Source organism: Capricornis sumatraensis, chromosome 9 (genome assembly GCF_032405125.1).
Source record: "Capricornis sumatraensis isolate serow.1 chromosome 9, serow.2, whole genome shotgun sequence".
Lineage (NCBI taxonomy): Eukaryota > Metazoa > Chordata > Mammalia > Artiodactyla > Bovidae > Capricornis > Capricornis sumatraensis.
Genome location: NC_091077.1, coordinates 11,341,786 through 11,476,971, shown reverse-complemented (window position 1 = coordinate 11,476,971; position 135,186 = coordinate 11,341,786). Strand labels below are relative to the sequence as shown.

Genomic DNA, 135,186 nt, shown 5'->3' with positions numbered 1-135,186 from the left:
CATGTGTAGAGTCTTCTCTTGTGTTGTTGGAGGAGGGTGTTTGCTATGACCAGTGCATTTTCTTGGCAAAACTCTATTAGTCTTTGCCCTGCTTCATTCTGAATTCCAAGGCCAAATTTGCCTATTACTCCAGGTGTTTCTTGACTTCCTACTTTTGCATTCCAGTCCCCTATAATGAAAAGGACATCTTTTTTGGGTGTTAGTTCTAAAAGGTCTTGTAGGTCTCCAAAAAACCGTTCAACTTCAGTTTCTTCAGCATTACTGGTTGGGGCATAGACTTGGATAACTGTGATATTGAATGCTTTGCCATGGAGATGAACAGAGATCATTCTGTCGTTTTTGAAATTGCATCCAAGTACTGCATTTTGGATTCTTTTGTTGACCATGATGGCTACTCCATTTCTTCTGTGGGATTCCTGCCCGCAGTAGTAGATACATCGTGAGAAACGCTGTAGTGGAAGAAACACAAGCTGGAATCAAGATTGCCGGGAGAAATATCAATAACCTCAAATATGCAGATGACACCACCCTTTTGGCTGAAAGTGAAGAGGAACTAAAAAGCCTCTTGATGAAAGTGAAAGAGGAGAGTGAAAATGATGGCTTAAAGCTCAACATTCAGAAAATGAAGATCATGGCATCTGGTCCCATGACTTCATGGGAAATAAATGGGGAAACAGTAGAAACAGTGTCAGACTTTATATTTTTGGGCTCCAAAATCACTGCAGATGGTGATTGCAGCCATGAAATTAAAAGACGCTTACTCCTTGGAAGAAAAGTTATGACCAACCTAGATAGCATATTGAAAAGCAGAGACATTACTTTGCCAACAAAGGTCCATCTAGTCAAGGCTATGGTTTTTCCAGTGGTCATGTATGGATGTGAGAGTTGGACTGTGAAGAAGGCTGAGCGCCGAAGAATTGATGCTTTTGAACTGTGGTGTTGGAGAAGACTCTTGAGAGTCCCTTGGACTGCAAGAGATCCAACCAGTCCATTCTGAAGGAGATCAGCCCTGGGATTTCTTTGGAAGGAATGATGCTAAAGCTGAAACTCCAGTACTTTGGCCACCTCATGCGAAGAGTTGACTGGAAAAGACTGTGATGCTGGGAGGGTTTGGGGGCAGGAGGAGAAGGGGACGACAGAGGATGAGATGGCTGGATGGCATCACTGACTCAATGGATGTGAGTCTGAGTGAACTCCGTGAGTTGATGATGGACAGGGAGGCCTGGCGTGCTGCGATTCATGGGGTTGCAAAGAGTTGGACACGACTGAGTGACTGAACTGAACTGAACTGAACTGAGCCAGTCTTTGTCTTTTGGTTGGGGCATTCAACCCATTTACATTTAAGGTAATTATTGATAAGTATGATGTCATTGCCATTTACTTTGTTGTTTTGGGTTCGAGTTTATACACCCTTTCTTTGTTTCCTGTCTAGAGAAAATCCTTTAGCATTTGTTGGAGAGCTGGTTTGGTGGTGCTTAATTCTCTCAGGTTTTGCTTGTCTGTTAAGCTTTTGATTTCTCCTTCATATTTGAATGAGATCCTTGCTGGGTACAGTAATCTGAGTTGTAGGTTTTTCTCTTTCATCACTTTAAGTATGTCCCACCATTCCCTTCCTGCGTGAAGAGTTTCTATTGAAAGATCAGCTGTTATCCTTATGGGAATCCCATTGCATGTTATTTGTTGTTTTTCCCTTACTGCTTTAAATATTTATTCTTTGTGTTTGATCTTTGTTAATTTGATTAATATGTGTCTTGGGGTGTTTCTCCTTGGATTTATCCTGTTTGGGATTCTCTGGGTTTCTTGGACTTGGGTGACTATTTCCTTCCCCATTTTAGGGAAGTTTTCAACTATTATCTCCTCCAGTATTTTCTCATGGTCTTTCTTTTTGTCTTCTTCTTCCAGAACTCCTATGATTCGAATGTTCGGGCATTTAACATTGTCCCAGTGGCACCCCATTCTGGTACTCTTGCCTGGAAAATCCCATGGACGGAGGAGCCTGGTAGGCTGTAGTCCGTGGGGTCGCTAAGAGTCAGACATGACTGAGCGATTTCACTTTCACTTTTCACTGTCATGCATTGGAGCAGGAAATGGCAACCCACTCCAGTGTTCTTGCCTGGAGAATCCCAGGGACTGGGGAGCTTGGTGGGCTGCTGTCTATGGGGTTGCACAGAGTTGGACACGATTGAAGTGACTTAGCAGCAGCAGCAGCAGCAGCAGTGTTCTCTAAGGTTGTCCTCATTTCTTTTAATTCTTTTTTCCTCTCTGCTTCATTTATTTTTACCATTCTATCTTCAACCTCACTTATCCTATCTTCTGCCTTGTTATTCTACTGTTTCCCTCCAGAGTGTTCTTGATCTCATTTATTGCATTATTCATTATATATTGACTTTAAAAAAATTTCTTCTAGGTCCTTTTTAAACATTTGTTGTCTCTTCTCAATCCTTGTTTGCAGGCTATTTATCTGTAACTCAATTTTGTTTTCAAGCTTTTGGATAATTTTTACTATTATTATTCTGAATTGTTTATCAGGTAGATCCATGATAGTTAATTATCATGTTTCTTTACCTGCTGAATATTTCTCTGCCTTTTCATCTTGCTTATATTGCTGTGTTTGGGGTGGCCTTTCAGTATTCTGGCAGTTTGTGAAGTTCTCTTTATTGTGGAGGTTCCTTGGTGTGGGTGGGGTTGGACGGGTGGCTTGTCTAGGTTTGCTGTTTAGGGAAGCTTGCATCGGTGTTCTGGTGGGTAGAGCTGGATTTCTTCTCTATGGAGTGCAATGAAGTGTCTAGTAGTGAATTTTGAGATGTCAGTGGGTTTGGTGTGACTTTGGGCAGCCTGTATATATAGCTCAGGACTATGTTCCTGTGTTGCTGGAGAACTTGCATGATATGTCTTGCTCTGGAACTTGTTGGCTCTTGGGTGGTGCTTGGTTTCAGTGTAGGTATGGAGGCTTTTGATAAGCTCTTACCGATTAATGTTCCCTGGAGTCAGGAGTTCTCTGGTGTTCTCAGGTTTTGGACTTAAGCTGCCTGCCTCTGGTTTTCAGTTTTATTCTTACAGTAGCCTCAAGACTTCTCCATCTATACAACACTGATGATCAAACATCTAGGCTAATTATGAAAATTTTCTCCACATTGAGGGACACCCAGAGAGGTTCACAGAGTTACATAGAGAAGAGAAGAAGGAGGAGGGAGATAGAGGTGACCAGGAGGAGAAGAGGGGGAATCAAAAGGAGCAAGAGAGATCCAGCCAGTAATGACTTCCCTAAGTGCTCTCCACAGTCTGGAACACACAAAGAGATTCACAGAGTTGGGTAGAGAAGAGAAAGGGGAGGGGGGAGATAGAGGCGACCTGGTGGAAAAAAAGGAGAATCAAAAGGGGGAGAGAGCAGTCAAGCCAGTAATCTCACTCCCAAGTAAAATTGGGTACTGAAGATTGGGTTCTTAAAGGTACAAAATTGATAACAAACACCAAAAGCAAAGATTAAAAATCTAGAGTAGAGGTTAGATTCTCAAAAGTACAGTATTATAAAAACAAAACAAAGTCACAAAAATTATAAAAAAATATATATGAAGTTTGCTTTAAAAATGGGGTCTTTTTTTTTGCAAGGTAATAGTAGGTTATAAAAATAAAAATTAAAGGCATAATAGAGGACTTAAATTTTTTTTTAAATTTAAAGAATGATAATAGTAAGTATATATCTAGGACTTTCTCTGGTGTTTTTGTGGACAGTGTGGGGTCAGTTCATTTTCAGGTAGTTCCTTGATCTGGCTTATACTTATCCAGATCTATAGGTCCCTTCCTATGTAGTCAGTGCTAACTATAGGGTTTTAATCTATTGCACCTGTCACTTCCAAAGCGGTTCCTTCTGTTTATTTTAGCTTCTTCTGTTTGTTGGTCTCTTCAGTGTCTAATTTCTGCCCTGACACAAGGGGGCAATGATCATCACTTTTTTTGTGTGTGAGGAGTGCTCACAGTGTTTCAGCTGCACTGGGTTTGCCCCTGCTCACAGCATGTGTGCTTTCATGGTCTACACTTCTCAGGCTTTAGGTTGCTCTGCCAGGAACTTTCTGAGGTGGGCCCTGGGTTGCGTGCACTTCCCAGGTCTAGAAAGGTTTGTGCCGCTTCCCTGGGGGCTCAGAGGGTAAAAAACCTGCCCGCATTGCGGGATACCTGGGTTTGGTCCCTGGGTCAGGAAGTTCCCCTGGAGAAGGAAATGTCAACCCACTCCAGTATCCTTGCCTGGAGAATCCCAGGGATGGAAGAACTTGGTGGGCTACAGTCCATGGGGTTGCAAAGAGTCGGACATGACTGAGTGAGCTCACTTCACTTCACTTCACTTCCCAGGTCTAAGCTGCTCAGGTTCAGGTTCTTGGGTACTCTACAAAGGTGTAGACTCAGTTGGGCCTGCATTTTGTGCCCTTCCCAGGTCCAAGCAGCTCAGGTGACCAGGTGCTTGGCGAGCATAGTCACCTCCAGCTGGGGGGTATGTCTTATCACCTCCCCTGTCCCAGCCACTTGGTTTTCTGGGTATACAATGGGCACTGCCGGGGTCCAGCCCCGGTGGATCTGGGAAATTCGAATTGGGGATGGCGTTGGTGAGGAAAAAACTTATTTATTTATAAATATAAGATTAGATTAGGAAGAAATAGTGTAGTAGGAAAATTAAGTGGAGAAAAGAGGCTGAATAACTTGGTTTACATGGAAATCCAATAAAGTTCCAGACAAGGAGCTTGCAGCATCTACATTAGGCCACCGGCGTCCTCTTGAATAGCAGGGGGTGCCCCACCTTGGGCTCCCTCTCACATGGATTTTAGAAGCTGGGGCAAGTAAGTAGACATGGCGAGCCTCCACACCCCAGATGGGAATTCAGCCAGAAAATAGAGTAAAGAGGAGACACGGGGGAAACCAGTCCTTCCAATGACTGGCTCGGCCTCTATTGTCTAGAAAGGCCTTTTATACCTTTTTGATTGTACATAGAGATCGATGGGTAATACAAAATTATGCAGTGTTAGCAGCCCAGGCTCTTATCAAAACCAGGCTTTTCTCTCTGCATACCTGTCTTAGGTAATTTACATCATCTTCTGGCCAAAAGGGCCAATTAACATTTTACAGCCTTTTTTCTGATAAGGGTTTGTCAACCAGAAGACTTATTTGTGTTGTTCTTCTCAAAGTCTGGTGCCACTCTCAGAAAGCCCTAAATAAAGTTACATTCTTACATAGCAAAGATACAGCAATTTATAACAAGTAAAAGGAGTACAGTGATTTGTAACAAAAGAAAAGTAATTAACTCAAATTCTAGTGTTGCTAACATCAAAACTATTATGTATCTTTTTCCATATCCTGTTTACATTGATTAACATCCTCCCAGGTGCTTAAAAGATAAAGAATATGGAGGCCTGGCAGCAATCATTGAGTCAACAGTGAAATCCGTCACCAATATGACTTTTAGCTCTTTAGAAAAAGGCTCTGTATCTTTAAGATGTTTTTAAGCTTTGTGCCTCTTGTGGTTGGGGGGCTGCAAGCAATTCACAAGCTGTAAGAAGTCCAGGGAAACCTGTTAGGCAAGCTAGAGAGTTATCAGAGGGGTTTTGAGCTGAAACATCCCTTTCAAATGCAGAAGACTAAAGCCCTGAGTTAACTTTTGCCATAGAGTGTCAGAAAAGTGGAAAAATACAATAAGGCAGGCAGATTCTTATTTTTTGGGGTACATGCTCAGGAAATACCAGGGGGAAACCCTGAGGCCTGATTCGCCTTGCCCATCAAGGCCTTTGACGCATGACCTTGTCACGGGTGGGATTCCTCACGCTGGCTCCCTGCAGGGCGCGCCTTCTCAGGTGCGCCGTGTGTCCCTTCTGGGGAGCTGATCTCTGGCTGCGACCCTCCCGGTGGATGTCGACCATCCAGAATCCCAAGAAGTCTTGGTTAGCAACGAAGCCTCCTTGCAGTTTGGTAGATGATGCCTCTCTGGGGCCGCGATTGCCCCCTTCTGGCTTTCACTGCCCTCGCCTGCCTGTCTCTGGTGGGGGAATGGGCCGGTCTGCAGCCGGCTAGCTCTGTTGTTCAGTCCTTTGTTCTGTGAGCGGGCCTGGCAGTGTCTTAGGTTAGGGCTTTTTGCAGGATAATTCCCTCTCTCTCTTTTTTTCCTCCTCTCTCTGTGCTATCCCCCAGTCTGGGTTGATATCTCATGTTAGTTCACTCAGATTGTCCTCGGGGCATTCAGGCCCGGTCCTTACCCTAAGCAATGCAGCCCTCGCCTCCCTGTCCAGCCGCCGCTTGCTGGTGGCAGACACGAGTGTCTGCGCTGCTTCTCTGCTCAGAGTTGCTGTTAGGCACATAATCTGTGGGTTTTAATTATGTATTTATTTATTTTTCCTTCCTGTTCTGTTGCCCTCTGAGATTCCAAGACTCACCACAGACCCTCCGGTGAGAGTGTTTCCTGGTGTTTGGAAACCTCTCACTTTTTAAAGACTCCCTTCCCAGGACAGCTCTCCATCCCTACCTCTTTTGTCTCTCTTTTTATCTTTTGTATTTTCTCCTACCACCTTTTGAAGACAATGGGCTGCCTTTCTGGGTGCCTGATGTCCTCTGCCAGCATTCAGAAGTTGTTTTGTGGAGTTTTCTCAGCGTTAAAATGTTCTTTCGAGGAATTTGTGGGGGAGAAAGTGGTCTCCCCGTCCTATTCCTCCACCATTTTAGGACTGCCCCGCCCCCACTTCTTGTTTTCAATCCATCTAGCTACTCTCTGTTTTTTGGATGAATTCAATCCATTTACATTTAGGATGATTATTGGTAGATAAAAGAATTAGTAGTGCCATTTTATCTTTTGTTTTCTGGTTGTTCTATATATTCATTGCTCCTTTTTCCAAGTATTTCTGTCTGCCAACTTTGGTTTGGTGATTTTCTTAGATGTTTTTCTCAGTTTCCTCTTTTTTAAATGTTTTGCTTCTCTGACTTAGATTTATGTTTTGTGGTTGAGGTTTGTATACAGTGTCTCAGATTAAATAGTCCTTTTTTCTGTTGATAATATCTTACCTACATCTACCTACATGGATTCCATCTTTTTTATTTTGTGTTCTGGTTGTCTCAAATAATCTGATTTTATATTGTGAATTTGTAACCAAGTTGAGGTAACTATGGTTATTTTTCTGCTTTATTTCCCCCTTTAGCCTTGGTGCTATATTAAATTTTTATAAACCTATTCTGATAAAGAGTTACAATTTCCTGATTCTGTGTTTATCACCTTGCTCAATTTCCAGTCCTGTCTAGTACATTTTTTACCTGGTTTATTGAGTTCCTAAGCGCCAAAATTTATGTTTGGTTCTTTTTTAAAGGTTCAATCTTTCTTTTGAAGTATTCATTTTGTTCATTAATTTTATTTCTGAGCTCATTAAACTACCTTTCTGAATTTTCTCATAGCTGGTTGAGTTTCTTCATGGCAGCTGTTTGAATTATCTGTCAGTTCAGTCTCTGTACTCTGTGCCTTTAAGCTTGGATTCTAGAGGATTATCATTTTCTTTCTGTGATAGCATTATTCTGGTTCTTCATAGTGCTTGATGAGTCGTCAGTTCATTTCAGTTCAGTCTCTTGGTCATGTCCAACTCTTTGTGACCCCATGAACTGCAGCATGCCAGGCCTCCCTGTCCATCACCAACTCCTGGAGTTCACCCCAACCCATGTCCATTGAGTCGGTGATGCCATCCAACCATCTCATCCTCTGCATCCCCTTTTCCTCCTGCCCTCAAATTTCCCCAGCAGCAGGGTCTTTTCAAATGAGTCAGCTCTTTGCATCAGGTGGCCAAAGTATTGGAGTTTCAGCTTCAGTATCAGTCATTCCAATGAACACCCAGGACTGATCTCTTTAGGATGGACTGATTGGATCTCCTGGCAGTCCCAGGGACTCTCAAGAGTATTCTCCAACACCACAGTTCAAAAGCATCAATTCTTTGGCGCTTAGCTTTCTTTATAGTCCAACTCTCACATCCATTCATGACCACTGGAAAAACCATAGCCTTGACTAAATGGACCTTTGTTGACAAAGTAATGTCCTCTGCTTTTTAATATGCTGTCTAGGTTGGTCATAACTTTCCTTCCAAGGAGTAAGTGTCTTTTAATTTCATTGCTGCAATCACCATCTGCAGTGATTTTGGAGCCCAGAAAAATAAAGTCAGCCGCAGTTTCCACTGTTTTCCCATCTATTTCCCATGAAGTGATGGGACCGGATGCCATGATCTTAGTTTTCTGAATGTTGAGCTTTAAGCCAACTTTTTCACTCTCCTCTTTCACTTTCATCAAGAGGCTCTTTAGTTCTTCTTCACTTTCTGCCATAAGGCTGGTGATAAGTTGTACTTCTGCACATGTGAAGTATGGAGTACCTTTCATTTGGAACACCTTTCTGCTTGTTTCTAATGATTCAATGGATCAGACATTAAAGACCTCTCTTTTGTTTCCAGTAGGTGGCGATATAGCATTTTGTTTGTTTATTTCTTTTACCTGAGCTGCCCGTGGTTATACTTGAGAAATGGCACTTTCCATCCTGCACTGCTTCTGTCAAGGAGTTCAGTTCAGTTCAGTTCAGTCGCTCAGTCATGTCCGACTCTCTGCGACCCCATGAATTGCAGCACGCCAGGCCTCCCTGTCCATCACCATCTCCCGGAGTTCACTCAGACTCACGCCCATCGAGTCCGGGATGCCATCCAGCCATCTCATCCCTGGTCGTCCCCTTCTCCTCCTGCTCTCCCAGCATCAGAGTCTTTTCCAATGAGTCAACTCTTCGCATGAGGTGGCCAAAGTACTGGAGCTTCAGCTTTAGCATCATTCCTTCCAAAGAAATCCCAGGGTTGATCTCCTTCAGAATGGACTGGTTGGATCTCCTTGCAGTCCATGGGACTCTCAAGAGTCTTCTCCAACACCACAGTTCAAACGCAACAATTCTTCGGCGCTCAGCCTTCTTCACAGTCCAACTCTCACATCCATACATGACCACAGGAATTAGATGGATTAAAAATAAGACCCAACTATATGCTGCCTGCAAGGTTTGGCTCTGTGCCTTCATTATCATTTGTTGTGTCTCTGAGGTTGCTGGTGCCTTGCTGCTACCATTTTTTGCTGCCTGGTTCACTCTGATGTTGAGTTCGTCCCTCATATCAAGGATGGCATGATTTGCAGGTACTACTACCCAGGGGAGCTGGGGTCATGTAGGTGCCCTTGCTGTGCCTAGTGTTTTAAGGTTCATGAGCTCCACTGTTGCAAGGTGGGGATGGGGGTCCACGGTCATGGGCACCTCACTGGTTGGAAGAACAGGATCCCAAGGTCCACTGCCACTTTTACCCAGTTATCAATAGCCACGAGTGTCCTTGTGGCTGGGAGGCCAGAGTCTTGGGTTCCACAACCCCTGAATCCTACCTGGTTCCCTGGGGCTGCAGGTTCAGCTATCACAGACAGGTGCTTGGGTTGCAGACAGTGCCTCCATCATTCCCTCAGTTTCACCTCCTCTATATATTTCACTCTACCCACCTTTAGATGTATAGATACATGTAATAATCCATCATCTTGGTATGCTGGAGCACATTTGCTGAACTGTGTATGTTTTACCGGTTGTAGATTGATGGGGAAAGACAAAGGCAGCTTTGCATTACACCATGTTGCTGACATCACTCTTTGCCTTGTCTGTCTATTGAATTAGCACACTACAGAAGAGAATCAATCCCTCTGCACCTTATAAGCACTAGAGAGTAGAACAAATTTCTGAAATACTTCTGGTAACCAACTGTTGCTTTTCCTTGCCTGAAACTTGAACTGGAAATTAAAGCATTTCAAGTCCTGAGTTCAGCATTTCCTTCTCCAAGTTCTCCTGTGCCTTTAGAAGCAACCTACCAACCCACTGCACTTCTTTCACTAAAAAGCTGTAAGACAGCAAATACTTGGGTACTCAGTGTTTTGCTTTCTACAGGCATTTATCTATAGTTATCTACAAAGAATTGTATAAGGTTAATTTAATTACATTTTTGCCACAGCATGCTGTGAAATATTGTTGTCTTTTAAAACACACACACACACACACACACAATAGAGTAATTAATCTGATTAAATCTAATCAGAACACAGAACCAATTTCAGATGCCCAGCTCTAGAGTTCCATACTTCTAGAACCAATAACTGTAAAAGTTAGAATTCAATCATGGAACCAAGTCTACTATGAAATTAGGGATAATGGATTTATTATAGGAATTAGACCTTACACATTTGAGGAAACAGCTTGGAGTGGAAAATTTGAAAGGAATTTGATTTTCAAAATAGCCACCAAGCAGTTAGTAAGAGAATATCCACCTGCTGAAGAGAGACTGCCAAGTTTGATTTTGTGAAAAAGTATTTGGAAATCTGTCATGTCTTTGGCTCCGCAGGCAAATGTCTGTTGATAGACTTGAAGTCACTTTTGATCGTCAGGAACATTAGTTGGGAAGAAGAGCCGAGTAGAGCAGAATACAGAGAAGTCAAACTAAAATTCATTGGCACTCCTGAATCTGTCTGTCAACTCATCGAATGTCAAAGACCTTCAGAAAGCAATTATTGTTACTTCACTTCTGCCTGTTAAGTTGCATACTAGCTTCTCTATGTTGAAAGGTGATTCTAAAAATCTTGTTAATCAAGTTGATACAGAAGAACTCAGCACAAGCACTTAGTTGAGTAGTAAACAAGAGGATCATCTTCTCGAGGCAAAGAGCCAACTCATTGGAAAAGGCATTTAAGGAAATCTTATGGCCAAACGCTGGGTGGCCATTAGATCATACTGAACCAGATACGAGCCCCTAGGCACCTAGAACTAAAAATAAAAACAAGAACCTAAACTAGAACTAAAAGGTCACACACTGCAGGGAATTACCAATACAAAAAATTAAACTAATAAACAATCAGCACCAAACTAGAAACAAACCTTGGAGGGCAGAGGAAACTAGAACTCAAAGGCCACCCACTGCAGGAAATTACCAATACACAGAATTAATCTAGGAACATCACTAAATTATTAAACAAACAGCAACAAACGGAAAACAACAAACCTGTGTGGGCAGAGGAATGTGATAACTGGAGTGTTATAATGTATTATCTAAGACATCTAGTTTTAAACAATAATTGTGATGTCCTTGGTGGCTCAGCTGGTGAAGATTCCACCTGCAATGTGGGAGACCGGGCTTCAGTCCTTGTGTTGGGGAGATCCCCTGGAGAAGGGAACAGCTACCCACTCCAGTATTCTGGCCTGGAGAAGTCCATGGACTCTATAGTCCATGGGGTTGCAAAGAGTTGGAAATGACTGAGAGCCTTTCACTACTTCTATGTATCATACAAAGAAACAGGAAAGTATGCAACATACAGAGGAAATAAAAACAATCAAAAGCATGTGTCTCTGATAGGCACAGATAAAGAGGATGTGGCACGTAAATAAAATGGAGCACTACTCTCCCATAAAAATAATGAAACTACCATTTGCAGCAACATGGCTGCATCTAGTGATTATCACACTAAGAGAAGTCAGTCAGACAGAGAAAGATAAACACCATATGATATGACTTATATGTGGAATCTAAAATGACACACACGAACCTATCTATGAAACAGAAATTGACTCATAGACATAGTGATCAGACTTGTGGTTGCCAAGGGAGAGTGGGTTGGGGGAGGGATGCAGTGGGAGGCCCAGGGTTAGGGTTAGGGTTAGGGTTAGGGTAGGGTTAGGGTTAGGGTTAGGGTAGGGTTAGGGTTAGGGTTAGGGTTAGGTTAGGGTAGGGTTAGGGTAAGTGATTGCATGTGGAATGGATAAGCAGCAAGGCCCTGTTGCATAGCACAGAGAACTCTATTCAATATCCCGTGATAAAACAGGTGGCCAATAAACACAGGAAAAGATACTCAACTTTGCTCATTATTAAAGAAATGCAAATCAAAACTACAATGAGATATCACCTCACATTGGTCAGAATGGCCATCATCAAAAATTCTATAAACAATAAATGCTGGAGAGGGTGTGGGGAAAAGGGAAACTTCTTGCACCATTAGTGGGAATGTAAATTGATACAGACAATATGGAGAATGGTATGAGATTCCTTAAAAATCTAGGATTAAAAGAAACATATGACCCACTACTATGCATACACCCTGAGAAAACCATAATTCAAAAAGACACATGTACCCTAGTGTTCACTGCAGTGCTATTTACAATAGCCAGGACATGGAAGCAACCTAGGTATCCACTGGCAGATGAATAGATAAAGAAGTTATGGGGGGTGGTCCTAAGATGGCAGAGGAATGGGATGGGGAGATCACTTCCTCCCTCACGAATTCATCAAAAGAACATTTCAATGCTGAATAAACTTCACAAAACAACTTCTGAATGCTGGCAGAGGACATCAGGCACCCAGAAAAGGAGATCATTGTCTTCAAAAACAGGTAGGAAAAAATATAAAAGATGAAAAAAGAGACAAAAGAGGTAGCGAGGGAGCTCCATCCCAGGAAGGGAGTCTTAAAAAGAGAGAAGTTTCCAAACACCAGGAAACACTCTCGCTGCTGAGTCTGTGGCGAGCCTTGGAAGCACAGACGGCAACATAACAGGGAGGGAAAATAAATAAATAATTAAAACCAACAGATTACGAGCCCAAGGGTAACTCCCCCAGTGGAGAAGAGGCGCAGACGCCTGCATATGCCACTAGCAAGTCGGGGGCTGGGCAGGGAGGCATGGGCTGCAGTGCTTTTCAAGAATCGGCCGTAATGCACAGAGTGTACCCAGAGTGAACTAACTTGGGCTAGCAAACCAGACTGTGGGATAGCTATCATGTGAAAAGCTCTAACATAAGACACCACCAGGACCACGCACAGAATAAAGAATGGAACAGAATTAGCTGGCTGCAGACCATCCCCCTCCAGTGACAGGCGGCGAGAGCCAGAAGGGCCGGAAGGGGGTAATCGCAGCCCAAGGGAGACATTACCAAACTGCAAGCAAGTTTCTTTGCTAACTAAGACTTCTTGGGGTTCTGGACAGTCACCATCCGCCTAAGAAGGGGCGCCAGATGTACACCCAGAAAACTGAGCAGCAGGGATGGGAAAGGCGATAAGTCGCAGCGACTGCACTTGCCAAACACCCGAGCTGCTCAGACCTGGGAAGGGCGGGCACAAATCGCAAGCCCAGCCGAGTCTGTGCCTCTGAGGACTACCTGAGTGCCTGAGCCTGAGCGGCTTAGACCGGGGAGGTGCATGCAGCCCAGGGCTGGCCTCAGATGGTTCCCGGCAGAGAAGCCTAGAGCCTGAGCAGGGTGTGCCATGAGCAGGGGCAGGCCCAGTGTGGCTGAGATACTACGAGCACATGCCAGTGTTATTTGTCTGCAGCAACCCTCCTTCCCCATAGCACAATTGAACAAGTGAGCCTAAAAAAAAAAGTGTCCACCACCACTCCCTTGTGTCAGGGCGGGAAACAGACACTGAAGAGACCAGCAAACAGAAGAAGCTAAAACAGCTAAAACTTCTGCCTTGGAAGTGACAGGTGCAATAGATTAAAACCCTGTCATTAGTACCGACTACATAGGAAGGGGCCTATAGAGCTTGAGAAATATAAGCCAGACCAAGGAACTATCAAAAATGAACTGACCCCACACTGCCCACAACAACACCAGAGAAAGTCCCAGATATACCTTAATTTTAAGTTCTCTATTTCTCCTTTAATTTTTATTTTTATAACCTACTAATACTTTTCAAAAAAAAAGACCCTATTTTTAAAGCAAATGCCATATATATTTTTTTGTGGTTGTTGTTGTTTTAAAATAATTCTTGTGACTTTGTTTTTTCTTCTTCTTCTTTTCTTTAATATTGTATTTTTGAAAATCCAACCTCTACCCTAGATTTTTAATCTTTGCTTTTTGGTATTTGTTGTCAATTTTGTACCTTTAAAAACCCAGTCTTCAGTACCCATTTTTATTTGAGAGCAAGATTACTGGCTTGACCAATTTCTCCTCCTTTGGACTCTCCTTTTTCTCGACCAGGTTGTCTTTGTCTTCTCCCTCCCCTTCTCTTCTCTACCAAACTCTGTGAATTTCTGTGTGTTACAGATGGTGGAGAACACTTAGGGAACTGGTTGCTGGCTGGATCTGTCTCTCTCCTTTTCATTTCCCTCTTTTATCCTCCTGGCCACCTCTGTCTCTGTCCTCCCTCTCCTCTTCTCTGTATAATTCCGTGAACATCTCTGAGTGGTCCAGACAGTGAAGCGCACATAAGGAAGTGATTACTGGCTAGCTTGCTCTCTCCTCTTCTGATCCCACTTCATCTCATTCCAGTCACCTCTAACTCCCCACTCCCTCTTCTCTTCTGCATGTAACTCAGTGAACCTCTCTGGGTGTCCTTCAATGTGGAGAAAATTTTCATCTCTAACCTAGATGTTTTATCATCAGTGCTGTATATATGGAGAAGTCTTGAGGCTACTGTAAAAATTAAAACTGAAAACCAGAAGCAGGAGGCTTAAGTCCAAATCCTGAGAACATCAGAGAACTCCTGATTCCAGGGAACATTAATCGATAGGAGCTCATCAAACGCCTCCATACCTACACTGAAACCAAGCACCACCCAAGGGCCAACAAGTTCCAGAGCAAGACATACCATGCAAATTCTCTAGCAACACAGGAACACACCCCTGAGCTTCAATATACAGGCACCTCAAAGTTACTCCAAAACCATTGACTTCTCATAACTCATTACTAGACACTTCATTGCACTCCAGAGAGAAGAAGTCGAGCTCCAGCCACCAGAACTCTGACACAAGCTTCCCTAACCAAGAAACCTTGACAAGCCACTGATACAACCGCACCCACAGTGAGGAAACTCCACAATAATGAGAACTCCACAAACTGCCAAAATACAGAATGGCCACCCCAAATGCATCAATATAACCAAGATGAAGAGACAGAGGAATACCCAGCAGGTAAAGGAACAGGAGAAATGCCCAACAAACCAAACAAAAAAGGAAGAGATAGGGAATCTACCTGATAAAGAATTCTGGATAATGATAGTGAAAATGATCCAAAACGTTGAAATCAAAATGGAATCACAAATAGATAGCCTGGAGACAAGGATTGAGAAGATGCAAGAAAGGTTTAACAAGGCCTAGAAGAAATAAAAACGAGTCGATATATAATCAATAATGCAATAAATGAGATCAGAAACACTCTGGGGGCAACAAATAGGAGAACAATGGAGGCAGAAGATAGGATTAGTGAAATAGAAGATAGAATGGTAGAAATAAATGAATCAGAGAGGAAAAAAGAAAAATGAATTAAAAGAAATGAGGACAATCTCAGAGACCTCCAGGACAATATGAAATGCTCCAACATTCGAATTATAGGAGTCCCAGAAGAAGAAGACAAAAAGAAAGACCATGAGAAAATACTTGGGGAGATGATAGTTGAAAACTTCCCTAAAATGGGGAAGGAGATAGTCACCTAAGTCCAAGAAACCCAGAGAGTCCCAAACAGGATAAACCCAAGGTGAAACACCCCAAGACACATATTAATCAAATTAACAAAGATCAAACACAAAGAACAAATATTAAAAGCAGCAAGGGGAAAACAACAATAACACACAAGGGGATTCCCGTAAGGATAACAGCTGATTTTTTAATAGAAACTCTTCAGGCCAGGAGGGAATGGCAAGACATACTTAAAGTGACGAAAGAAAATAACCTACAGCCCAGATTACTGTACCCAGCAAGGATCTCATTCAAATAGGAAGGAGAAATCAAAAGCTTTACAGACAAGCAAAAGCTGAGAGAATTCAGCACCACCAAACCAGCTCTCCAAAAATTGCTAAAGGATATTCTCTAGACAGGAAACACAAAAAGGGTGTATAAACCTGAACCCAAAACAATAAAGTAAATGGCAAGAGGATCATACTTATCAATAATTACCTTAAATGTAAATGGGTTGAATGCCCCAACCAAAAGACAGAGACTGGCTCAATGGATAAAAAACAAGACCCCTATTATGTTGTCTACAAGAGACCCACCTCAAAACAAGAGACACACACAGACTGAAAGTGAAGGGCTGGAAAAAGATATTCCATGCAAATAGAGACCAAAAGAAAGCAGGAGTGGCAATACTCATATCAGATAAAATAGACTTTAAAACAAAGGCTGTGAAAAGAGACAAAGAAGGCCACTACATAATGATCAAAGGATCAATCCAAGAAGAAGATATAACAATTATAAATATATATGCACCCAACATAGGAGCACCGCAATATGTAAAACAAATGCTAACAAGTATGAAAGGGTAAATTAACAATAACACAATAATAGTGGGAGACTTTAATACCCCACTCACACCTATGGACAGATCAACTAAACAGAAAATTAACAAAGAAACACAAACGTTAAATGATACAATAGACCAGTTAGACCTAATTGATATCTATAGGACATTTCACCCTAAAACAATGAATTTCACCTTTTTCTCAAGTGCTCACGGAACCTTCTCCAGGATAGATCACATCCTGGGGCATAAATCTAGCCTTGAGAAATTCAAAAAAATCGAAATCATTCCAAGCATCTTTTCTGACCATAATGCATTAAGATTAGATCTCAATTACAGGAGAAAAACTTAAAAATTCCAACATATGGAGGCTGAACAACACGCTTCTGAATAACCAACAAATCACAGAAGAAATCAAAAAAGAAATCAAAATATGCATAGAAACGAATGAAAATGAAAACACAACAACCCCAAACCTGTGGGACACTATAAAAGCAGTGCTAAGGGGAAAGTTTATAGCATTACAGGCTTACCTCAAGAAACAAGAAAAACGTCAAATAAGTAACTCAACTCCACACCTAAAGCAACTAGAAAAGGAAGAAATGGAGAACCCCAGGGTTACTAGAAGGAAAGAAATCTTAAAAATTAGGGCAGAAATAAATGCAAAAGGAACAAAAGAGACCATACTAAAAATCAACAAAGCCAAAAGCTGGTTATTTGAAAGAATAAATAATATTGACAAACCATTAGCCAAACTCATCAAGAAGCAAAGGGAGAAAAATCAAATCAATAAAATTAGAAATGAAAATGGAGAGATCACAACAGACAACACAGAAATACAAAGGATCATAAGAGACTACTATCAGCAAGTATCTACCAATAAAATGGAAAAGGTGGAAGAAATGGACAAATTCTTAGAAAAGTACAACTTTCCAAAGCTGAATCAGGAAGAAATAGAAAATCTCAACAGACCCATCACAAGCACGGAAATTGAAACTGTAATCAGAAATCTTCCAGCAAACAAAAGCCCAGGTCCAGACGGCTTCACAGCTGAATTCTACCAAAAATTTAGAGAAGAGCTAACATGAATCCCAGGGATGGGAAAGCCTGGTGGGCTGCCATCTATGGGGTTGCACAGAGTCGGACACGACTGAAGTGACTTAGCAGCAGCAGCAACACCTATCCTACTCAAACTCTTCCAGAAAATTGCAGAGGAAGGTAAACTTCCAAACTCATTCTATGAGGCCACCATCACCCTGATACCAAAACCTGACAAAGCTGCCACACAAAAAAGAAAACTATAGGCCAATATCACTGATGAACATAGATGCAAAAATCCTCAACAAAATTCTAGCAATCAGAATCCAACAACACATTAAAAAGATCATACACCATGACCAAGTGGGCTTTATCCCAGGGATGCAAGGATTCTTCAATATCTGCAAATCAATCAATGTAATTCACCACATTAACAGATTGAAAAATAAAAGGCATATGATTATCTCAATAGATGCAGAGAAGGCCTTTGACAAAATTCAACATCCATTTATGATAAAAACTCTCCAGAAAGTAGGAATAGAAGGAACATACCTCAACAAAATAAAATCTATATATAACAAACCCACAGCAAACATTATCCTCAATGGTGAAAAATTGAAAGCATTTTCCCCAAAGTCAGGAACAAGACAAGGGTGCCCACTTTCACTGCTATGATTCAACATATTTCTGGAAGTTTTGGCCACAGCAATCAGAGCAGAAAAAGAAATAAAAGGAATCCAAATAGGAAAAGAAGTAAAACTCTCACTGTTCACAGATGACATGATCCTCTACATAGAAAACCCTAAAGACTCCACCAGAAAATTACTAGAGCTAATCAATGAATATAGTAAAGTTGCAGGATATAAAATCAACACACAGAAATTCGTTGCATTCCTATACACTAATAATGAGAAAGTAGAAAAAGAAATTAAGGAAACAATTCCATTCATTATTGCAATGAAAAGAATAAAATACTTAGGAATGTATCTACCTAAAGAAACCAAAGAACTATATATAGAAAACTATAAAACACTGATGAAAGAATCAGAGGAGACTAATAGATGGAGAAATATACCATGTTCATGGATCAGAAGAATCAATATAGTGAAAATGAGTATAATACCCAAAGCAATCTACAGATTCAATGCAATCCCTATCAAGCTACAAACCGTATTTTTCGCAGAGCTGGAACAAATAATTTCACAATTTGTATGGAAATACAAAAAACCTCAAATAGTCAGAGCAATCTTGAGAAAGAAGAATGGAACTGGAGGAATCAACCTGCCTGACTTCAGGCTCTACTACAAAGGCACAGTCATCAAGACAGTATGGTACTGGGACTGGCACAAAGACAGAAATATAGATCAATGGAACAAAATAAAAAGCCCAGAGATAAATCCACACACCTATGGACACCTTTTCTTTGACAAAGGAGGCAAGAATATACAATGAATTAAAGACAATCTCTTTAACAAGTGGTGCTAGGAATACTGGTCAACCACTTGTAAAAGAATGAAATTAGAACACTTTCTAACACCTTTCACAAAAATAAACTCAAAATGTATTAAAGATCTAAATGTAAGACCAGAAACTAGAAAACTCCTAGAGGAGAACATAGGCAAAACATTCTCCAACATAAATCACAGCAGGATCCTCTATGATCCACCTCCCAGAATACTGGAAATAAAAGCAAAAATAAACAAATGGGATCTAATTAAAATTAAAAGCTTCTGCACAATAAAGGAAACTATCAGTTCAGTTCAGTTGCTCAGTCTTGTCTGACTGTTTGAGACCCCATGAATCGCAGCACGCCAGGCCTCCCTCTCCATCACCAACTCCTGGAGTTCACTCAGACCTATGCCCATTGAGTCAGTGATGCCATCCAGCCATCTCATCCTCTGTCATCCCCTTCTCCTCCTGCCCCCAATCCCTCCCAGCATCACAGCCTTTTCCAATGAGTCAACTTGTCGCATCAGGTGGCCAAAGTACTGGAGTTTCAGCTTTAGCATCATTCCTTCCAAAGAAATCCCAGGGCTGATCTCCTTCAGAATGGACTGGTTGGATCTCCTTGCAGTCCAAGGGACTCTCAAGAGTCTTCTCCAACACCACAGTTCAAAAGCATCAATTCTTCGGTGCTCAGCTTTCTTCACAGTCCAACTCTCACATCCACACATGACTACTGGAAAAACCATAGCCTTGACTGGACGGACCTTAGTCGGCAAAGCAATGTCTCTGCTTTTCAATATGCTGTCTAGGTTGGTCATAACTTTTCTTCCAAGGAGTAAGCATCTTTTAATTTCCTGGCTGCAGTCACCATCTGCAGTGATTTTGGAGCCCAAAAAATAAAGTCTGACACTGTTTCCACTGTTTCCATCTATTTCCCATGAAGTGATGGGACCAGATGCTATGATCTTTGTTTTCTGAATGTTGAGCTTTAAGCCAATATTTTCACTCTCCTCTTTTACTTTCCTCAGGAGGCTTTTTAGCTCCTCTTCACTTTCTGCCATAAGGGTGGTGTCATCTGCATATCTGAGGTTATTGATATTTCTCCCAGCAATCTTGATTCCAGCTTGTGTTTCTTCCAGTCCAGCATTTCTCATGATGTACTCTGCATAGAAGTTAAATAAGCAGGCTGACAATATACAGCCTTGACATACTCCTTTTCCTATTTGGAACCAGTCTGTGGTTCCATGTCCAGTTCTAACCGTTGCTTCCTGATCTGCATACAGATTTCTCAAGAGGCAGGTTAGGTGGTCTGGTATTCCCATCTCTTTCAGAATTTTCCACTTTATCGTAATCCACACCGTCAGAGGCTTTGGCATAGTCAATAAAGCAGAAATAGATGTTTTTCTGGAACTCTCTTGCTTTTTCCATGATCCAGTGGATGTTGGCAATTTGATCTCTGGTTCCTCTGCCTTTTCTAAAACCAGTTTGAACATCAGGAAGTTCACGGTTCACTTATTGCTAAAGCCTGGCTTGGAGAATTTTGAGCATTACTTTACTAGCATGTGAGATGAATGCAATTGTGCAGTAGTTTGAGTATTCTTTGGCATTGCCTTTCTTTGGATTGGAATAAAAACTGACCTTTTCCAGCCCTGTGGCCACTGCTAAGTTTTCCAAATTTGCTGGCATATTGAGTGGAGCACTTTCACAGCATCATCTTTCAGAATTTGAAATAGCTCAACTGGAATTCCATCACCACCACTAGCTTTGTTCATAGTGATGCTTTCTAAGGCCCACTTGACTTCACATTCCAGGATGTCTGGCTCTAGATGAGTGATCACACCATCGTGATTATCTGGGTCATGAAGATCTTTTTTGTACAGTTCCTCCGTGTATTCTTGCCACCTCTTCTTAATATCTTCTGCTTCTGTTAGGTCCAGACCATTTCTGTCCTTTATTGAGCCCATCTTTGCATGAAATGTTCCCTTGGTATCTCTAATTTTCTTGAAGAGATCTCTAGTCTTTCCCATTGTGTTGTTTTCCTCTATTTCTTTTCATTGATCACTGATGAAGGCTTTCTTATCTCTTCTTGTTTTTCTTTGGAACTCTGCATTGAGATGCTTATACCTTTCCTTTTCTCCTTTGCCTTTTTGCTTCTCTTCTTTTCACAGCTATTTGTAAGGCCTTCCCAGATAGCCACTTTACTTTTTTGCATTTCTTTTTCATGGGGATGGTCTTGATCCGTGTCTCCTGTACAATGTCATGAACCTCATTCCATAGTTCCTCAGGCACTCTATGTATCAGATCTAGGCCCTTAAATCTATTTCTCACTTCCACTGTATAATTATAAGGGATTTGATTTAGGTCATACATGAATGGTCTAGTGGTTTTCCCTACTTTCTTCAATTTGAGTCTGAATTTGGTAATAAGGTGTTCATGATCTGAGCCACAGTCAGCTCCCGGTCTTGTTTTTGTTGACTGTATAGAGCTTCTCCATCTTTGGCTGCAAAGAATCTAATCAATCTGGTGATGTCCATGTGTAGAGCCTTCTCTATAAGCAAGGTGAGAAGACAGCCTTCAGCATGGGAGAAAATAATAGCAAATGAAGCAACTGACAAACAACTAATCTCAAAAATATACAAACAACTTATGCAGCTCAATTCCAGAAAAATAAATGACCCAATCAAAAAATGGGCCAAAAAACTAAATAGACATTTCTCCAAAGAAGACATACGATGGCTAACAAACACATGAAAAGATGCTTATCATCACTCATTATCAGAGAAATGCAAATCAAGACCACAATGAGGTACCATTTCACACCAGTCAGAATGGCTGCGATCCAAAAGTCTACAAGTAATAAATGCTGGAGAGGGTATGGAGAAAAGGGAACCCTCTTACACTGTTGGTGGGAATGGAAACTAGTACAGCACTATGGAGAACAGTGTGGAGATTCCTTAAAAAACTGGAAATAGAACTGCCTTATGACCCAGCAATCCCCCTGCTGGGCATACACACCGAGGAAACCAGAATTGAAAGAGACACATGTACCCCAATGTTCAGAGCAGCACTGTTTATAATAGCCAGGACATGGAAGCAACCTAGATGTCCATCAGCAGATGAATGGATAAGAAAGCTGTGGTACATATATACAATGGAGTATTGCTCAGCCATTAAAAAGAATACATTTGAATCAGTTCTAATGAGGTGTTTGAAACTGGAGCCGATTATACAGAGTGAAGTAAGCCAGAAAGAAAAACACCGATACAGTATACTAACACATATATATGGAATTTAAAAAGATGGCAATGATAACCCTGTATGCGAGACAGCAAAAGAGACACAGATGTATAGAACAGACTTTTGGACTCTGTGGGAGAGGGACAGGGTGGGACGATTTGGGAGAATGACATTGAAACATGTATAATATCATGTAAGAAACGAATCGCCAGTCTAGGTTCGATACAGGATACAGGATACTTGGGGCTGGTGCACTGGGATGACCCAGAGAGATGATATGGGGAGGGTGGTGGGAAGGGGGTTCAGGGTTGGGAACTCATGTATTCCTGTGGCATATTCATATCAATGTATGGCAAAACCAATATAGTATTTTAAAGTAAAAAAAAAAAAATTAAATAAAGTTAAAAAAAAAACCCAAAGCAGATTGCCAGTCCAGGTTCGATGCATGAGACAGGGAGTTCAGGGCCGGTGCACTGGGATGACCCTGAGGGGTGGGATGGGGAGGGAGGGTGTAGGAGGGGTGTTCAGGATGGGAGGCGCATGTACACCTATGGCTGATTCATGTCAATGTATGGCAAAACCCACTACAATATTATAAAGTAATTAGCCTCCAATTAAAATAAATAAATACATAAAAAAGAAAAAATAACTACAGTGTGATCTCATTTTTGTTGAAAATGTCTATATATATGAGAAAAATAAATAGGAAATATTGAAATTAAAAAAAAGAAGTTATGGTACATATATACAATGGAATCTTACTCAGCTGTAAAAAAGAATGAATTTGTATTAGTTATAGTGAGGTGGGTGAACCTAGAAACTGTTATACAGAGTGAAGTAAGTCAGAAAGAGAAAATATATAGTAATGCGGTTATATGGAATCTAGAAAAATAGTACTGATGGAGCTATTTGCAGGGAAGAAATGGAGATATTGACATGGAGAAAGGACTTGTAGACGCAGGGAGGGAAGAATAGGGTAGGATGAATTGAGAAAGCAGCGTTGACATATATACACCACCCTGTGTAATGGTGAGAAGCTGTTAGTTGAATGATAGCTGATGATAAGTTGTTATATAATGCAGGGAGCCCAGACTGGTGCTCTGTGATGACCTGGAGGCGTGGGATGGGGGAAACGGAGGGAGGCTCAAGGGGGGCAGGATATATGTATGTAATTATGACTGATTCATGCTGTTGTGTGGCATAAATTAACACAATATTGTAAAGCAATTATCCTCCAATTTAAAAAAAACATGAAATAGAATGGATATTTAAAAAAGACTATATATGTATATGTACATATATAACTGAATCATTTTGCTGTACAGAAGAAATTAATACAAGCTTGTAAATGAACTATACTTAAATTTAAAAATAAACCAAAGAAATTATGAAATAATTGATATTGGCAGGATGTGGCTTTTTTCTCTGGGAAGGTAAAATCATCTTCACTTACAGATGGATGACTGTATCCATAAGGTGGAAACGTAGAGTGTATTGTTGTTGATGATGGATATATGAAAGTGAAAGTCGCTCAGCTGTGTCCGACTCCTTGCGACCCCATGGAGTATACAGTCCATAGAATTCTCCCGGCCAGAATACTGGAGTGGGTAGCCTTTCCCTTCTCCAGGGGATCTTCCTGAGCCAGGAATTGAACCAGGGTCTCTTGCATTGCAGGCAGATTCTTTACCAACTGAGCTATAAGGGAATATATATCCTGATGGATATATTGATAGGTTCAAATATGTGTAGAAATATGTACCTGGTTCTAAAAAGTCAAAAGCGTTGCTTGTTTAGTTCAGTTCAGTTCAGTCACTCAGTCGTGTCAAAAACTGTGACCCATGGACTGTAGCATGCCAGGCTTCCCTGTCCATCATCAACTCCTGGAGTTTGCTCGAACTCATTTCCATTGATTCGGTGATGCCATCCAAACATCTCATCCTCTGTCATCCCCTTCTCCTGCCTTCAATCTTTCCCAGCATCAGGGCCTTTTCAAATGAGTCAGTTCTTCGCATCAGGTGGCCAAAGTATTGGAGTTTCAGTTTCATCATGAGTCATTCCAATGACTATTCAGGATTGCTTTCCTTTAGGATGGACTGGTTTGATCTCCCTGCAGTCCAAGAGACTCTCAAGAGTCTTCTCCAACACCACAGTTCAAAAGTATCAATTCTTTGGCCTCAGCTTTCTTTATAGTCCAACTCATATCCATGCATGGCTCCTGGAAAAATCATAACTTTGACTAGAGGGACCTTTGTAGGCAAAGTAATGTCTCTGTTTTTGAATATGATGTCTAGGTTGGTCATAACTTTTCTTCCAAGGAGCAAGTGTCTTAATTTTGAGGCTGCTGTCACCATCTGCAGTGATTTTGGAGCCTAAGAAAATAAAGTCTGTCACTGTTTCCATTGTTTCCCCATCTATTTCCCATGAAGTGATGGGAAAGAGGCCATGATCTTAGTTTTTTGAATGTTGAGTTTTAAGTCAGCTCTTTCACTCTCTTCTTTCACTTTCATCACAAGGCTCTTTAGTTCTTCTTTGCTTTCTGCCATAAGGGTGGTGTCAACTGCATATCTGAGGTTATTGATATTTCTCCCAGCAATCTTGATTCCAGCTTGTGCTTCATCCAGTCTGGCATTTTGCATGATGTACTCTGCATATAAGTTAAATAAGCAGGGTGATAGTATACAGCCTCGACACACTTCTTTCCCAATTTGAATCAATCCATTGTTTCATGTCCGGCTCTGACTGTTGTTTCTTGACCTGCATACAGATTTTCCAGGAGGCAGGTAAGGTGGTGATATTCCCATATCTTGAAGAATTTTCCACAGTTTCCTGTGATCCACACAGTCAAAGACTTTGGTGTAGTCAATAAAGCAGAAATAGATATTTTTCTGGAACTCTCTCTTTTAAAAATTTTCCAACAGATGTTTGGAATTTGATCTCTGGTTTCTCTGTTTTTTTTTTTTTTTTTTCTAAATCCAGCTTGTACATCTGGAAGTTCTTGGTTCATGTACTGTTGAAGCCTGGCTTGCAGAATTTTGAGCATTATTTTACTAGCGTGTGAGATATGTGCAGCTGTGTGGTAGTTTGAGCATTCTTTGGCATTGCCTTTCTTTGAGATGGGAACGAAAACTGGCCTTTTCTAGTCCTGTGGCCACTGCTGAGTTTTTCAAGTTTGCTGGCATATTGAGTGCAACACTCTCACAGCATCGTCTTTTAGGATTTGAAATAGCTCAACTGGAATTCCATCCCCTCCACTATCTTTGTTCATGATGATGTTTCCTAAGGCCCATTTGACTTCACATTCCAGGATGTCTGGCTCTAGGTGAGTGATCACACCATCGTGGTTATTTGGGTCATGAAGATCTTTTTTGTATAGTCCTTCTGTGCATTCTTGCCACCTCTTCTTAATATCATCTGATTCTGTTAGGTCTATACAATTTCTGTCCTTTATTGTGCCCATCTTTGCATGAAATGTTCCCTTGGTGTCTCTAATTTTCTTGAAGAGATTTCTAGTCTTTCCCATTCTACTGTTTTCCTCTATTTCTTTGCGTTCATCACTGAGGAAGTTTTTCTTATCTCTCCTTGCTATTCTTTGGAACTCTGCATTCAGATGGGTATAGCTTTCCTTTTCTCCTTTGCCTTTAGCTTCTCTTCTTTTCTCAGCTATTTGTAACGCCTCCTCAGACAGCCATTTTGCCTTCTTGCATTTCTTTTTCTTGGGGATGGTCTTGATCACTGCCTCCTGTTCAGTGTCATGAACCTCTGTCCATAGTTCTTCTAGAAGTGAAAGAGGTGGATTGTACCAGTTACTAACTTTTTGCCTCTTATGTGCAGCAACACTCTTCTTTGTTCTGCTTTGTAATATTTCATCTTTACCTTATAGACATATCTTCTTTGACAAATGGCTTTATGTTAGGCTTTGCTTGTTTTAATCCAACTGCATATTTTTTCTGAAAAGACATTAGATAGTATTTTCAATGCCAATACTAATAACATCAAAAGTTTAAAAAAAAAACAGGCAAAAGATTTGAATCTATTCTTCTCCAAAGAAAATATGCAAATGGTCAATAAGCCTGTGGAAAGATGCTCAACATTATTAGTCACTGGTGAAACCACAAATTGAAACCACAATGAAATTTCACTTCCCCCTCATTAGGATAGCCAAATTTTAAAATGTGGAACATAAGTATTGATAATGATGTGGATAAATTGAAACCCTTGTATGTTGCTGTTGGGGATGTAAAATGGTTCAGAAGCTTTGGAAAACAGGTGGTGGTTTGTCAGAATGCTAAACAGATTTTCCATTTTGACCCCCGAAATTCTCCTTGTAAGGTAGATATAAAACCAGGAAAAATGAACATATACATATATGTTAATAGTGGCATCATTTGTAATAGCTTTACAAAAAGGTAAATAACATAAATGTCTATCAACTAATCAATGGAAAAACAAAATGTGGCATATCCATATAATGAAATATATATTTTTAAATTTGTTTATTTTTTATTGAAGGATAATTGCTTTACAGAATTTTGTTGTTTTCTGTCAAACACCAACATGAATCAGCCATAGGTATACATATGGCCCCTCCCTCTTGTCCCCCTCCCTTCTGTCCCCATTCTATCCCTCTAGGTCAACTAGGAAGACTCTGTGTCAATGGAGAAACATATAATAAAATATTATTTGCAAAACAATAGCAACAAAAACAACAACAAAGAGTGAGGCCATGATACATGCTACAACATGAATGAACCTTGAAAACTTTGGGCTAAGTAAAAACATCTAGTCACAAAGACCACAGGCATGATTGCATTCATATGAAATATCCAACAGAGACAGAAAGCAGGTAAGCAGTTGTCAAGGGTTGGGACAGAGGAGTGGGTAACAGAAATGAGGAGTGAATGTTATTGTGTATGAAGTTTCTTTGGGGGAATTGAAAATGTTCTAAAATTAGACTGTGGTGATAGCAGCACTATGCGACTATTCTAAAAGCCACTGATCTTTATACTTTTAAAGGGTGAATTTTGTTATATATGTGATATACTTCAGTAAAAATGTAAAAACATTAAACCTAATATTAAAAGTTGAATTAAGAGTGCAATCTAAGGAGCCTGACTCTCTGAATTTGAATTAAGCTTGGCTACCTACTAAACTGAATTGAGCTGTGCACCTTTGGGCATTTACTTAAGCTATTTGTGCCTCAGTTTTCTTATCTGTAAAGTGAGGTGAATGACAGTATCTACTTCATAGTATTGGTATCAGGATTAATTGAATTAACATACATTAAAATGGTTAGAAAAATGCCTCGGCACAAAGTAAGCATCCTGTAAATGCTTAATTATGATACAGTTTATTGTTTTGATTATTTATATCGGCTCTACTATTACAAAAGAAAAATTGAAACATCCAATAGATTTAGGATAAAAAAGCAGGTTATATTTTTCTAAATGATGCCCTAAGCACTTCCTTTAATTTCCTCTTTGTTATTTCATGAACAGAGGTTGAAGGCATTCTGCTTAATTATTATCATCCTCCACCAGAAAGATGACCTAGGGATTATTACTTAGTGTCTGTATATTATGAGCTGCCATAATTAAGTGCTACATTTGTTCTATGACTGTGAACAAATCTCCACACATGGTTGCGCTGGAGAGATAAAAAGTGAGAATTTATTTCACCTGGTGGAAGTCCCATAAAGATGATGCCTGGATGCTGCAGAAGTGGACACAATCACAGCTGGGACTCTGTAGCCCACAGGGAACATGGCCTTCTTCATGAACTTGTAGACAGTGGAACAGCTGACCACCGTCAGGTTGCGTGCAGAGAGGAAGAGGTGCAGGCCCACCAGCAGCATCCAGTGAAGGAGGCCAGGTAGAGATAGTGTAAGGCACCTGCGATGATGGCACACAGCACCTGGGGGAGGAGGAGGAAGGTGGCTTGTCAAATGTCACCAGGAGGGACTGTCAGGGTGGAGCATGGCCCAGGTATTTCTATAACTTGCCACTAGGGAGAACTTTGATGTATAAGAAGGAGTTGTCAACAGAGTCTTTATCTTCTAGTTGTGGCAGTCAATGTGAAATTGGTTATTTACCAATCTAACCTTGCCTGGAACCCAAGTCATTTTATTAAAGTGTCCAAAGAAGCATGGCTCCATGAACTCAGCAGCCCCTGTGACAGGGATATTCTGGGACGGTAGATGTAACTTGCTCTCAGTTCTGTCAATGGCTGTGAGGAAGAGCAGGTGGGCCAGGAAGAGGCAGAGCGAGAGCTGCAGGTGGAGCGAGGTGCTGGTGTTCTGGATGGCTTTGCACAGCAGGAAGGTGAGGGCCGCCAGGAGGAGGCACAGCAGAGAGAGGCTCAGCCCCACGTAGGTGATCACAGTCAGTGCGGGATCCTCCTCCTGGGACCCAGCAGAGAGGGGACCACAGTCATGCTTTCCTGCTCTGGGTGATGACCCTTCCACCATTTTTATTTTTAGACATAGAAAAATCAAGAATAGAGGACACAGATAGAGTTGGTATATTTGTGGATAGTTTTCTCCAGCTTCTGAATGTTAGAATTTTGTGGAATCTGAATGATTAATTCTGTCCCTGGAAGGACAGAGGGACAGGAGAATCTTTAGTCAAGAACAAACTCTGGAACTCACAAGGGTTTATTTTCTTGTCGACTTCTGAGCATGACTAAGCCTCCTGGTTACCACAGTAGGTACACAGAGGCATGACACTTCATGCTGAGCATCACCCTCCATCCCCACCATGTGATGGTGTGTGGCAGAGTCTGTATCTGAGACTCAATGTCCAGGTATTAACCACCCACCCTGGACTCCAATCACACATCTCTGCAATGTCCGTTCTTAGATGGGAACTGATTCTTACAGATTAGAACTGGATACTTGATGGTGGAAAACTACTATATTTTGACAATGGTGGTAGCATAAAATCCATATTTTCTGCAGCCCCTGAGCTTGGAGAAGGAAATGGCAACTGACTTCAGTATTCTTGCCTGAAAATTCCACAGACAGCAGAACTGGCAGACAGTTCATGGGGTTGCAGAGTTGGCCACGACTGAGCACATCAGCAGCGGCCCCTGAGCACCTGAAGCCCCTTGAGGTAAAAAGAATTCTAATTTGGCAGCCTCACCCAACCCAGGTGTTTCTGTGAAGAGATTCTTGCAGGTAGAATTCAAGTCCTCCATTAACTGACTTAGAGAGTTTACCCTGGTCGGACTTGCTCTAACCCTCAGAAGAGTTGGACTGTACTTGGAGAAAAAGATTCAGAGTTTGAGAGAGTTTTGACAGGAGGGAGTTTCTTCTGCTGCTCTCTGGATAGATTTAGTGGTGCGCTGTGAGAGGGCACAGAAGAGACCAGAAAGATGGCTGATCACCAAAGAATTGATGCTTCTGAACTGTGGTGCTGCAGAAGACTCCTGAGAGTGCCTCGGAGAGCAAGAAGTTCCAACTAGTTTATTCAAAAGGAAATCAACCCTGAATATTCATTGGAAGGACTGATGGTGAAGCTCCAATACTTTGGCCCCTGATGTACAGAATCCACTCATTGGAGAAGACCCTGATGCTGGGAAAGAATGAAGGCAAAAGGAGAACGGGACAGCAGAGGATGAGACTGTTGGGTGACATCACCACTTCAATGGACATGAATCTGAGCAAACTTTGGGAGACTGTGAAGGACAGGGGAGCCTGTCATGCTGTAGTACATGGGGTCGCAAGGAGTCGTACCTCACTTAGCAACTGAACAACAGCAACACTAGATGAGAAGGAATACAGGTAGCCCTGGAACTGAGCCTGGTTCTCGGCTGTCAGAGCGAAGAACACAAGATCTTAGTCCTGCTACTGCGAGGAACTGAAATCTTCCAGAAATCAGGGAGTAAGGGAAGGACTCCAATCCTCTCATGAAAGGACCATTGTAGGACCCTGAACAGAAAGCTCATCTGCAGCACGACTATTTGTTAACATGAAGAAACTGTGAGATAATAATAAATTTATGTTTTTAAAGCTGACTACTTTCGAAACTTGCTACACAGCAGTAGCCTTTGAATGTCATCCCTCTGAGGGTTCTCACCAGCACATCATACTGGGCCTCGACCTGCATGGGAATTTGATCTTCAGGAGGTTTTCATGCCTCAACTTGCCTGGGGATCTGCACCCTGACCTGAGGATGCCTGGTTCTCAGGTTGCAACAGTACTGGACACAATAAACTTTAGAAAGACTCACCCCTAAGGAAGTCCACCCATAGAAATAAAAAGAAGCTTATTAGTTGTGGAACTGTGCCCCATCTCAGCAATAACTCAGGAGTCCAACGAGAAAGGCTAAAAGAGGCCCTCCAAAAGTGTACCAATCTAGACTTAGAATCTTACAAGGGACAGGTGATTTTAAAGGACAAATTCCGGACCCAATGTGCATTAGACATCAGGATAGAGTTACAACAGGTACAGCAGCAGGACCCTGATGGCTCTTTAGATGAGATGGTCCAGTCACCAATATCTTTTATAACAGAACAGGAGAGGGAGGCCAAGGCCAAAGAAAGGGAGAAAAGGAAAGAGACAAGGCATGCCCGGATGCTGGCCACCCTCCAGGGAAGCCTTATGGCAAACTCTGAGTCCTTGAAGGACAAGGCATGAGACAAATGCCTAATCTGTAGACAGGTGGGACATTGGGCCAAAGAGTGTACGAATCATGGAAAGTCTCCTAAAATGGCTTGCTACAAATGCCATCAATTGGGACATTGGGCAGCACTTTGCCCTTGGGACCCAAGAACTTCAAGGTCAAGTGCCAAGCCTTCCCTCACAATGGTTCAACAGGACTGAAGTGGCCCGCTTCAGCCAGCCCACCTGTCACAGATAATCATCATGGGGCTGGAGCCAAGGGTGCAACTGGATGTGGCAGGTAGGTCCAAGAATTTCTTGGTTGACACAGGGGCTACCTACTCTGACCTGACCTCTTACTCTGGAGACTTCTCCTCTCAAACCTGTACCATTTTGGGTGCTACAGGAAAAACAATTAGAAAAAATTCACCTTTGCACTTCTTTGTTGCAAATGAAGATGCAACAATTTGGGATGGCAAATATTTTCCCACCAGTTTCTGGTGGTCCTGAGTGTCCTGCTCCCTTTTTGGAAAGAGATCTCTCCCTGCCTTCTAAATCTTGCAGTGATTGCAGTCCTGATAGAGGATGCTTTAAAACTCTCTCTTGGGGGGAAAACTAACTATTTTTACCAGCCACCAAGTGAAACAACTCCTGAATGGGAGAGGCCGTTTATGGGTGTCAGATCAAAGAATCCTCAGATATCAAAAAAATAAATCAGGCCTCACTATATCCCCTTGTGAGGTTCTTAACCCAGCCACCCTCCTGCCTACCCCCATGGCTCTCTCCCCTTTCACTCTTGCCTAGAAACCTTGGACCACTGGACAAAACCCCAAGAGGGATTGCCAGAAGATCCTCTGACCAATTCTGAGGAAATCTGGTACACTGATGGAAGCAGCTTTGTCTTAGGTGGAAAAAAGAAGAGGCAGATATGCAGTAGTCTCCAATTTTGAGACCATAGAGGCTAAACTTTTGCCACCAGGTACTTCAGCCTAATTGACTGAACTCATAACCCTGACTCGAGCTTTAGAGCTGGGAAAAGGAAAAAGAAGAGCCATTTACACTGACTCCAAGTATGCCTTTCTGGTGCTACCTGCACATGATGCTAGTTGGAAAGAAAGAGGCCACTTGACCACCCGAGGGTCCCCAATCAAATATGGTGATCAGATTCTTAGACTCTTGGAGGCAGTCCATCTGCCCGCTGAGGTTTCAATCTTCCACTGTAAAGGACACCAAAAAGGGAGCACAGACGCCACACGAGGGAACCAAGCAGCCGATCAGGCAGCTGAGAGAGCAGCATTTCAGAACAATGACCTAGTAGGGGTGACCACCTTAGTTCCAGAGACTAATTTGCCAGAAACTCCTTCATATACTGAAGCTGAGACTCTTAAAGCTAAAAGTGAGGGCTTTCAAGAAGATCATATGGGTGGTTCCAAAGGGAGGACTCCTTTTTCTGCCTGGGAACCTCCAGTGGAAGTTGGTTAACTCCTTACATGCTACCTACCACTCATTTAGGGGAAAAGGCCCTCCAAAGATTACTAGAAAGGTCCTTCAGAGGAACAGGCCTCCAAACGACTATAAGGCAAGTGGTCTCCTCTTGTCCCACTTGCCAATTAAACAACCCCCAAGGAGCTCGAAGACCCCAGCTGGCCCAGCCCATCCAACAACGTGGGGCCTACCCAGGAGAGGACTGGCAGATGAAATTGACCCAGATGCCAGTTTCTCAAGGGTAAAAATACCTACTAGTCATGATAGATACATTCACAGGATGGATTGAAGGCTTCCCCACCTGGACTGAGAAGGCTTAGGAGGTGGTAAAAAAACTGCTCCATGAAATCATTCCAAGATTTGGTCTGCCCGGGTCATTACAAAGTGACAATGGGACATCATTTACTTCTAAGGTCACCCGAGGGGTCCTTAAGTAAATGCCTAAGTAAAGCATTAGGCATTACTTATTATCTCCATTGTGCCTGGAGGCCTCAGTCTTCAGGAAAAGTAGAAAGAGATTCTTAAAGTGATAAAAAAAATATAATCCAGGAGACATCCATGGGATGGAAGGAGGCTTTACTGATAGCTCTCCCCCACACCGGCATTGCCCCTCAGGAACAGGTTGGTCTTAGTCCTTATGAGATGCTATATGGGAGACATTTTGTTTACGTCAATGACCTCTTCCTAGATCCAGAGGCTCAGACCCTCCAATCTTATACAATGGCCATTGAGTAATTCTAACAAGATATACACTTGTGGGGTGTCAACCAGGACCCAAAAGATTCTAAAGAGCCACCACTATATGCTCCAGGGACTCAAGTCCTAAATTAAGTCTGGAAAGATGGGTCCCCAAAGGTCCAGCCCACATGGAAGGGTCCCTGTCGTGTAATACTTTCTACCCTCACAACAGTCAAGGTACCAGGACATGACTCCTGGATTCACTACTCATGATTCAAGCCATGGAAGAAAACAGAAGAGGACACTCAATACACCTGTGAGCCCCTGGGAGATAGCAGATGCCTATTCAGGACTACAAATTAGTGCCATTCTAATGAACACCCCCAAAATTAAGTTTCTGAAGATAAGATTTCTCAGGATAGTTCTAAAGGGCCTACACAGCTTGGCAGAGGTTGTACTCCAAAATAGACAGGAGATAGACCTCCTAATCCCTGAACAAAGAGGGACTTGAACCATCTTGAATGAGATGTGTTTTTTCTGGTTAAATACCTCCAGCTAAGTTGAAGAAAATCTCACAGGCCTCAAGAAAAACATTCAGATCCTATGGGATCTCATAGAATGAGCTGGAGAGTTCTTTGGGTGGCTGCAATCTGTCTTTGGGGGATAATTCTGTTGGTGAGAGGGGATTTGGAGTTGGCTAGTGCCCCAACTAATCCTGTTATCACCATATTGATGCTGCTTATGGTTGCTCCATGTATTATCAATTGTCTAACCCATTTGTCTCTGCCCAGGTCAACAAGCTACAACATGCTGTGCCAATTCAACAAGGGTATATAAAACTACACCTGACCACAGAAAATGTCACTCACCCTTGGATGGACAGCACTATATGGACTCTGAGACTTGAGACTAGCAAGACGGGGAGGCCCAATGCCCCTTATCATCCCAGCCCAGCAGGAAGTAACCAGCAAGACCTCGATGCCACTATTTCCAAAGAATTGGGCCTCCCATCTCTTGAGGGGGGAGTATTAGGTAGTTAGAATAGGAAAAAGGTGTCCAAAATGGTGGTAGCTAAAAGACAAAGATAGAGAAAAGCCCGTGAAAATGTAACAAAAGAAAATCTATGGACTGAAGTGAAAATTTCAGGTGAAACAAACACGCCTCCTTCTTGGCCAGCCCAATTTGCATAGGGCCGGTACAGGGAGGAGGGAACAAAATGTATAAAATGAGGAAGCCAAGACAGATTGAGGTCTTTCCTTTGGGGTTGGTCTGCCTTCATGCCTTGAGGGTGTATTTTCCTTTGCTTGAGAATAAAACTCAAAGCTGTAATCAAGCTGTAACACTGGTCCACCATTTCAAATCTTTGCTGTGGTGAGACAGAACCGAGGAAGTTACAAACTCCCCCAACACTTCAACATAAAGTTTGCCTGTATGACTGTGAGTTTGTGAAATTCAATTCTTGGCTCTGGGAACAAGATCTTGGTTTCCTGTTTCAGTTTTACAGATGCTAAAACCTCCACCAAATGGAAGAAGCTAACCTCTTAGTGACCATGAGCACATAGCCCCCAGGCCTGCAGGAGTTTGAGGACTGATACAACAATTGCCCTGTTATTTCACCATCAACCAGAGAACTGTGCATGAGTTGGTCACATAACTTGAGATTCTCTTCCCTCACTTTGGCTTTAAAAATGGTCCCTGAAGCCCACTGGGGAGTTTAGGTGCTTTGAGGATTAAACGTCCTGGACTCCTTGTATGGTACTTTACAATAAACACTGCATTTTCCTTCACCACAATCCAGTTTCAGTAGGTTGGCTTTACTCCAAGAGGAGGAGGGGATCCAAGTTTGGTTAGATAACAGAACCCAAGGACCAGTCCAACTACAACAGTGATTATGAATAGGCTGAGACCAGCACAAAAAACAACTTGGATGAAACAAACATTCCTATGGACACATAAACTACAAAAGTAACTGAAGAAAAAGCAGAAAATCTGAACGAACCTGTAACTAGTAAGAAGACTGAGTGAGAAATCAAAACCTCCCCAAACGAAAAGCCCAGTAATCATAAGCTCATTTTCTAAGTCAGTGAGTCTGTTTCTGAGTTAACATTTAAATCAGTGGACATTGAATAAAGCACATTACCCTCTATAATCTGGGTGAGCCTCATCCAATCAGTTGAAGGCCTAAAAGGAAAAAAAAAATTGACCTTCTTGAAGGAAAAAAAAAAAAATTTGCTTCTGAAGGCCCTTGAACTTGAGATGCAACATCTGGTCATCCTGGGTTTTCATCTTGCCCCTGGTCTTTGGGATTTTGGGACTTTCCAACCTCCACAATCTCATGAATCAGTTTCTTAAATAAAATCCTTTCTCACCTCTATAGATTCATCCTATTGGTTCTGTTGCTATTGAGAACATGGGCTAATACAGGTGGTAAAATGGAAAATCTTTGTTAAGTTTCCCTAGGAATGCATTTCACCAACTTGGGACTTTCCTGGTAGCCCAGTGGCCAAGAATCTGCTTGCCAATGCAGGGGACACGGGTTTGATTCCTGGTCCAGGAAGGTCCCACATGCTGCAGAACAACTTGACCCCATGGGCCACAGCTACTGAAGCCCACATAGCTAGAGCCCAACCTCTGCAACAACAGGAGCCACCAGAGTTTGGAGGAGAGTGGGTACATATAGATATACGGCTGAGTCCCTTTGCTGTCGACCTGAAACTATCATAACATTGTTAATCGGCTGTATGCCAATATAAAATAAAAAGCTTTTTAAAAGAGAGAGTTGTCACAAAAATGAGAAGCCCATGGACTACAACTAAGAGGAGCCCCCATGCATGGCAAACAGAGAAAGCCCACATTCAACCGCAAAGACCCAGCACAACCAAAAATATAAATTAATTAACTAATTAAATATTTCACCAATTTCTCCTTTGAGAACTTAACATAATTGAGTTAATACTCTTCTTATGTTCAGTTTTCATTCCAATCCAAAAGAGAGGCAGTGCCAAAGAACACTCAAACTACTGCACAATTGTACTCATCTCTCATGCTAGTAAAGTAATGCTAAAAATTCTCCAAGCCAGGCTTCAGCAATATGTGAACCATGAACTTCCAGATGTTCAAGCTGGTTTTAGAAAAGGCAGAGGAACCAGAGATCAAATTGCCAACATCCGCTGGATCATGGAAAAAGCAAGAGAGTTCCAGAAAAACATCTATTTCTGCTTTATTGACTATGCCAAAGCCTTTGACTGTGTGGATCACAATAAACTGTGGAAAATTCTGAAAGAGATGGAAATATCAGACCACCTGACCTGCCTCTTGAGAAATCTGTATGCAGGCCAGGAAGCAACAGTTAGAACTGGACATGGAACAACAGACTGGTTCCAAATAGGAAAAGGAGTACGTCAAGGCTGTATATTGTCACCCTGCTTATTTAACTTCTATGTAGAGTACATCAAGAGAAACCCTGGGCTGGAGGAAGTACAAGCTGGAATCAAGATTGCCAGGAGAAACATCAATAACCTCAGATATGCAGATGATACCACCTTATGGCAGAAAGTGAGGAAGAAATAAAGAGCCTCTTAATGAAAGTGAAAGAGGAGAGTGAAAATGTTGATTTAAAGCTCAACATTCAGAAAACTAAGATCATGGCATCTGGTCCCATCACTTCATGGCAGATAGATGGGGAAACAGTGGCAACAGTGGCTGACTTTATTTTTCTGGGCTCCAGAATCACTGCAGATGGTGATTGCAGTCATGAAATTAAAAGACACTTACTCCTTGTGGCTCAGAGGGTAAAGTGTCTGCCTGCAATGCAGGAGACCCAGGTTTGATCCCTGAGTTGGGAAGATGCCCTGGAGAAGGAAATGGCAACCCACTCCAGTATTCTTGCCTGGAGAATCCCATGGACAGAGGAGCCTGGTGGGCTACAGGCCACAGGGTCACAAAGAGTCGGACATGACTGAGTGACTTCACTTTCACTTTACTCCTTGGCAGAAAAGTTATGACCAACCTAAACAGCATATTGAAAAACAGAGATATTACTTTGTCAACAAAGGTCCATCTAGTCAAGGCTATGGTTTTTCCAGTGGTCATGTATGAATATGAGAGTTGAACTATGAAGAAAGCTGAGCGCCAAAGAATTGATGCTTTTGAACTGCGGTGTTGGAGAAGACTCTTGAGAGTCCCTTGGACTGCAAGGAGATCCAACCAGTCCATCCTAAAGGAAATCAGTCCTGAATATTCATTGCAAGGGCTGATGCTGAAGCTGAAACTCCAATACTTTGGCCACCTGATGTGAAGAGCTGCCTCATTTGACAAGACCCTGATGCTGGGAAAGATTGAGGGCAGGAGGAGAAGGGGACGACAGAGGATGAGATGGTTGGATGGCATCAACAACTCAATGGACATGGGTTTGGGTGAACTTTGGGTGTTGGTAATGGACAGGGAAGCCTCGCGTGTGGCAGTTCATGGGGTTGCAAAGAGTTGGACACGACTGAGCGACTGAACAGAACTGAAATTTCTTTTCCTGTTTTCCTTTGTAGACATAGTGGGAAAACCAGAAATAAAGCAAGAGCTTTTTAAAAGTAAAGAACAGAGAAAATTCTCAAACTGGATAAAGAGTCTCAGACGGCTTTAGTTGTCTCACTCCATCATTGTAATTCTACTTACCTGGAAGCAAACTTAGATACCTGTTTCTCATGGTGTGGAGACCAGCAAGCCCAGCCACAGTAGATGTCTTCTCTTCCTCTGTGTGTCGGGGAGGGACTTCTGGCTTTCAGTATGACTTCTGCTTTTCACGGGGCTCTTCCAGGTCGCGCTAGTGGTAAAGAACCTACCTGCCAATGCAGGAGACTGAAGAGACATGGGTTGGATAGCTGTGTTGGGAAGATCCCCTGGAGGAGGGCATGGCAACCCACTCCAGTATTCTTGCCTGGAGAATCCTGTGGACAGAGGAGCCCGGCAGGCTAAGGCCCATAGGGTCACAAAGAGTCAGACATGACTGAAGCGACTTAGCACACACGCGTGCTGCTTTTCATTATCTAACAAACAGGAAATCACTGGTCTGGATGTTTCTTCCTCCTGTTTTGCCTGATGATTACTTCTCTGAAATTTCTAAGCATTTGCATAGCATTACTGGTATTTGTACCGCAAGACTCTTCAAAAGTGGTTTTTATATTGTTCTGATATATGAAGACCTCCTATATCAAACATGAAGGCTCATTTTATTGGTCTTTTTGCACGTATGAGGACCTTGGTTCAGAGTGAATAGAATTATTTATTTGCTATATATTAACAGATTAAAATTTTTTTGTGTGTACACATTTAGTTTTATTGTAACCAAGCAACTTGTACACTTTTAACATTTAAAACTGAGCATCATTTTTCCTTTCCAGTGAAACAAAAATTTAAAAATAAACAGGAGCAAAAATACAATAGAGAATTTCAATTGCAAATAAGATCCTACAGGTTCTGCTAATTCTCCCATCAAGTGGCAGGGCTCAAGTCATCATTAGGAGAGAATTTTATTTTAAAAGTGTCATCTTAAACTGCAAGGATTTCCATTAAACATCATAATTAAACATGCCAAAGGAGAAGCCATGTTGTCAAAATGCCCACTTAACCCACCCAAACATCTCAAGCCCACCCTTTTGCTGACCTTTTATAACCCCATTTTTAAAGATTTTTTTCTTTTAAACAAGAGAAAGCAGACAGATACATGTTGGTAAATGCTATCCATATTCATATAAAGACACTGTGTGATCTCTGAGCCCAATATACAGAGAAGGGAGGAAAAAAGCTAGAACTCTATGCCCTACTAACGGGCCTAGCACCCTCCAGCTTCCAGCAGAGCTAAGGGGGCAGAAGGTTTTTCTTTTTTTCTCACAGAGCATGGTGGTGTTGACTCCATAAAATTTTTGTTGAGACAGGAAGAGATAAAATTGAATTTGGAACAGAGGTGGGTAGAGATTTGTTTCCCACTGAATTCTGCTCAAGATATTCCCCCCACCCCCCACCAAATAAGTTTTGAACCATGGTATAAAGGAGAAAAGGACCTCAAAAACAGGGCGACTGAACACAAGAGGAGAAAAAAAAAAAAGAAAAAAAGACTGCAACTTGCTCCCAGGGACTGGAGAAATCAAAAAAGGTTGGAATCCGTGTGTTCCTTCCATTAGTCATCTTCTTCTTCCTCTCCCTCATCATCATCTTCATCTTCATCACCTTCATCCTCATCCTCTTCTTCAGCAATCCTTTGGCCTCTTCATCGTCGTTGTCTTCTCCTTCCCCTTCTTTATCATCCACGCCAGGAACCAAGTACTGTAATGGGTTTGGCAAATATCACCTTTGATGACCTCTCCTAACTCATCTGCACCTGCACCAGAATGATCAGTAAACCAGGTGAAGACGCTTCCTCGTTCCTGATGCTGTCTCTTCCTGCTGGCTTTATTCTGTGTTGGACTTGATTGTTTCATCAAATCCTGTCCAGATTTTCATTTGATTTCAGTGGACTTTGAAGATGGATCACCACTCTCATTCAGATGAAGCTCTTTGGAGAGAATTTTGTTTTCAAAGTAAGGGTTTTCATCAAAATAAAAATCTATTCTGTAACCTGATTTAATGTCTTCAAATTCTGTCACTTCGACTCTTGTCAAATAATGCAGTGACTCTTCATCCTCCTCCCCAAGCAGTGCAGACACTTGTGGATGGTTATCAAATGCTGTTATCCAAAATTTTGGGATTTTTGCCATCAATTCTGACCTCTTTCTTAAAAATGGTTGAAAGTCGCTCAGTCGTGTCCAACTCTTGGGGACCCCATGGACTGTAGCCTACCAGGCTCCTCCTTCCATGGGATTCTCCAGGCAAGCGTACTGGAGCGGGTTGCCATTTCCTTCTCCAGGGGATCTTCCTGACCCAGGGATCGAACCCGGGTCTCCTGCAATCCAGGCAGATGCTTTAACCTCTGAGCCACAAGGGAAGCCCTGGTTGGTGGAGTTTATTATATTTCTGTTCTACTTTCTAAAGTCTCCTCACTGGTTTGTTCATTAAGTCTGTCTATTTCATTTTGCACTTCATCAATATGTTCAATTGCTTCTTGCTGTTCTTTTTCTTCCTTCAGCAAGTTTGAAGAAGCAGATACCTCGTCTGGCCTGGAGGCAGGAGTCGGCCTCGCTTTCATGTTTTCTTTGGTTTGGGCGGAAGTGAAGACTGGTGTTTGGGGGGCCATGCCTGGAAAATCCCATGGACGGAGGAGCCTGGTAGGCTGTGGTCCATGGGGTCGCTAGGAGTCGGACAGGACTGAGCGGCTTCACTTTCACTTTTCACTTTCATGCCTTGGAGAAGGAAATGGCAACCCACTCCAGTATTCTTGCCTGGAGAATCCCAGGGACGGGGGAGCCTGGTGGGCTGCCGTCTATGGGGTCGCACAGAGTCGGACACAACTGAAGCGACTTAGCAGCAGCAGCAGCAGCAGCTGGGAAAAAAAAAAAGCCAAGAATCCTCCCAGGGGAGGAGAGAAGTGGGTACTGCAAGCTCAGAGAACTCAGACATTTTTATTTTTATTTTGAAATATAAATTAAGAGGAAGTTGTAAAACACTGCCAAGCAGTCCTGTGTAATCTTCAGTCATTTTCCCACAAAGATTACATTTTTATATAATGATAGTCCAATATTTTGGAGAAGGCAATGGCATCCCACTCCAGTACTCTTGCCTGGAAAATCCCATGGACGGAGGAGCCTGGTAGGCTACATACCATGGGGTCACGAGGAGTAGGACACGACCGAGCGACTTCACTTTCACTTTTCACTTTTATGCATTGGAGAAGGAAATGGCAACCCACTCCAGTGTTCTTGCCTGGAGAATCCCAGGGATGGGGGAGCCTGGTGGGCTGCCGTCTATGGGGCCGCACAGGGTAGGACACGACTGAAGTGACTTAGCAGCAGCAACAGCAGTCCAATATTTAAATGAAGAAACTGATATTGGTACGATGTGTGTGTGTAATTCTATGTCGTTTTATCACTTATGTAGATTCCTACAACTGTCACTGCAATCAACATCCATCAACATTCCATCACCACAAAGATTTCCCTCATGCCACCCCAACATCCCTAAACCTTGGCAGGTCTAGAACTAAGGATTTTATTCTTTTTTTTTTTTTTTTTAATTCTTCAACAAAGCTCAACATAGTCTGAGGTTCATATCTGGTGACAAAAGAAAATATTCCTGATATGTTTTTAAAGATGAGAAACACATATCCCTCAAATTTTCTAGTAGTCTGTGTGATGGAATTATAATAATTTTCCTTGTTTGCATTTTTCACCTTTATTGTATTCTATGTGGCCATGATTATCAGTCCTGCTAGAACTGCCACAACAAAATATAGACTGAGTGTCTCAAACCGCAGAAATTTATTTTCTCATAGTTTTGGGGCCTGGATGTCCAAGATCAAGTTCTGGCAGGGTTGGTTTCTGAGGAAAGTGCTCTCTGGGCTTGTACCTGACCCTCATCTCACTGCATCCTCATATGACCCTTTCTTCTCTATGTGGAAAGACAGTGATCACTGGCATCCTCTAGTTCTAAAGGTTGAGCTCCTACTGTCCATCTCTTGGACACGACAACACCAGTGCCCTATTCCCTTCACTCTTCCCTTGGCTTCTGTCCCCTTATGGAGGTGCTTCTGCTCCCTAATCCTACAGACACCCCACAGTTTGCATATTGTTCTCCATAGTGGCTGCACCAGTTTGCTTTCCCATCAACAGTGTAGGAAGGTTCCCTTTTCTCTACACCCTCTTCAGCATTTGTTGTTTATAGATTATTTGATGATGGCCATTGTGACCAGTGTGGGGTGATCCCTCATGAGAGCTTTGATTTGTATGTCCTAATATTTAGTGATGCTGAGCATCTTTTTGTGTACTTTTTGGCCATTTTATATCCTCTTTGGAGTAATGTCTATATAGATCTTCAATGCATTTTTTTGATTGGGTTGTTGTTGGAACATGAAATTGTTTCTTTAATTTCTCTTTCTAATATTTTGACTTTTGTATATAGAAAAGCAAGAGATTTCTGCTTATTAATTTCATATCCTGTACTTTTACCAACTTCATTGTTTAGATCTAGTATTAACAGTTTTCTCATAGCATGTTTAGGATTTTCTATATACAGTATTGTGTCATCTGCAATCAGTTTAGCTTCTTTTCCAGTTTCAGTCATTTTTTTTTTCTTCTCTGATTGACATGTCTAGGACTTTCAAAACTATGTTGAATAATAGTGGTGAGATTGGACATCCTTGTCTTGTTCCTGATCCCAGAGGAAATACTTTCAGTTTTTCACCATTGAGAATAATATTTGCTGTGGGTTTGTCTTATATGGGCTTTATCATATTGAGATAGATTCCCTCTGTGCCCACTTTCTGGAGAATTTTTATCATAAATGGGTGTTGAATTTTGTTGAAAGCTTTTTTTGCATCCATTAAGATGGTCATATGGTTTTTATTCTTCAATGTGTTAATATGGTGTATCACATTGATTGATTTGTGTTTACTGAAGAATCCTTGTACCCCTGGGATAGATCACACTTGATCATGGTATATGATCCTTTAAATGTGCTGTTGGATTTTTGTTTGCTAGTATTTTGTTGAGGATATTTGAGCCTTTAGGGGTATTGGCCTGATGATATCTTGGTCTTCATTTGTTATCAGGATAATGGTGGCCTCATAGGATGAGCTTATGAGTGTCCCTTCCTCGGAAATTTTGGAATAGTTTGAGAAGGATAGGTTTCAACTCTTCACCAAATGTTTGATAGAATTTTCCTGTAAAGCCATCTGGTCCTGGACTTTTGTTTGTTGGAAGATTTTAAATCACAGTTTAAAGCTCAATACTTGTGATTAGTCTATTCATGTTTTCTGTTTCTTCCTGGCTCAGCCTTAGAAGGTTATTCCTTTCTAAGAATTTGTTAATTTCTTCTGGGTAGTCCATTTTATTGGTGTCTACTTGCTTCAACTAGTCTCTTTTTAGCTTTATTTTTTAATTGGAGGATAATTGCTTTGCAATATTGTGTTAGTTTCTGCTATACACCAACATGAATCAGCCATAGGTATACACACAGCTCCTCCAACTCGGACCTTTCTCCCACCTCGCACCCCATGCAACATCTCTAGGTTGTCACAGAGCACTGGGTTTGAGCTCCCTGCACTATACAGCAAGTTCCCACTGGCTATCCATTTTACGTACGGTAAAGTATATGTTTTGGGGCTTCCCAGGTGGCACTAGTGGTAAAGAACCTGCCCACCAATGCAGGAGATAAAAGAGATGTGATTTTGATTCCTGGGTTGGGAAGGTCCCCTGAAGGAGGGCATCATAACCCACTCCAGTGTTCTTGCCTGGAGAATCCCCATGGACAGAGGAGCCTGGGTGATCACACAGAGTCAAGCATAACTGGAGCGACTTAGTATGCACACATGCAAAGTTTATGTTTCAATGCTACCCTCCCAGTTTGTCCCACCCTGTCCTTCTCCAACTGTGTCCACACAGTTGGGTTGTTTTCTTTTTTATATGGAGTTCTATGAGCTATTTGTTATTTTGCAAATTAACTCCTTGCTTGTTGCATCATTTGCAAATATCTTCTCCCACTCCGTATGTTGTCTTTTCTTTTCATTTATCATTTCCTTTGCTGTGCAAAAACTTTTGATTTTAATTAGGTCTCATTTGTTTGTTTTTATTTGTATTTCCATTACTCTAGGAGATGAACCCCAAAAGATACTGCTGTGATTTCTGTCAAAGGGTGTTGTGCCTTTGCTTTCCTCTAAGAGTTTTATAGTATCTAGCCTTACATTTTGGTCTTTAATCCATTTTGATTTTCTTTTTTTTGGTATTATGTTTAAAAGTGTTCTAATGTCAATCTTTTATATGTAGCTGTCCAGTTCTCCTAGCACCACTCATTGACGACACTGTCTTATCTCCACTGTATATTTTTCCTTCTTTTGTCATAGACTAGGTGACCATGGGTGCATGAATTTATCTTTGGAATTTCTATCCTATTCCACTGTTCTGTATTTCTGTTTTTTTTGTGTGTGTGTGTCAGTGCTATGCAGTATTGATAATTATCGTTTGTAGTGTAGTCTGAAATTAGAGCGCTTGACTCTAGCTCTGTTTTTCTTTCTCAAGGTTGCTTTTGCAATTCCATACACATTAAAATTTTTTTGTTCTAGTTTTGTGGAAAAGGCCATATAAGAAAAACCCACAATTAACATCATACTGAACAGTGAAAAGGTGAAAGCGTTTTCTCTGATTAAAAATTTAAATGAATTCCTCCTAATCATCTGTGACAGCTAGATCATTGTTTTTTGGGCTTTGCATATGTGTATCAGTGTTCCTTCCTGACGGTCTCTCCGTGGATGATAGTGTCTTTTCTTAGAGTTTAGGTTACTTTACTGTATATCAGTTCTCTCTGAGTCCAAGAAAATGAATGACTTTGTAGTTTATCTGGATATTTCTTATGAGTTTGCTGTTACTGGTTGCCATTTTCTATTTCCTAAGCAGAAGTAGAAATACCCTCTATTCCTCCTGTATTATAATAATGTTATTTTTAATTTTTAGATTTTATATCATCACCATATAGCAATAAAAATCCATGTATTTATAAGATATCTATTTACAAAGTTAGTTTTCTAAACCTCAAAATTCATTAGTATATATATTTTAGGAATTAATAATTAAGCATTTATTTTATGATAGATTTTATTTATAAGTTTAAACAGCGAGACTTTTGTGTAATGACACATAAAATTATATATATTCTACCTTGAGACCACAGTTATTCACATAATGCCATATTAAAAATCTTTCACAATGTATTTACACATACATATATTTTCCTGCTAATACATGATTTTCAGGGAACATACTGTAACACTTTTTTCTTTAATATATTTTCATCAAATATTGAAGGATTTATAGAATATGCTCTACATAATTATAATGCTATTATATCCAAGAAAATAATTTCATAATAACTTTAATATCTCATACATATTCAATTTATCCCAGTTGTTTCCAAAATATTTTTATAGCATATATCCAAATCCGAGTGCTACTGAGAGGCTGTTGCTGAGCCATGAAAGACGCCAGGATTCTTGGCCTCCGGAGGAGAGGAATTCAATCTGGGGCCAGTGATGAGGCTTGTTCTCTCAGAACTATTGTGCAATCTCTCAGAACTATTGTGCAATAAAGTTTTATTAAAGTAAAAAGAGATAGAGAAAGCTTCTGACATAGACACCAGAAGGGGGCAGAGAGTGCCCTCTGCTAGCCTTTAGCTGCATGCTATATACCTGTCAGCAAGCTGTTAATTAGAGAAAGGAGGTATCTCAAAACTCAGAGTGGCACCAGGCCCCTCACCCACAACATGCATTTTGAGATAACATTAGCACCAGGTGAGTCATCCCGGGCCATAAAACGATTGACATGAATCGTGAAGAAAGGCAGGTTTTCAAGTAAATATACAGATTCTTTATTATAGATTAGGAGAACAATGTCTGAGTAAAACATACAGGTTTGTTGAGCCCTCATTGGTTCTGAGTCTTAAGCAAACCGACTTGAAGAAAGACAGAGTCTGGGGTAAATACATAGTTCATTAACAAAGCTTAAGACAAACATTTCCATAAGAAAAACGCATTGGTTAGCTCAAGGTTTGAGAAAAGTTAAGTTCAGGTGGAGCCAGGTGTCATTGGCAACACAGAATTTTAAGAAAAAACTCTTTTTAAATTTATATAGAGAAGGGGGAAAAATCGAGCAGTTTTTTTCCTCTTGACACTTAAGAAAGAGGTAAAAAGTGTCTGACACTTGCAATCTATTTCCTGCATTTGGAGACCCCTGGCCTTCTTGCCTGTTACCCTCTCACTACTAAAGTTGACAGTGAATTTGATTGCCGTGCCCCTTTCATCACTTTAATCTAGATAGCCTTATGCACCTTTTACAATGAGACTGACATTAGAAAAATTTCCTGTGGTCTATATTTGCCTGACTGCTTCATCATGGTTATTTAACTTGCATGCCTTTCCCCTGTGTTTCATGTGTACTGAAAGTCTGGTCTCAAAGAACAGGTACCAGAAAGATTTTTCTAGAAAGGGCCGGATGGTAATAATTTTGGCTTTGTGGTCTTGCAGACTGTTTCACAAGCACTCAACTTCACACTGTAGCCTGAAAGCAACTATGGACAATAAACCAGTGAATAGTGTGGTTATGAACCAGTAAGAGTTTATTTGCAAAGACAGGCAGCTTCCTGGATTTGCCTGCAGGTTATACTTTGCTAAGTCTTGGTCTAAAGCTTAGATTAGATATAGGTGAAATTGATTGGGCTTCTCCGATGGCTTAGTGGGTAAAGAATCTGCCTGCAATGCAGGAGACACAGGCAGATGAGGGTTTGATCCCTCAATCAGAAAGATGCCCTGGAAGAGATCAATACGAGAGGCAACCCACTCTTGTATTCTTGCCTGGAGAATGCCATAGACAGAAGAGCCTGGAGAGCTGGACATGACTGAAGCGACAGCAAACACACACACACACACACACACACACACACACACACACACACATTCTTTTGATATGGACACAAACCTTTATTTAGCACAAACGGGATGTTTTCAGTTCATGTTTTATCAGGAAATATATAACATCAGAGTGATATTATTGATGTTAAGATTGATCATTAAGTTCGTTTGGTGCCTATCTGGTCTAACATTATAAAAATACACTTTGGTCCTCGTAATAAATCAATAATCATTTAAGAGAATACTTTAGCATTGTGAGGTTGGCCAGTCTTTCAACAAGATTTCCCCCAGTGCTTTTAGTGGTGATTTACTGAAAAATTGTCATTATCGCCTTCTCTCATATCTTTTACTTATTTTCAGATATGTTAAGTATCATTTTGTACTCACGGATGTTTAAAACTTAACACGTTATGATCATCCATTTGGTTTAAATTGATACAAATCTTGTCAGTGGATGTCCATGGGACATTTCTCTGTCCCACTGGACTTGCATCTTGCCAAGATCACATTCTGAGAGTGAAACAGTTTGTTATACATGTAAGTAAAACTTAAAAAATGGGCAGTAGCAATATACTCTTTCTAACCCAGCACATCTTACAATTGTCAGGATGTAGAGATTTTATTTATTTACAGGGTTCTGATTTTACTCTTAACAAAGCCTTTTCTTTAACATGTAAGCTCTGTGAAATTAGAAATTAGATCTCTTAATTTAGTGCAGTACTTGGTGTGTACCGAGCTTCCATGGTGGTTCAGGTGGTAAAGAATCTGCCTGCAATGCAGGAGGCCTGACTTCAATCCGTGGGTCAGGAAGATCCCCTGAAGAAAGGAATAGCTATCCCCTCCAGTATTTTTGCCTGGAGAATTCCATGGACAGAAGAGCCTGGTGGGCTATGGACAACGGGGTCACAAAGAGTCGGACACTACTGAGTGACTTACAAACACCCACACATATGGTGAGTAGTAAAATATATTTTTCTCATGCATAAGTTAGTAATCTTTAGCTGGAGGGTGAAGAAGTTGAAATATGTATGTATTGAAACCAACTGTCCTGCTTGCTTGTAACTCAAGTGTTTTTAGGACATAATCCAGGAAAAATTTGGGACATCATAGCAATTGTTTACCCTCCATGTAGGTATTTGAACCTTACTTTCCTGTCTTATGGTATTTTAAGACAGTTTTCTGAAGCTCATTTTCCTTATCATATACCTTCAAATATCTTCATATACCTATAAACTTGACGAACTTTGTAGAAAAAGGTTGAAGCAGGTGATTTAACCTAAGGCAACTGAGGGATTGCATCAGATCCCTTTGACTATGCTGAGAGTGAGGAGAGCATACCATATGGAGTAGAAAAGCAAAATTCTCCCAGCAATCTAAATTTCAAGAATTCCCATCATACTTCCTTACACAATGGTTCTGTGAAGAGTTCCTGTAACAAACATGAAAACATATTTTGAAAGTTTTGCCCAAAGATGACGGTTCAGAATTTTCCTTGCCGAACAGGATACAAGATCATCTGATTTAGCCGTTAATTTAAGTCTCCTGAGAAGGAATATGTAAAAATGACACTTGGTTAGAAAGTGCAAAACTTTTACACCGAAAACTAAAGAAGATTGTCAGAAGAAGTCAAAGAAGACCCAAAGAAATGTATCAACACACCACATTCATGGATCAGAAGACAATATTGTTAATATGGTAGCATTGCAGCAAATTGACCTATAGATTCAATGGATTCCTTATCAAATCTCAGTAACCTTATGATGTTGAATAAATATCCCCAGTTTCAATCAACTGATATTACTGTGGATGTTTTGTGCATATAGCTTTGTGCTGACCTTGTGCATTAAAAATAAGACAGGCAAGATTTCTGATTTCACAAATCTTACCATCTAGTGGGAAGACAAATACAAATGGTCAGTTATATTTGTGAAGTGGGAGGTCCCTCTGCCCTGGTCCCTCCGAAGATGTCCCTATCTTTTTCCTCTCCATGAAATGACCTAGAGCATTCTCTGTCCAGATGATTCTCTCTGTGTTAATGAGAAGAAAACAACGGACCTCCTTGGCTTCTTAGAAAATGTGATAAGTGGATAGTGAACCTGATTTCACCAGGTACAGGAGTGTGGATGAGGGTAGTGGGAAGTGCATGAATAAAGATATGGGCATGAATTGGTATGCTGGGTCCTAGGTCAGGTATGACATCTATCAGTAAAATGTCAAATAAATAACAAGACTTCCAGATGATTTTTGATGTCCTGTAAGACTTGAGAGTCTTTAGTTTCACCAGCAGCATATCTAAAGAGTGTCCCCCCACCCATAAGAAAAGTACTACAAGCTAATAGAAAAATATACCAAGGATATGAACAAATTGTTTCCAGAGATTGAAATATTACTGACTCATAAAGAAAGATGTTCCCTTCCGCTAATAATAAAAAGGATACAAAGATACACATCTTTCCCTAGATATGCTATTTACATCTCAGATGGGTAAAAGTACAAAACTTGATAAGAACCTTGTGGTGAGGCTGTAGGGAAACATGTGGCTCAGGATAAAAAATCTGCCTGCCAATGCAAGAAATGCAAGAGATGTGAGTTTGACCCCTAGGTTGGCAAGATTCTGGAAGTGGAAATGGCAACCCACTCTAGTATTCTTGCCCAGAAAATCCCATGGATAGAGGAGCTTGCAGGCTACAGTACATGGAATCACAACAGAGTTCACCAAAACTGAGCACACACACACACACATACCACTGGTGGCAGGGTTGATGGAGTGACCTCAAGATGTTGAAATATGGAAGTGTCTACAAACATGCAGTTGTGAATTTGATGCAGTATCCAACCTAACTGCATAATCAAAAATGAGATCAATGAAGTAAGTGTAAACAGTTGCAACATTATTTGTATTAGCAAATGATCTAACAAAAACACTCACTATAAGAGCCTTGATGTGTAATTTATACAACAGAACGCCACATGGTCAAAAAATAGTGGAGAATCTCTTTGTAGACTCAAGAGAATAATCTATCAGATGTGTGAAAAAAGAAGGAACAAATAAGAAATACATAGATTGTATTTACTGTGTAAAATATCTATTGACACGTGCAGGAGAAACCAAATTTGGTTTTTGGACCAAGAGGAACTCAGTGTCTGGGATTCGAAGTGAGCTGGAGATGGTTCCTTTCTTATTGTCTTGGCATTCCAAGCCCCAATATTTTAAGTCTTCAAGAAATGTAAAATGGTGTATTAAGTAGGGATATTTTGACATCTAGTCACATGGCTGTAAGAAACATGGCCTTGGATTGTTGTTCAAACTTCTGGGGGCTCCTGTGATTCTTAAGCATTTTGTGCTACAGTCATTTCATGCTTACTTTCATGTGAGTGCCACTTTTATTTCAGTAAATTCTGAATTGTTTCAGGTTGCCAGAGAGTGTTGGTTTTGATGAACCACAGAAAGGAAGCAGCTCACTTGGTCAGGTGAAGAGGCAAAGATTTCTCCTGAATCACCTGTACTCACTGGTTCCTCTTGTCCCCCCTGACCTCTGCCATCATCAAATCTTTCTTTCTACAGCCCCTGCGCACTCTGTTCCAGAAGACCCTCGTGGTATTGAGAATTCTACTGACAACCATATCACTGTCCCCTGCGGTATACGTAACCACTTCCAGGTTTGAAGTCAAATGCGAATCTGGGTGGGCTTCCCAGGTGGTGATAAAAAACACAGTAAAGAACACAGGAGACATAAGAGACAGGGTTTTCATCCCTGGGTTGGGAAGATCCTATGGAGAAGAGAAAGGCTACCCACTCCAGTATTCTTTCCTGGGAAAGTCCATGGAAAAGCAGTCTGAGGGGCTACAGCCTATTGGGTTGCAGGAGTTGGAGATAACTTAGAGACTAAACCACCATGGCTAATTCACATTGTTTTATCACTGAAACCAACACGACATTGTAAAGCAATTATCCTCCAGTTTGAGAAAAAAAGAAACAAACAAACAAAAAGAGAACTTTCTTTACAAAAGAAAGCAAAACCACAAACTGAGCTTTTTTTTTTTTTTTTGGAGAAAAGATTCAAAGTTTAGAGAGTTTTCATGTAAGGGAGCTTCTCCTGATGGCCTCCAGATAGAGACACTGTGAGAGGGTCCAGGAGAGGCCACCTGAGAAGGAACACCTATAGGCCTTGACAGCTATACCAGCTCCCTTGCTGACAGATAGGAAGATGAGGCCTCAGTCCGACAACCGCAAGGAACTGAACTGTGCCAGAAGTCAGAGGGTTGGATGAGGACTCCAAGCCTCAATAAGAATGCAGTCCAGGTGGACAGAATGATTTCAGCATTGTGAAAATCTGAGCAGCCATCCCAGTTGTACCATGCAAGATTTAATGTTTTCTAGTTTTACATGGGTGGGAATTTGTTACCCAGTAGCACACATTGAATGTAGCCACTCTGAAGGTTCTCCTCTGCACATCATAGTGGGCCATGAGGATAGCAAAGCTGCTGAGGTGGGTTCACTGGCAGGTGGTTCCCACCATCTTGCAGCCTCTGGTGGCCTGGTGACCACTTCCACTCTGGCCACGCTCCCAGAAGATGCAGTACAGCTTCTTCTTTGGCCCAAGGATCACTGACTATAGGGACAGGAAGTAGGTGTGAGCAGGTGGGTCTATTGCTCAGAAATGCTGACCCAAAGCTAGCTCATGCTGGCTTTCCTGGGGATATGATGCACTTGTGGGGGACCCCCCTGAAACCCAAGGCTCTGCCCAGGATTCAGGACTCTTCCACATCCACAGCTCCATCCCAGCAGGACTCACATGTTGGAAGACCAAGGTGACAGGGGAGCTGAGGTTCTGGGTGTTATTGTTGCTGATGAAGGTGGATATGCCGTCTGACATCAGGATGGGGGGGACTTCCCACACAAACCCCCTTGTGTCTCATGTGCAGTTGCCTGTTCCTCAGTATCCAGGACCAGGGGGACTTTATCCAGCAACTTTCCCATTCCCGGTGTGGAGATAAGCCCTGCCACTATAGGACCTGCAGGACAAGGACAAGATTGACATCTGGGAGTGCCCAACATGACCCCTCTTTTAGATGGGCTCTTTCTTTGTAGCCCCATCATAACCTGCAATTCCTTTTAAACTTTAATTTTGTTTCTTGGTTAGTGGCCACAAGAGGCTGCTCTAAGTGGGGCAAGGTTTCTCTAATAATTAGATACAGCAAAGTGACTCAGTTATGCACATATATACATTCTTTATATATTATTTTCCATTATGATTTATCTTAGGTGTTTAAAGTTTTTTGAATGCACTGTTCAGTTCAGTTCAGTTGCTCAGACGTGTCCAACTCTTGCGACCCCATGAACTGTAGCACGCCAGGCCTCCTTGTCCATCATCACCTCCCGGAGTCCGCCCAAACCCATGTCCATTGAGTCGGTGATGCCATCCAACCATCTTATCCTCTGTCGTCCCCTTCTTCTCCTGCCCTCAATCTTTCCCAGCATCAGGGACTTTTCAAATGAGTCAGGTCTTCACACCAAGTGGCCGAAGTATTGGAGTTTCAGCTTCAACATCAGTCCTTGGGACACAGTAAAATTCCAGATTTGCAGGAATTGAGTAACCAAGAGTCCACCAGCATGACTTCTTTCACACTGATGAGATGATGAATTTCTTGAAACACATACAACTAAGTATCTTTTGTCCTCACTTAATGGCTCAAAGAATAACACTTCAGGTTGTCCATGGGATAAGAAGATACAGTGCTCAGTCTTGTGGACTCTGTGGGAGAGGGAGAGGGTGGGATGATTTGGGAGAATGGCATTGAAACATGTATAATATCATATAAGAAATGAAACACCAGTCTAGGTTCGATGCAGGATACAGGATGCTTGGGGCTGGTGCACTGGGATGACCCAGAGAGATGGTATGGGGAGGGAGGTGGGAGGGTGGTTCAGGATTGAGAACATGTGTTCACCTGTGGTAGATTCATGTTGATGTATGGCAAAACCAATACAGTATTGTAAAGTAAAATAAAGTAAAATAATAAAAAAGAAGATACAGTTCAAATGATTATTTTTCTGCCACTCTGTGCAGCTTGAGGGATCTTAATTTCCTGAGCAGGAACTGAAGCTGGGTGCAGAGCAGTGAAGGTGCCAAGTCTTAACCACTGGACTGTCAGAGAATCCCTCCAAAGATCTTTTAAAATTAATTAATTTATTTTAATTGAAGGCTAATTACTTTACAGTATTGGGGTGGCTTTTGCCATGAATCAGCTGTGGGTGTACATGGGTCCCACCATCCTGAACCCCTCTCCCATCTCCCTCACTTCCTGATCCCTCCAGGTGGTCCCAGAGCACTGGTTCTGAGTGCCCTGTTTCATGCATCAAACTTGCACTGGTCATCTATTTTCCATATGTAATGTACATGTTTCAATGCTATTCTCTCAAACCGTCCCACCTTCACCTTCTCCCACATAGTCCAAAAGTCTGTTCTCTACCTCTGCCTCTCTGTAGCTGTCTTGCATATAGGGTCATCATTACCATCTTTCTACATTCTATATATATGCATTAATATGCTGCATTGGTGTTTCTCTTTCTGACTTATTTCACTCTATATAATAGGCTCCAGCTTCATCCCCCTCATTAGAACTGACACAAATGCATTCTTTTTTATAGCTGAGTAATATTCCATTCTGTATATGTACCACAACCTCCTTATCCATTCATCTGCCCATGGACATCTAGGTTGCTTCCATGCCCTAGCTATTGCAAACAGTGCAGCAATGAATACTGGGGTACACGTGTCTCTTTCAATTCTGGTTTCTTTGGTGTGTATGCCCAGCAGTGGGCTTGCTGGGTCATATGGCAGTTCTATTTCCAGCTTTTTAAGGACTCTCCACACTGTTCTCCATAGTGGCCATACTAGTTGGCATTCCCAGCAACAGTATAAGAGGGTTCCTTTTTCTTCACACCCTCTCCAGCACTTACTGTTTGTAGACTTTTTGATGGCAGCCATGCTGAAAAGTGTGAGATGGTATCTCATTGTGGTTTTGATTAGCATTTTCTGATAATGAGCGATGTTGAGTATCTTTTCCTGTGTTTGTTAACCATCTATAGGTCTTCTTTGGAGAAATGTCTGTTTAGTTCTTTGGCCCATTTTTTGATTGGGTCATTTGTTTTTCTGCATGAGCTGTTTGTATATTTTGGAGTTTAATTCTTTGTTGTCAGTTGCTTCGTTTGCTATTATTTTCTCCCATTTGGAAGGCTGCCTTTTCACCTTGTTTATAGTTTTCTTCATTGTGCGAAGCTTTTAGGTTTAATTAGGCCCAATTTGTTTATTTTGTTTTTATTTCCTTTACTCTGGGAGGTGGGTCATAGAGGATCCTGCTGTGATTTATGTCAGAAAATGTTCTACCTATGTTTTCCTCTAAGAGTTTTATAGTTTGTGGTCTTATGTTTAGATCTTTAATCCATTTTGAGTCTATTTTTGTGTACTGTGTTAAAAAGTGCTCTAGATTCATTCTTTATGGGTGGTCAGCCAGTTTTCCCAGCACCACTTTTTAACGAGATCGTCTTTTCTCCATTATATATATTTTGCCTCCTTTGTCAAAGATAAGCTGTCCATAGGTGAATGGATTTATCTCTGGGCTTTCTCTTTTGTTCCATTGATCTATATTTCTGTCTTTGTGCCAGTACCATACTGCCTTGATGACTGTAGCTTTGTAGCGTAGTCTGAAGTCAGGAAGGTTGATCCCTCCAGTTCCATTCTTCTTTCTCAAGATTATTGTGTCTACTCGAAGTTTTTATGTTTCCATACAAATTGGAAAATTATTTGTCCTAGCTCTGTGAAAAAGCAAAGATCTTTTAAAGTAACTTGGAAAGGTAATATTTTAGAAATGATACATAAGATCATAGAAAGATAAATATTTCTTTTGAAAAAAGAAAAGAAATTTAAGGAGAGTTTAGTCAAAAAAAAATCTCCTTGTCAGATGGACTTGTCAGGATAAGATCAAAATGCCTATCAGACAGGATGAAATTTGGTTGAGCCTAGTCTTTCTCAGAAGTCCCATCTCCCTAGGTTTCCTAACCCTGAAGTTATAGAATATAATAACAGTTAAATGTCCTTCCAAGAAAAAATCCATCTGTTTCTAAATGTATGTCTGCTCAGAGTTTGGGAAATGTTTTCTTCATGGAGTCATAAAATAGGGCAATTTGAAAAGATTGATAAAAGTCTAGGAATGTTATCTGTTGTTAATCACCTGAGATGTAAAGGAAAAAACACTAAAGTCCTTTGGACAATCCTTACCACCCCCAGTATGAGTTATTTATTCCTAGGTCTATCGAAAGCTCAGGGAAAATTCTGGTGTTTGGGACGGGCAACTTCACTCAAGAAGGTTTCAAATATTGTGCTTCAGGAAATTATACACAATGGAATACCAATAAATTATTTTGTTTTTCTTGAACAAGATGACAAGACACCATAGAAGAAATTCCAGGATGAAAGAAAGACATCCCTAACTTTTAAACCCAAGAGACACCAAATCTTAGGAGACAGTAGGAGATGTAATTACATTAAGCCGTGGATTTGTTTGGTCCTTTGCCCGTAGATAGTAGAAATAGCTGACCATATTACTTGAAGTTTGGAATGCTTCAATGGCTATCTGATGCCATTACTGTGTTTCTCTATAGAGAAAGTATATTTCATTTTTTCACCATGTATATCATCTCTGCAGGAAGTAGGGGAGAGTGGCAAATATTTATTCATATATATATATATAATATGAAGAAGATTTCAGTGTTTCTACTATAAATCATTAGATTAAAAGATGCTTACTCCTAAGAAGGAAAGTTATGACTAACCTAGACAGCATATTAAAAAGCAGAGACATTACTTTGCCAACAAAGGTCTGTCTAGTCAAGGCTCTGGTTTTTGCAGTAGTCGTGTATAGATGTGAGAATTGGACTATGAAGAAAGCTGAGCACCAAAGAATTGATGTTTTTGAACTGTGGTGTTGGAGAAGACTCTTGAGAGTCCCTTGGACTGCCAGGAGATCCAACCAGTCCATCCTAAAGGAGATCGGTCCTGGGTGTTCATTGGAAGGACTGATGTTGAAGCTGAAACTCCAATACTTTGGCCACCTGATGCAAAGAGCTGACTCATTTGACAAGACCCTGATGCTGGGAAAGATTGAAGGCAGAAGGAGAAGGGGACGACGGAGGATGAGATGGTTGGATGGCATGACTGACTCAATGGAGATGGGTTTGAGTAAACTCCAGGAGTTGGTGATGGACAGGGAGGTCTGGCGTGCTGAAGTCCATGGGGTTGCAAAGAGTTGAACATGACTGAGGGACTGACCTGAACTATAAATCAAACCCATGTACAATAGATGTGCTAGCAGAATAATGATCCCAAAAAGATGTCAACATCTTCACTCTGGAAGCTGCAAATATATTAGCTTACATGGAAAATGAACTTTTATGATCTTGAGATGGAAAATTTATCCTGGATTACCCTGATGAGCCAATGTAATGATCTGGGTTTTCATAAAGGAGAGAGAGAAGAAAGAGAGTAAGAGGCGGGGAAAGATATAATGACGGAGGTGAGGAAGAGAGAGAGAGAGAGAGATGAAGGAGGAGGAGAAGAAGAAGGGGAAGAAGGAGGAGGAGGATAGAGGTGAGCTGATTGATCTGAGAAGTACAGTAAACAGACTTTGAAGATTGAGTGAATCATGAGGCCACTAACCATGGAATGCAGGCAGCACCAAGAAGTTAAAAAAAGGTGAAGAAATGTGTATTTCCCTAAAGCCTCCAGAAGGGATACAGACATTTCGATTTTAGTCCCATAAGATCCATTTTGAACTTTTGACTTCTAGATCTGTAGGATAAATTTGTTTGTTTTTAGCAGCAAGTGTGTGGTAACCTGTTACAGCAATGGTAGGAAACTACCCTATGGATGTGCAAGTTTTCTTGGATTCTAAGGTGAAGGAAGCTCAGATTCTGTTCTGGGTCTCCCGGGGACAGGGTTATGTCCTTGCTGAGGCTGAGTTGACTCAAGAACATGGAGAGTCACACACCATTAGCATTCCCTTAAGCAGACACTCATGAGTTATTTGTTCTGTTCTCTCTGAATGAGTGTAATCTATGAGTGGGACAGGGCTGTGGTAGAGCAAGGCATTGAATCTCAGATCTGTGGGGTCCTTCCCATGTGGACAGCATCAGTTGTATGAGGGAAGCCACATAAACTCCCGCTAGGTTACACTCTGCAACCTTGGCTGAATCAAAATTTAGTGTGAGGAGGATGTCCAGCCCCTCCTACCAAGACTTGACCCACTTAGAGTCTGCAAAGGGAAGCGTGTGGTTAGTCCTGATTGAGTTAATCTAAGAAAATGGTCTTAATTTGGAGGGAGGAGACAAATGAGGCAACTGAGGGTTTAAAATGTTTCACAATTTGGAAACAATTTGAAAAGCAATTTGACCAAGCTCACACAGCAAACACTTTGTTGAGCTCATATTCCATTCCAGATTTGTTGCAGCCTGGGAACTAGGATCTACACAATGTTCTGGGATCATGAGGAAATTCTTTGGTTTAATTGGTAGACAGAATGGTTAATAAAAAAAAAATAGGACAGATAATTACCTTGATATTTCCAAAGGAAAGAGGCACCATAAAATAATCAACAATTTTTTTTTTCTGATATTTTACCCTCTTAATGATCAGGGAGTTCATTCATTCATTCACCTTTGTTTAGTAAAGAATTTCTGATCATTTGGAAAATGTTAAACACTGGAGAGAGAGATTGATGAATAAGACAGTTTCTGCCCCTTATTGCAGGTGCAGATTATTCACTCATTAATTTAACCAATCATGTAGCAAATATGCATTGAGTATTTCTACATGTCTGGCACTGTGTGAAATGTTGAAGATATAACAGACAGGGAAAGCAAAATGGTGCCTGCAGACAGTAAATCTAGAAGGAAACAGATATTAATCAAATAGAGAAAATTAAGAGCAAAGCGACTCTGACAAAGCTCTCTAGGGGCTATTGGAGAGAAACATGGAAGAATCTGATCTAATCTGAGCAGGTACGGGCTTCATGGAGGAATCAACATATAGAGACATGTCTAAAGGCATACATAGTTTTGAGTCAAGGAATAAAAAAGAGTGTTTTTAAAGAGAAGGAATATGTGCAAAACCTTTGTCCCAAAGAGGCACATTGAATTTTCAAAACTGAAAGAAATTTGATGTGGCTGGAATAATGGTGAGTACATGGTATATGAAGCCGGAGAGGAAAGCAGATGAATCAAACAAATTCTCACTGATGTATGGCTCTTGGTTTTGACCCTATATGTAATGATTTTACCAAAAAGTGCAATGATTTTGTGTTTTGAAAAGATCTTTCTGATTTCTGGGTAAAGGATGTACTGGGAGGTGACAAGGGTGGAAAGAACAGTCAGTTAGGTGAGCACAGCGGGTGTTTAGGCAAACTGGCAGCCTGGCTAAGGAAGAGGTGATGGAAGTTGAGATAGCAGGAGAGATTGTGGACATATTGAAAAGATAAGAACAAAAAGATCAAAGGTGGTAGATTGTGATGGTAATAAGATATTTGTTGAGAGTATCTTTCAGGATCCAAACTTGTGCCAAAGGATGAATGTGGTATCATGAAGATTGAGAAGGACATCATGGGAAAGAACTGGATTAGGGTAAAGATTGCAAGCCTTAAATTGGAAAGCTGAGTTGATGATCACTTTGAGATACCAAAAATGTCAAATACTCCATACTCCTTTAGATTTCAGAGGAGAAGTAAGAGATAAAGAAACTAATGGTCACCATTTGCAGCTATTGTGGCTGAATCTAAGGAATAAATGTTGTTGTCTAAGAGAAAAGAATAAAACAGGAATTAACGTTGTTCTGGAATCAATCCCTTGTATGGAATTACAAAGGAGACAGAGAATAGCAAGAGAGAATGGAAGAAAGACAAAGAAGAATGTATAAGTAGAATCTAATGAGGATAAGGATGGAGTGTTTTATGAGAAAACAGCAGAGAATGATCAGAAATTCTGAAAGACTTTCTAGGAGATGGAGATCATTGTAAATTTAAGAGATATTTATTTTGGTGAAATATGGGGAAAGAAACTATAATTTGCATGGGCTGAAGGCATGAGTTTAAGGCAGGGAAATAAAGACAGAAATGTCAACTGTTGGCTGGTAGCTAGAAGATGGCCAAGTAGTACATGTTTGTAAGACAGAAGAGAACCAAACATGTATCCATGGCTATGGGGAAAATACTGTTGAAAATGAGAGGCACGAGTGAGGGAAGAAGGGTAAGGGGAAGAGAGAATGAGAGCATATGTGTGAAAAAGAATGCAAGGAAAATTGATAAGCATTAATAATGGTATTCAATGCAGGTGGAATAATTGTCTTCAGCCAGGAGAAGGATCATTGTCTCAATGATACAAGAGGATGCATGCTGATATTTGTTATGGCATAGAGTTCACAAAGTATCAACACGAGAATGTTGATTTTCTTTGTGAAATAAGTGCTGAGAACATTTGTTGAGAAAGGGCAAAATGGTACAAGATTCAATGGTGGAATCAGTGCTTATGGAAGTTGGGGGGACAGGTAACGTGAGAAAAGCAGAAGGGCTTCACACAAATAGTAGTTTCCTTTCAATAAGATGGAGATTGAAGGCATTAAATAGAAGATGGAAGAGGTCAGAAAATATAAGGAAAATACGTTTGTAAGTCTAAACCAGTAAGTGTTGTTTCTTGGTCCTCACTGCCATGAATTATCTTGTGTCACTACTGCTTATCTTTTTTTGGTTTTGTGGTGGGTAGAGGGTACCAAGGGGCTTCCCCAGTGTCTCGGGGGTAAAGAATCTGTCTGCAGTGCAGGAGACCTGCATTGTATCCCTGGACCAGGAAGATCCCCTGGAGGAGTGCATGGCAACCCACTCCAGTATTCTTGCTGCAGAATCCCATGGACAGAGGATCCTGGCGTGCTACAGTCCATGGGATAGCATGGAGTCAGACGTGACTGAAGTGACTGAGCACAGCACAGCACGGAGAGTGCCCAACATATCAGGCAGTCTTGTTAAGAAAGTCTAAAATTCCAGCTAACACTTTTCTCTTTGGTGCACACATAAGTACATAATCTCCCCCCATTTTCTGCATTTTTGAGGGGTGCTTCTGAGTGTTACAAAGAGACAGGTGTACAGAAAAATGGTAGGATAATGTGACTCTGAATAGAATGTACCTCACCACTTCAGATCATTGGTAGTTGCTTATTTAGTTAACCATGCATGGCACATAGTAAGTGTTCAATAAGAATACTGATATGAATCAAGGTGGACACAGTTCCCGAAGGAATACAAGTGAAATACATTTTGTAACCAAACTGAGACCACTGCTAATGGTTAGTGTGTGTGTGTGTGTGTGTGCATACACACAAGCTCAGTAGTGTCCAGTTGTGTGCAACCCAATGGACTGTACCTGCCTGGCTCCTTTGTCCATGGAATTTTTCAGGCAAGAATAATATGAGTTCATTGCCATTTTCTACCTAGGGGATCTTCCTGACCCAGGGTTCAAATCCAGGTATCTGGCATCTCCTACATTGACAGGCAGATTCTTTACCACCAATGCCACTTGAGAATGAGTCAAATAGTAAACAAAGGGTAAGCCATCCTAAGACAGCAACAGCTCATATGCAGTTGTCCAGTGTGCTAGGCATGTGCTGATCAATGAATTGGTTAGTGAAGTGCTCTGGGGGCAGTGCATGATCTTACCTCACTGTGTTTGCAATCATCAGACATGGTCCTGCTGGACAGCGTGTACTTCTCAGACTTGGCTTTGGATTTCCTGATTCTTTTCAACCACTTCCTGTATTGCTCACGGACCTGCAAAGCATGCTCTGAGTCAGCTCACCTGAGAGGACTGAGGTTGGGACGAGTCCTGAGAGGGAGTCAAGACAGTGGTACCTGCTGGCTAAGGAGGCAGTACACCAGGAAGATGAAGACACCCTGCAGGCTGTTGATGATGGTGAAGAGGTAGGCCATGACGTGGGCAGCCGGTCCCACCTGCAGGAGTCCCAGAAACCACGTGCATCCCAAGATGAAGAGCTGAGCTGTGGCTTTAAATGTCAGCATCCTGGGTGGGAGGAGAAAGTAAGTTCCTGATACAACCAGAGCCATTCTCATCTTCACCCATGGATGCTCCTTCCTTTCCTGTTGGTAATGACTTCTCAGATTGGGTTGTGATTGGTTTTATTCTTTGCTGTCAATGATGCTCCACAACAGAAATGCCACTGAGGTCTAGAATGACATTTTGATTTGGATGGAAAGGGAAGCAAGCGACACTTCATAAGTTGCAAAAGCTTTATGGTCCTCTGTGGAGATACCTAATTTCATTCAACCAACATTCCAGAGGAAGTACCATGCATCACACTCTGTGTTGGGTCCTGGGCATTAAACATCGCAAAGGCGAGATTTCTATTTTCATAAAGCTCATGATCTACTCAAATGACTAATACAACAAAACAGTAAGATGCCTAATTTAGAGAAGATAATGGTAGAAATGCAAAAGAGAGAGCATCAGATATGCACAAGATTTCCTGGAACAAAGCACTGCCTAAACCTCCTGGAAGATTTAGTGTTCACTGGGTTTTTACCAGGAAGAGGAGTCGGAGAGAGGTGAGAACGAGCTTGAAATGTGGGGTGTGAAAGTGTACTAGACTGTGGAAGTGGTCACAGATTCCTCTAAGCGCTTCATGGGAACATAATTGTTCTCTGCACATTTGTCATAGGACTGCTGACAAAGTCCAGAGAATGTTGCTGAGGGAGTCACAAGGTCACAAACTGGAATTAGAGATGGATCGAGAACACCACTGGGTCTGAACTTGCTACCTTAGGACACCTCCCTTCATTTTACTCTGGGTTTCCTTAGAAAACCTGAGAATGGACACAAGCAACTGTTCAGGCACATGCCTTCACTTTTGCAACCACACATCGGCAGGGCTGACAGTCTCTTCTCCATCTTACCTCATGTTCTGGAGGGTGGACACCTCACTGTTGAGGGAACAGAGTTTGCTTTTCAAAATCCAAAGGGTCATCAGAAAGAAAGCTAAATTGACCTTCAGGAAACCATAAAAGATTTATTGAATAAAATTTCAGTCCATTGTCCAGCCTGTCCAACATCATTTCCACACTTAAGTAGTTTCTATTTTTAACCATATTAGTGTGTTAAGTTTTAAGAATGGTCTTAGAAAATGCAACCAAACCCGTGGTAACCAGGAATACTCCTGTTCTTGTCACCTCTGTCACCAACCCACGCCCCCCCTCCCCCCCACTTTTAGTTCTCCTCTTTAAATGATGCTTAGCTGAGTATTAAAGATGCCTTGATGTCATCACTCACAGAGAAGATGGCACAGACTGGTCCAAGGAAACCCCATTTAAATCCCTCTTCTGAGTGGAGCCAGCAGCTGAGAAGGGAGAGAATAAAAAATGCATTTGTGATCAAGAAGATGGTACATATTTATGATGGAATATTACTGAGTCAGAAAGAAAGAAATAATGCCATCTGCAGTGACATGAATGGACCTAGAGATGATCATACTGAGTGAAGTAAGTCAGACAGAGAAAGACAAATATCATATGATATTGATTATGTGCAGTACCTTAAAAAAAGTGTATAAATAAGCCTGTTTACAAAACAGAAATAAAGTCGCAGATGTAGAAAACAAGCTTATAGTTACCAAGGGGGAAAGGAGGGGGGATAAATTGGGTGACTGGGATTGACATATACATGCTACTATATATATATATATTTTTAATTTTAAAATCTTTAATTTTTACATGCGTTCCCAAACATGAACCCCCCTCCCACCTCCCTCCCCATAACATCTCTCTGGGTCATCCCCATGCACCAGCGCCAAGCATGCTGTATCCTGCGTCAGACATAGATTGGCGATTTGATTCTTACATGATAGTATACATGTTTCAATGCCATTCTCCCAAATCATCCCACCCTCTCCCTCTCACACAGAGTCCAAAAGTCCGTTATACATGCCTGTGTCTTTTTTGCTGTCTTGCATACAGGGTCGTCATTGCCATCTTTCTAGATTCCATATATATGTGTTAGTATACTGTATTGGTGTTTTTCTTTCTGGCTTACTTCACTCTGTATAATCGGCTCTAGTTTCATCCATCTCATCAGAAATGATTCAAAAGAATTCTTTTTAATGGCTGAGTAATATTCCATTGTGTATATGTACCACGGCTTTCTTATCCATTCATCTGATGATGGACATCTAGGTTGTTTCCATGTCCTGGCTATTATAAACAGTGCTGCGATGAACATTGGGGTACATGTGTCTCTTTCAATTCTGGTTTCCTTGGTGTGTATGCCCAGCAGAGGGGTTGCTGGGTCATAAGGTAGCTCTGTTTGCAATTTATTAAGGAATCTCCACACTGTTCTCCATAGTGGCTGTACTAGTTTGCATTCCCACCAACAGTGTAGGAGGGTTCCCTTTTCTCCACACCCTCTCCAGCATTTATTGCTTGCAGATTTTTGGATCGCAGACATTCTGACTGGTGTGAAGTGGTACCTCATTGTGGTTTTGATTTGCATTTCTCTGATAATGAGAGATGTTGAGCATCTTTTCATGTGTTTGTTAGCCATCCGTATGTCTTCTTTGGAGAAATGTCTATTTAGTTCTTTGGCCCATTTTTTGATTGGGTCGTTTATTTTTCTGGAATTGAGCTGCATAAGTTGCTTGTATATTTTTGAGATTAGTTGTTTGTCAGTTGCTTCATTTGCTATTATTTTCTCCCATTCAGAAGGCTGTCTTTTCACCTTGCTTATATTTTCCTTTGTTGTGCAGAAACTATAAAACACTGATGAAAGAAATCAAAGAGGACACTAATAGATGGAGAAATATACCATATTCATGGATCGGAAGAATCAATATAGTGAAAATGAGTATACTACCCAAAGCAATTTACAAATTCAATGCAATCCCTATCAAGCTACCAGCCATATTTGTCACAGAACTAGAACAAATAATTTCAAGATTTGTATGGAAATACAAAAAACCTCAAATAGCCAAAGCAATCTTGAGAAAGAAGAATGGAACTGGAGGAATCACCTTGCCTGACTTCAGGCTCTACTACAAAGCCATAGTCATCAAGACAGTATGGTACTGGCACAAACACAGACATATAGATCAATGGAACAAAATAGAAAGCCCAGAGATAAATCCACACACATATGGACACCTTATCTTTGACAAAGGAGGCAAGAATATACAATGGAGTAAAGACAATCTCTTTAATAAGTGGTGCTGGGAAAACTGGTCAACCACTTGTAAAACAATGAAACTAGATCACTTTCTAACACCGCACACAAAAATAAACTCATAATGGATTAAAGATCTAAATGTAAGACCAGAAACTATAAAACTCCTAAAGGAGAACATAGACAAAACACTCTCAGACATAAATCACAGCAGGATCCTCTATGATCCACCTCCCAGAATTCTGGAAATAAAAGCAAAAATAAACAAATGGGATCTAATTAAAATTAAAAGCTTCTGCTACTATATTTAAAACAGATAAGTAATAAGGACCTACTATAGAGCTCAGGGTACTGTTCTCAATACTTTGTAATGACCTATATGCTAAAAGAATCTGAAAAGGGGCTGAATATATGTATATGGTAATTGATTCACTTTGCTGTACAGCAAAAACTAACACAATATTGGAAATCAACTACATTCCAATGAAAATTAATTTTAAAATGAATTTGCATTGCATATTAGTGCATATATATGGAATTTAGAAAAATGGTACTGGTGAATTTATTTGTAGATCAGAAATAGAGATACAGGCATAGAGGACAGACTTGCAGACACAATGAGGGGTGAATGTGGGGTGAATTGAGAGGGCAGCATTGAAACGTATACATTACCATGTGTAAAATAGTGGGAAGTTGTTGCATAACACAGGGAGCTCAACCCAATGCCCTGTGACAACCTAGAGGCGTGGGATGGTGGTGGGCGGGAAGGAGTATCAAGAGGGGGAAATATATGCATATTTACGAATGATTCACATTGTTGTACGGCAGAACAAACAGGACACTGCAAGGCAATTATCCTCCAATTAAAAACAGATATTTAAAAAGTGACTCCCTTAAAAAATTTAAAAAATGCATTTATCATTAGGGATCTATAATAATTATATAATTCACTCATTACTCTAAAAGTATTGAGTGTCTCTTTTTTGACAGGTTCTGTGATTGTCTCTGACAATACAGTGGTGAAGAGACTATACATGTAAATCCCATATTGGCAGGAGATACACAATTTAATGATAAAAAAGGGAGGTTATGACAATGTATCTTTGAATGTAATGCTCAGTTTTGGGTCTAAGGAAATAGAATGGTTAAAGAAGATTTCCGAAGAAATCAAGTTTTAGTAGAAACAAGACCAATGAGTAGATGTTCTTGAGATAAACAGGGTTGAAGCAGGGAAGTCTGTAAATGTGCTAGTTTTTGAGAGTCCTCTAAACCTAACATAGTTTTAAGAGCCTTTCTTGGATGATTCAATTTAATTTTTTATCTGCTGTAAAACTCATCCACTGCTTTTTTAAAAAAATTATGGTTTTATTGAGGTATGATTTCACATCCAATGAGATTTACCCATTAAAACTGTACAGTTCAGTGATCTCTGGATAGTCACAGAGTTGTGCAACTATCACCACAGTCTAACTTCAGAACACTTTCAACTCCTCAAAAAGAAACTGCATTCACATTAGCATGAGGAAATCCTCATTCCCACTTCCATGCATCCCAACCCTGATCCTAGCCCTAGGGTACCATTAATCAACTTTCTGTCACTATGGATCTGCCTGTTCAGGATACTCACATAAATGGAATCATACAGTATGTAGTCTTCTGCAACTAGATTCTTTCACTTAATGTTTTCAAGGTTTGTTCATGTTGCAACATGGTTTTATGGCTGAAAACTCATTTTTAGTTTTTCTTCATAGCTGAATAATATTCTATTATGCGGCTATGCTACATTTTGGTATGCCTTCATCAGTTGATAGACATTTCTGTCATTCTCAGGCTTTGGGTATTCCGAATAATGCTGCAATGAATATTGATGTAATTTTTTGTGTGGATTTTCATATGTTTAGGATATATACCTAAGAGCGGAATTGCTGGGCCCTGTGGTACTTACATATCAAACCTTTTGAGAAACTGTCTTCTACAAGTGGTTGCACTAATTTCATTTCAACAAGCACTGTATGAGGGTTATAATATTTCCATAACTTTTCATTATTTTATTTTATTTAAAAATTTTTTTATTTTTACTTTATTTACTTTATAGTACTGTATTGGTTTTGCCAGACATTGACATGAATCCACCACGGGTGTACATGTGATCCCAAACATGAACCCGCCTCCCACCTCCCTCCGACAACATCCCTCTGGGTCATCCCCGTGCACCAGCCCCAAGCATGCTGTATCCTGCATTGGACATAGACTGGTGATTCGATTCTTACATGATAGTATACATGTTTCAATGCCATTCTCCCAAATCATCCCACCCTCGCCCTCTCCCTCTGAGTCCAAAAGTCCGTTATACACATCTGTGTTTTTTTCGCTGTCTTGCATACAGGGTCATCATTGCCATCTTTCTAAATTCCATATATATGTGTTAGTATACTGTATTGGTGTTTTTCTTTCTGGCTTACTTCACTCTGTATAATCGGCTCCAGTTTCATCCATCTCATCAGAACTGATTCAAATGTATTGTTTTTAATGGCTGAGTAATATTCCATTGTGTATATGTACCAAAGCTTTCTTATCCATTCATCTGCTGATGGACATCTAGGTTGTTTCCTTGTCCTGGCTATTATAAACAGTGCTGTGATAAACATTGGGGTACATGTGTCTCTTTCAATTCTGGCTTCCTCAGTGTGTATGCCCAGCAGTGGGATTGCTGGGTCATATTGCAGTTCTATTTCCAGTTTTTAAGGAATCTCCACACTGTTTTCCATAGTGGTTGTACTGGTTTGCATTCCTACCAACAGTGTAGGAGGGTTCCCTTTTCTCCACACCCTCTCCAGCATTTATTGCTTGCAGATTTTTGGATTGCAGACATTCTGAGTGGTGTGAAATCTCATTGTGGTTTTGATTTGCATTTCTCTAATAATGAGTGATGTTGAGCATCTTTTCATGTGTTTGTTAGCCATCCATATGTCTTCTTTGGAGAAATATCTTTTTAGTTCTTTGGCCCATTTTTTGACTGGGTCGTTTATTTTTCTGGAATTGAGCTGCATAAGTTGCTTGTACATTTTTGAGATTAGTTGTTTGTCAGTTGTTTCATTTGCTATTATTTTCTCCCATTCAGAAGGCTGTCTTTTCAGTCTTTAGTTCCTTTAATTATTTAAGTGAATGAGTAAGAAGTGATGTGTCCTTTTCTGAGTTTTGATTTGTAGTTTCCTAATGACTAATGATGTTGAACATCTTTTCATGCACTTATTGTCATTTACTTATCTTTGGAGAAATCTTTATTCAAAATTAGTGTCCTTTTTTGGGGAATGGTGGCGAGTGGTAAAGAATCTGGTTTCCAATGCAGGAGATGCAAGCGACTCAGGTTTGACCCAGGGTCAGGCAGATTCCCTGGGTATGCCAACCCATTCCAGTATTCTTGCCTGGGAAATCCATGGACAGAGGAGCCTGGAAGGCTACAGTCCATGGGGTTGCAAAGAGTTGGATACATCTTAGTGACTAAGCAAGCAGGCAAGGAATCACTGTTGAACTTGGTATTAGAGACAGAAATTCTGTTTTCAGAAGAACAATACTTGACATGAATACTTAACCAGATTGAGGAGAGGGTCATAACTAGCAACCAGGCAGAAAAATTGAAGATACAGACCTGGAGTCAAACCAAAAGACGACTTGGCCTTTCTGAGTCACAACCAAGAAAAGACCTACAAGTTGAAGCGAGCATGTCCAGGGCTTCTGGTTCAAGATGGAGGAGTAGAAGGATTCTGCTCATCTCCTCCTGTGAAAGCACCAAAATCACAACTAGCTGTTGAACAACCACAGACAGGAAGATGCTGGAACCTGCCAAAGAAAGATACTCCATGCCCAAAGACAAAGAAGAAATGGCAGGAGATGGTAGGAGGGGCACAATCATGATAAAATCAAATCCTATACCAACCTGGTGGGTAACCCACAAACTGGAGAACAATAATACAAAACAAGATCACCCGCCATTGTGAAGGTTTGAAACCGCATGTCAGGCTTCTAGCCTGGGGGCCCAACAAAGGAACTGGGAATCCTCAGGGAATCTCTCTGACTGGGAAGGCTAGTGGGATTTGATTACAAGACTTCCACAGAACTGGGGGAAATGGAGACTCTACTCTTGGAGGGCACAAACAAAACCTTGCATGCACCAAGACTCAAAGGAAAAGAACAATGACTCCACAGGAAACTGAACCAAAACTACCTGCTAGTGTTGGAGGGTATCCTGTGGAGGTGTGGGTCAGCAGGGGCTCATCACAGGGACAGAGGGGACTGGCGGCAGCTGTCTGGAAATGTCTCCTTTGGTGTAAACCCACTTGGAGAAATTAACCTGACCACAGAGCCCATAGACCTCAGCCAAAACACTACCAGAGAGGAAGTGCAACCCCATCCATCAGCAGATAATTGGATTTATTGAGTAAGGCCCTGCCCACCAAATCATGACCCAGGTTTTCCCACCACCAGTCCCTACCAAGCTTACCCAAGCCTTTTAGCCTCCTCCATCAGAGGACAGACAGAAGCAGCAAGAAGAACCACAGTCCCACAGCAACCAAAACAAAACCACACCACAGAAAGTTAATCAGCATAAAAAAAGCTAAAAGTTACATCCCAGATGAAGGGACATGATAAAACCCCAGAAAAACAGCTAAATGATGTGGATGTAGGCAACAGTCCACAAAAAGTGTTCAGAATAATGATAATGAATATGGTTCAGGATCTCGGGAAAAGTATGGAGGCAAAGATTGAGAAGATACAAGAAATGTTTACCAAAGACCTACAAGAACTAAACAACAAAGAAGCAGAGATGACTAATACTCTAGAAGGAATCCATAACAGAATAACTGAGGCAGAAGCATGGATAAATGACTGGAGGACAGAATGGTAGAAATCACTGCCATAGAACAGAATACAGAAGAAAGCATGAACAGAAATGCAGGCAGCCTAAGAGGCCTCTGGGACATTAAAGGCATGAACATTCACATTATAGGGGTCACAGAAGGAGAAGAGAGAGATAAACGACCTGAGAAAATATTTGAAGAGATAATAGCTGAAAACTTCCCTAACGTGGGAAAGAAAATAGTCAACCAAGTCTAAGGAGCACATTGAGTCCCAGGCAGGACAAACCCAAGGAGGAACACACTGAGACACGTAGTAATCAAATTGGCAAAAATTAAAGACAGAGATAAAATATTAAAAGCAACAGGGAAAAATAGGAAATAACATACAAGGGAACTCTCATCAGGCTATCAGCTGATTTCTCAACAGAAACGCTACAAGCCAGAAGGAAATGGTATGATGTATTTAGAGTGATGAAAGAGAAGAATCTATAATCAAGAATACTCTACCCAGCAAGACTCTCCTTCAGATTTGATGAACTCAAATGCTTTCCAGACAACCAAAGTTAAGAGAATTCAGCACTACCAAACCAGCTATACAACAAATGGTAAAGGAACTTCTCTAGGCAGGAAACAGAAAAGGAAAAGCCCTACCTAGAGAAAATGCACCCAAAACAATTACAAAAATGGTAATAGGATCATATATATCGATAATTATCTTAAATGTAAATGGATTAAGCGCTCCAACCAAAAGACATAGACTGGCTGAGCAGATGAAAACATGTCCAGGTATATCTTTCCACTTACCAAATCAATCTGCTTGACCCCCCGAGTTGTATGTAATTATTTAATATTGTTAGATTAATCATGTTCCCATTATGGTTTGCAATTGTAACCATCTTTTATTTTTTGTCTGGCTATCAATAGTGAAAACGGATGAGCCTCTATTCTGTGATTCTGTAACTATTAAATTGCCAACACATGTTGGATCATAGAAAAAAGCAAGAGAATTCCAGAGAAACATCTACTTCTGTTTCATTAACTACGCTAAAGCCTTTGTGTGGATCAACACAAACTGTGGAAAATTCTTAAAGAAAGGGGATTATCTGACCACCATACGTGCTTCCTGAAAACATCTGTATGCAGGTCAAGAAGCATCAGTTAGAACCAGACATGGTACAACTGACTGGTTCCAAGTTGGGAAAGGAGTATTTTAAGGCTGAACATTGTCACCTTGTTTATTTAACTTATATGCAGAATACATCTAGTGAAATGCCTGACAGGATGAAGCGCAAGCTGGATTCAAGACTGCAGGGAAAATTATCAATAACCTCAGATATGCAGGTGACACCACCCTTAGGGCAGAAGGCCAAGGGGAGCTAAAGAGCCTCTTGATGAAAGTGAAAGAGGAGAGAGAAAAGCTGACTTAAAACTCTACATTCAAAAACTAAGATCATGGCATCTGGTCCCAGCTGCTGCTGCTGCTGCTAAATTGCTTCAGTGATGTCCTACTCTGTGCAACCCCATAGATGGCAGCCCACCAGGCTCCCCCATCGCTGGGATTCTCCAGGCAAGAACACTGGAGTGGGTTGCCATTTCCTTCTCCAGTGCATGAAAGTGAAAAGTGAAAGTGAAGTTGCTCAGTCCTGTCTGACTCCTAGCGACCCCATGGACGGTAGCCTACCAGGCTCCTCCATCCATGGGATTTACCAGGCAAGAGTACTGGAGTGGGTTGCCATTGCCTTCTCCACTGGTCCCAGCACTTCATTGCAAATAGGTGGGAAAACAATGGATACAGTGACAGACTTTATTTTCTAGGGTTCAAAAATCACTGCCAAATGTGACTGCACCCATGCAATTAAAAGACACTTGCTCCTTGGAAGAAAAGCTATGATCAACCTAGACAGCATATTAAAAAGCAGAGACATTACTTTGCCAACAATGGTCCCTGTAGTCAAACCTATGCTTTTTCCAGTAGTCATGTAGATGTGAGTGTTGGACCATAAAGAAAGCTGAGCATCAAAGAACTGATGCTTTTGTATAGTGGTTTTGGAGAAGACTCTTGAGAGTCCCTTGGACAGCAAGGAGATCCAACCAGTCCATCCTAAAGGAAATCAGTCCTGAATATTCATTGGAAGGACTGATGCTGAAGACTGATGCGAAGAACTGACTCAAAGACCCTGATGCTGGGAAAGATTGAAGACAGGAAGAGAAGGGGAAGACAGAGGATGAGACAGTTGAATGGCATCACTGACTCAGTGGACATGAATTTGAGCAAGCTCCAGGAGTTGAGGATGGACAGGAAGGCTGAAGTTGTGCAGTCCATGGATCGCAGAGTCAGTCATGACTGAGTGACTGAACTGAACGGAACTATTACTCACTTAGTATTATTGTATCATGATTGGCCAGCAGAAACATTATAGAATTCTATATCACCAAAACTAGCATTTATTAGAAAAATCTGTAATCACTTTTTAAAGTCCATATATATATCAGAATTATCTTGGAATATTTGGAAGATACAGGTGTCCAGGTATTGCATTTCTTTTTTTTTGCCAGAGCTCCAGATATGTTTCTAATGAGCAGCCACATTTAAAAACATCTGGACCTTTTACTTTCATCTAGTTTGTTTCACTTTTTCTATTTGATATTCAAGGCTCCCATTTCATTAAGTTTATCTTTTCCAATTTCTTCATCTCTTCTTTTTTTGACATTCTTCTCAAGGCTTTATCAAGTGTAGTACAAAAGTTTTGCTTGTGCTGCTGCTGTTAAGTCACTTCAGTCGTGTCCAACTCTGTGCGACTATGTGGATCACAGGAAACTGTGGAAAATTCTGCAAGAGATGGGAATACCAGACCACCTGACCTGTCTCTTGAGAAATCTGTATGCAGGTCAGGAAGCAATAGTTAGAATGGGACATGGAACAACAGTCTGGTTCCAAATAGGAAAAGGAGTACGTCAAGGCTGTATATTGTCACTCTGCTTATTTAACTTATATGCAGAGTACATCATGAGAAACACTGGGCTGGACGAAACACAAGCTGGAATCAAGATTGCTGGGAGAAATGTCAATAACCTCAGGTATGCAGATAACACCACCCTTATGGCAGAAATTGAAGAGAAACTAAAGAGCCTTTTGATGAAAGTGAAAGAGGAGAGTGAAAAAGTTGGCTTCAAGCTCAACATTGAGAAAACTAAGATCATGGCATCCGGTCCCATCACTTCATGGCAGATAGATGGGAAAACAGTGGAAACAGTGGCTGACTTTATTATTTGGGCTCCAGAATCACTGCAGATGATGATTGCAGCCATGGAATTAAAAGAAGCTTACTCTTTGGAAGGAAAGTTATGACTCAACCTAGACAGGATATAGAAAAGCAGAGACATTACTTTGCCAACAAATGTCCATCTAGTCAAGGCTATGGTTTTTTCAGTGGTCATGTATGGATGTGAGATTTGACTATAAAGAAAGCTGAGCACCGAAGAATTGATGCTTTTGAACTGTGATGTTGGAGAGGACTCTTGAGATTCCCTTGGACTGCCAGGAGATCGAACCAGTCCATACTAAAGGAGATCAGTCCTGGGTGTTCATTGGAAGGACTGATGTTGAAGCTGAAACTCCAACACTTTGGCCACCTGATGTGAAGAGCTGACTCATTGGAAAAGACCCTGATGCTGGGAAAGATTGAGGGCAGGAGGAGAAGAGGACGATAGAGGATGAGATGGTTGGATTGCATCATCGACTTGACGGACATGGGTTTGAGTGAACTCCGGGAGTTGGGGATGGACAGGGAGGCCTGGCATGCTGCGGTTCATGGGGTTGCAAAGAGTTGGATATGACTGAGCGACTGAACTGAACTGAACTATTTAAATTATTAAGACATCATTCAAGATGCCCCTATTGTTTTTTATGCAGTTGATAAAATATTCTGAGAAATATTAATGTCTTACTATAATTATATATTTTTTCTTTATATTTCTTTTTATTTTTGCTTTATATGTCTTTGTTTCTTTGTTGATAAGGTATTTAATGGTTTATGATATATACTGTCTTTGTGAATTGTACCTTTTATCATTAAAATATTAATGTTTGTTTCATTTAAAATAAATAAATTAAAGAAAATGAGCATGTCCGCAGAGACTGATGGGTTAATTTGTCTCAGATTCCAGCACTGTCAAGTCTGGTGAGAGAGGCTGTTCCCACTATGAGCCTGGAGAGTGAACCCATCCTGGGATAGTTTGTGTGGGGAATGTGGGTGGAGAGTCATGGCTTGGCAGGGGAGGTTCTTATGAGGTGTTAAGACTTTGTCCTCTCCCAACTCCCAAAGGCTGTGTCCATTGTTAAATTGAGTTATTTGTCTTTTCCTGTTGAGTTATTCAATTTAATTTTAACAACAGTGAAAAGCAGAAGTTGTCTTATCGAGTAACTGATTAGAAACTGAAGCATAGAGAACTTAAGTCTATTGTTCAAAGTTTTACAGATAGAAATCACTCTTGGTCTTACATTACAGTAAACTAGAGAGTGAGACATTCTAGAACAGCAGAGAGCATGGTGGGACATTTCAGGAAAATATAGCAGCCGCTGAGAAGAATGAAGTACACTTCATTGCATTAAGCATGAAAAATCTGAAGTGTTCAAGGATTCCTGGAGAGAGCTCAGTTGACACAGATAAACATCATCTTTAGCAGTATGGTATGATTAAGCATGCACATTCTGGGCAAATGACTTCCTGATCAGGAGATTGACAACCTTGGTAAACTTGAACTCCTCCTAAAAAAACCAAAATACAAGCAAAACAACTGAAACCAACCATTTCAAAACTCTGGCATTTATCCAAGGCCACAGAACAAACTGAAAATCGTTGATCCAAGAGAAACTGTGAAACCTCAATAAGATGGGGGAAAAAAGTCTGTAATGTTTCCCTTTGAACTATTTCCATTCCATCTCTCCCCAGCTAAGTGATGCAGCAGCCAAAAGCTAAGAGCATTGCAGGCAGTAAAGATGTGGGACTGTTTTTGGAACTTCATTAAAAGCATCATCATTATACCCAGAGCACAGTCAATATCTTTCTCTGACCCTTTAGCTCCCTGGGAACTCTTTTTTAAATAACTAAGTTTATTTTTAATTGACGGATAATTGCTTTACACTATTGTGTTAGTTTTTGTCATATATCAACATGAATCAGCTGTCAACAACAAAAAAAGATGTTTAACTTGAGAGTTGCGAGTTTAGTTTCATTTGGGGCAAAATGAGGGCTCCAGCCTGGGGGGAGGGGCAGCATCTCAGACAGCTCTGAGAGACTTCTCCAAAGCATCAGTGGGGGAAAGTCAATATATAAGGTTTTGGTGAAGGGGGAGTTTAATGCCATGAAGCACTCATTTTACAAAAGGCTTTTGTTAGTTATGAGGATGTCACCATGAAGGGATTTAGAGCTTCTCTAGATGAGAAGCACTAAATGAGGAGATGCAAGGATTGAGATCATAAAATCTGTTCCTAAAAGCATCCAACTATCTAAAGACCTGTCTCACCAGATTCCCTGGAGCACAGAGTGCCTCACTCCACCCTAAACTCCCTCAGGGACTGTTGCAGGTCAACACTAGAGCAGCATGGGGTTCCATCTCCCTAGAGGCAGATGGCAAATGCCTTTGTTGCTCAGTCATTAGCAATGCTCTTGGTAAGTGCCGATTTGTAGTTGACACAGCCATAGGTATACCTATGACCTTTCCCTCTTGCACCTCTCTCCCATCCCATCCCACCTCTCTAGGTTGTTACAGATCCCTAATTTGAGATCCCTGAGCCACACAGCCAATTCCCACTGAGTATCTATTTTACATATGGTAATGTATAAGTTTCCATGTTGCACCCTCCATACATCCCACCCTCACCTCCTTCCTCCCAACACCATCCATAAGTCTCTTTTCTGTATCTGTGTCCCCACTGCTGTTTAGTCACTCAGTCATGCCTGACTGTTTGTGATGCCCTGGACTGTAGCCCACCAGGCTCCTCTGTCCATGCGATTTAGAAGGCTAGAATACTGGAGAGGGTTGCAGTTTCCTTCTCCGGGGGATCTTCCTGACTCAGGGATTGAACCCGTGTCTCCTTTATTGGGAGGCTGATTCTGGGAAGCCATTGGTGCCCTGAAAATAGGTTCATCGGTACCACCTTTCTAGATTCCATGTATATGTGTTAATATATGATTTTTGTTTTCTCTTTCTGACTTACTTCACTCTGTATACTAGGTTCTAGGTTCATCCACCTCACTAGCACTGACTCACATACATTCCTTATCATGACTGAGTAATATTCCACTGCGTATATGTACCACAGCTTCTTTATCCATTCATCTGCCAATGGACATCTAGATCGCTTCCGTGTTCTAGCTATTGTAAATAGTGCTGCAACGAACATTGGGGTACATTTATTTTTTTCAATTTTGGCTCCCTGAGAACTCTTTAGTCTCCAAATTTGGTGGTTTTTTGATTTGAGTGACAGCTCATCTTAGTGAGGGACATAACAAAAGCCCACCTTTAGGACATTACCAAAATAATACAAATTACTGTCACATCTCCAGTTTCCCAAAGATATGATCTCAGGTGCAGTCAACTAGATTGTGAATTTAAAGGAAGTACTGGAGAAAATCAGGGACATGGGGAATTTTGAAAAGCTCTGAAATATTCTCAGAAATCCTTGGATGCACAAGGATATGCCCATTCTCAGTGAAGACCTGAGAAAGAAGACAACAGTCTCTCATCTCTGGCTGATCTTGAGGCTTGTGCAGTCAGGAAGTGAAAGCCCAGACTGTTAAGTAATCTTCCTGAAGTCTGAAGGTGTGGCCTTTCACTCAGATGCCTTTGTGGAAGTGTGTGAAACATATAGGCAAGGCATTTAAGGAAATCTTATGGCCAAACACTGTTCGGCCACTAGATTATACTGAACCAGATATGAGCTCCTAGGTACCTAGACCTAAAAAAATAAAAATAAGAACCTAAACTAGAACTCAAAGGCCACACACTGCAGGCAATGATCAATACACAGAAGTAGTCTAGGAATGTCATTAAACTATTAAACAAACAGCAGCAAACTAAAAACAGGAAACTTTGGAAGGCAGAGGGATCGGATAGCTGGAGTGTTACAATGTATTATCTAAAACATCTAGTTTTAAACAATAACTATAATATCCCTGTTGGCTCAGCTGGTAAAGAATCTGCCTGCAATGCAGCAGACCTAGGTTCGATACTTGGGTTGGGGAGATCCCCTGGAGAAGTGAACTGCTACCCACCCCAGTATTCTGGCCTGGAGAATTCCATGGATTCTATAGTCTGTGGGGTTGCAAAGAGATGGACATGACTGAGACTTACTTCTAAGCAACATACAAAGAAACAGGAAAATATGCTACATACAGAGGGAAAAAAAAAAAAGAACTGTCTCTGAGAGGCACAGATAAAGAGGATGTGGTACGTATACACAGTGGAATACTATTCTGCCACAAATATAATGAAGCTGTGCCATTTGCAGCAACATGGCTGCAACTAGCAATGATCACACTGGAGAAGTCAGTCAGACAGAGAAAGATAAATACCATATGACATCACTTATCTATGGAATCTAAAATATGACGCAAATGAACCTATCTATGAAACGGATACAGACTCGTGGACGTAGTGGCCAGACTTGTGGTTGCCAAGGCGCGGGGGGGGGGGGGGGGAGTTGGGGGAGGGATGCAATGGGAGGTCCAGGTTAGCAGATGTAAGTGATTACATGTGGAATGGATAAACAACAAGGCCCTGTTGCGTAGCACACAGAACTCTGTTCAATATCCTATTGAATAAAGCAGATGGCTGATAAACACATGAAAAGATGCTCAACATCACTCATTATTAGAGGAATGCAAATCAAAACTACAGTGAAGTATCAACTCACACAGGTCAGAATTCAGTTCAGTTGAGTTCAGTTCAGTTGCTCAGTCATGTCTGATTCTTTGTGACCCCATGAATCGCAGCACACCAGGCCTCCCTGTCCATCACCAACTCCTGAAGTTCACTCAAACTCATGTCCATCGAGTCAGTGATGTCATCCAGCCATCTCATCCTCTGTCGTCCCCTTCTCCTCCTGCCCCCAATCTCTCCCAGCATCAGAGTCTTTTCCAAGGAGTCAACTCTTCACATGAGGTGGCCAAAGTATTGGAGTTTCAGCCTTAGCATCAATCCTTCCAAAGAACACCCAGGACTGATCTTTAGAATGGACTGGTTGGATCTCCTTGCAGTCCAAGGGACTCTCAAGAGTCTTCTCCAACACCGCAGCTCAAAAGAATAAATTCTTTTGTGTTCAGCTTTCTTCACAGTCCAACTCTCACATCCATACATGACCACTGGAAAAACCATAGCCTTGACTAGACAGACTTTTGTTGGCAAAGTAATGTCTCTGTTTTGAATATGCTATCTAGGTTGGTCATAACTTTCCTTCCACGGAGTAAGTGTCTTTTAATTTCATGGCTGCAATCATCATCTGCAGTGACTTTGGAGTCCCCCTCCCCTCCAATTAAGTCTGACACTGTTTCCCCTGTTTCCTCATCTATTTCCCGTGAAGTGATGGGTCCGGATGCCATGATCTTCGTTTTCTGAATGTTGAGCTTTAAGCCAACTTTTTCACTCTCCTTTTTCACTTTCATCAAGAGGCTTCTTAGTTCCTCTTCACTTTCTGCCATAAGGGTGGTGTCATCTGCATATCTGAGGTGATTGATATTTCTCCTGGCAATCTGGATTCCAGCTTGTACTTCCTCCAGCCCAGCGTTTCTCATGATGTACTCTGCATAGAAGTTAAATAAGCAGGGTGACAATATACAGCCTTGATGTACTCCTTTTCCTATTTGGAACCAGTCTGTTGTTCCATGTCCCGTCCTAACTGTTGCTTCCTGACCTGCATACAGGTTTCTCAAGAGGCAGGTCAGGTGGTCTGGTATTCCCATCTCTTTCAGAATTTTCCACAGTTTCTTGTGATCGACACAGTCAAAGGCTTTGGCATAGTCAATAAAGCAGAAGTAGATGTTTTTCTGGAACTCTCTTGCTTTTTCGATGATTCATCTGATGTTGGCAACTTGATCTCTGGTTCTTCTGCCTTTTCCAAAGCCAGCTTGAACATCTGGACATTCATGATTGATATATTGCTGAAGCCTGGTTTGGAGAATTTTGAGCATTACTGTACTAGTGTGTGAAATGAGTGCAATTGTGTGGTAGTTTGAGCATTCTTTGGCATTGCCTTTCTTAGGGATTGGAATGAAAACTGACCTTTTCCAGTCCTGTGGCCACTGCTGAGTTTTCCTAACTTGCTGGCATATTGAGTGCAGCACTTTCACAGCATCATCTTTCAGGATTTGAAATAGCTCTACTGGAATTCCATCACCTCCACTAGTTTGTTTGTAGTGATGCTTTGTAAGGCCCACTTGACTTCACATTTCAAGATGTCTGGCTCTAGATGAGTGATCACACCATCGTGATTATCTGGGTCATGAAGATCTTTTTTGTACAGTTCTTCTGTGTATTCTTGCCACCTCTTCTTAATATCTTCTGCTTCTGTTAGGTCCCGACCATTTCTGTCCTTTATTGTTCCCGTCTTTGCATGAAGTATTCCCTTGGTATCTCTAATTTTCTTGAAGAGATCTCTAGTCTTTCCCATTCTGTTGTGTTCCTCTCTTTCTTTGCATTGATTGCTGAGGAAGGCTTTCTTATCTCTCCTTGCTGTTCTTTGTAATTCTGCATTCAGATGCTTATATCTTTCGTTTTCTCCTTGCTTTTCGCCTCACTTCTTTTCACAGCTGTTTGTAAGGCCTCCTCAGATAGCCATTTTGCTTTTTTGCATTTCTTTTCCATGGGAATGGTCTTGATCCCCGTCTCCCGTACAATGTCACGAACCTCCATCCATAGTTCATCAGGCACTCTATCAGATCTAGTCCCTTAAATCTATTTCTCACTTCCACTGTATAATCATAAGGGATTTGATTTAGGTCATACCTCAAAGGTCTAGTGGTTTTCCCTACTTTCTTCATTTTCAGTCTGAATTTGGCAATAAGGAGTTTATGATCTGAGCCACAGTCAGCTCCTGGTCTTGTTTTGCTGACTGTATAGAGTGTCTCTATCTTTGGCTGCAAAGAATATAATCAATCTGATTTCGATGTTGACCATCTGGTGATGTCCATATGTGGAGTCTTCTCTTGTGTTGTTGGAAGAGGGTGTTTGCTATGAGCACTGCGTTGTCTTGGCAAAACTCTATTAGCTTTTGCCCTGCTTCATTCAGTATTCCAAGGACAAATTTGCCTGTTACCCCAGGTGTTTCTTGACTTCCTACTTTTGCATTCCAGCCCCCTATAATGAAAATGACATCTTTTTTGGGTGTTAGTTCTAAAAGATCTCATAGGTCTTCATAGAACCGTTCAACTTCAACTTCTTCAGCATTACTGGTTGGGGCATAGGCTTGGATTCCTGTGATATTGAATGGTTTGCCTTAGAAACAAACAGAGATCATTCTGTCGTTTTTGAGATTGCATCCAAGTACTGCATTTCGGACTCTTTTGTTGACCATGATGGCTACTCCATTTCTTCTAAAGGATTCCTGCCCGCAGTAATAGATATAATGATCATCTGAGTTAAATTCATAGCCATCATCAAAAAAATCTACAAACAACAAATGCTGGAGAGGGTGTTGGGAAAAGGGAACGTTCTTGCACTGTTAATGAGAACGTCAATTGATACAGACACTATGGAGAATGGTATGGAGATTCCTTAAAAATCTAGAGTTAAAAAAAAACATATGACCGAGCAATCTCACTACTGTGCAATTACCCTGAGAAAACCATAATTAAAAAAACACATGTACCCTAGTGTTTACTGCAGTGCTATTTACAATAGCCAAGACATGGAAACAACCTAGATATCCACTGACAGATGAATAGATAAAAGAAGTTATGGTATATATATACAATGGAATCTTACTCAGATGTAAAAAGAACGAATTTGAATTAGTTGTCAGGAGGTGGATGAACCTAGAGACTGTTACCCAGAGTGAAGTAAGTCAAAAAGAGAAAACCGATGTCATATAGAAATGCGGTTATATGGAATCTAGAAAAATAGTACTGATGGAGCGATTTGCAGGGAAAGAATGGAGATGCAGACGTGGAGAATGGAATTGTGGATACAGTGAGGCAAGAGCAAAGTAGAACGAACTGAGAAAATAACATTGACATATATACACCACCATGTGTACAACAAATGGCTGATAAGAAGTTGTATAACACAGGGAGCCCAGCCTGGTGCTCTGTGATGACCTGGAGGGGTGGGATGGGGGTGGGGAGAGAGACTCAAGGGGGCGCGGTATATATGTATGTAATTATGGCTGATTCACCCTGTTGTATGGCATAAACCAACAAAACATTGTAAAGCAATTATCCTCCACTTTTAAAAAATGTATAATTGAAAAGAATATTTCAATTTCAATATCTAGACTGAATATTTAATTCAATATTTAATTTCAAAGAAGAAATTAAAAAGACTATATATGCATATGTTCATATATAACTGAATCAGTCTGTTGTACAGAGGAAACTAACACGACATTGTAAATCAACTATATTTCAGTTTAAAAATAAACCAAGAAATTATGAAATACTTGATATAGGCCAGTAATTAATATGATACCCTTTGGGAGGATGTGACTTTTTATTCTGAGAAGAGTGAAAATCATTTTCACTTAAGATGGATGACTGCATCCCATAAGGTAGAAACAAAATCTATATCGCTGTTGATGATGGATATGTGGATATCTTCTTCAAATATGTGTCGAAATATGTACATAGTTCTAAGGAGCCCAAGGAGTGGATTCTAGAAGTTACTAACTTTTTGCCTGTTGACTGCAATAACATCCTGCTTTGTTCTGCTTTGCAGTTTCATTTGACCCGATAGACATTTCTTCCTTGAGAGCTGGATTCATGTCACAACTTTACGATAATCCAATGCCATTTTTTTTTTCTGTAAAGGCATTACCTGGTATTTTCAATGCCAATATTAATAAAATAAAAGTTTCCAAAAAAGGTAAAATATTTGAATATGTTTTTCTTTAAAGAAAACATGCAAATGGCCAATAAGCAGGTGAAAAGATGCTCAACATCAGTAGACATTGGAGAAATCACAAATGGAAACCACAGTGAAATTTGACTCCATTCTCATTAGGATAGCTAAATTTTTATTATTATTAGTTTTTACATTTCCTTTTTATTTCTTGAAACTGCTCATATTGCAGGTTTCTCATGGATGAAATATAGAACTGAGCAGATTCTTTTTTCTACAAAATTATGGTATAAACTTGCTCAATTTTCTATCTTATTGCTAATAAACCTTACAGGTGCACAGTTTGTAAAATAAACCCCTTAAGGACTGAATGCATAAAGCATGATGCAAGGTACAAGAAATAAGCTAAAAATGAGCATATAAACCTATATCTGGACCAACACAGTACTGAATGCTGGCAAATATTTATCACAACACAGGCAAAAATTAATAAAAGGAAATACAGTTCATTCCTGAAAGGGTTAAATAGAAACCCTAATATATTATTGTTTCTACCACGTTACAGCGCTTGAAAACAAAGTCAAAAGTCTGGCACAGAAAATTACACACATTTGTTCAGTATTCATCAGAAACACAGCTGCTTTTGAAATCAAAAGTAAGTAACTTAGTTAATAATTGAATAACATTTTGATTCAAAAAGAACCCCACCATCCCCACCCCCTCATGGATTATTTGATTAAGCCTGAATAGTTTAGTTCTTAAAAACTGTTGACAATTTCCTGTGAGGGCACAGACAGTACCAGTTTTGTTAAAAAAAAAAAGCAAAATCAGTTAATATTGCAAATAAGTCTGTGCAGTAAGAGTGACAAATAGTTTACCAGTTAATACACACATACGGATATCTTTACTTGTCATGGTTTAAGAAAAGTCAGCAGCAGATTATACTAGAGTTCAACTCTGAAACCATTCAAAATAAAAAAGGCATTTTATATTTATAGCTTTTTGTTTACCTTCTCAATCTATGTAATCAATTAAAACAATATATTAGATAAGAGACAGCGTCTATGCATATTTTCAGAAACTGCATAGAATCATAAAAGCACAGGATATACTTCTAATACATGACGTAAAAAAAAAATCTTGAACGTACTATACTTTAACTGAAGTGGTTACCATTCTGAGAGCCTTTATGAGGGAAATGATCAGCATCTCTAATAATGCCACAATTGGAGGAAGGGCCACGTTCTACAATACTATAACTGGAGGACGAGGCTCCTGTAAATTTTACACTGAAAATAATTCACAAAAAAATTTTTAAGCAGCTGACAAAAGAACTACTGATAAATGATAAGCCATAGCAGACAAATCATTTCAGTTTGTGGTATGTAGAATGGCATAAAACAGTGGCAGGGGGTGGAGGTGGGGGCCTGTAGGAGTATACTCTTAAATCTTAAAAAAAGAACCAGCAATGAAAAGGGTTTACAGTCCAATATTTCAATTATCTTATTAAAATAAACAGAGCCAAAATTAGACATAGTTAAACAGTGAAAAAGCAAAAGTTCAAATTAATAAAGTCATAAACCTGAAAAAAAATATTTTGAGTTGCAGTGCTGGGTAGGAATAGTTTGTGCTTCAAAAGCATCTAATTTGTTATCAGTCAATTTAATATAAGTTGCTAACTAAATAACAAACTTGGGAAGTGGAGGAAACATGTGGCCCATTTCAGCAGCATGGAAAACATTTCTGCGCTCTGAACAAAAAGCACTGTGTGAAGGCTACTTCCAGACTCAACAGAGAGCAGAAAAAATACTACTCAGAAATAAGCAAGCTTGCAAGAAAAAGCCAGTCAACAGTTAAAACAAAGAAAGATAAGGCCACAGAGAATTCTGCCCTTGGTCACTGAAACAGATTTAAAGTAAGAGGCAGGATTAGCTTACAACAGAAGCTAGTGACGGGAGCAGACTTAAAGAGAGAAAGGCTATATAGAGCATAATGCAGCCTGTAGTAATTAAAAAGGCTTGCAGTAAAGAAAAGACCACAATAACTTTAACTACGTGTTTTACAAGTGACTTCACCCTTGAAAACTGAGGAAAAAGCAATTTCAAGATGTTAGGAACTATATTTACAATGGCATAGTCTGAGCAAAAGAATGAGTAGTGAAGATTTATCAAAGCTGTGGGGTGGGAATGGGGGGAAGCTACTAATGATGATGTTTTAAAAAGCCTACAGGTGGAAACTTTTCAAAATAGCCCAGGACACCAACAAGACAATTTCTGTATGGAAAGATATGCAGGGAGTTACAGTTTTGCATCCTTAAGGTACTTGTGGCTTCTGTTTTATGGGACAGGAAAAGCTTACCACAATCTCGAGGTAGTTTTTACTCAAAGAAGGATGATTGTATTACTAGACCATGTCCTGTAACATAAATTTTTAAACATAGAATATAACTATTGATAATGACGTGGAGAAACTGAAACCCTCATATATTGCTAGTTGGGATGTAAAATGTTCCAGAAGCTTTGGAAAACAAGTGGTGGTTTGTCAGAAGGCTAACCAGATCTTCCATTTGACCCCAGGATTCTACTTGTAGGGTAGATATATAACCAGGAGAAATGAAACTTGTACATATATGTTTGTAGTGATCTCATTCATAATAGCTTTACAAAAAGGTAAATAATTTAAGTGTCTATCAGCTGATGGATGGATAGACAAAATGTGACATATCCATATAATGGAATATTATTTTTAAAAGGATAGCAACAAAAACAACAACAAAAAGTGAGGTCATGATACATACTACGATATGAATGAACCTTGAAAACTTCAGGCTAAGTAAAAACATCCACAAAAGACCACATGCATAATTGCATTTATGTGAAATATCCAGTAGAGACAGAAAGTAGATAAGTGTTTTTCAGGGGTTGGGGCAGAGGAGTGGGTAGAAGGAATGAGAAGTGAAGTTTATTGTGTATGAGGTTTCTTTGGGGAGTTGAAAATGTAAAATTAGACTGTGATGATAGCTGCACTACTCTGTGACTATTCTAAAAACCACTGATTTGTACACTTTTAAAGGGTGAATTTTGCAGTGATTGAGTGAAAGTTGCTCAGTCATGTCTGACTCTTTGTGACCCCCTGGACTATTCAATCAATGGAATTCTCCTGGCCAGAATACTGGAGTGGTAGCCTTTCCCTCCTCCAGGGTTTCTTCCCAACCCAGGGATTGAACCCAGGTCTCCCACATCTCAGGCAGATTCTTTACCAGCTGAGCCACAAGGGAAGCCCTACAATATATGTAGTATATGTCAATAAGAATGCAAAAACATTAAGTCTAGTATTAAAGCTGAAAATAAAAGTGTAAGCTAAGAAGCTTGACTCTGAATTTGAATTAGGCTTGGCTACCTACTAAACTGAATTAAACTGTGCACGTTTCCTTATTTACTTGAACTGTTTGTGCCAGTTCCCTGGTGGCTCAGAGGGTAAAATGCCTGCCTGCAATGCGGGAGACCTGGGTTCGATCTCTGGGTCGGGAAGTTCCCCTGGAGAAGGAAATGGCAACCTACTCCAGTGTCATTGCCTGGAGAATCCCATGGATGGAAGAGCCTGGTGGGCTACAGTCCATGGGGTCTCAAAGTGTCGGACACGACTGAGCAAGCTCAGTTCACTTTTACTTATCTGTAAGGTGGGGTGAATTACAGTGTCTACCTTATAGTATTGTTATGAGGATTAATTGAATGACATACATTAAAATGGTTAGAAAAATGCATTGGCACAAAGTAAGCACCTTGTAAATGCTAAATTAAAATAGTCTAATATTTTAATTATTTATATCAGCTCTACTATTACAAATGAAAAATTGAAACATCCTATAGAATTAGGATAAAAAAGCAGGTTATATTTTTCTAAATGATGCCCTAAGCACTTCCTTGGATTTCCTCTTTGTTATTTCACGAACAGAGGTTGAAGGTATTCTCCTTAATTATTATCATCCTCTACCAAAGATAACCTAAGGATGATAACTCAGTGTGTATAAATTATGATCTGTCATAACAAATACTACATTTGTTCTACAACACAGGATTGTGCTGGAGAGATAAGAACAGTTGGAAGTTAATTTACCTGGTGGGTGTCCCATAAAGATGAGGCCTGGATGCTGCAGAAATGGCCACAATCACAGCCGGGACTCCGTAGCCAACAGGGAACATGGCCTTCTTCATGAACCTGTTGATACCGGAGTAGTTGACCACCGTCAGGTTGCGTGCAGAGAGGAAGAGGTGCAGGCCCACCAGCAGCATCCAGGTGAAGGAGGCCAGGTAGAGATAGTGTAAGGCACCTGCGATGATGGCACACAGCACCTGTGGAGGAGGAAGGTGTCACCAGGAGGGACTGTCAGGGTGGAGCACGGCCCGGTACTTCTATAACTTGCCACTAGGGAGAACTTTGATGTAGATGAAGGAGTTGTCAACAAAGTGTCTTCTAGTTGTGGCAGTCAATATGAAACTGGTTATTTACCAATTTAACCTTACCTGGAACCCAAGTCATTTTATTAAAGTGTTCAAAGCAGTGTGGCTCCATGAACTCTGAATCCCCTGGGGCAGGAGTATTTTGGAAAATTATACGAACCTTGTTCTCAGTTCTGTTGATGGCTGTCAGGAAGAGCAGGTGGGCCAGGAAGAGGCAGAGCGAGAGCTGCAGGTGGAGCGAGGTGCTGGTGTTCTGGATGGCTTTGCACAGCAGGAAGGTGAGGGCCGCCAGGAGGAGGCACAGCAGAGAGAGGCTCAGCCCCACGTAGGTGATCACAGTCAGTGCGGGATCCTCCTCCTGGGACCCAGCAGAGAGGGGACCACAGTCATGCTTTCCTGCTCTGGGTAATGACCCTTCCACCATTTTTATTTTTAGACATAGAAAAATCAGAATAGAAGACCTAGATGGAGTTGGTATATTTGTGGATAGTTTTCTCCAGGTTCTGAACGTTAGAATTTTATGGGATCTGAATGATTAATTCTGCCCCTGGAAGGACAGAGGGACAGGAGAAACTTTAGTCAAGAACAAACTCTGGAACTCACAAGGGTTTATTGTCTTGTAGACTTCTGAGCATGACTCAGCCTCCTGGTTACCACAGTAGGTACACAGAGGCATGAAACTTCATGCTGAGCACCACCCTCCATCCCCACCATGTGATGGTGTGTGACAGAGTCTGTACCTGAGACTCTCTGTCCAGGTATTAACCACCTGCCTTGGATGCCACTCACCCATCCCTGAAATATCCATTCTTAGAAGGGAACTAATGATTATAGATTAGAACTGAACCCTTGATGGAGGAAGTCTACTGTATTTTGGCAATGGTAGTAGCATAAAATTCATATTTTCTGCAGCCCCTGAGCACCCTGTTGTGAAGACCCCTGGGGTAAACAGAATTTTAATTTGGCAACCACACCCTCATCTCCATCTTCCGCCAGATGTTCAGTCAAGAGCCAACCCAGGTGCTGCTGTGAAGAGAGTGTTGCAGGTGAAATTCAAGCCCTCCATCAACTGAATTAGAGCGTTTATCCTGGTTGGACCTGTTGTAACCAGAAGAGCCCTCAGAAGAGGTAGGCTCTTCTTGCAGAAAACGATTCAGAGTTTGAGAGAGTTCTGACATGAGGGAGTTTCTCCTGCTGATCTCCAGACAGATTCACTGGTGCACTGTGTGAGGTCCGAGAGGAGAATTAGGACCAGAAAGAAGGCTGAGCGCTGAAGAATTGATGCTTTTGAATTGTGGTGCTGTAGAAGACCTCTGAGAGTCGCTTGGACAGCAAAGAGATCAAACCGGTCAGTCCTAAAGGAAATCAACCCTGAATATTCATTGGAAGGACTGAGCTGAAACACCAGTACTTTGGTCCCTGATGCGCACAGAGTCCACTCATTGGAGAAGACCCTGATGCTGGGAAAGAATGAAGGCAAAAGGAGAATGGGACAGCAGAGGATGAGATGGTTGGGTGGCATCGATGTCTCAGTGGATATGAATCTCAGCAAAATCTGGGATACTGAAGGACAGGGGAACCTGTCATGCTATAGTATATGGGGTCGCAAGGTGTGGGACATGACTTAGCAACTGAACAACAGCAACAGATGAGAAGGAATGCAGGCAACCATGGGAACTGAGCCTGGTTCTCTGCTGCCAGAGATAAAGAAAACACTACCTCAGTCCTACTAACACCAGGAACTGATATCTGCCAGAAATCAGGGAGTTAGGGGATGACCCCAATTTTCTGATGAAAGGATTATAAGACTCATAGGAACTTGAACGGAAAGCTCATCTGAACCATGACTATTTGCAAAGTTGAAGAAACTATGAGACAATAATAAATCTATGCTTCTAAAGCTGCTGTGTGTGGGGGGGCAGTTTGTTACACAGCAGTAGCCCTCGAATGCTGCCTGTCCGAGGGGTCTCACCTGAACACCGTAGTAGGCCATGAGGACAGCAAAGATGCTGAGGTGGGTGCACTGGCAGGTGGTGCTGTTGTCTCTGGTGCTGGTCACCCAGCAGCCTCTGGTGTCCCAGTGACCACTTCCATTCTGGCCATGCTCCCAATAAACACAGTGCACCTTCTCTCTTGGCCCAGGGGTCACTGACTGTGTTAACAGGAAGAGGAAGTAGGTGTGAGTTCGGGGTTCTGTTGCTCATAAATGCTGACCCAAAGCTGGCTCGTGAAGGGCTTTCCTAAACAGTTTATGCACCCATGGCGGAGCCCCCCGAAACCCAAGGCTGGGCCCAGGACTCAGGCCTGTCCTGCACTCACCACTCCATCCCACCTGGACTCACATGTTGGAAGACAAAGGTGACTGGGGACCTGAGGTTCTCAGTGTCCTTGTTGGTGATAAAGGCAGATATGACATCTGACAGCAGGATGTGGGAGGTTTCCTGCAGCAAACCCCTGTGTGTCTCACGTAGAGTTGTCGGTTCCTCAGCATCCAGGACCAGAGGGGCCTCAGCCAGGAATCTGTCCATCCCTGGAGTGGACAGGAGGCCCACCACAGCAAGACCTGCAGGAGAAGGCTAAGGTTGACATCTTGCAGTGCCCGAAAGGACCTCTTCTTCTACAGATGGACTATTTCCTTTTGCTCCACCATACCCCACAATTCCCTTTAAACTTCAATATCCCATTTGTCATATCCTCGGGCATCTTGACACACAGTGAAGACTTACCTGCTTTCTCAGCCATTACCTGAGTCACCAGAATCATGCACTGTATCCCAGGTCAACATCATCTTTGTCTGATTCTGAATCAAGGTGATATTCCTGTAGCTTGGTGCCTGTACCTCCAGTGACAGTTCTATGAATTGTGGGAGTTAGATTAGTAATTGTGATTGTTTCGATGACTATAACAACATGCTGTTCAGTTGCTAAGTCGTGTCCAACTCTTTGCAACCCCATGGACTGTTTCACGTCAGGCTTCCCAGTGCTTCACTAACCCATGGAGTTTGATCAAATTCATGTCCACTGAGTCAGTAATTTCTATCTAACCATCTCATACCCTGCTGTCTCTTTCTCCTTTTGCTTTCAATCTCTCCCAGCATCAGGGTCTTTTTCAATGAGACACAGATATACTATATGTTTTTATATAGTATATCTGTTTAATTATTATGATGGAGAGTTCCTAGCCGTCTAGTGGTTAGAACTTGGGCTTTCACTGTGGTGACCTGGGTTCAATCACTGGTCAGGGAATTAAGATCCTGCATGCTGCATGCCATGGCCAAAAGGAAAAAAAATAGGCAAAAGGACTTGAGTAGATAGACATATTTCCAGAAAAGGTACAAAAATGCTCAACAATGACATAAAAATATTAAACATCCTTGGGTACTAGAGAAATGCAGATTAAACCATGATGCAATCTCTCCTGAAAGCTACTAGAATGGCTATAATGAAAGAAAATAAATGGAAGCAACAGGTGTCACTGACAATAAGGAGATTGGAACCCTTGTACATTGCTGTTGACAATGGCAAATGGAAAAATAGCCACTTTGGGAAAATAGTTAGGTAGCTTCTCAAAAAGTTGAAAAAAGAACTACCACATAACTCAGCAATACCACTCCTAGCTTTGTGACTCAAATGAATGAAAATAGATATTCAAGCCAATACCTATACATCAATATGCACGGTAGCACTGTTCACAACAGTTAAAAAGTAGAAACAACCCAAATTTTATAGGAAATATATTTATTTCTATTTATAGGAACTATCGAGGATGGAAATCCATAGGGACAGAAAACCAATAACTGATTTTCAGGGCTGAAGGAAAGGAGAAATTTGTGACTGTTTAGTGGACAGAGAATACCTTTGCAATTATGAAAATGTTTCAGAAATAGAGGTGAAGGTTATATACCTCTGTGAATACATTACTACATATCTCCAAATTGTACACTCTGGTTAAAATGGTGAATTTATATTAAGTGCATTTCAACTTAATAAAACAAATCAGACTTAATGGCAAATAATACTAGATTTATACACTTCCAAATTTAATACCTTGTTTTCTTTTGAAAAGAAAGTGACAGTATTAGTGACTCAGTTGTCTGACTCTTTGCGATCACATGGACTGTAGCCCACCAGACTCTTCTGTCCTTGGAATTCTCCAAGCAGGAGGACTGGGAGGGGATTGCCACTTCCTTCTTTAGGGGATATTACTGACCCAGGGATCGAACCCAGGTATCCTGCATTGTAGGCAGATTCTTTACCGTCTGAGACACCAGGTGGTCTTGTTCTGAAGCCATTTATATTTTATCGTAAATTCTTCAGTATAGTTATTTCCTGTGCTGATACTTAATTTTACAATGAAAGTTTAGTTTTTCATTTCTTTTTAACCTTTTTTTCTCTCTGTTTTTCACTGAAGTGCAATTGAACTAGAATATTATAATAGTTTCAGGTGTTTGATATAATGATTTGATATTATCATACATTACAAAGTGATCACCACACTAACTCTAGTTACCATTCATTTCCATATATCATTGACTACATTCCCTATGCTGAACATTATTGGTGGTGGTTTAGTCACCACGTCGTGTCTGACTTTTGCGACCCCCTGGACGCTAGCCCTCCAGGCTCCTCTGTCCATGGAATTCCCCATGCAAGAATACTGGAGCGGGTTGCCATTTTCTTCTCCAGATTCTGTACCTTACATCCTTTTATTTATTTTACAACTACAAGTTTGTACCTATTAATCCCTCTCAACTATTTTGCTCTTAATCTTTTATTTTAGTTTGTTTATGACATTAACTGGGAGAAATAAGAATGGTCACTTTGCTCTAGTGGGATTGGAACAGCAAGGAGGCAGGGAACAAGCAAAGCAGGAACCTGCGGTCAGACTCAGGTACTGACTTACCTACGCCTGCAGATGAACTGAAGTTAAATGACCCTTTCGGCAGTGCCTTGCTCACCCCTCTCAGGACATTTTCCAGGCCAAAGAGCAGGTTAGTGACCACAAAGTGCTGCTCTGAGAAGGGCAGGGTTTTCAGGTCCCCGGGGGTCTCCAGCAGATCACCCACCTCCTGTACGAGGTCCTGGGGGGATGGGGACACAAAGCCAGTAGCCCATGCATCTGAGAGGCCGTATGATGCTATGACCCAGTCACAGAGGACAGACTAAAGAGACTGTCTGGGTGATATAGGTGGTACTGGATGGGATTCCCGGGTGATTTTTGCCCCTGCAATCCAGCCACTCAGAGGTCAAGATTTTTCATTAGTGTCAAGGATGATGTAAACCCAATACCCAGAAATAGGGAAAGGAAAAGGCATTAGTAGGTGTGCCGTGGTGTTCAGTAGTCACTACACGTGTCCACTCTTCCCACCCACCCTGTGGGAGAGTGCGCCATTGTTGTTGGGGTGTCCCCTTCCAGACCAAAGTTTCCCAAGGCTTCTATGGGATGCTTCTACCTGCCTCCTTTGGGTCCTGCCCTTACCCGAACAGTGTTCAGGACAGAGGCCGAACTGAAGTTGCTGCCCAGATCCTGGATTCTGTTAAAGAAGTGAGAGAGTGCCTAGGGGAGAAGACAAGGTGGTCAGAGAGCCTCATGTGAGTGTGGGAGCTTGGGGGAAATGAACGGGCTTTGCAGAGAGATTTCCTGCTGCCTGTCCGTTTGGGGCCACTCACCTGGCTCTTGATTCCAGAGGGAGCCGTCCAGGCAGGGAAGGAGATCTCTGCAGGGGACAGGGGAGCAACTCATTAGCTGCGGCAGTGTCTCTGTTTGCTGTGGGCGGGTCTTAGATCAGGGCAGTACAGGTACCTTCGCAGATGGTGATCTTTTGCTTATCCTGGAATCCAGGTCTAGGCACCCAGCCTTGGCGGCAGTGGCACGTGTATGAACCCACAGTGTTGACGCAGATGGTGGAGTTGTGACACCGATGCTGCCCGGAGCTGCACTCGTCCTTATCTGGGGACAAGAAGGAGGGGGTCAGACTCTGCCCCAGCCCTGTGAGGCCCCTGTCCTCCTTGGGCTCCTCTTTTATTCCCCATATTAGTTCCCCAGGAGGTGATGCCACCTCCTACAATCAAGGACAGCACATCCTTGAGTAGTGGATGCTGTGAAAATATATATAGGAAGTGTGTAGGGTTCTGACAGACAGCAGATGAGACAAGTACAGCTTGTGAAAATACTGAAATATCCTCTTTCCAGTTGGTAATTAGCTGTTGCCTGGGGTCCCTGGGAGCCTTCTTCTTGGTACCCCAGCTCCTTCTCTAGGAGCCCCCCAACCCCTCCAAGATCTTTTCACATTTAGCCTCAAAATGCTGAACACCTTACATAGCAGGGGACCCCCAATGATCTTTCTGTTTGGTTTGTGTGGTACCAATGAGTACGTGGTCAGATGTTTTGAGTGTGGGTCTTCAAGAGTGTAGCATCTGAGCTCCAAACCTTCACAGACTGTGTTGTTTGGGCCGTTGGGGGATCCAGCAATAGGCTTCCAGCCGGGGCGGCAGCGGCACTCATAGCTGCCCACGGAGTTGAGGCAGTGCGTGGAGCTGTGGCATGTGTTTTTCCCAGAGGTGCATTCATTCACATTTGAGGACAAAGCCAGAGGGTCAGAGCTACCCCCCTTCACTCACTGCACCCATTCTTCAAGCCCCTTCTCAAATTTCTTAGCGCTGTTCTCTGAGGACACCCTCTCTTTGCAAGTTACCTGTCCTGTTGGGATACAAATGTGTGATAGCATTTTCTATGTAAAAGTTCCATAAGCTCAGATCCTCCCTGCAAGGTGGACAGGGCACAACTTTGTGGGTGCAGGTGTAATCCCAGACCAAGCTGAATCCCTTCACGTCTGGTGCAGGAGGCTCTGTGGGCTTCTAACCAGGGAGGCTGTAGCACTGATCACGACCCACATGTGATGTGGTGGGTGAGGGGGAGGCACCACTGCCATCTGGAGCTGCATCCCTGCCTTTATTAGAACAGGACCCAGAGGACCAGTCCTGTGCAGCCCAGGTCTCCCAGCTCCTCACTGTCTGCGCTGAGGACACAGCTCTCCTCATAGTGCAGCTGCGTCTTCACTGCCAAAGCTTGTCATGGCAGCTTCCCTGAAGATGACTCCAGCCGGGACATTGTCCCTATTTTTAAGAAGAAAAATGAGGCAAAGATAGAAACTGAGTCATGGAAGCTCGACTCTCCCATCAAGGCTCTTACTCATGTTCTCTTTAGCCCTGGACCGAGGTTCCCCCTCTGAAAGCCAGAGGTGACACCTCCCTCTGCTCGAATGTGGCAGATGCGGAAGGGGTGAGGTCTGTGGATATTCTTGGGGGGCAGGGAACTCTACAAAGAAACCCCAGGCCCAGAAGGCTCTGCTGTCTCCCTGGTCTGTGGTGGGACCATTCGAGGAGGCGATCCTTGGGCAGGGCCCCAGCAGGCCCTTGGTGTCACAGGATCCTGAGTCTTTTCTCCCTCCTTCTTTGGGTCCCTGAACCACCTCAGCTCCTTCCCCAGCTCCAGGCCTGCCTCACACTGTCTTCTGAGGGTCTACCTGTGCAATGCCTCGGGTCCTCTGGGTTGAACTCCAAGCCGGGTGGGCACTGGCAGGTGTAGCTGCCCTCGGTGTTGATGCAGATGCTGCGGCCTTTACAGACTCGGGGTCTGTGCTGACATTCGTCCACGTCTGCAAGGGGAAGGTGATGGATACCTGCTATGGTGGACAGTCTTCCAGCCTGGATGCCAGCCACTTTTCTCAGCAAAGAAGCATCCAGAAGGGCCCGCTCTCTCTTCCTTGGTGAGTGGGGGCCTCTCCTCATTCATATGGAGGTATCCTATGGATGAGCATGGTGACCCGGAAGTTCTGTTGCCCAGAAGTGGCCCAAGTTACCCAATCTGCTATCTCTGACTCCGTGAGCCTCCCTGGGAAGAACCCAGCTTGGACAGGGGCATCACAGCTGCCCGTGTCCCAGGCTAAATATTTGGACAAAGGCCTGGGTGAGTCTTCTTGGTATCTGAGTATAGCTGTGTTCCTTGAGCAGGGCCCATCTTGGCTCCAGGTGATGCACTTTGTCCTGATTTCCCCAAGGCGAATGCTGCCAGCTGAATTGTCCTTGGATCCTGCTGACTCTAGCAGGACAGCGCTTTTCCATCCATGCTAACTCTGAGACTCCAGCTCCATGGACATGGACGAAGACCCACCCCTGAGTCATGCAGCTCAAGGATGACGCTTGTGGGCAGTTGCACAGAAAATGAGGATGATGATAAACAGGCCAGGGCCATCTGAGCAGTGGGCACCAGGCTGTGCTGGACAGTAGGTTTAATGTCTGGCTAGTCTGCTTTAGGGCTGTGAAGGTGCCTTTATCTGATTCCCATGATGGCATCCCCCAGACTGACAGGAAGTGATGAGAATCCACAGCTGAGCAGGGCTCGTGATGAGTGAGGGCTGGGTGGCTGGAGCAGGGAGCAAGTGCTCAAGGGCAAAGGGTGGCAGGTATTTCTGCCATCTTGACACTTGGCCTCCCACTAGAGATGTGGACATGTGCACACTGCTGGGTGGGGCTCAACCTCCACCTTCTGTCCTCACATGGTCTGGGTCATTGTGCAATTTGGGTTGACCTCCTTAATAGAGGGTCAGACCAGAGGAACTGGTCGCTGGTGACAACTTTTCATTGAGACCAGATGGAAACCTCTTCACTTACCTGATTCTTCCAGTGGGTTGGAGGTTGATGTTACCCTGCCACATCATTGACACAACATCCTCCTAGGTCCCAGTCATCAGAGCTACCTTAGGTCCATGAACTGAAGTTATGGGAGAGGGTCAGGTGGAGCCTTGGGTGGGAAAATAAATGGAAGCTGAGCAGTTGAGATGTTGCGTCAGGGTGCCAGGAGGCATCTTCTCCAGGCAGTTGCTGGCAGGGTCAGTGATGGCTGGGGACAGTGGAGCATTCCTTGATCTTCCTCCTCTCGCATTTCTGGATGGGGCCCCAGAGTCCACCATGACCCAGGATCTCAGAGGCCCCAGTGTGGGCAAGTCTTCTCCCAGATGGCGCTAACAGTGGCAATGAGGACAGATAGTGTTCTGGAACACACAGTGCTGTGACCACACTGAGTATCTTGAATGTCACTTCCTCTTTTAAGAGGATAAGATGCCATGTGACAGTGGGATGTTCTGAACATCCAGAAGAGACCCTCTGCAGAGGCTCTGAGTCTTGGGGTTCAGAGAGGGTTGGGAGACTAGATAGGCACACAGGACAGCTGTCTGATGCCTGGACAAGTTGAACAAGGATCCCATGGACCCAGCCCAGGTCTTCATCTCATAGCAGACCTCACAGCCTGAACATGGATGGACATGAACTTGGATGCAGCGAGGGCTGGAATGCTGAGGTGGGGAGTGTAAGACAATCAAGCTGAGCCTGTCTCAGATCTAGGTCTTTGGCAGAAGGTTTTGATGCAAACCAGCAAGCGGGTGACTCCCTGTCATCCACCTTGAGGTGTGTTGAGGTTCCCCGCCCCCCCGCACTTCAGTCTTCTACATCTTTGTCTCTGGAGGGTCTTACAACAATGGGTGAGCAGCCCCCTTAGTGCAGACACACTGAGTGGGATCAATGATCATCATGTGCAGTTGTGCAGGTTGCTCACTGCACAGGAGTATCTGGCCAATGAGGCAAACTGGGGGAGGAAAGTCAACTCAATCTCCATTCTCCAAACACACAGTAGGCCTGGAGATGAGGGACCATTACTAATTTACTGAAGGCTCTGTCTTCTGACCAGGTCATGAATTCAGCACAACAGCCACCCACCAAGGCTGCTATGGGCTCACAGAGACTCCACACAGATGCAGATCCCCTCTTCCCTCCCACCAGGGAGGCTCTGCTGCCCTCTGTCTGCAGGGCAGGAGAGAAGGGACTGGGCCCACGGTTGCTGGCTCTTCCCCCTGTAGCAGAGTGGGTCAAAGAACCCTCTTCAGAGTCCTCTGAACCCTGAGCTCAGCCCCCTTCTCACCTCCCGCCTTCACTCTCCTCCCCTCCCCATCCTCAGTATTCAGGTCTATCCCTCTTCATGGACCCCTCTCTGGAGTCCTGTCTGACCCACTGCTGGCCCCCTGCACCTTTCCCTACCTGCCTGCTCCCCCTGGAAGTGGGGCAAAGCCTGGTGATGTATGGAGGCCATGCTCCTCCTGGTCCTGGTGAGGGAGTGAGCAGGACAGCTGCCTCTGAGCACCCACCCTGGGGCAGAGCTCCCAGGGATGCTCATCATGGAGAGGGTATGTTAGATCATTATGAGCATAATTTAAAAGCCCAACAGCCATCAGTGTTTTGTGCTTTGTGACCTCATATACCTTTCCAGCAATTCTATGAGGTAAACACCATAATTCCCCCTGCCCCTATTTTTTATAGTTAGGTAAGCTGGGGCACAGAGACTATATAGTTAGGTAAGGTGGGGCACAGAGAGAGGTGAAGTAACTTTTCCAAGATCTCATAGTGATCTTGGCAAAGCTGCTTTTGTTTTTATTTGTGCAAGATAGGGGTACTTAAAAAAGAATAGAAAATCACAATAATATTATCACATCTCCCATGTTAACAGTGATTTCTGAATAAGTGTCCTGGCTAGTGTCACACATGCAGCTCTCAGGTGGCAAAGCTGGGACCTGGTCCCTGGCTCATACCATCTACCTCTCTGTGTAGGTGGGACAGGTACCTTTAAACTGTCCCAACTCAGACCTGGGTGTTACACCTGTAACCAAGGTCCTGTCCCCTGGATGCTTCAGAAATGACTCAGCATTTCGGCCCTGAAACCTCAAAAATGAGAGGCGGAAAATGCAGCAGCATTCTTACCTCGACATGTGTTCTCACTCTCATTCCGGAAGACCGCTGGCCCAGAAACAGGCTCATATCCTGGGCTGCATGTGCAGTAGTAGCCCCCTTCCGTGTTCTGGCAGTCTGCAGCTTCTCCACAGTCCACTGGTGAGGGTGGTCCACACTCATTGATGTCTGGAACACAACAGGGCAAAGGGTCACCGCCCAAAGATGTGTGTCCCCTCAAGACAGAGATCCCCATCCCTACCTGACTCTGCAGCACTGGGCCTGATATGTAATCCATGTCTTTTTGGAATGATTTAGACTCTTGGTCAATACTGCTGAGTCTAGGATGCAGCTGGAATAAGCTACCCCTGAAGCTTGTGCCGTCAGCTCTGATCTTCCTAGCCCTCTGACTGGCACCCCAGATTGGGACACAGTGGGCAGTGCTGAAGTGGGGAGTGGGTAGAAGTTCTGCATCTCCCTCCTCAGTCTTGAAAGGACAAACTGAGGCTCAGACTCCAGACTCCTGGAGACTTAGCTCCTCTCCAGGAAGCCAGGATTATTCATGTCTCATTTCTCCACCTTTGCGTCTTTTTGTTTTTCTTTTTCCTGTGCTTGACTGTTCTGAGGACAAAGACTGAAGCACCCACTGAATATCCATGTCTCCCATGGGTACTGGGCTGTACCCCACCTTCTCTGCATGTCCTGCCACCACCCCAAGTCTTCGTACCGTCACAGCTCTCCAAGGGGTCCGTGAATATCTCCCCAGAAAAAGAAATGAATCCTGGAGCGCAGCGGCAGGCGGTGCCATTGACACATGAGGAGTTCGGAGGGCACCACAGAGCGCAGGCTGTGAGGGGCAGAAGTGGGGATGGAGACCGTCATCAGAAATTCCAGAGAATGAAAGAAAGCTATCCTCTCGGGGTCCATGGGCAGAAGAAGGGAAGGAAGCATGAATGGGGGGAAGGGAGGGAGGAAGAGGGAGAGACAATGCTATCCAAAGGGGAAGAGCTCAGAACACTCTGGGCATTTGGGTAGAAGAAACAACTTCTCTTGTTCCCAGAGAACCACTTCTGAACCTCACTTGAAAAATAAGTCTCCTTCTCTCTCTTGTCGGTGAGAGAACCCAGACCCTGGCATGCATTCTCCACATTTCCCCAGACTCACCTTTACTGTTCTGGGCTGTAGATCCCATTGGAAACAGCAGCAGCACCAAGAGTCCTGGGGCAGAAAGACAGAGATGACAAAGACAGGAAAATGGAGCTTCGATTTCAACACTTTCCATGTGGCCACTGCCTCCTGGGGAGATGGTGGTGTCTCTGATGCCCACCACTTTCCAGCAGCCTCCCCAAGGTTTCTGTGCTTTGCACAGAACTGAGGACTCTGCCTTTCCCCTGCATCTCCTGGGATGCCCCAAGGAATCAGTTACTGACAGGCACAGCCCTCATGGAACCTCAGGTGCTAGATGTAAAGGGACAGAGTATGCACAGCTGATGACAAGGACACATCTTAGAAACTCCAACCTCTCCCAAATGAGGGGGCATATTTGAAGGAGGAAGAAAGTCCTCAGATTGGTGCCTTTGCCCATACTCAGGTTCTTGGTCCTCTGGCAATGGTCAAAATCTCTCTGGATTTCTCTCCAGGATGGTTTCTCCTGTTGAAGTTGCATGTTTCAGGACACAAAGGAAGAGCATGGATATTGCAGTCCAAGTTTGGAGTTAGACAGTCCAAGCCCTACCTCATGAGGATGTCAGCCGGACATGGAACCCTGGCATCAGGAGAGGGTGAGGACAGGTAGATATGAGAGCTAAGGTATCTGCAAGTAGAACCAGTCTGCCCTGGGTAAGGGGCCTCTCTAGGTTCAGCAGCCGTGGCTGCTATGGTTGCCTGCAGATGAGCACCTGGCCTTTCTAGAGTGCACTGAGGTCACAGCTCCTCTTCTTAATCTCAGTCCAGCCCTGAAATGAATCACTGACAGCAGTAGGCTTTGTGATATGAAACCACTGTGGGTGTAAAGGGATGAAGTCTACCCTACAATTAGTACCCGGTCTGTCATCCCATCCAAGTGACCAGTTGAACCCTAAGAAAATCTTTTCAGAGCTGTGTGCCTTACAGGATCTTTCTTCATAGGCAAAGATAAAAAAGAATTCCTCTTCCAGGCTGTACTGCCATTTCAACACTGTTATGCGACAGAGAATCCTGGTGGAGAATGGATTTGAAGACCCAAGTCTGCATACAAACTTTCACTTGGTGGCCACGTGTCTATCGAAATCCCACCTGTCCTTTGAATCACAATTTTCCCTAATGCAAAATGAGTTGTTGTTCAGTTGCTAAGTCGTGTCCACCTCTTTGTGGCCCCTTAGACTGCAGCACATCAGGCTCCTCTGTCCTCCACTACCTCCCAGAGTTTGCTCAAACTCACGTCCACTGAGTCAATGATGCTATCCAACCATCTCCTCTTCTATTGCTCCCTTCTCCTCATGCCCTCAATTTTTCCCAGCATCAGGGTTTTTTCCAGTGTGTCAGCTCTTTGCATCAGGTAGCCTAAGTATTGGAGCTTCAGCTTCAGCATCAGTCCTTTCAATGAATATTCAGAGTGGATTTTCTTTAGAATTGAGTGGTTTGATCAAATGAGTGTAATGGTAGTAATAGCATAATAGCATGAGCTTTATTTCAGTTGTAGATGACTGACGACTAATAGGGTTTAGTTGATATTATGGTTAATTTTATGTAGCAATGTGGCTGGGCTGCTGCACCCACATATTTGGTCTCAGACTAGTCTAGATATTGCTGTGAAGGTTTTACATGAACTAGCATTGCTTGGCAGGAAGATTCATTTATTTCCTCTTTATCTTATATTGGACCACAGTTGATTAACAATGTTAGGTTAGTTTCAGGTGTATAGCAAAGCGATTCAGTTATACATATACATGTATCTATTCTTGTGCAAATTATTTTACCATTTAGGCTATTAGAGAATATTGAGCAGAGTTCCTTGTGCTATGCAGTAGGTGCTTGTTGATTATCTATTTTAAATATAGCAGTGGGTACATGTGAATCCCAAACTCCCAATCTATCTTTCATCCCCCACTTCCCCCCTGTAATCATAAGCTTATTTTCTAAGTCAGTGAGTCTGTTTCTGAGTTAACAGTCTTAAATCAGTAGACTCTGAATAAAGCACATTGCTGCTGCTGCTACTAAGTCGCTTCAGTTGTATCCGACTCTGTGCGACCCCATAGGTGGCAGCCCACCAGGCTCCCTCATCCCTGGGATTCTTTAGGCAAGAATACTGGAGTGGGTTTCCATTTCCTTCTCCAATGCATGAAAGTGAAAAGTCAAAGTGAAGTCATTCAGTCATGTTGGACTCTTCGCGACCCCATGGACTGCAGCCTACCAGGCTCCTCCATCCATGGGATTTTCCAGGCAAGAGTACTGGAGTGGGGTGCCTTTGCCTTCTCCAAATAAAGCACATTGCCCTCCATAATTTAGGTGAACCTCATCCAATCAGTTGAAGGCCTAAGAGGAAAACCAAAATTGACCTCCTTGAAGAAAAAAGAAATCGCTCCTGGAGGCCCTTGAGTGTGAGATGCAACATCAGGTCATCCTGGGTTTCCAGTGTGCTGCTGGTCCTTGAGATTTTTGGACTTTCCAACCTCCACAATTTCATGAGTCAGTTTCTTAAATAAAATCCTTTCTCACCTCAATAGATTCATCCGATTGGTTCTGTTCCTTCTGAGAACCTGGGCTAATACAGGTGGTATAATGAGAACTCTTAGTTAAGTTTCACTAGGAATGCATTTCACCAACTTGGGACTTTCCTGGTAGTCCAATGGGCAAGAATCTGCCTGCCAATGCAGAGGCCACAGGTTCAATTCCTGGTCCGGATGGTCCCACGTGCTGCAGAACAACTTAACCCCATGAGCCACAGCTACTGAAGCCCACACACCTAGAGCCCATGCTCTGCATGAGAAGCCACCAGAGTTTGGAGAGAATGGGTTCATATAGATGTATGGCTGAGTCCCTTGCTGCCCACCTGAAACTATCATAACATTGTTAATTGGCTATGAAAAGTAAAAGTGAAAGCCGCTCAGTTGTGTCCAAATCTTTGGACCCCATGGACTATACAGTCCATGGAATTCTCCAGGCCAGGATAGTACAGTGGGCAGCCTTTCCCTTCTCCCGGGAATCTTTCCAATCCAGGAATCAAACCCAGGTCTCCCACATTGCTTGCGATTCTTTACAAGCTGAACCACAGTGGAAGCCCAAGAATACTGGAGTGGCTAGCCTATCCCTTAATCAGCTATATGCCAATATGAAATACAAAGTGTTTTAAAAGAGAGAGTTAGGGGCGGTCCTAAGATGGCTGAGGAGTAGGACGGGAGACCACTTTCTCCCCCACAAATTCATCGAAAGAACATTTGAACGCTGAGCAAATTCCACAAAAGAACTTCTGAATGCTGGCAGAGGACATCTGGCACCGAGAAAGGCAGCCCATTGTTTTCGAAAGGAGATAGGACAAAATATAAAAGATAAAAAGAGAGACAAAAGAGGTAGGGACAGAGATCTGTCCCTGGAAGGAGTCTGAAAAAAGAGAGAAGTTTCCAAACACCAGAAAACACTCTCACCAGTGGGTCTGTGGCAAGTCTTGGAATCTCAGAAGGCAACATAACTGGGAGGAAAAATAAATAAATAAATAATTAAACCCCACAGATTCCATGCCTAATGGCAACTTCCAGCGGAAAAGCAGCCCAGATGCTGGCATCCACCGCTAGCAAGTGGGAGGGCTGGGCAGGGAGGCGAGGGCTGCATTTCTTAGGGTAAGGACAAGGCCTGAATGCCCTGAAGGGCAATCTGAGGGAACTAACATGAGATATCAACCCAGACTGGGGGATAGCCAGAGAGAGAGAGAGAGAGAGAGAGAGAACTATTCCGTGAAAAGCCCTATCCTAAGACACTGCCAGGCATGCTCACAGAGCAAAGGACTGAGCAGAGCTAGCCAGCTGCGGACCAGCCCATCCCCCACCAGAGACAGGCAGGCTGGGGCAGCCAGAGCTGGAAGGGGGCAACTGTGGCTCCAGAGAGGCATCCTCTACCAAACTGCAAGCACGCTTCATTGCTAACCAAGATTTCTTGGGATTCTGGATGGTTGACATTCACCGGGAGGGTTGTAGCCAGAGATCAGCTCCCCAGAAGAGACACACAGCACATCTGAGAAGGTGCGCCCATTGTACACCCAGAAAACTGAGCGGCTGGGATGGGGGGAGAGGATAAGATGCAACCCCAACCTGGGGGTGACTGTGCTCACCAAGCACCTGATCACCTGAGCTGCTTGGACCTGGGAAGGGTACAAACTGCAGGTCCAACCCAGTCGGTGCCTTTGTGGAGTACCCGAGAACCTGAACCTGAGTGGCTTAGGCCTGGGAAGTGCAAGCAACCCAGGGTCCGCCTCAGACAGTTCCCAGCAGAGCAACCTAGAGCCTGAGAAGTGTAGACCATGAAAGCACCCACGCTGTGAGCGGGGGCAAACCAGTGTGGCTGAGACACTGAGAGCACTCCACACACATGCCAGTGATATTTGTTTGCAGTGTTCCTCCCTCCCCACAGCACGACTGAACAAATGAGCCTAAAAAAGTGATCACCATCGCGCCCTTCTGTCAGGGCAGAAATTAGACACTGAAGAGATCAGCAAACAGAAGAAGCTAAAATAAACAGAAGGAACCACTTTGGAAGTGACAGGTGTGAAAGATTAAAACCCTGTAGTTAGCACTGACTACATAGGAAGGGGCCTATAGATCTTGAGAAGTATAAGCTGGATCAAGGAACTATCTGAAAATGAATTGACCCCACACTGTCTGCAACAGGTCCAGAGAAATTCCTAGATATATTTTTACTATTATCATTATTTAAATTAAAGAAAAATTAAAAAAATTTAAGTCCTCTATTATTCCTTTAATTTTCATTTTTATGGCCTACTATTACCTTGAAAAAAAAAGACCCTATTTTTAAAGCAAACTTCACCCATATATTTTATAATTTTTGTGACTTTGTTCTGGTTTTTTAATGTTGTATTTTTGAGAGTCTAACCTCTACCCTAGATTTGTAATCTTTGCTTTTTGGTATTTGTTAGACCCTGGTGGCTCAGACAGTAAAGTGTTGCCTGCAAGGCAGAGACCTGGGTTCGATTCCTGTGTCAGGAAGATCCCCTGGAGAAGGAAATGGCAATTCACTCCATTTGCCTGGAAAATTCCATGGATGGAGGAGCCTGATAGGCTACAGTCCATGGGGTCGCAAAGAGTCGGACATGAATGAGCAACTTTACTTTCACTTTCACTTTCTATCAATTTTGTACCTTTAAGAACCCAGTCTAACACCGCACACAGAAATAAACTCAAAATGGATTAAAGATCTAAATGTAAGACCAGAAACTATAAAACTCCTAGAGGAGAACATAGGCAAAACACTCTCCGACATAAATCACAGCAGGATCCTCTATGATCCACCTCCCAGAATTCTGGAAATAAAAGCAAAAATAAACAAATGGGATCTAATTAAAATTAAAAGCTTCTGCACAACAAAGGAAAATATAAGCAAGGTGAAAAGACAGCCTTCTGAATGGGAGAAAATAATAGCAAATGAAGCCACTGACAAACAACTAATCTCAAAAATATACAAGCAACTTATGCAGCTCAATTCCAGAAGAATAAACGACCCAATCAAAAAATGGGCCAAAGAACTAAACACACATTTCTCCAAAGAAGACATACGGATGGCTAACAAACACATGAAAAGATGCTAAACATCACTCATTATTAGAGAAATGCAAATCAAAACCACAATGAGGTACCACTTCACACCAGTCAGAATGGGTGCGATCCAAAAATCTGCCAGCAATAAATGCTGGAGAGGGTGTGGAGAAAAGGGAACCCTCCTACACTGTTGGTGGGAATGCAAACTAGTACAGCCACTATGGAGAACAGTGTGGAGATTCCTTAAAAAACTGCAAATAGAACTGCCTTATGACCCAGCAATCCCACTGCTGCGCATACACACTGAGGAAACCAGAATTGAAAGACACATGTACCCCAATGTTCATCGCAGCACTGTTTATAATAGCCAGGACATGGAAGCAACCTAGATGTCCATCGTCAGATGAATGGATAAGAAAGCTGTGGTACATATACACAATGGAGTATTACTCAGCCCTTAAAAAGAATACATTTGAATCAGTTCTGATGAGAGGGATGAAACTGGAGCCGATTATACAGAGTGAAGTAAGCCAGAAAGAAAAACAACAATACAGTATACTAACACATATATATGGAACTTAGAAAGATGGCAATGATGACCCTGTATGCAAGACAGCAAAAAAGACAGATGTGTATAGCGGACTTTTGGACTCAGAGGGAGAGGGAGAGGGTGGGATGATTTGGGAGAATGGCATTGAAACATGTATACTATCAGGTAAGAATCGAATCACCAGTCTATGTCCAATGCAGGATACAGCATGCCTGGGGCTGGTGCATGGGGATGACCCAGAGGGATGTAATGGGGAGGGAGGTGGGAGGGGGGTTCATGTTTGGGAACACATGTACACCCGTGGTGGATTCATGTCAATGTACGGCAAAACCAATACAGTATTGTAAAGTAAAATAAAGTAAAAATAAAAAAAACAAAAAAGAACCCAATCTTTAGTACCCAGTTTTACTTGGGAGTGAGATTACTAGCCTGACTGCTCTCTCTCCCTTTTGACTCTCCTTTTTCTCCACCAGGTCGCTTCTATCTCCTCCCTCCCCCTTCTCTTCTCTATCCAACTCTGTGAATCTCTTTGTGTGTTCTGAACTGTGGAGAACACTTAGAGAACTGATTACTGGCTGGATCTGTCTCTCTCCTTTTGATTCCCCTTTTTATCCTCTTGGCCATCTCTGTCTCCTTTCTCTCTCTTCTCTTCTCTGTGTAACTCCATGAACATCTCTGAGCAGTACAGACTCTGGAGAGCACATAGAGAAGTGATTACTAGCTAGATTTCTCTCTCCTCTTTTGATCCCCCATTGTCTCCTCCTGGTCACCTTTATCTCCCTCCTTCCTCTTCTCTTCTCCATGTAACACTGTGAACCTCTCTGGGTGTACCTCACTGTGGAGAAACTTTTCATCATTAACCAAGATGTTTTATTATTGGTGCTATATAGATGGAGAAGTCTTGAGGCTACTGTAAGAATAAGACTGAAAACCAGAGGCAGGAGGCTTAAGTCCAACACCTGAGAACACCAGAGAACTCCTGACTCCAGGGAACATCAATCAATAAGCGCTCACCAAAAGCCTCCATACCTACACTGAAACCAAGCACCACCCAAGAGCCAACCAGTTCCAGAGCAAGACATACCACGCAAACTCTCCAGCAACAGAGGAACATAGCCCTGAGCTTCAATATGCGGGCTGCACAAAGTCACACCAAACCCATAGATATCTCAAAACTCATTACTGGGCACTTCATTGCACTCCAGAGAGAAGAAATCCAGCTCCATCCACCAGAAAGCCGACACAAGATTTCCTAACTGGGAAACTTTGACAAGCCACCCGTCCAACCCCACCCACAGCAAAGGACCCTCCACAATAAAGAGGAACCACAAATTGCCAGCATACGGAAAGGCCACCCGAAACAGAGCAATATAAACAAGAGGCAAAGGCAGAGAAATACTCAGCAAGTAAAGGAACAGGATAAATGCCCACCAAACCAAACAAAAGAGGAAGAGATAGGGAATCTACCTGATAAAGAATTCCAAATGATGATAGTGAAAATAATCCTAAATCTTGGAAACAAAATGGAGTTACAGATAAATAACCTGGAGACAAGGACCGAAAAGATTCAAGAAATGTTTAACAAGGGCCTAGAAGAAATGAAAAAGTGTCAATATATAATGAATAATGCAATAATAAGATAAAAAACACTCTGGAGGGAACCAAAAGTAGGATAACGGAGGCAGAAGATAGGATAAGTGAGGTAGAAGATAGAGTGGTAGAAATAAATGAAGCAGAGAGGAAAAAAGAATTAAAAGAAATGAGGACAACCTCAGAGACCTCGGGGACAATGTTAAACACCCAAACATTCGAATCATAGGAGTCCCAGAAGAAGATGAAAAGAAAGACCATGAGAAAATACTTGAGGAGATAATAGTTGAAAACTTCCCTAAAATGGGGAAGGAAATAGCCACCCAAGTCCAAAAAACCCAGAGAATTCCAAACAGGATAAACCCAAGGCAAAACACCCCAAGACACATATTAATTAAATGAAACAAAGAGCAAACAGAAGGAACAAATATTAAAAGGAGCAAGGGAAAAACAATAATAACACACAAAGGGATTCCCATAATGATAACAGCTGATTGTTCAATAGAAACTCTTCAGGCCAGAAGGGAATGGCAGGACATACTTAATGTGATGAAAGAGAAAAACCTACAACCCAGATTACTGTACCCAGCAAAGATCTCATTCAAATATGAAGGACAAATCAAAAGCTTTACAGACAAGCAGAAGCTGAGAGAATTCAGCACCACCAAATGCTAAAGGATCTTCTCTAGACAGGAAACACAGAGAAAGTGGATAAACTCGAACCCAAAACAACAAAGTTAATGGCAACTGGATCATATTTATCAATAAATTACTTTAAATGTAAATGGGTTAATGTACCAACCAAAAGACAAAACTGGCTGAATGGATACAAAAACAAGACCCCTATATATGTTGTCTACAAGAGACCCACCTCAAAACAAGGGAAACATACAGACTGAAAGTGAAGGGCTGGAAAAAGATATTTCATGCAATTGGAGACCAAAAAAAAAAAAAAAAGCAGGAGTAGCAATACTCATATCAGATGAAATAGACTTTGAAAGAAAGGCTGTGAAAAGAGACAAAGAAGGATACTACATAATGATCAAAGTATCAATCCGAGAAGAAGATATAACAATTATAAACATATATGCACCCAACATAGGAGCATTGCAATATGTAAGGCAAATGCTAAGAAGTAAAAAAGGGGAAATTAACAATAACACAATAATAGTGGGAAACTTTTATACCTCACTCACACCTATGGATAGATCAACTAAACAGAAAACTAACAATGAAACACAAACTTTAAATGATACAATAGCCAGTTAGAGATAATTGATATCTATAGGACATTTCACCCCAAGACAATGAATTTCACCTTTTTCTCAAGTGCACATGGAAACTTCTCCAAGATAGATGACATCCTGGGCCATAAATCTAGCCTTGGTAAATTAAAAAAATTTAAAATCATTCCAAGCCTCTATTCTGATCACAATGCAGTAAGATGAGATGTCAATTACAGGAGAAAAACTAGTAAAAATTCCAAAATATGGAGGCTGAACAACACGCTGCTGAATAACCAATAAATCACAGAAGAAATAAAAAAGAAACCAAAATATGTACAGAAATGAATGAAAATGAAAGCACAACAACCCCAAACCTATGGGACACTGTAAAAGCAGTGCTAAGGGGAAGGTTCATAGCAGTACAAGCTTACCTCAATAAACAAGAAAAAAGTCAAATGAATAACCTAACTCTACACTTAAAGCAACTAGAAAAGGAAGAAATGAAGAACCCCAGGGTTAGCAGAAAGGAAAGAAATCTTAAAAATTAGGGCAGAAATAAATGCAAAAGAAACAAAGGAGACCATAGCAAAAATTAAGAAAGCCAAGCTGGTTCTTTGAGAAGATAAATACAATTGACAAACCATTTGCCAGACTCATCAAGAAACAGAGGGAGAAGAATGAAATCAACAAAATTAAAAATGAAAACAGAGAGATCACAATAGACAGGATCGTAAGAGAATACTATCAGCAGCTATATGCCAATAAAATGGAAAACTTGGAAGAAATGGACAAATTCTTAGAAAAGCACAACTTTCCAAAACTGAACCAGGAAGAAATAGAAAATCCTAACAGACCCATCACAAGCATGGAAATTGAAACTGTAATCAGAAATCTTCCAGCAAACAAAAGCCCAGGACCAGACGGCTTCACAGCTGAATTCTACCAAAAATTTAGAGAAGGGCTAAAGTGAAGAGGAACTAATAAGCCTCTTGATGAAAGTGAAAGCAGAGTGAAAAAGTTGGCTTACAACTCAACATTCAGAAAACTAAGATCATGGCATTTGGTCTCATCACTTCATGGGAAATAGATGGGGAAACAGTGGAAACAGTGTCAGACTTTAGTTTTTGGGGCTCCAAAATCACTACAGATGGTGATTGCAGCCATGAAATTAAAAGAGGCTTATTCCTTGGAGTTGACTCATTGGAAAAGACTCTGATGCTGTGAGGGATTGGGGGCAGGAGGAGAAGGGGATGACAGAGGATGAGATAGCTGGATGGCATTACTGACTTGATGGACATGAGTTTGAGTGAACTCCGGAAATTGGTGATGGACAGGGAGGCCTGGTGTGCTGTAATTCATGGGGTCGCAAAGAGTGGGACACACCTGAGTGACTGAATTGAATTGAACTGAACATCTATCCTACTCAAACTCTTCCAGAAAATTGCAGAGGAAGGTAAACTTCCAAACTCATTCTATGAGGCCACCATCACCCTAATACCAAAACTTGACAAAGATGCCACAAAAAAGAAAACTACAGGCCAATATCACTGATGAACATAGATGCAAAAATCCTTAACAAAATTCTAGCAAACAGAATCCAACAACATATGAAAAAGATCATACATCATGACCAAGTGGGCTTTATCCCAGGGATACAAGGATTGTTTAATATCCACAAATCAATCAATGTAATACACTACATTAACTAATTGAAAGGTAAAAATCATATGATTATCTCAATAGATGCAGTAAAGCCTTTGACAAAATTCCACATCCATTTATGATAAAAACCCTCCAGAAAGCAGGAATAGAAGGAACATACCTCAACATAATAAAAGCTATATATGACAAACCCACAGGAAACATTGTCCTCAATGGTGAAAAACTGTAAGCATTTCCCCTAAAGTCAGGAACAAGACAAGAGTGCCCACTCTCACCTCTACTATTCAACATAGTTTTGGAAATTTTGGCCACAGCAATCAGAGCAGAAAAAGAAATAGAAGGAATCCAAATTGGAAAAGAAGTAAAACTCTCACTGTTTGCAGATGAAATGATCCTCTACATAGAAAACCCCAAAGACTCCACCAGAAAATTACTAGAGCTAATCCGTGAATACAGTAAAGTTGCAGGATATAAAATCAACACACAGAAATCCCTTGCATTCCTATACACTAATAATGAGAAAACAGAAAGAGAAATTAAGAAAACTATTCCATTCACCATTGCAATGAAAAGAATTAAATACTTAGGAATATATCTACTTAAAGAAACTAAAGACCTATATATAGAAAACTATAAAACACTGGTGAAAGAAATCAAAGAGGACACTAATAGATGGAGAAATATACAGTGTTCAGGGATTGTAGGGATCAATGTAATGAAAATGAGTATATTACCCAAAGCAATCTATAGATTCAACGAAATCCCTATCAAGCTACCAACGGTATTTTTCACAGAGCTAGAACAAATAATTTCACAATTTGTATGGAAATACAAAAAACCGTGAATAGCCAAAGCAATTTTGAGAAAGAAGAATGGACCTGGAGGAATCAACCTGCCTGACTTCAGGCTCTATTACAAAGCCACAGTCATCAAGACAGTATGGTACTGGCACAAACACAGAAATATAGATCAATGGAACAAAATAGAAAGCCCAGAGATAAATCCATGCACCGATGGACAGCTTATCTTTGACAAAGGAGGCAAGAATATACAATAGAGAAAAGATAATCTCTTTAACAAGTGGTGCTGGGAAAACTGGTCAACCACTCATAAAAGAATGAAACTAGAACACTTTCTAACACCACACACAAAAGTAAACTCTAAATGGATTAAAGATCTAAATGTAAGACCAGAAACTATACAACTCCTAGAGGAAAACATAGGCAAAACACTCTCTGACATAAATCACAGCAAGATCCTCTATGACCCACCTCCCAGAATATTAGAAATAAAAGAAAAAATAAACAAATGGGACCTAATTAAACTTAAAAGCTTCTGCACAACAAAGGAAACTATAAGCAAGGTGAAAAGATAGCCTTCAGAATGGGAGAAAATAATAGCAAATGAAGCAACTGACAAAGAATTAATCTGAAAAATATACAAGCAACATACGCAGCTCAATTCCAGAAAAATAAATGACCCAATCAAAAAATGGGCCAAAGAACTAAACACACATTTCTCCAAAGAAGACATACAGATGGCTAACAAACACATGAAAAGATGCTCAACATCACTCATTATCAGAGAAATGCAAATCAAAAGCACAACGAGGTACCATTTCACGCCAGTCAGAATAGCTACTATCCAAAAGTCTACAAAGAATAAATGCTGGAGAGGGTGTGGAGAAAAGGGAATCCTCTTACACTGTTGGTGGGAATCCAGACTAGAACAGCTACTATGGAGAACAGTGGAGATTCCTTAGAAAACTAGAAATAGAACTGCCATATGACCCAGCAATCCCACTGCTGGGCATGCACACTGAGGAAACCAGAATTGAAAGAGACACGTGTACCCCCATGTTCAGAGCAGCACTGTTTATAATAGCCAGGACATGGAAGCAACCTAGATGTCCATCATTAGATGAATGGATAGGAAAGCCATGGTACATATCCACAATGGAGTATTACTCAGCCATTAAAAATAATACATTTGAATCAGTTCTAATGAGGTGGATGAAACTGGAACCTATTATATAGAGTGAAATAAGCCAGAAAGGAAAACACTGATACAGTATACTAATGCATATATATGGAATTTAGAAAGGTGGTAACAATAACCCTATATGCGAGACAGCAAAAAAGACACAGATGTATAGAACAGTCTTTTGGACTCTGTGGGAGAGGTTGAGGGTGGGATGATTTGGGAGAATGGCATTGAAACATGTATATTATCATATGTGAAATGGATCACCAGTCCAGGTTCAATGCATGAGACAGGGTGCTCTGGGCTGGTGTACTGGGATGACCCAGGGGGATGGGATGGGGAGGGAGGTGGGATGCGTGTTCAGGATGTGGAACACATGTACACCCATGGCAGATTCATGTTAATGTATGGAAAACCACTATAATGTTGTAAAGTAATTAGCATCCAATTAATATAAATAAATTTATATTAAAAAAATAAAAGAGAGAGTTGCCAAAAAAATGAGAAGCCCATGCACTGCAGCCAAGAGGAGCCCCCATGCACGGCAAACAGAAAAAGCCCACATACATCAGCAAGGATCCAGCACAACCAAAAATATAAATTAATTAACTAATTAAAAGTTTCACCAACTTTCTCCTTTGAGAACTTAACATAATGAGTTAGTACCCTTCTTAAATTTCCTTCCCTGCTTTTCTTTGTAAAGATACTGCAAAACCAGAAATAAAGCAAAAGCTTTTAAAAGTAAAGAACAGAGAAAATTCTCAAACTGGATAAAGAATCTCAGACGGCTTTATTTGTCTAACTCCATCGTTATAATTCTACTTACCTGGAAGCAAACTTAGATACCTGTTTCTCATGGTGCAGAGACCAGCAAGCCCAGCCACAGTAGATGTCTTCTCTTCCTCTGTGTGTCGGGGAGGGACTTCTGGCTTTCAGTATGACTTCTGCTTTTCATGGGACTCTTCCGGGTGGCACTAGTGGAAAAGAGCCTACCTGCCAATGCAGGAGACTGAAGAGACATGGGTTGGATAGCTGTGTTGGGACGATCCCCTGGAGGAGGGCATGGCAATCCACTCCAGTATTTTTACCTGGAGAATCCTGTGGACAGAGGAGCCTGGCAGGCTTTGGCCCATAGGGTCACAAAGAGTCAGACATGACTGAAGTGACTTAGCGCACACGCATGCTGCTTTTCATTACCTAACAGGAAATCACTGGTCTGGATGTTTCTTCCTCCTGTTTTGCCTGATGATTACTTCTCTGAAATTTCTAAGCATTTGCATAGCATTACTGGTATTTGTACCGCAAGACTCTTCAAAAGTGGTTTTTATGTATTTTTGATAGATGAAGACCTCCTATATCAAACATGAAGACTCATTTTATCGGTCTTTTTGCATGTATGAGGACGTTGGTTCAGAGTGAATAGAATTATTTATTTGCTATATATTAACAGATTAAAAAATTTTTTTTGTGTACATTTAGTTTTATTGTAACCAAGCAACTTGTACACTTTTAATGTTTAAAACTGAGCATTATCTCTCCTTTCCAGTGAAACAAAAAGAAAAATTAAAGAATAAACAGAAGCAAAACACCAATACAGTATACTGACACATATATGTGGAATTTAGAAAGTTGGTAATGATGACCTTGTATGCGAGACAGCAAAAGAGACACAGATGTATAGAACGGACTTTTGGACTGTGAGGGAGAGGAAGAGGGTGGGATGATTTGGGAGAATGGCATTGAAACATGTATATTATCATGTAATAAACGAAGCGCCAGTCTATGTTCTATACAGGATACAGAATGCCTGGGGCTGGTGCACAGGGATGATCCAGAGAGATGATATGGGGTGGGAGGTGGGAGGGGGATTTAGGATTGGGAGCTCGTATACACCCGTGGCAGATTCATGTCAATGTATGGCAAAACCAATACAGTATTGTAAAGTAAAATAAAGTAAAAATAAAATTAAAAAAATAAAAAAATAGTAAAAGATGCATTCTAGCAATCCCCCCCCCCCAAAAAAAAAGAATAAACAGAAGCAAAATTACAATAGAGAATTTTGATTGCAAATAAGATCCTACAGGTTCTGCTGATTCTCCAAGCAAGAGGCAGGGCTCAAGTCATCATTAGGAGAAAATTTTATTTTAAAATGTCATCTTAAACTGCAAGGATTTCCATTAAACATCACAACGAAACATGCCATAGGAGAAGCCATGTTGTTAAAATGCCCACTTAACCCACCCAAACATCTGAAACCTACCCTTCACTAACCTTCTAGAAACCCCATTTTTAAAGTATTTTTTCATTTTTTTAAACAAGAGAAAGTAGACAGATACATGTTGGTAAATGCTAACTGTCCATATTCATATAGAGACACAGTGTACTCTCTGAGCCCAATATACAGAGAAGGGAGGAAAAGAGCTAGAATTCTATGCTCTACTACGCAGGGGCCTAGCACCCTCCAGCTTCCAGCAGAGCTAAGGGAGCAGAAGGTTTTTCTTTTCTTCTCACAGAGCATGGTGGTATTGATTCCATAAAATTTTTGTTGAGACAGGAAGGGATAAAAATGAATTTGGAACAGAAATGGGTAGAGATTTTTTACTGAAGAATCTAGTATTCTTCTAGTATCACTGAATTGTGCTGAAGGTATTCCCCATCAACCCCCCTCCCCCCGACCCCCCAAATAAGTTTTGAACCATGGTATAAAGGGAAAAGAGACTTCAAAAGCAGGGTGACTGAGAAGAAGAGGAGAGAGAGAGAGAGAGGAAAAAAATAAAAAAGACTGCTACTTGCTCCCAGGGACTGGAGAAAACAAAAAAAGGTTGGAATCCATCATGGTTCCTTCCATTAGTCATCTATCTTCTTCTTCATCTTCCTCTCCTTCCTCCCCCTCATCTTCTCCACCTTCATTCTCATTCCCTTCTTCATCGGTATCTTCCAATCCTTCATCCTCTTCATCTTCGTTGTCTTCTTCTCCTTCCCCTTCCTCATCATCCATGTCAGGAACCAAGTAGTACTGTAATGGATTTGGCAAATATCATCTTTGATGACCTCTCCTAACTCATCTGCACCTGCATCAGAATGATCAGTAAACCAGATGAAGAAGCTTTCTGCTTCCTGATGCTGTCTCTTCCTGCTGGCTTTATTCTGTTTGACCTGATCATTTCATCAAATCCTTTTCAGATTTCCACTTGATTTCAGTGGACTTTGAAGATGGGTCACCACTCTCATTCAGATGAAATTCGCTGGAGAGAATTTTATTTTCAAAGTAAGGGTTTTCATCAAAGTAAAAATCTATTCTGAAACCTGATTTAGTGTTTTCAAATTCTGTCACTTTGACTCTTGTCAAATAATGTAGTGCCTCTTCATCCTCCTCCCCAAGCTGTGCAGACACTTGTGGATGGTTATCAATTATTGTTACCCAACATTTTTGGATTTTTGCCATCAATTCTGGCCTCTTTTGAAAAAATCGTTGGTGAAGTGCCAGAGTCCAACTCCAGCAGCCAGGGATTCAACCTGAAGAGGTGAACGGTGTCAGCAATGAGACAGCCTCTCATTTTTCTTTTGTTCAGTTCAGTTCAGTTCAGTTGCTCAGTCGTGTCTGACTCTTTGCAACCCCATGAATCGCAGCACGCCAGGTCTCCCTGTCCATCACTAACTCCCGGAGTTCAATCAGACTCACGTCCATCGAGTCCGTGATGCCATCCAGCCATCTCATCCTCGGTCGTCCCCTTCTCCTCCTGCCCCCAATCCCTCCCAGTATCAGAGTCTTTTCCAATGAGTCAACTCGTCGCATGAGGTGGCCAAAGTACTGGAGTTTCAGCTTTAGCATCATTTCTTCCAAAGAAATCCCAGGGTTGATCTCCTTCAGAATGGACTGGTGGGATCTCCTTGCTGTCCAAGGGACTCTCAAGAGTCTTCTCCAACACCACAGCTCAAACGCATCAATTCCTTGGCGCTCAGCTTTCTTCACAGTCCAATTCTCACATCCATACATGACCACAGGAAAAACCACAGCCTTGACTAGATGGACCTTAGTCGGCAAAGTAATGTCTCTGCTTTTGAATATACTATCTAGGTTGGTCATAACTTTTCTTCCAAGGAGTAAGCGTCTTTTCATTTCATGGCTGCAGTCACCATCTGCAGTGATTTTGGATCTCAAAAAAATAAAGTCTGACACTGTTTCCACTGTTTCCCCATCTATTTGCCATGAAGTGATGGGACCGGATGCCATGATCTTCGTTTTCTGAATGTTGAGCTTTAAGCCAACTTTTTCACTCTCCTCTTTCACTTTCATCAAGAGGCTTTTTAGTTCCTCTTCACTTTCTGCCATAAAGGTGGTGTCATCTGCATATCTGAGGTGATTGATATTTTTCCCAGCAATCTTGATTCCAGCTTGTGCTTCTTCCAGCCCAGGGTTTCTCATGATGTACTCTGCATAGAAGTTAAATAAGCAGGGTGACAATATACAGCCTTGACATACTCCTTTTCCTATTTGGAACCAGTCTGTTGTTCCATGTCCAGTTCTAACTGTTGCTTTCTGACCTGCATACAGATTTCTCAAGAGGTAGGTTAGGTGGTCTGGTATTCCCATCTCTCTCAGAATTTTCCACAGTTTATTGTGATCCACACAGTCAAAGGCTATTCCAAGTTTAAGATTCTCTTTTATACTTTTACAAAAACATTAGGCCAGAAGTTTGACATTTTCAGATCCCCCTCTCCCAGATTTCTTATCTGCATAAATCATTATTGCTCTTCAAACAGAGTTCCTGCTTCAGTGAATCTCTTGGAATCAGCCTTATCATCTGTTATCTACCTCTTCTAATGTGTCCTATAGTTAACTTGTGATTACATTGTAACTCATGCTACATTCCTCAGTTTACTACTTATCTTCCTAAGTCCTGTTTGCCTCCAACATCCTGAGCTCACTATCTCTTAAAAAGGCTTCTAGCTATAGTGTCTCTAAAAATTCCTAACTTCTATAAGCTATAGTAAAATATGCTAATTTTACAACATTCCTTAAATCTTTAACTTCTAACTATTTAAATTATTTCTAAGCCCTAAATTCAGTAAACTCCTTTGGCATAAACATTCTCCTCACAAATGGGCTTAGATATCAATCCCTCCCATGGCCTCAAGCTACGGCCTATGTGCTCATCCTGGAACACTCTTTTGTAAAAGTCCTTGAACAAATGTCAATGATTAACTTTATGAGTTATTTTCTGAGCAATGCTGCAGAAGGCATTGTGCCTTCTCATGCTCCTCTCAAGAACAATAAGCACCTTAATATTCCTTTTCAGTCAACTCAGCCGAGGAGAGGAAAAGACAAGTCAGAATTGCAAGGCATAACTCCTTCATCCCAGGATCCATGCCTGCAGAATGAGGAGCGGTGGCTGGGGACCGTGCCTCCATTTTATCAGTAATGCCTAAAGCGGATCCCGACAGTGAAGTTTGTTATGTTTCTATTCTACTTTCCAAATCTCCTCACTGGCTTGTTCATTAAGTCTATCTCATTTTGCACTTCATCAATATGTTCAATTGCTTCTTGCTATTCTTTTTCTTCCTTCAGCAAATTTGAAGAAGCAGATGCCTCGTGTGGCCTGGAGGCAGGAGTCAGCCTTGCTTTCTTTGGTTTCTTCGCTTGGGGTGGGAGTGAAGACTGGTGTTTGGGGGCTAGCTGGGAAAAAAAAAAAAGCCAAGAATCCTCTCGGGGAGCAGAGCGGTACTGCAAGCTCAGAGAACTCAGACTTTTTTATTTTTAAGTTTTATTTTGAAATATAGATTAAAAGGAAATTGCAAAACAGTACCAAGTGGTCTTGTGTAATCTTCAGTCATTTTCCCACAAAGATTACATTTTTATATAATGATAGTCCCATACTTAAATGAAGAAACTGACATTAGTACGATGTGTGTGTGTAATTCCATGTCATTTTATTACATATGTAGATTCCTGCAACTGTCACTGCATTCAAGATCCATCAATATTCCATCACCACAAAGATTTCTCTCATGCCACCCCAGCATCCCTAAACCTTAGCTGGTCTAAAACTAAGGATTTTATTCTCCAACAAAGCTCAACATAGTCTGAGATTCATATTTGATGATGAAAGAAAATATTCCTAATATGTTTTTAAAGATAAGAAAAATATATCCCTCAAATTTTCTAGTAGTCTGTGTGATGGAATTATGATAATTTTCTTTGTTTGCATTTTTAAACTTTTACTGTTTTTTATGTGGCCATGATTGTCATTTCTGCTAGAACTGCCACAACAAAATATAGAATGAGTGTCTCAAAGAGCTGAAATTTATTTTCTCACAGTTCTGGGGCTGGATGTCCAAGATCAAGTGCTGGCAGGGTTGGTTTCTGATGAAAGCCCTCTCTGGGCTTGTACCTGGCCCTGTTCTCACTGAGTCCTCATATGACCCTTTCCCATCTATGTGGGAAGGCAGTTATCACTGGTGTCCTCTAGTTCTAAAGGTGAAGCTCTTCATGCTCCATCTCTTGGACATGACAACACCGGTGTCCTATTCCCCCACTCTTCCCTTGGCCTCTGTTCCCCTGATGAAGTGCTTCTGTGCTGCACCTTAGTGCCACTGACACCCCCAAATCTCCATACTGTTGTCCATAGTGGGCTGTAACAGTTTACATTCCCACCAACATGCAGGAGGGGGTCCCTTTTCCCCACATCCTCTCCAGCACTTGTTTGTAGAATTTTTGGTGATGGCCATCCTGACCAGTGTGAGGTGATACTGCTTTACAGTTTTGATTTGCATGCATGTCTCTAATAATTAGTGATGTTGAGCATCATTCATGTCCTTTTTGGCCATCTCTATGTGGGGTATTTGGGGTAGGTTTCCTAGGCGGCTCAGTGGATAAAGAATGCTCCTGCAATGCAGGAGACCCAGGTTCACTCCCTGACTTGGGAAGATCCCCTGGAGGAGGGCATTCCATTCCAGTATTCTTGCCTGGAGAATTCCCTGGATAGAGGAAGCTGGTGGGCTGCAGTCCATGGGGGTGCAAAGAGTCCCACATGACTGAAGTGACTGAGCACACACCTATGCATATCTTCTTTGGAGAAATATCTATGTAGATCTTCTGCCCGTTTTTGTTTTTCTTTTATTTTAGTATTGAGCTGCATGAGCTCTTTGAATATTTTGGAGATTAATGCCTTGTTGTTTGCTTCTTTGGAAAATATTTTCTCCAGTTCTGAAAAGGTCTTTCTTTTGAAAAATGTTTATTTGTCTGTTTATTTGGCAATGTCAGATCTTATAAATTGTGGTGGGATGTGGGATCTTTATTGCATCATGTGGGATATTTCATTGCAATGTGGGTTCAGTAGTTGCATGTGGGCTCAGTTGCCCCCAGCATGTGTAATCATAGTTCCCCAACCAGGAATTGAACCCACTTCTCCAGCATTAACCACTGGACCACCAGGGATCAAAAAAGATATTGTTACAATTTATGTCAAGGAGTGTTCTGCCTATGTTTTCCTCTAAGAGTCTTATACTATTTGGCCTTAAATTTAGATGTTTAAACCATTTGAGTTTATTTTTCTGCATGGTGTTCGAGAATGTTCTAATTTCATTTTTTTTTTCATGTGGCAGTCCAGTTTCTCAGCACCATTTAATGAAGAGATTGTCTCTTCTCCATTGTATATTTTTGCTTTCTTTGTCATAGAGTACATAGCCACAGGTGTATGTGTTTGTTTCTGGACTTTATATCCTGTTCCATCGGTGTATATTTCTGTTTTTGTGCTAGTAGCATACTGCTTTGAATAACTGTAGATTTTTAGTATAGTCTGATTTCAGGGACCCTCATCCCTCTAGTTCTGTTTTCTTTCTCAACATTGGTTTTGCTATTTCATACAAATTAAATTTTTTCTATTTCAGTTTTGTGAAAAAGGCCATATAAGACAAACCCACAGTTAGCATCATACTCAACAGTGAAAAGCTGAGAGCACTTTCTTTAATTGAGAAAATTTTGATGAATCCCCTTAATCATTTCTGTAACAGTCATATCATTTGTGTGTGTGTGTGCACTGTATGTGTGAACCAGTGTTCCTGATGGTATATTTGTGGATGATCTTTTCTTAGAGTTTAGGCTTCTTTGTTGTATATTAGCTCTCTCTGGGTCCAAGGGAAGGCATGACTTTGTAGTTTCTATGAATATTTCTCATTACTAGTTTGGTGTTACCTGTTTCCATTTTCTATTTTCTAGTCAGAAATCTAAGTATTCTCTATTTTCTTCTATATTTTAATAATTTTATTTCTAAGTTTTAAACTTTAAATCATCACTACATAGCCATACCCATTCATATATTTATAAGGTATCTATTTACTAAGTTAGTTTTCTATTTAAAAAGACATTTTTGCCTACCTAAAAATTCATGAGTATGTATGTTTTTAAGGAATTAATAACTGATTATAAATTTATTTATTTTTATGATAGATCTTATTTATAATTTTAAACAGAGAGAATTTGGCACAACGACACACTAAAATCTTGTATAGGCTATACCTTGAAACCACAGTTTTTAATATAGTGCCACATCATAAAATATTTCACAATACATATACACATATGTATATTTTCCTGCTGATACTTGATTTTCAGTGGAGACATTGCAACACTTTATTCTTTAATACATCTTCATCAAACATTGAAGAATTTATAGAATATGCTCTACATAATTATAATACTATTATTTCACCCAAGAAAATAAATAGTTTCATAACTAACTTTAAATATCTGATGCATACTCAAATTATCCCAACTGTCTCCAAAATATTTTTATAGCATATATCCAAACCAGAGTCCTACTAAAATTGACATTGAATTTGATTGTCATGTCACTTTTCTCACTTTGATCTAGAATAGCCTTATGAACTTTTCACAATGATACTGCCATTAGAGGAGTTTCCTATGCTCTGTAATTGCCTGATTGTTTCCTCATGATGTCATTTAACTTGTGTGCTTTCCCCCTGTATTTCAAGTGTACTGAAAACCTGGTCTCAAAGAATAGGTTTCTGTAAGCTTTTTCTAGAATGAGCCAGAAGGTAAATATTTTTGGCTTTGTGGTCTTGCATTCTCTTTCATAAGCACTCAATTTGATATTGTAACCTGAGAGCAGCTATGGGCAATGAACCAGTGAATGGTGTGGTTAGGACCCAATAAGAGTTTATTTACAAAAACAGGCAGTTTATTTCCAGATTTTTCCTGAAAGTTGTAGTTTGCCAAACCTTGGGGTAAAGGCTGGATTAGCTTTAGGACAGATGTATTTGTCACAATCCTTTATTTATCACAAACGAGATGCTTTAAATTCATATCTTATCAGGAAATATTCAATGTCACACTGATAATTTTAATGTTGAGATTGATCATTAGTTCATTTGGTGGCTGTCTGATCTAACATTATTAAAAAAAAACACTTTGTTCCTTGTAATTAATCAGTAATCTCTTGGGAAATTTGGTCGGATTGACCTGTCTTTCAACAAAATTTCCCCCCGTGCATTTACTGGGCGTTTACTAAATACTGAAAAGTTATCATGATCTATTTCTGTGATATCTTCTATATTTCAGTTCAGTTCAGTTCAGTCGCTCAGTCGTGTCTGACTCTGTGAGACCCCATAAATCGCAGCACATCAGGCCTCCTTGTCCATCACCGTCTTCCGGAGTTCACTCAGACTCACGTCCATCGTGTCCATGATACCATCCAACCATCTCATCCTCGGTTGTCCCCTTCTCCTCCTGCCCCCATCCCTCCCAGCATCAGAGTCTTTTCCAATGAGTCAACTCTTCTCATGAGGTGGCCAAAGTACTGGAGTTTCAGCTTTAGCATCATTCCTTCCAAATAAATCCCAGGGTTGATCTCCTTCAGAATGGACTGGTTAGATCTCCTTGCAGGTTTATTGGCTGGTATTTTACTAATATCTATCCTCCAAGCTAGGCTTCAGCATTACATGAACTGAGAATTTCCATATGTTTGAGTTGGGTTTAGAAAAGCAAAGTAACCAGAGATCAAATTACCAACATTTGCTGGATCATAGAGAAAGCAAGGAAATTCCTGAAAAACATTTACCTCTATTTCATGGACTATGCCTCTGACTGTGTGGATTGTAACAAACTGGAAAACTCTTCAAGAGATGGGAGTACCAGACCATCTTACCTGTCTCCTGAGAAGCCTGAATATGGGTCAAGAAGCATTAGAACCCTGTATGGAACAATTGACTGGTTCAGGGTTGAGAAAGGATTGAGATACTTTATAAGGCTGTTTATTGTCACTCTGTTTACTTAACTTATACACAGAGCACATCATGCTATATGCCAGGCTGGATGAGTTACAAGCTGGAATTCAGTTCTTGGGGAGAAGTAGCAACAACCTCAGATATGTGGATGATACCCACTCTAATGAGAGAAAGCAAAGAGGAACTAAAAAGTCTCTTGAGGGTGAAGGAGGAGAGTGAAAAAGCTGGCTTAAAATTTAATATTAGAAGACTAAGATCATGGCATATGGTATTATCCGTTCATGGCAAATATAAGGGGAAAAGGTGGAAGCAGTGACATATTTCCTCTTTTTAGGCTCTAAAATCATTGTGGATAGTGACTGCAACCATGAAATTAGAAGATGACTGCTACTTGGCAGGAAAGACATGACAAACCTAGACAGTGTGTTTAAAACAAAGACATCACTTTGCCATCAAAGTCATGTATAGTCAAGGCTATGGTCTTTCCAGTAGTCATGTACCAATGTGAGAACTGGACAACAAAGAAGGCAGAGTGCCAAAGAATTAATGCTTTCAAACCGTAGTGCTGGAGAAGACTCTTGAGAGTCCCTTGGAAAGCAAGGAGATCAAACCAGTCAGTTCTAAAGGAAACCAGCTCTGAATGCTGATGGTGAAGGGAACGATGCTGAAGCTGAAGCTCCAACACTTTGGTCACCTGATGTGAAGAGCTGACTCATTGGAAAAGACTATGACGCTGGGAAAGATTGATGGCAGATGGAGCAGAGGAAGACAGAGGATGAGATGGTTGGATGGCATCACCGATTCAACGGATATGAACTTGGGCAAACTCCAGGAGATGGTGAAGGACAGGATGATGAGGGACATCTTCTGACTCCAGGAGGTGGTGAGGTATGCTGCAGTCAATGGGGTCACAAATAGTCAGACATGACATATCAACTGAACAACATATACCCATTGATGAGACTTCCCAGGAAACCCAGTGATAAAGAATCTGCCTGCCAATGCAGGAGATATGGGTTTGGTCCCTGGGATGAGAAGATCTCCCAGAGAAGAAAACAGCAACCCACTCCAGTATTCTTGCCTGGGAAATCCCATGGACAGAAGAACCTGGTGGGCTGCAGTCCACAGAGCTGAACATGACTTAGTGACAAACAACAGCAACTGAAGGGCATTTTAAATTTAGTATATTATGATCATTTCCAGTCATTTTCCATTTGGTTTAAAGAGATACAAAGGGGTCAGTGGCTGTTTGTAGGGCATTTATTGTAGGTGAAATCTTTTGGTTTAGATCTTGCTTAGGTAACATTCTGAGAAAGAAATAATTTGTTATATATGTAATAATATGTTATATAAGTAAACAAAACAAAACTGTGCAGTAACAATATATATTTTTTATCCAGCTCAGCTTATAAGATGTAAGAATCACAGGGTTCCAATTTTACTCTGATAAAGCATTTTATTTATCATTTAAGCTCTGTGAAATTAGAATGCTAATCTCTCTTAATTTAGTGCAGCACATGATGAGTAGTAAAATATATTTTTTCTGAGGAAAATGTTAGTAATCTTTAGAAATGGAGAGTGAAGTTGAAGCATGCATGTATGGAGACCAACTACCCTAGGTTGCCTGTGACTCAAGCTTTTTTAGGACATAATCCAGAAAAATCTTGGGAAACCATATTAGTTGTTTACCCTCTATGTAGGGTTTCACCTTATTTTCTCTCTTATTGCATTTAAAGATAGACTTTTGAAGCTCAATTTCCTTGTCATATATCTTCAATTAGAAGAACTTTGTAGGAAAAAAAGATTGAAGCAGGTGATTTAATCCAAGGAAACTGGGGAATTGGGTCATGACTCCTTGACTATGCTGGGAGTGAAGTGAGCATACCATGTGGAGCAGAAAACTAAAATTCTCCAGCAATCTAAATATCAGACATTCCCTTCATGCTTTCTTCCACAATGGTTCCATGAAGAGTTACTTGTAAAAAACATGAAAAAGTGTCTTTTTTTTTTTTCCCACGAAGATGACAGTTCAGAATTTTCCTCTCATTCAAGACAGCAAATTATGTGGTTTACTGGTTAATCCAATTCTGAGAAGGAATGTGTAAAAAATAATACCTTGTTAGAAAGTAGTAGACTTTTACACTAAAAACCATAAAAGATCATCAAAAGAAGCCAGGGAAGACTCAAAGCAATAGATAAACATCCCATGTTCATGGATCAGAAGATAATACAGTTAATATGGCAGCATTCCACCAAATTGACCTGTAGATTCAATACAGTTCTTATCAATATCTCAGTTAATTATTCTCAGAAATTGACAGGCACATCTTTGAATTTACATGGGACTTCATGGGATCCAAAATAGTTGAAAAATCTTGACAAGAACAAATTGGTAGAGTCAATTTTCCAAAGAAAAATTTACTACAAAACAACATGACTCAAGATAGATGAGTGGAAGAGCCAAGAATGCAGGCATAAAAACTTATTGATGGTAACTTATTTTAATAAGGATGTCAGTACAAGTCCCTGGGGAAAGAGTAATCTTTTCAATAATGATGATGGGACAACTGTATATCCATATGCTGAAGGTGGATCTCACAAAAAGTTATGAAACTCATACCAATAAAAAGTTAATTCCAAATGGATATACCTATATGCAGTTACTAAAACTACTAAAGTCTTGGAAGAAACATAAGTGTAAATTTTTGTGGTCTTGTGGTAGGTCATTGTTTTTTAAGATAAGACAGCCAAAGGAGAGGTGAACAAAAAGTAGAGAAACTGGACTTCTTAAAAATTAAAACTTCTGTGCATCAATGAACACCATCAAGAGAATAACAATATTGGGAGGAAGGATGGGCTAACGTTCTTGCACAATTTATATAGACCCCATGTTCTCAGTTTTTTCACCTATCAAAGGGAAACATAATAATACTTACCTTACCTTCAAGTGGTGCTATGAAGAATACATAAACAAAAAATAGGACAACTGTTTATGTAAATACAAAAATAAAATTGATTTGTAAGATTCACCTTGCCAGGATCTCTCCTGTGCACCCTGTGATTGTCATCCTGTTTTGCACTGTTTGTGTTTGTTGCAAATCCCAGGAATGACTACATCAGTTCAGTTCAGTTGCTCAGTTGTGTCCAACTCTTTGAGACCCCATGAATTGCAGCATGCCAGGCCTCCCTGTCCATCACCATCTCCCGGAGTTCACTCAGACTCACGTCCATCGAGTCCGTGATGCCATCCAGTCATCTCATCCTTGGTCGTCACCTTCTCCTCCTGCCCTCAATCCCTCCCAGCATCACAGTCTTTTCCAGTGAGTCAACTCTTTGCATGAGGTGGCCAAAGTACTGGAGTTTCAGCTTTAGCATCATTCCTTCCAAAGAAATCCCAGGGCTGATCTCCTTCAGAATGGACTGGTTGGATCTCCTTGCAGTCCAAGGGACTCTCAAGAGTCTTCTCCAACACCACAGTTCAAAAGCATCAATTCTTTGGCACTCAGCCTTCTTCACAGTCCAACTTTCACATCCATACATGACCACAGGAAAAACCATAGCCTTGACTAGACGGACCTTAGTCGGCAAAGTAATGTCTCTGCTTTTCAATATGCTATCTAGGTTGGTCATAACTTTTCTTCCAAGAAGCAAGCGTCTTTTAATTTCATGGCTGCAGTCACCATCTACAGTGATTTTGGAGCCCCCCAAAATAAAGTCTGACACTGTTTCCCCATTTATTTCCCATGAAGTGATGGGACCGGATGCCATGATCTTCGTTTTCTGAATGTTGAGCTTTAAGCCAACTTTTTCACTCTCCTCTTTCACTTTCACCAAGAGGCTTTTTAGTTCCTCTTCACTTTCAGCCATAAGGGTGGTGTCATCTGCATATTTGAGGTTATTGATATTTCTCCCGGGAATCTTGATTCCAGCTTGTGCTTCTTCCAGCTCAGCGTTTCTCATGATGTACTCTGCATAGAAGTTAAATAAGCAGGGTGACAATATACAGCCTTGATGTACTCCTTTTCCTATTTGGAACCAGTCTGTTGTTCCATGTCCAGTTCTAACTGGATAATTTGAAGGAAATTCTCCAATCTAATGTAATGCTTATGTCACCCTACTTTTATGACTATATAAACCATGTATTTACTGTTTTCTATATAGAGGTGGTGTTAGTGGTAAAGAACCCACCTACCAATGCAGGCAGATGCTAGAGACAAGCATTTGATATCTGGGTCGGGAAGATTCCCTGTATGAGGACATGGCAACCCACTCCGGTATACATGACTGGAAAATCCCATGGAAAGAGAAGCCTGATGGGCTATGGTCCATAGGGTTGCAAAGAGTCAGACACAACTGAAGAAATTTGGCAGGCACACACACATATAAGGGGTACCGTGGTTGACATAAGTGCCTCTGGATTGCTTGTGCATCTCTGCTTCAGATCCAGAGTTACTGTTTAAGTTGAGCCTAACATAGGACCATTCTCTGTTTTTTAACATATTTTGTGCATGAAAAAGTCCATGCAGCATGTTACAGAAAATGGGTGCTCAACCCAGGTGGAGAATAAGAAGATAGTTATGTACAAGAGTTAAGATGAGCATAGAAACACAGTGAGCAGAAGTAGAGGAAGACCTTTTTCCATGACAGAAAAATGTCCTGAGTGACCCTAGATACAAACCACTGTGAGTCATAATAGGTATCGCCTGCTTATTCCCAATTGTCCAGTGTGATAGGCGTGTGCTGCTCAATTTATCAGTGAGTGAAGCCCTATGGGGGACAGTGCATGATCTTACCTCACTGTGTTAGAGGGTTCTGACATAGCCCTGCTGGAGAGTGTGCACTCCTCAGATTCAGCTTTGGTTTTCTTGATTCTTTTGAACCTTATCTTGTATTGTTTTTGCACCCATAGAGACAAAGCATGCTCTGGATCAGCTCACAGAGAGGAGTGAGGATTGGACGAGTCCTGGGGTGGAGTCAGATAGTGGTACCTGCTGGCTGAGGAGGCAGTACATCAGGAAGATGAAGACACCCTGCAGACTGTTGATGATGGTGAAGAGGTAGGCCATGACGTGGGCAACCAGTCCCACCTGCAGGATTTCCAGCCACCATGTGCATCCCAAGATGAACTGAACTGTGGCTTTAAATGTCAGCATCCATAGGAGGAGAAAAGAGGCTCACAATGCACCCTGAGCAATACAATCAAGGCCTTTTCTTCTCTACTGCTGATGTCTCTGACTCGGTTGTAGCCACTCTGATCTTTACTGTGAATGATTCTCTAAATAGTTTTTGGGTTCAGAATGGCATTTATCTTAGACTGAAGTTGGTAGTGACACTTCATAATGTGAGTTTCAGTAATATGATGTTGTATGAATATTCTGTTTCAATCAACTGATATTACTGTAGATGTTTTGTGCTGGCCCAGTGCATTAACAATAACAAAGGCAAGATTTCTGATTTCACAAACCACTTGGTAAAACCAGGTTGACTATCCACATATCACATCTTCTAAGAGGCTAGGTATGTCCTTTGCTTTCTTTTCATTTACATAGAGTGAATCATCTGAACAAAGAACGGTCTAGGTCAATTCATGGAGAGGAAAAAGATAGGGACATCATTGAAGGGACAAGGGCAGAGGGACCTCCCATTTAACAAATATAATTGACTACTGTCAAATAAAATTAACAAATATAAAATACCATTGTATTTGTCTTACCACTAGATGGTAAGGTTTGTGAAATGCAGAGTTCCAAAGAATAGCAGGGAGAGATAAGAAAGCCTTCTTCAGTGATCAATGCAAAGAAATAGAGGAAAACAACAGAATGGGAAAGATTAGAGAGCTCTTCAAGAAAATTAGAGATACCAAGGGAACATTTCATGCAAAGATGGGCTTGATAAAGGACAGAAATGGTCTGGACCTAACAGAAGCAGAAGATATTAAGAAGAGGTGGCAAGAATGCACAGAAGAACTATACAAAAAAGATCTTCATGACCCAGATAATCACAATGGTGTGATCACTCACCTAGAGGCAGACATCCTGGAATGTGAAGTCAAGTGGGCCTCAGAAAGCATCACTACAAAGCTAGTGGGGGTGATGGAATTCCAGCTGAGCTATTTCAAATCCTGAAAGATGAGGCTGTGAAAGTACTGCACTCAATATGCCAGCTAATTTGGAAAACTCAGCTGTGGCACAGGACTGGAAAAGGTAAGTTTTCATTCCAATCCCAAAGAAAGGCAATGCCAAAGAATGCTCAAACTACCACACAGTTGCACTCATCTCACACACTATCAAAGTTATGCTCAAAATTCTCCAAGCCAGGCTTCAGCAATACGTGAACCATGAAGTTCCAGATGTTCAAGCTGGTTTTAGAAAAGGCAGAGGAACCAGAGATCAAATTGCCAACATCCACTAGATCATTGAAAAAGCAAGAGAGTTCCAGAAAAACATCTATTTCTGCTTTATTGACTATGCCAAAGCCTTTGACTGTGTGGATCACAAGAAACTGTGGACAATTCTGAAAGAGATAGGAATACCAGACCACCTGACCTGCCTCTTGAGAAACCTGTATGCAGGTTAATAAGGAACAGTTAGAACTAGACATGGAACAACAGACTGGTTGCAAATAGGAAAAGGAGTACGTCAAGGCTGCATATTGTCACCCTGCTTATTTAACTTATATGCAGAGTACATCATGCAAAGTGCTGGGCTGGATGAAGCACAAGCTGGAATCAAGATTGCTGGGAGAAATACCAATAACCTCACATATGCAGATGACACCACCCTTATGACAGAAAGCCTCTTGATGAAAGTGAGAGAGGAGAGTGAAAAAGTTGGCTTAAAGCTCAACGTTCAGAAAGCTAAGATCATGGCATCTGGTCCCATCACTTCATGGCAAACAGATGGGAAAACAGTGGAAATAGTGGCTGAGTTTATTTTTTTGGGCTCCAAAATCACTGCAGATGGTGATTGCAGCCATGAAATAAAAAGGAAGGAAAGTTATGACCAACCTAGATAGCATATTAAAAAGGAGAGACATTAATTTGCCAACAAAGGTCTGTCTAGTAAGGCTGTGGTTTTTCCAGTAGTCATGTATGCATGTGAGAGTTGGACTATAAAGATAGCTGAGCGCTGAAGAATTAATGTTTTTGAACTGTGGTGTTGGAGAAGACTCTTGAGAGTCCCTTGGACTGCAAGGAGATCCAACCAGTCCATCCTAAAGGAAATCAGTCCTGAATGTTCATTGGAAGGACTGATGCTGAAGCTGAAACTCCAAATCTTCGGCCACTTGATGCGAAGAGCTGACTTATTTGAAAAGACCCTGATGTTGGGAAAGATTGAAGGCAGGTGGAGAAGGGGACGACAGAGGATGAGTTGGTTAGATGGCATTAAAAAAAAAATGTGTTGGCATTACTGACTCAATGGACATGAGTTTGAGTAAACTCTGGGAGTTGGTGATGGACAGGGAGGCCTGGCATGCTGCAGACCATGGAGTCTCAAAGAGTCAGACACGATTGAGTGACTGAACTGAACTGAAATACCTGTAGTCATGATGTGCAAGTATCAACTCCTATCTCTGAATTCAACACACTTTATCCCTGTAATACTTCTTCATGGCTGACCGCTAATCCTTCAGTTCAGTTCAGTTCAGTCGCTCAGTCGTGTCCGACTCTTTGTGACCCCATGAATTGCAGCATGCCAGGCCTCCCTATCCATCATCAACACCCGGAATTCACTCAGACTCATGTCCATTGAGTCAGTGATGCCATCCAGCCATCTCATCCTCTGTCGTCCCCTTCTCCTCCTGTCCCCAATCCCTTCCACCATCAGGGTCTTTTCCAATGAGTCAACTCTTCGCATGAGGTGGCCAAAGTACTGGAGTTTCAGCTTTAGCATCATTCCTTCCAAAGAAATCCCAGGGCTGATCTCCTTCAGAATGGACTGGTTGGATCTCCTTGCAGTCCAAGGGACTCTCAAGAGTCTTCTCCAACACCACAGTTCAAAAGCATCAATTCTTCAGTGCTCAGCTTTCTTCACAGTCCAACTCTCACATCCATACATCACCACTGGAAAAATCATAGCCTTACCTAGATGGACCTTTGTTGGCAAAGTAATATCTCTGCTTTTGAATATGCTGTCTAGGTTGGTCATAACTTTTCTTCCAAGGAGTAAGCGTCTTTTAATTTCATGGCTGCAGTCACCATCTGCAGTGATTTTGGAGCCCCCAAAAATAAAGTCTGACACTGTTTCCACTGTTTCCCCATCTATTTCCCATGAAGTGATGGGACCAAATGCCATAATCTTCATTTTCTAAATGTTGAGCTTTAAGTCAACTTTTTCACTCTCCACTTTCACTTTCATCAAGAGGCAGAATTACAACTAAATTCTTGGGTAAAAGAGGCCACTGATTCGTGCAGATTTAGAAGTAAATTCTTGGGTAAAAGAGGAAATCTACTATACTTAGATGATGGCTTTAGCTTAAAATTCATATTTTCTGTCTCTTTTTGGCCTGGATGTATTCTCAGTCTCTCAACTGTGTCTGACTCTTTACAACCTCATGGACTATAGGCTGCCAGGCTCCTTTGTCCATGGAATTTTCCAGCCAAGAATACTGAAGTGGGTTGCCATATCCTCCTCTGGGGGATCTTCCCAACCCAGGTTTTTGAACCTGAGTCTCCTGCGTCTTCTGCATTGGTAGGTGGATTCTTTACTACTGAGTCACCTGGGAAGCTCCCCTCTTTTTGGAAATCATCCAAAGTCCTTGAGGACAAGGAAAAAAATACCTGCCAATTGTCCTTTATTACTAGTCTGGGTAGGTAGAGAGAGAAAGGCAGAAGTAGATGCACAAAGGATGAAGAAAACGAACATTTCAACCTGCAAATTAGGTGTTTCTGGATAAAAGCAATTGAGTATGGTAGCACCAAATTTATTTTTGCAAAATGTCTCTACATTTGATTTTTTTTTTTTAGGAATAAAATGTTTAAAAATAAATAACCAGCCCTCCAGATGATTCTGATGCACTTTAACTTTTGAGAATACTTGGCTTATTGCATAAAACTAATTTTTGTACTGTGCTAAAGTTCCCAAGAGAGGCCCACATGGGAAGAAATGCAGGTAGCCCTAAGAGCTAAACATGGACACCTGCTGACAGATAGGAAGTCAAACAGACCTCAGTCCTACCACCACAAGGAAGTGAATTGTGCCAAAAAATTAGAGGGTTAGAGGAGGACTGCAAACGTCAGATCAGAATGCAGCCCAGACTGACAGAATGATTTCAGCCTTGGAAGAACCTGAGCAGACATCCCCTCTATACCATGCCAGATCACTGACCTGTGATAACTGGGAGACAGTATTTTTTTCAGGTTTTACACGTGTGAGAATTTGTTCCACATCAAGATATTGAATGCGGCCCCTCTGAGGGTCACCTGCACATTGTAGTAGGCCATGAGGACAGCAAAGCTGCTGAAGTGGGTGCACTGGCAGGTGGTGCTGTCGTCTCTGCTGTCCATCGTCCTGCAGCCTCTGGTTGCCCAATGGCCACTTCCATTCTGGCCCTGCTCCCAGAAAACACAGTGCACCTTCCCCTTTGTTTCAGGGGTCCTTGACTGTAGAAACAGGAAGTAGGTTTGAGCTGGTGGTTCTGTTGCTCAAAAATACTGACCCAAATCTAGCTCATGATGGACTTTCCTTGGGATATGATGCACCCATGACGGACATCCCTGAAGCACAAAGGCTGTGCTCAGGACTCAGGTCTCTCTCACACTCACAGCTTCATCCCCCCAGGACTCACATGTTTGAAGACAAATTTGACGGGAGAACTGAGGTTCTGTGTGTTACTGTTGCTGATAAAGGCAGATACGACATCAGACAGCAGGGTAGGGGGCATTTCCTGAAGCATTTCCTTGTGTGTCCCATGTGCAACTGCCTATTCCTCAGCATCCACGATCGGGGGGCTTAACTTTTAATCCCAGGTATGGAGACAAGGCCCACCACAATGGGACCTGCAGGACAAGGGCAATGTTGATATCTTGGGGTATCCAATATGACTCCTCTTTTAATGAACTATTTCCCTGTGGCCCCATCATTACCCATGGTTCCCTTTAAAGTATACATTTCTGTTTATTCTTTGAGTATTGTGTCCTACTTTGAATCTCTAGGGACCTGTACCCTGCCACAACCATTACCTGAGTCATTAGATTCATGCACTGTATCCCAGATCAGTATCATCTTTATGTTATTCTGAATCAAGGTGACATTCTTATTTTCTTTATCCAGTGCCTTCAGTGACATTTCTAAGAATTGTGAGGGTTATAGAAGGGAGTTAAATTAGTAATTGTGCTAATAGTGGAACATATACTTGCATTATTTGCATACATAAAAATAAAAATTTTATAAATATGTAAACATGCTATATATTACATAATGCATATTATATACACATAATGGTATTATTTGTTATAACTAATACCATTCAGTACACATAATAATGGCATATGTGTATATCATTTGAATTTATGAATGATTGTAAGAGAACATTATAAGCAATTATTCAACAACATGTTAGGAAACTTAGGTAAAATGGAGAAATTTCTAGAGACATGGTATACCAAAAAGTGGCTTAATAAATTAGAAAATTAGAATAATCCAGTAACAGGTAAGTACATTGAATCAGTATCCAAATCTCTCCAAAATGAAAAAACCACGACAGCTGGCTTCTACAGTGAATTTTCCCAGCCATTCATGAAAGAATTAACACTAATTCTTTGTAAACTCTTCCACAGAATAGAAGAGAAAGAGCACTACCTAAATAATTCTATGAGACCATCATTACCAAAGAACAAAACAAGATAATATATCACAGAAATCTCAATAGAAAGCCAATATCTATTATGAACATAGATACACAGTCAACAAAATACAAGGAAAATTTTTATTCAAGGAAACTCAAGATTTGTATATTGAAAACTACAAAAGAACTGTAGAAAGAAATTAGAAACTCTGAATAAGTCATAAGACATCCTACATTTATGGATTGTAACCATCATATATCTCAAAAGTCCCTGAAATAATCTATAGATTCAATACAATCTGTACCAAAATTCTGACATCATTTAATTAATTTTTTGTTAGAAATGGAAAGTTCATCCTATAATCTATAAAGGATTACAAGTAGCCTGGAAAAACAAAGCAATCTTAAAAATGAAAAACAAATTTGGAGGAGTTATAATTCCTCATTTCAAAACTTACTGCCAACCCACAGTATTCAAAACAGTGTGAAATTGCCATTTGAATACAGACCAGTAAAACAGAATTGAGGATCCAGTAATAAATTCATTCATCTATGGTCAGTTGATCTTCAAGAAGCAGTAACAAGACCCTTCAATGGCCAAAGAAAAATCTGTTCAACAATGATACTGAGACATCTGGCTTTTCATAAGCAAATGAAGGAGTTCAGTGACCTACTTCACAAAATAAATGTTTAAAAAATTAACTCAAAGTAGGTTGAAGATCTACACTTAAAAGTTAAAACTAGAAGAAGTAGGACAAAAACACAGGGGTAACTCTTCATGACCTTGGATTAGGAAATGGATTATTAGATATGAAAAAATATGCAGAGCAGCAAAAGTCCCAATAGACCATCAAAATGGAAACATCTATTCATTAAAGTGAAAAGATCACAAAAAAGTGAAAAGGCAATCCACAGAACATATTTGTTAAGACGTATCTGATAGGATCTACTTTAGAATATACAAAGATCTCCTACAGCTTAAAAACCAAATGCCAAATAACTGAATTTGAAAAGAAAGAAAAAATAGTTGAGTAGATATTCCTACAATAAAAATAGACAAATTCATCAATGACATGAAAAGGTGTTTTGACATCTTTGGTTACAGGGAAATGTAGATGAAACCATGAGATAGCACCTGATACACACTAGAATGGCTACAAGGAAAAGAAAGCAAAATGGAAGTAACAAGTGTTGTTGAGGATGAGGAAATTGAAACCCTCGTGCATTTCTGTTGAAAATATAAAATGGAGAAATAGCCACTTTGGAAAACTAGTTTTGTGTTTCCTCAAAAAGCTGAAAATAGAACTACTACATCACTAAACAATTTTAAACACTATTATGTGCCCCAAAGAACTTTATTCAACAGCTATTCAAACCAAAACTTATACTACAGGGATTTTTTTTGAATGGAAATGAAGTGGTAAGATTCATCATCTGAGTGAGGCCAGCTTTGTGTGAGGGCTGGGTGGCCAAGCTAGGGAGAAGGTGGTGATGGATGAGGAGTGGATGGTGCTTCTGTCTTCTTAGCCCTGAGCATCCAACTAGGGATTCAAACTTGTGGGCTCCTTATGCACAAGGCTCAAGTGGTCTGGGTCTTTGTTGAATTCCTAAGTAGAGAGTTGGTCTAGGGTAATGAAGCCCAGTGACACTCTCTCTTTCCATCTGCTCCAGATGGGAGCCACTTAGAGTATGTGTGGTGTGGTTCATGTCAACCTACCCATTCTGACATAACATCCTCCCAGGTCATTTGAGTTTCCCATAGGCCTGTGAATTGAAATTATTGGTCAGGGACATGGTGAATCCTTGCAAGGAGAAATAAACAAAGGCTAAGTGGCCAGGGAACTGGACCAGGGGCCAGATGTGGTTGCTGTCCAGGGACACGGCTGGCTGGGAAACATGGGACCACCTTGAACATTCCCCTTCCAACATTTCTAGACAGAGTTCTTGGGTCTATCATCCCAGCAGAGCCTGAAAGGACCCCTGACTTGCAAAACCTGTGTAGGATCCAGTGCAGGATGGTCTCATCTTGGCAATTAATGATGAAGAACACAGATAGTGCCCTAGGACTCATTGCACTGGAGGTCAACTCCTGAAATGTCTTTAATACCACCCCTCTGTTTGTTTTAAGAAAATAAGAGGCCAAGTGTCAAGGGGGCATTCCATAATTGCAGAAATGATACTCTGTGAGAGGTTCTGACCCTTGGGGTTTGGAGAGAGAGGGGATACCAGTAGATGCTGAGAACAGACCTCTCTGGCTTGGAGTAAGTGGCCAAATCTTGTGAAAGAGGAAATGAAAGAATGGATTCCTTCTTACCAGAACATCTGTTAGTACACTCATTCTTAAACACTTCTTGAGACAGAGATCTGTTTCCTCTGCATTGATGGTAGCTCTTGTTTAAGTTCTGGCAGTCGATACAAATTCCACAGGACAGTTTCCATGACGGTCCACACTTGTTGATTTCTGGAACACAGCAGAACGAAAGGTCGCCTCACAAAGGTGTGAATTCCATTGCAAATTCACATGACTCTGGCCTCCATCCTTATCCTGACACAAGGACTAAACTGACTCAGCCCCTCAGTAGCTCTCTTAGAGTTGGGCTGAGCTAGAACCAGCTGCTCCAGAAAGCTGGCTTACTATCCTGCTCATCTCTGCTCTCTGGCTGTATCTGAGTGTACCTCAATTCAGACACCCATGTGGGGGCTGGAAGGAAGTCTGCATCCCCAGTGTAGGCCTTTCAGGGTAGACAGGGGCAATGATTCTGTTCCAGACCATCCTCTTGGTACTGTTTGCATCATCAGGGATGTGCATGTGAGCTCCAGCCAGTCCTAAGTGTGAGTAACAGTGACACTGAAGGCTTTCCATGATGCTGAAGAAATGGAGGGAAGTTATGGCTGGGGGATCATCCAGAGTAACATCAATCATTTGCACTGAGGTTAGATCTAGGTGGTCAGGCTCCTACACATTGCTCTTCTCCATCTCGCCTTTAGCTATATAATCCCTAGAATACCCTGCAATCCTCATCAGGCACTTCCCCAGCTCTCAATGTTAAGACTTCTCAAGATGCTTGAGGAAGTCTCTGGGGGAGTCTTGCTCTCTCCGCTCCTGGAGAAATCCCATTTTTATCAGAGCCTGCTATGCATGGGAAATGAGGAAGCAGCAGAAAGCTGCTCATAGCTGAGTCATTGCGAGTGTTTTCTGGCATCGTACCTCTTCCTGTTCCTAAACATAAGAAAAAATGTGCCCATGACCCAGGTCCCCTTGGAATAGGTCAGGAAACCATAGAGCAAGTGTTAGACACCAATGCTAAGAACAACAACAACTGAGTAAAAATGCAGGAATAGGATGTTTGGCCCTTGCATATGTTTGAGCTCCTTGCAGTCAGGAGACTAAAGACTTTTAGAGCCTGGAAGGACTCACAGGGTCATGATCAGTCAGGAAAGACAACTGGTCTTCCCCAGGTCAGAATTTCTTATCCAGACTCTGGATGTCCCCTTCCAAGGCCGCAGGTCCAGGTTGTGGGTAGTATTAACATAAGAATATGAATGGAAGGGGGAGGGATGCACAGCTGAGGAATTCCTGTTCGCCCCCCATCTGAGCACTGAGACTTCCTCCTCTCAGATGATGGCAATAGCTGGAGACCCATATTAAAGGCTGAGGGATAGGAAGGAGTGAGTGGGGGCATATGGGAATGAGTGCTGGAAGGGGAAGACATGAGGATGGGAGATTTCTCAACCTGACAAGTGTAGTCCAAGGAAGGAGCTGGAATCTAGTTACAGCAGCAGCCAGATTTCCTTTCCATGTTCAAGAGTGTGCATATCTCTGTAAGACACAGACACACACTTTATCTAAGTGCACAAAGGAATCTTTAGGATACCTCCAGGGTCATGTAAGGGCTGTGCAGTAACCATAACATCTTTTTTTTTCTTTTATAAAATTTAATTTCTCCCAAATTTTAAATAATACATGGATACTTGGAAAATAGAGAAAAAGTAAAAAAAAAAATGAAAAAAAAAATCACCCAGAAGTCTAGTATCCCAGAATATTGTAGGTTTTTTTTTTTTGTAACTCATTGTTTCAAATATACTAGGAATAATTCATTTTATTACCAGTATTAAAGACTATTTTAAGTAGATGAAGAGCACTTCACAATGAAAAATCATATAATTTTCCCCCCTCATTAAAAAAATAATTATGGTAAAATGCCCATAGCAAAAGTTTTCATCTTGACATTTATGTTTAATAATTTCCTTCTTGATTCTATTTTGTTGAAAAATAAAAACTCCTTGGCTTTAAGCATGGTCTGTTTCTACCACCTTATTAGTTATATAACTTTGGACCAGTCAGTCAATCTCTTTGAGCCTGAATTTGATAATTACAAATCAAGACTATCATGAAATCATAAAATTCATTAAAAAAATCAAAATGTGTAAGCTCCTTGACACTGGTCTTGGCAATCACTTTTTTTTTTTAATTTGATAGCAAATGCAAGCACAACAGGAGAAGGCAATGGTGTCCCACTCCAGTACTTTTGCCTGGAAAACCCCATGGACGGAGAAGCCTGGTAGGCTGCAGTCCATGGGGTCACTAAAAGTCGGGCACGACTGAACACCTTCACTTTCACTTTTCACTTTCTTGCATTGGAGAAGGAAAAGGCAACCCACTCCAGTGTTCTTGCCTGGAGAATCCCAGGGGCGGG

The 135,186-nt window shown here is 41.5% G+C and overlaps 1 protein-coding gene and 2 pseudogenes across 1 annotated transcript; all 3 read right to left on the bottom strand.

The window, feature by feature from the left end:
• Window positions 1-38,926: 38,926 nt before the first annotated feature.
• Window positions 38,927-40,026, bottom strand: LOC138085651 (protein SET-like; annotated as a pseudogene).
• Window positions 40,027-59,967: 19,941 nt separating this feature from the next.
• On the bottom strand, window positions 59,968-110,331 carry LOC138085650 (adhesion G protein-coupled receptor E2-like). Its single transcript, XM_068980112.1, is given in 20 exon segments — window positions 59,968-60,042; window positions 60,044-60,163; window positions 60,245-60,413; window positions 61,304-61,395; window positions 61,677-61,743; window positions 84,587-84,822; window positions 85,091-85,288; window positions 86,903-87,078; window positions 87,263-87,493; window positions 87,676-87,783; window positions 89,833-90,010; window positions 90,409-90,486; window positions 90,600-90,646; window positions 90,733-90,879; window positions 91,360-91,506; window positions 92,456-92,587; window positions 95,739-95,894; window positions 96,433-96,552; window positions 96,870-96,923; window positions 110,286-110,331. Coding segments are annotated over 20 exon segments (2,562 nt in total). The 5' UTR covers window positions 110,317-110,331.
• Window positions 110,332-112,310: 1,979 nt separating this feature from the next.
• On the bottom strand, window positions 112,311-124,770 carry LOC138085649 (protein SET-like; annotated as a pseudogene).
• Between the last annotated feature and the right edge of the window lie 10,416 nt (window positions 124,771-135,186).